The sequence below is a fragment of the Mixophyes fleayi genome, chromosome 1 (genome assembly GCF_038048845.1).
Source record: "Mixophyes fleayi isolate aMixFle1 chromosome 1, aMixFle1.hap1, whole genome shotgun sequence".
Taxonomy (NCBI): domain Eukaryota; kingdom Metazoa; phylum Chordata; class Amphibia; order Anura; family Limnodynastidae; genus Mixophyes; species Mixophyes fleayi.
In genome coordinates, this window is record NC_134402.1 from 160,808,023 (window position 1) to 160,952,201 (window position 144,179).

The 144,179-nt window shown below is 35.5% G+C and overlaps 45 non-coding genes across 45 annotated transcripts; all 45 read left to right on the forward strand.

Moving 5' to 3' along the window:
- The first annotated feature begins 9,015 nt into the window (after positions 1-9,015).
- On the forward strand, positions 9,016-9,088 carry TRNAK-UUU (transfer RNA lysine (anticodon UUU)). Its single transcript has one exon. It is a non-coding gene; the product is annotated as a tRNA-Lys (tRNA).
- A 5,135-nt stretch (positions 9,089-14,223) lies between these two features.
- Positions 14,224-14,296, forward strand: TRNAK-UUU (transfer RNA lysine (anticodon UUU)). Its single transcript has one exon. It is a non-coding gene; the product is annotated as a tRNA-Lys (tRNA).
- Positions 14,297-15,265: 969 nt separating this feature from the next.
- On the forward strand, positions 15,266-15,338 carry TRNAK-UUU (transfer RNA lysine (anticodon UUU)). Its single transcript has one exon. It is a non-coding gene; the product is annotated as a tRNA-Lys (tRNA).
- A 2,931-nt stretch (positions 15,339-18,269) lies between these two features.
- Positions 18,270-18,342, forward strand: TRNAK-UUU (transfer RNA lysine (anticodon UUU)). Its single transcript has one exon. It is a non-coding gene; the product is annotated as a tRNA-Lys (tRNA).
- Positions 18,343-19,310: 968 nt separating this feature from the next.
- On the forward strand, positions 19,311-19,383 carry TRNAK-UUU (transfer RNA lysine (anticodon UUU)). The gene has a single exon. It is a non-coding gene; the product is annotated as a tRNA-Lys (tRNA).
- Positions 19,384-26,489: 7,106 nt separating this feature from the next.
- Positions 26,490-26,562, forward strand: TRNAK-UUU (transfer RNA lysine (anticodon UUU)). The gene has a single exon. It is a non-coding gene; the product is annotated as a tRNA-Lys (tRNA).
- Positions 26,563-27,529: 967 nt separating this feature from the next.
- TRNAK-UUU (transfer RNA lysine (anticodon UUU)) lies at positions 27,530-27,602 on the forward strand. Its single transcript has one exon. It is a non-coding gene; the product is annotated as a tRNA-Lys (tRNA).
- A 970-nt stretch (positions 27,603-28,572) lies between these two features.
- Positions 28,573-28,645, forward strand: TRNAK-UUU (transfer RNA lysine (anticodon UUU)). The gene has a single exon. It is a non-coding gene; the product is annotated as a tRNA-Lys (tRNA).
- Positions 28,646-29,614: 969 nt separating this feature from the next.
- On the forward strand, positions 29,615-29,687 carry TRNAK-UUU (transfer RNA lysine (anticodon UUU)). Its single transcript has one exon. It is a non-coding gene; the product is annotated as a tRNA-Lys (tRNA).
- Positions 29,688-30,656: 969 nt separating this feature from the next.
- On the forward strand, positions 30,657-30,729 carry TRNAK-UUU (transfer RNA lysine (anticodon UUU)). The gene has a single exon. It is a non-coding gene; the product is annotated as a tRNA-Lys (tRNA).
- A 969-nt stretch (positions 30,730-31,698) lies between these two features.
- TRNAK-UUU (transfer RNA lysine (anticodon UUU)) lies at positions 31,699-31,771 on the forward strand. Its single transcript has one exon. It is a non-coding gene; the product is annotated as a tRNA-Lys (tRNA).
- A 969-nt stretch (positions 31,772-32,740) lies between these two features.
- Positions 32,741-32,813, forward strand: TRNAK-UUU (transfer RNA lysine (anticodon UUU)). The gene has a single exon. It is a non-coding gene; the product is annotated as a tRNA-Lys (tRNA).
- Positions 32,814-33,782: 969 nt separating this feature from the next.
- TRNAK-UUU (transfer RNA lysine (anticodon UUU)) lies at positions 33,783-33,855 on the forward strand. The gene has a single exon. It is a non-coding gene; the product is annotated as a tRNA-Lys (tRNA).
- Positions 33,856-34,824: 969 nt separating this feature from the next.
- TRNAK-UUU (transfer RNA lysine (anticodon UUU)) lies at positions 34,825-34,897 on the forward strand. The gene has a single exon. It is a non-coding gene; the product is annotated as a tRNA-Lys (tRNA).
- A 970-nt stretch (positions 34,898-35,867) lies between these two features.
- Positions 35,868-35,940, forward strand: TRNAK-UUU (transfer RNA lysine (anticodon UUU)). Its single transcript has one exon. It is a non-coding gene; the product is annotated as a tRNA-Lys (tRNA).
- Positions 35,941-37,953: 2,013 nt separating this feature from the next.
- On the forward strand, positions 37,954-38,026 carry TRNAK-UUU (transfer RNA lysine (anticodon UUU)). The gene has a single exon. It is a non-coding gene; the product is annotated as a tRNA-Lys (tRNA).
- Positions 38,027-38,997: 971 nt separating this feature from the next.
- On the forward strand, positions 38,998-39,070 carry TRNAK-UUU (transfer RNA lysine (anticodon UUU)). The gene has a single exon. It is a non-coding gene; the product is annotated as a tRNA-Lys (tRNA).
- A 6,189-nt stretch (positions 39,071-45,259) lies between these two features.
- On the forward strand, positions 45,260-45,332 carry TRNAK-UUU (transfer RNA lysine (anticodon UUU)). Its single transcript has one exon. It is a non-coding gene; the product is annotated as a tRNA-Lys (tRNA).
- Positions 45,333-54,558: 9,226 nt separating this feature from the next.
- TRNAK-UUU (transfer RNA lysine (anticodon UUU)) lies at positions 54,559-54,631 on the forward strand. Its single transcript has one exon. It is a non-coding gene; the product is annotated as a tRNA-Lys (tRNA).
- Positions 54,632-56,629: 1,998 nt separating this feature from the next.
- Positions 56,630-56,702, forward strand: TRNAK-UUU (transfer RNA lysine (anticodon UUU)). Its single transcript has one exon. It is a non-coding gene; the product is annotated as a tRNA-Lys (tRNA).
- A 968-nt stretch (positions 56,703-57,670) lies between these two features.
- TRNAK-UUU (transfer RNA lysine (anticodon UUU)) lies at positions 57,671-57,743 on the forward strand. Its single transcript has one exon. It is a non-coding gene; the product is annotated as a tRNA-Lys (tRNA).
- Positions 57,744-58,711: 968 nt separating this feature from the next.
- On the forward strand, positions 58,712-58,784 carry TRNAK-UUU (transfer RNA lysine (anticodon UUU)). The gene has a single exon. It is a non-coding gene; the product is annotated as a tRNA-Lys (tRNA).
- Positions 58,785-60,794: 2,010 nt separating this feature from the next.
- Positions 60,795-60,867, forward strand: TRNAK-UUU (transfer RNA lysine (anticodon UUU)). Its single transcript has one exon. It is a non-coding gene; the product is annotated as a tRNA-Lys (tRNA).
- Positions 60,868-65,958: 5,091 nt separating this feature from the next.
- On the forward strand, positions 65,959-66,031 carry TRNAK-UUU (transfer RNA lysine (anticodon UUU)). Its single transcript has one exon. It is a non-coding gene; the product is annotated as a tRNA-Lys (tRNA).
- A 3,046-nt stretch (positions 66,032-69,077) lies between these two features.
- TRNAK-UUU (transfer RNA lysine (anticodon UUU)) lies at positions 69,078-69,150 on the forward strand. Its single transcript has one exon. It is a non-coding gene; the product is annotated as a tRNA-Lys (tRNA).
- A 3,046-nt stretch (positions 69,151-72,196) lies between these two features.
- On the forward strand, positions 72,197-72,269 carry TRNAK-UUU (transfer RNA lysine (anticodon UUU)). Its single transcript has one exon. It is a non-coding gene; the product is annotated as a tRNA-Lys (tRNA).
- Positions 72,270-73,238: 969 nt separating this feature from the next.
- Positions 73,239-73,311, forward strand: TRNAK-UUU (transfer RNA lysine (anticodon UUU)). Its single transcript has one exon. It is a non-coding gene; the product is annotated as a tRNA-Lys (tRNA).
- Positions 73,312-75,315: 2,004 nt separating this feature from the next.
- Positions 75,316-75,388, forward strand: TRNAK-UUU (transfer RNA lysine (anticodon UUU)). Its single transcript has one exon. It is a non-coding gene; the product is annotated as a tRNA-Lys (tRNA).
- A 969-nt stretch (positions 75,389-76,357) lies between these two features.
- TRNAK-UUU (transfer RNA lysine (anticodon UUU)) lies at positions 76,358-76,430 on the forward strand. The gene has a single exon. It is a non-coding gene; the product is annotated as a tRNA-Lys (tRNA).
- Positions 76,431-77,398: 968 nt separating this feature from the next.
- TRNAK-UUU (transfer RNA lysine (anticodon UUU)) lies at positions 77,399-77,471 on the forward strand. The gene has a single exon. It is a non-coding gene; the product is annotated as a tRNA-Lys (tRNA).
- Positions 77,472-79,480: 2,009 nt separating this feature from the next.
- On the forward strand, positions 79,481-79,553 carry TRNAK-UUU (transfer RNA lysine (anticodon UUU)). The gene has a single exon. It is a non-coding gene; the product is annotated as a tRNA-Lys (tRNA).
- A 2,009-nt stretch (positions 79,554-81,562) lies between these two features.
- TRNAK-UUU (transfer RNA lysine (anticodon UUU)) lies at positions 81,563-81,635 on the forward strand. Its single transcript has one exon. It is a non-coding gene; the product is annotated as a tRNA-Lys (tRNA).
- A 967-nt stretch (positions 81,636-82,602) lies between these two features.
- Positions 82,603-82,675, forward strand: TRNAK-UUU (transfer RNA lysine (anticodon UUU)). The gene has a single exon. It is a non-coding gene; the product is annotated as a tRNA-Lys (tRNA).
- Positions 82,676-84,150: 1,475 nt separating this feature from the next.
- TRNAK-UUU (transfer RNA lysine (anticodon UUU)) lies at positions 84,151-84,223 on the forward strand. The gene has a single exon. It is a non-coding gene; the product is annotated as a tRNA-Lys (tRNA).
- A 3,018-nt stretch (positions 84,224-87,241) lies between these two features.
- TRNAK-UUU (transfer RNA lysine (anticodon UUU)) lies at positions 87,242-87,314 on the forward strand. The gene has a single exon. It is a non-coding gene; the product is annotated as a tRNA-Lys (tRNA).
- A 3,050-nt stretch (positions 87,315-90,364) lies between these two features.
- Positions 90,365-90,437, forward strand: TRNAK-UUU (transfer RNA lysine (anticodon UUU)). The gene has a single exon. It is a non-coding gene; the product is annotated as a tRNA-Lys (tRNA).
- A 4,059-nt stretch (positions 90,438-94,496) lies between these two features.
- Positions 94,497-94,569, forward strand: TRNAK-UUU (transfer RNA lysine (anticodon UUU)). Its single transcript has one exon. It is a non-coding gene; the product is annotated as a tRNA-Lys (tRNA).
- A 3,018-nt stretch (positions 94,570-97,587) lies between these two features.
- Positions 97,588-97,660, forward strand: TRNAK-UUU (transfer RNA lysine (anticodon UUU)). The gene has a single exon. It is a non-coding gene; the product is annotated as a tRNA-Lys (tRNA).
- Positions 97,661-101,718: 4,058 nt separating this feature from the next.
- Positions 101,719-101,791, forward strand: TRNAK-UUU (transfer RNA lysine (anticodon UUU)). The gene has a single exon. It is a non-coding gene; the product is annotated as a tRNA-Lys (tRNA).
- Positions 101,792-102,757: 966 nt separating this feature from the next.
- On the forward strand, positions 102,758-102,830 carry TRNAK-UUU (transfer RNA lysine (anticodon UUU)). The gene has a single exon. It is a non-coding gene; the product is annotated as a tRNA-Lys (tRNA).
- A 4,065-nt stretch (positions 102,831-106,895) lies between these two features.
- TRNAK-UUU (transfer RNA lysine (anticodon UUU)) lies at positions 106,896-106,968 on the forward strand. Its single transcript has one exon. It is a non-coding gene; the product is annotated as a tRNA-Lys (tRNA).
- Positions 106,969-108,976: 2,008 nt separating this feature from the next.
- TRNAK-UUU (transfer RNA lysine (anticodon UUU)) lies at positions 108,977-109,049 on the forward strand. Its single transcript has one exon. It is a non-coding gene; the product is annotated as a tRNA-Lys (tRNA).
- A 6,146-nt stretch (positions 109,050-115,195) lies between these two features.
- On the forward strand, positions 115,196-115,268 carry TRNAK-UUU (transfer RNA lysine (anticodon UUU)). Its single transcript has one exon. It is a non-coding gene; the product is annotated as a tRNA-Lys (tRNA).
- Positions 115,269-117,277: 2,009 nt separating this feature from the next.
- On the forward strand, positions 117,278-117,350 carry TRNAK-UUU (transfer RNA lysine (anticodon UUU)). The gene has a single exon. It is a non-coding gene; the product is annotated as a tRNA-Lys (tRNA).
- A 9,265-nt stretch (positions 117,351-126,615) lies between these two features.
- On the forward strand, positions 126,616-126,688 carry TRNAK-UUU (transfer RNA lysine (anticodon UUU)). Its single transcript has one exon. It is a non-coding gene; the product is annotated as a tRNA-Lys (tRNA).
- Positions 126,689-144,179: the final 17,491 nt, after the last annotated feature.

Here is a 144,179-nt window from a genome sequence, read left to right on the forward strand (position 1 = left end):
ATTAGTGTACATCTGTAAATTAATTGTACAGATGAAATTGAGTCTTGGAGGGTATGAATACTTATAGTGTACTAAGATCTCTATGATCAACCAAGGTGAAATAAACTTTTTTTTTTATCGCAAGTGGATTTATTGACTTAGTTGGTCAACTTCTCTTACCATTACACAATTTCACAGTATGATTACATTACACTGTCATGTACTGATAAAAGCTGGACATTAGTGAACATCTGTAAGTGCAAGTCAGGTCAGTCCAATCCAAATACATAATTTCCTAGAAACCTGAGATGCTATGTGGGACTTAAAGTGGTGCAGCATCTAAACAAAATGCTACGAGGCAAATATTACTTGTAGATTAAATTCTAAGTATATTAAGGTTAGACATTTCACCTCATTTCCTATCTAACCCAACTTCATCCCAATTTGTTAGCAACATAATAATTAAATTAGTCAGCTAACAAATTAATCCCCCAAGCAGTATAGTTGAAAATGAATCTTGAAGGGCATTAATACTTACAGTTTGCTGGGATCTAACTGTTCAACCAAGGGACAATCAAAGCTTTTTACATCCTGAGACCTTCCAACCAAGCCTTTCGGCTCACACTTTACAGAACATTGGCCACGATTAAATTGGCATTGGTTACAGAACTGCCCATTTTCCAGATGAGTACAAGATAAAAAGAGAGCCTGCATAGCTCAGTCGGTAGAGCATCAGACATTTAATCTGAGTGTCCAGGGTTTAAGTCCCTGTTCAGGCAGTGCATGCCTTTTAAACGATTGCAATCTATATTCTCTGTGCCATGCAAAACGTATACTGTGAATGATTTCCGCGATAAAAGTGAAAAAGGTCATTATCATCATTTCTCAAATTGTTGATGAGGAAACAAGTGATTCTGCAGTAAATAGCCATATTATTTGAACAAAAATACAAGAAACTCCACGCATAACGCAAGATAATTTATTGATTTAGCTGATGAACTTCTCTTCACATTTTACAAATTCACAGTATGACTGGATTATAATGCCATTACACAAGCATGACATTAGTGTACATCTGTAAATTAAGTGTACAGATGAAATTGAGTCTTGAAGGGTATGAATACTTATAGTGTACTAAGATCTCTATGATCAACCAAGGTGAAATAAACTTTTTTTTTTATCGCAAGTGGATTTATTGACTTAGTTGGTCAACTTCTCTTACCATTACACAATTTCACAGTATGATTACATTACACTGTCATGTACTGATAAAAGCTGGACATTAGTGAACATCTGTAAGTGCAAGTCAGGTCAGTCCAATCCAAATACATAATTTCCTAGAAACTTGAGATGCTATGTGGGACTTAAAGTGGTGCAGCATCTAAATAAAATGCTACGAGGCAAATATTACTTGTAGATTAAATTCTAAGTATATTAAGGTTAGACATTTCACCTCATTTCCTATCTAACCCAACTTCATCCCAATTTGTTAGCAACATAGTAATTAAATTAGACAGCAAAAAAATTAATCCCCCAAGCAGTATAGTTGAAATTGAATCTTGAAGGGCATTGATACTTACAGTTTGCTTGGATTTAAATGTTCAACCAAGGGACAATCAAAGCTTTTTGCATCCTGAGACCTTCCAACCAAGCCTTTCGGCTCACACTTTACAGAACATTGGCCACGATTAAATTGGCATTGGTTACAGAACTGCCCATTTTCCAGATGAGTACAAGCTAAAAAGAGAGCCTGGATAGCTCAGTCGGTAGAGCATCAGACTTTTAATCTGAGGATCCAGGGTTCAAGTCCCTGTTCAGGCATGTATGCCTTTTAAACAATGGCAATCTATATTCTCTGTGCCATGCAAAACGTATGCTGTGAAGGATTTCCGCGATAAAAGTGAAAAAGGTCATTATCATCATTTCTCAAATTGTTAATAAGGAAACAAGTGATTCTGCAGTAAATAGCCATATTATTTGAACAAAAATACCAGAAACTTCACGCATAACGCAAGATAATTTATTGATTTAGCTGATGAACTTCTCTTCACATTTTACAAATTCACAGTATGACTGGATTATAATGCCATTACACAAGCATGACATTAGTGTACATCTGTAAATTAAGTGTACAGATGAAATTGAGTCTTGAAGGGTATGAATACTTATAGTGTACTAAGATCTCTATGATCAACCAAGGTGAAATTAACTTTTTTTTTATCGCATGTGGATTTATTGATTTAGTTGGTCAACTTCTCTTACTATTTCACAAATTCACAGTATGATTACATTACACTGTCATGTACTGATAAAAGCTGGACATTAGTGAACATCTGTAAGTGCAAGTCAGGTCAGTCCAATCCAAATACATAATTTCCTAGAAACTTGAGATGCTATGTGGGACTTAAAGTGGTGCAGCATCTAAACAAAATGCTACGAGACAAATATTACTTGTAGATTAAATTCTAAGTATATTAAGGCTAGACATTTCACCTCAATTCCTATGTAACCTAACTTCATCCCAATTTGTTAGCAACATAGTAATTAAATTAGACAGCTAACAAATAATCCCCCAAGCAGTATAGTTGAAATTGAATCTTGAAGGGCATTGATACTTACAGTTTGCTTGGATTTAAATGTTCAACCAAGGGACAATCAAAGGTTTTTACATCCTGAGACCTTCCAACCAAGCCTTTCGGCTCACACTTTACAGAACATTGGCCACGATTAAATTGGCATTGGTTACAGAACTGCCCATTTTCCAGATGAGTACAAGATAAAAAGAGAGCCTGGATAGCTCAGTCGGTAGAGCATCAGACTTTTAATCTGAGTGTCCAGGGTTTAAATCCCTGTTCAGGCAGTGCATGCATTTTAAATGATTGCAATCTATATTCTCTGTGCCATGCAACATGTATACTGTGAATGATTTCCGCGATAAAAGTGAAAAAGGTCATTATCATCATTTCTCAAATTGTTGATGATGAAACAAGTGATTCTGCAGTAAATAGCCATATTATTTGAACAAAAATACAAGAAACTCCACGCATAACGCAAGATAATTTATTGATTTAGCTGATGAACTTCTCTTCACATTTTACAAATTCACAGTATGACTGGATTATAATGCCATTACACAAGCATGACATTAGTGTACATCTGTAAATTAATTGTACAGATGAAATTGAGTCTTGGAGGGTATGAATACTTATAGTGTACTAAGATCTCTATGATCAACCAAGGTGAAATAAACTTTTTTTTTTATCGCAAGTGGATTTATTGACTTAGTTGGTCAACTTCTCTTACCATTACACAATTTCACAGTATGATTACATTACACTGTCATGTACTGATAAAAGCTGGACATTAGTGAACATCTGTAAGTGCAAGTCAGGTCAGTCCAATCCAAATACATAATTTCCTAGAAACCTGAGATTCTATGTGGGACTTAAAGTGGTGCAGCATCTAAACAAAATGCTACGAGGCAAATATTACTTGTAGATTAAATTCTAAGTATATTAAGGTTAGACATTTCACCTCATTTCCTATCTAACCCAACTTCATCCCAATTTGTTAGCAACATAATAATTAAATTAGTCAGCTAACAAATTAATCCCCCAAGCAGTATAGTTGAAAATGAATCTTGAAGGGCATTAATACTTACAGTTTGCTGGGATCTAAATGTTCAACCAAGGGACAATCAAAGCTTTTTACATCCTGAGACCTTCCAACCAAGCCTTTCGGCTCACACTTTACAGAAAATTGGCCACGATTAAATTGGCATTGGTTACAGAACTGCCCATTTTCCAGATGAGTACAAGAGAAAAAGAGACCCTGGATAGCTCAGTCGGTAGAGCATCAGACTTTTAATCTGAGTGTCCAGGGTTTAAATCCCTGTTCAGGCAGTGCATGCATTTTAAATGATTGCAATCTATATTCTCTGTGCCATGCAACATGTATACTGTGAATGATTTCCGCGATAAAAGTGAAAAAGGTCATTATCATCATTTCTCAAATTGTTGATGATGAAACAAGTGATTCTGCAGTAAATAGCCATATTATTTGAACAAAAATACAAGAAACTCCACGCATAACGCAAGATAATTTATTGATTTAGCTGATGAACTTCTCCTCACATTTTACAAATTCACAGTATGACTGGATTATAATGCCATTACACAAGCATGACATTAGTGTACATCTGTAAATTAATTGTACAGATGAAATTGAGTCTTGGAGGGTATGAATACTTATAGTGTACTAAGATCTCTATGATCAACCAAGGTGAAATAAACTTTTTTTTTTATCGCAAGTGGATTTATTGACTTAGTTGGTCAACTTCTCTTACCATTACACAATTTCACAGTATGATTACATTACACTGTCATGTACTGATAAAAGCTGGACATTAGTGAACATCTGTAAGTGCAAGTCAGGTCAGTCCAATCCAAATACATAATTTCCTAGAAACCTGAGATGCTATGTGGGACTTAAAGTGGTGCAGCATCTAAACAAAATGCTACGAGGCAAATATTACTTGTAGATTAAATTCTAAGTATATTAAGGTTAGACATTTCACCTCATTTCCTATCTAACCCAACTTCATCCCAATTTGTTAGCAACATAATAATTAAATTAGTCAGCTAACAAATTAATCCCCCAAGCAGTATAGTTGAAAATGAATCTTGAAGGGCATTAATACTTACAGTTTGCTGGGATCTAAATGTTCAACCAAGGGACAATCAAAGCTTTTTACATCCTGAGACCTTCCTACCAAGCCTTTCGGCTCACACTTTACAGAACATTGGCCACGATTAAATTGGCATTGGTTACAGAACTGCCCATTTTCCAGATGAGTACAAGATAAAAAGAGAGCCTGGATAGCTCAGTCGGTAGAGCATCAGACTTTTAATCTGAGGATCCAGGGTTCAAGTCCCTGTTCAGGCGTGTATGCCTTTTAAACAATGGCAATCTATATTCTCTGTGCCATGCAAAACGTATGCTGTGAAGGATTTCCGCGATAAAAGTGAAAAAGGTCATTATCATCATTTCTCAAATTGTTAATAAGGAAACAAGTGATTCTGCAGTAAATAGCCATATTATTTGAACAAAAATACCAGAAACTTCACGCATAACGCAAGATAATTTATTGATTTAGCTGATGAACTTCTCTTCACATTTTACAAATTCACAGTATGACTGGATTATAATGCCATTACACAAGCATGACATTAGTGTACATCTGTAAATTAAGTGTACAGATGAAATTGAGTCTTGAAGGGTATGAATACTTATAGTGTACTAAGATCTCTATGATCAACCAAGGTGAAATTAACTTTTTTTTTATCGCATGTGGATTTATTGATTTAGTTGGTCAACTTCTCTTACTATTTCACAAATTCACAGTATGATTACATTACACTGTCATGTACTGATAAAAGCTGGACATTAGTGAACATCTGTAAGTGCAAGTCAGGTCAGTCCAATCCAAATACATAATTTCCTAGAAACTTGAGATGCTATGTGGGACTTAAAGTGGTGCAGCATCTAAACAAAATGCTACGAGACAAATATTACTTGTAGATTAAATTCTAAGTATATTAAGGCTAGACATTTCACCTCAATTCCTATGTAACCTAACTTCATCCCAATTTGTTAGCAACATAGTAATTAAATTAGACAGCTAACAAATAATCCCCCAAGCAGTATAGTTGAAATTGAATCTTGAAGGGCATTGATACTTACAGTTTGCTTGGATTTAAATGTTCAACCAAGGGACAATCAAAGGTTTTTACATCCTGAGACCTTCCAACCAAGCCTTTCGGCTCACACTTTACAGAACATTGGCCACGATTAAATTGGCATTGGTTACAGAACTGCCCATTTTCCAGATGAGTACAAGATAAAAAGAGAGCCTGGATAGCTCAGTCGGTAGAGCATCAGACTTTTAATCTGAGTGTCCAGGGTTTAAATCCCTGTTCAGGCAGTGCATGCATTTTAAATGATTGCAATCTATATTCTCTGTGCCATGCAACATGTATACTGTGAATGATTTCCGCGATAAAAGTGAAAAAGGTCATTATCATCATTTCTCAAATTGTTGATGATGAAACAAGTGATTCTGCAGTAAATAGCCATATTATTTGAACAAAAATACAAGAAACTCCACGCATAACGCAAGATAATTTATTGATTTAGCTGATGAACTTCTCTTCACATTTTACAAATTCACAGTATGACTGGATTATAATGCCATTACACAAGCATGACATTAGTGTACATCTGTAAATTAATTGTACAGATGAAATTGAGTCTTGGAGGGTATGAATACTTATAGTGTACTAAGATCTCTATGATCAACCAAGGTGAAATAAACTTTTTTTTTTATCGCAAGTGGATTTATTGACTTAGTTGGTCAACTTCTCTTACCATTACACAATTTCACAGTATGATTACATTACACTGTCATGTACTGATAAAAGCTGGACATTAGTGAACATCTGTAAGTGCAAGTCAGGTCAGTCCAATCCAAATACATAATTTCCTAGAAACCTGAGATGCTATGTGGGACTTAAAGTGGTGCAGCATCTAAACAAAATGCTACGAGGCAAATATTACTTGTAGATTAAATTCTAAGTATATTAAGGTTAGACATTTCACCTCATTTCCTATCTAACCCAACTTCATCCCAATTTGTTAGCAACATAATAATTAAATTAGTCAGCTAACAAATTAATCCCCCAAGCAGTATAGTTGAAAATGAATCTTGAAGGGCATTAATACTTACAGTTTGCTGGGATCTAAATGTTCAACCAAGGGACAATCAAAGCTTTTTACATCCTGAGACCTTCCAACCAAGCCTTTCGGCTCACACTTTACAGAACATTGGCCACGATTAAATTGGCATTGGTTACAGAACTGCCCATTTTCCAGATGAGTACAAGATAAAAAGAGAGCCTGCATAGCTCAGTCGGTAGAGCATCAGACATTTAATCTGAGTGTCCAGGGTTTAAGTCCCTGTTCAGGCAGTGCATGCCTTTTAAACGATTGCAATCTATATTCTCTGTGCCATGCAAAACGTATACTGTGAATGATTTCCGCGATAAAAGTGAAAAAGGTCATTATCATCATTTCTCAAATTGTTGATGAGGAAACAAGTGATTCTGCAGTAAATAGCCATATTATTTGAACAAAAATACAAGAAACTCCACGCATAACGCAAGATAATTTATTGATTTAGCTGATGAACTTCTCTTCACATTTTACAAATTCACAGTATGACTGGATTATAATGCCATTACACAAGCATGACATTAGTGTACATCTGTAAATTAAGTGTACAGATGAAATTGAGTCTTGAAGGGTATGAATACTTATAGTGTACTAAGATCTCTATGATCAACCAAGGTGAAATAAACTTTTTTTTTTATCGCAAGTGGATTTATTGACTTAGTTGGTCAACTTCTCTTACCATTACACAATTTCACAGTATGATTACATTACACTGTCATGTACTGATAAAAGCTGGACATTAGTGAACATCTGTAAGTGCAAGTCAGGTCAGTCCAATCCAAATACATAATTTCCTAGAAACTTGAGATGCTATGTGGGACTTAAAGTGGTGCAGCATCTAAATAAAATGCTATGAGGCAAATATTACTTGTAGATTAAATTCTAAGTATATTAAGGTTAGACATTTCACCTCATTTCCTATCTAACCCAACTTCATCCCAATTTGTTAGCAACATAGTAATTAAATTAGACAGCAAACAAATTAATCCCCCAAGCAGTATAGTTGAAAATGAATCTTGAAGGGCATTAAGACTTACAGTTTGGTGGGATCTAAATGTTCAACCAAGGGACAATCAAAGCTTTTTGCATCCTGAGACCTTCCAACCAAGCCTTTCGGCTCACACTTTACAGAACATTGGCCACGATTAAATTGGCATTGGTTACAGAACTGCCCATTTTCCAGATGAGTACACAATAAAAAGAGAGCCTGCATAGCTCAGTCGGTAGAGCATCAGACATTTAATCTGAGTGTCCAGGGTTTAAGTCCCTGTTCAGGCAGTGCATGCCTTTTAAACGATTGCAATCTATATTCTCTGTGCCATGCAAAACGTATGCTGTGAATGATTTCCGCGATAAAAGTGAAAAAGGTCATTATCATCATTTCTCAAATTGTTGATGAGGAAACAAGTGATTCTGCAGTAAATAGCCATATTATTTGAACAAAAATACAAGAAACTCCACGCATAACGCAAGATAATTTATTGATTTAGCTGATGAACTTCTCTTCACATTTTACAAATTCACAGTATGACTGGATTATAATGCCATTACACAAGCATGACATTAGTGTACATCTGTAAATTAAGTGTACAGATGAAATTGAGTCTTGAAGGGTATGAATACTTATAGTGTACTAAGATCTCTATGATCAACCAAGGTGAAATAAACTTTTTTTTTTATCGCAAGTGGATTTATTGACTTAGTTGGTCAACTTCTCTTACCATTACACAATTTCACAGTATGATTACATTACACTGTCATGTACTGATAAAAGCTGGACATTAGTGAACATCTGTAAGTGCAAGTCAGGTCAGTCCAATCCAAATACATAATTTCCTAGAAACTTGAGATGCTATGTGGGACTTAAAGTGGTGCAGCATCTAAATAAAATGCTATGAGGCAAATATTACTTGTAGATTAAATTCTAAGTATATTAAGGTTAGACATTTCACCTCATTTCCTATCTAACCCAACTTCATCCCAATTTGTTAGCAACATAGTAATTAAATTAGACAGCAAACAAATTAATCCCCCAAGCAGTATAGTTGAAAATGAATCTTGAAGGGCATTAAGACTTACAGTTTGGTGGGATCTAAATGTTCAACCAAGGGACAATCAAAGCTTTTTGCATCCTGAGACCTTCCAAACAAGCCTTTCGGCTCACACTTTACAGAACATTGGCCACGATTAAATTGGCATTGGTTACAGAACTGCCCATTTTCCAGATGAGTACAAGATAAAAAGAGAGCCTGGATAGCTCAGTCGGTAGAGCATCAGACTTTTAATCTGAGGGTCCAGGGTTCAAGTCCCTGTTCAGGCAGAGTATGCCTTTTAAACAATGGCAAACTATATTCTCTGTGCCAGGCAAAACGTATGCTGTGAAGGATTTCCGCGATAAAAGTGAAAAAGGTCATTATCAACATTTCTCACATTGTTGATAAGGAAACAAGTGATTCTGCAGTAAATAGCCATATTATTTGGACAATAATACCAGAAACTTCACGCAAAACGCAAGATAATTTATTGATTTAGCTGATGAACTTCTCTTCACATTTTACAAATTCACAGTATGACTGGATTATAATGCCATTACACAAGCATGACATTAGTGTACATCTGTAAATTAAGTGTACAGATGAAATTGAGTCTTGAAGGGTATGAATACTTATAGTGTACTAAGATCTCTATGATCAACCAAGGTGAAATAAACTCTTTTTTTTATCGCAAATGGATTTATTGACTTAGTTGGTCAACTTCTCTTACCATTACACAATTTCACAGTATGATTACATTACACTGTCATGTACTTATAAAAGCTGGACATTAGTGAACATCTGTAAGTGCAAGTCAGGTCAGTCCAATCCAAATACATAATTTCCTAGAAACTTGAGATGCTATGTGGGACTTAAAGTGGTGAAGCATCTAAATAAAATGCTATGAGGCAAATATTACTTGTAGATTAAATTCTAAGTATATTAAGGTTAGACATTTCACCTCATTTCCTATCTAACCCAACTTCATCCCAATTTGTTAGCAACATAATAATTAAATTAGTCAGCTAACAAATTAATCCCCCAAGCAGTATAGTTGAAAATGAATCTTGAAGGGCATTAATACTTACAGTTTGCTGGGATCTAAATGTTCAACCAAGGGACAATCAAAGCTTTTTACATCCTGAGACCTTCCAACCAAGCCTTTCGGCTCACACTTTACAGAACATTGGCCACGATTAAATTGGCATTGGTTACAGAACTGCCCATTTTCCAGATGAGTACAAGATAAAAAGAGAGCCTGCATAGCTCAGTCGGTAGAGCATCAGACATTTAATCTGAGTGTCCAGGGTTTAAGTCCCTGTTCAGGCAGTGCATGCCTTTTAAACGATTGCAATCTATATTCTCTGTGCCATGCAAAACGTATACTGTGAATGATTTCCGCGATAAAAGTGAAAAAGGTCATTATCATCATTTCTCAAATTGTTGATGAGGAAACAAGTGATTCTGCAGTAAATAGCCATATTATTTGAACAAAAATACAAGAAACTCCACGCATAACGCAAGATAATTTATTGATTTAGCTGATGAACTTCTCTTCACATTTTACAAATTCACAGTATGACTGGATTATAATGCCATTACACAAGCATGACATTAGTGTACATCTGTAAATTAAGTGTACAGATGAAATTGAGTCTTGAAGGGTATGAATACTTATAGTGTACTAAGATCTCTATGATCAACCAAGGTGAAATAAACTTTTTTTTTTATCGCAAGTGGATTTATTGACTTAGTTGGTCAACTTCTCTTACCATTACACAATTTCACAGTATGATTACATTACACTGTCATGTACTGATAAAAGCTGGACATTAGTGAACATCTGTAAGTGCAAGTCAGGTCAGTCCAATCCAAATACATAATTTCCTAGAAACTTGAGATGCTATGTGGGACTTAAAGTGGTGCAGCATCTAAATAAAATGCTATGAGGCAAATATTACTTGTAGATTAAATTCTAAGTATATTAAGGTTAGACATTTCACCTCATTTCCTATCTAACCCAACTTCATCCCAATTTGTTAGCAACATAGTAATTAAATTAGACAGCAAACAAATTAATCCCCCAAGCAGTATAGTTGAAAATGAATCTTGAAGGGCATTAAGACTTACAGTTTGGTGGGATCTAAATGTTCAACCAAGGGACAATCAAAGCTTTTTGCATCCTGAGACCTTCCAACCAAGCCTTTCGGCTCACACTTTACAGAACATTGGCCACGATTAAATTGGCATTGGTTACAGAACTGCCCATTTTCCAGATGAGTACAAGATAAAAAGAGAGCCTGCATAGCTCAGTCGGTAGAGCATCAGACATTTAATCTGAGTGTCCAGGGTTTAAGTCCCTGTTCAGGCAGTGCATGCCTTTTAAACGATTGCAATCTATATTCTCTGTGCCATGCAAAACGTATACTGTGAATGATTTCCGCGATAAAAGTGAAAAAGGTCATTATCATCATTTCTCAAATTGTTGATGAGGAAACAAGTGATTCTGCAGTAAATAGCCATATTATTTGAACAAAAATACAAGAAACTCCAGGCATAACGCAAGATAATTTATTGATTTAGCTGATGAACTTCTCTTCACATTTTACAAATTCACAGTATGACTGGATTATAATGCCATTACACAAGCATGACATTAGTGTACATCTGTAAATTAAGTGTACAGATGAAATTGAGTCTTGAAGGGTATGAATACTTATAGTGTACTAAGATCTCTATGATCAACCAAGGTGAAATAAACTTTTTTTTTTATCGCAAGTGGATTTATTGACTTAGTTGGTCAACTTCTCTTACCATTACACAATTTCACAGTATGATTACATTACACTGTCATGTACTGATAAAAGCTGGACATTAGTGAACATCTGTAAGTGCAAGTCAGGTCAGTCCAATCCAAATACATAATTTCCTAGAAACTTGAGATGCTATGTGGGACTTAAAGTGGTGCAGCATCTAAATAAAATGCTATGAGGCAAATATTACTTGTAGATTAAATTCTAAGTATATTAAGGTTAGACATTTCACCTCATTTCCTATCTAACCCAACTTCATCCCAATTTGTTAGCAACATAGTAATTAAATTAGACAGCAAACAAATTAATCCCCCAAGCAGTATAGTTGAAAATGAATCTTGAAGGGCATTAAGACTTACAGTTTGGTGGGATCTAAATGTTCAACCAAGGGACAATCAAAGCTTTTTGCATCCTGAGACCTTCCAACCAAGCCTTTCGGCTCACACTTTACAGAACATTGGCCACGATTAAATTGGCATTGGTTACAGAACTGCCCATTTTCCAGATGAGTACAAGATAAAAAGAGAGCCTGCATAGCTCAGTCGGTAGAGCATCAGACATTTAATCTGAGTGTCCAGGGTTTAAGTCCCTGTTCAGGCAGTGCATGCCTTTTAAACGATTGCAATCTATATTCTCTGTGCCATGCAAAACGTATACTGTGAATTATTTCCGCGATAAAAGTGAAAAAGGTCATTATCATCATTTCTCAAATTGTTGATGAGGAAACAAGTGATTCTGCAGTAAATAGCCATATTATTTGAACAAAAATACAAGAAACTCCACGCATAACGCAAGATAATTTATTGATTTAGCTGATGAACTTCTCTTCACATTTTACAAATTCACAGTATGACTGGATTATAATGCCATTACACAAGCATGACATTAGTGTACATCTGTAAATTAAGTGTACAGATGAAATTGAGTCTTGAAGGGTATGAATACTTATAGTGTACTAAGATCTCTATGATCAACCAAGGTGAAATAAACTTTTTTTTTTATCGCAAGTGGATTTATTGACTTAGTTGGTCAACTTCTCTTACCATTACACAATTTCACAGTATGATTACATTACACTGTCATGTACTGATAAAAGCTGGACATTAGTGAACATCTGTAAGTGCAAGTCAGGTCAGTCCAATCCAAATACATAATTTCCTAGAAACTTGAGATGCTATGTGGGACTTAAAGTGGTGCAGCAACTAAATAAAATGCTATGAGGCAAATATTACTTGTAGATTAAATTCTAAGTATATTAAGGTTAGACATTTCACCTCATTTCCTATCTAACCCAACTTCATCCCAATTTGTTAGCAACATAGTAATTAAATTAGACAGCAAACAAATTAATCCCCCAAGCAGTATAGTTGAAAATGAATCTTGAAGGGCATTAAGACTTACAGTTTGGTGGGATCTAAATGTTCAACCAAGGGACAATCAAAGCTTTTTGCATCCTGAGACCTTCCAAACAAGCCTTTCGGCTCACACTTTACAGAACATTGGCCACGATTAAATTGGCATTGGTTACAGAACTGCCCATTTTCCAGATGAGTACAAGATAAAAAGAGAGCCTGGATAGCTCAGTCGGTAGAGCATCAGACTTTTAATCTGAGGATCCAGGGTTCAAGTCCCTGTTCAGGCGTGTATGCCTTTTAAACAATGGCAATCTATATTCTCTGTGCCATGCAAAACGTATGCTGTGAAGGATTTCCGCGATAAAAGTGAAAAAGGTCATTATCATCATTTCTCAAATTGTTAATAAGGAAACAAGTGATTCTGCAGTAAATAGCCATATTATTTGAACAAAAATACCAGAAACTTCACGCATAACGCAAGATAATTTATTGATTTAGCTGATGAACTTCTCTTCACATTTTACAAATTCACAGTATGACTGGATTATAATGCCATTACACAAGCATGACATTAGTGTACATCTGTAAATTAAGTGTACAGATGAAATTGAGTCTTGAAGGGTATGAATACTTATAGTGTACTAAGATCTCTATGATCAACCAAGGTGAAATTAACTTTTTTTTTATCGCATGTGGATTTATTGATTTAGTTGGTCAACTTCTCTTACTATTTCACAAATTCACAGTATGATTACATTACACTGTCATGTATTGATAAAAGCTGGACATTAGTGAACATCTGTAAGTGCAAGTCAGGTCAGTCCAATCCAAATACATAATTTCCTAGAAATGTGAGATGCTATGTGGGACTTAAAGTGGTGCAGCATCTAAACAAAATGCTACAAGACAAATATTACTTGTAGATTAAATTCTAAGTATATTAAGGTTAGACATTTCACCTCATTTCCTATCTAACCCAACTTCATCCCAATTTGTTAGCAACATAGTAATTAAATTAGACAGCAAACAAATTAATCCCCCAAGCAGTATAGTTGAAAATGAATCTTGAAGGGCATTGATACTAACAGTTTGGTGGGATCTAAATGTTCAACCAAGGGACAATCAAAGCTTTTTGCATCCTGTGACCTTCCAACCAAGCCTTTCGGCTCACACTTTACAGAACATTGGCCACGATTAAATTGGCATTGGTTACAGAACTGCCCATTTTCCAGATGAGTACAAGATAAAAAGAGAGCCTGGATAGCTCAGTCGGTAGAGCATCAGACTTTTAATCTGAGGGTCCAGGGTTCAAGTCCCTGTTCAGGCAGAGTATGCCTTTTAAACAATGGCAAACTTTATTCTCTGTGCCATGCAAAACGTATGCTGTGAAGGATTTCCGCGATAAAAGTGAAAAAGGTCCTTATGATCATTTCTCACATTGTTGATGAGGAAATAAGTGATTCTGCAGTAAATAGCCATATTATTTGAACAAAAATACAAGAAACTCCATGCATAACGCAAGATAATTTATTGATTTAGCTGATGAACTTCTCTTCACATTTTACAAATTCACAGTATGACTGGATTATAATGCCATTACTCAAGCATGACATTAGTGTACATCTGTAAATAAAGTGTACAGATGAAATTGAGTCTTGAAGGGTATGAATACTTATAGTGTACTAAGATCTCTATGATCAACCAAGGTGAAATAAACTTTTTTTTTTATCGCAAGTGGATTTATTGACTTAGTTGGTCAACTTCTCTTACCATTACACAATTTCACAGTATGATTACATTACACTGTCATGTACTGATAAAAGCTGGACCTTAGTGAACATCTGTAAGTGCAAATCAGGTCAGTCCAATCCAAATACATAATTTCCTAGAAACTTGAGATGCTATGTGGGACTTAAAGTGGTGCAGCATCTAAATAAAATGCTATGAGGCAAATATTACTTGTAGATTAAATTCTAAGTATATTAAGGTTAGACATTTCACCTCATTTCCTATCTAACCCAACTTCATCCCAATTTGTTAGCAACATAGTAATTAAATTAGACAGCAAACAAATTAATCCCCCAAGCAGTATAGTTGAAAATGAATCTTGAAGGGCATTAAGACTTACAGTTTGGTGGGATCTAAATGTTCAACCAAGGGACAATCAAAGCTTTTTGCATCCTGAGACCTTCCAAACAAGCCTTTCGGCTCACACTTTACAGAACATTGGCCACGATTAAATTGGCATTGGTTACAGAACTGCCCATTTTCCAGATGAGAACAAGCTAAAAAGAGAGCCTGGATAGCTCAGTCGGTAGAGCATCAGACTTTTAATCTGAGGGTCCAGGGTTCAAGTCCCTGTTCAGGCGTGTATGCCTTTTAAACAATGGCAATCTATATTCTCTGTGCCATGCAAAACGTATGCTGTGAAGGATTTCCGCGATAAAAGTGAAAAAGGTCATAATCATCATTTCTCAAATTGTTAATAAGGAAACAAGTGATTCTGCAGTAAATAGCCATATTATTTGAACAAAAATACCAGAAACTTCACGCATAACGCAAGATAATTTATTGATTTAGCTGATGAACTTCTCTTCACATTTTACAAATTCACAGTATGACTGGATTATAATGCCATTACACAAGCATGACATTAGTGTACATCTGTAAATTAAGTGTACAGATGAAATTGAGTCTTGAAGGGTATGAATACTTATAGTGTACTAAGATCTCTATGATCAACCAAGGTGAAATAAACTTTTTTTTTTATCGCAAGTGGATTTATTGACTTAGTTGGTCAACTTCTCTTACCATTACACAATTTCACAGTATGATTACATTACACTGTCATGTACTGATAAAAGCTGGACCTTAGTGAACATCTGTAAGTGCAAATCAGGTCAGTCCAATCCAAATACATAATTTCCTAGAAACTTGAGATGCTATGTGGGACTTAAAGTGGTGCAGCATCTAAATAAAATGCTACGAGGCAAATATTACTTGTAGATTAAATTCTAAGTATATTAAGGTTAGACATTTCACCTCATTTCCTATCTAACCCAACTTCATCCCAATTTTTTAGCAACATAGTAATTAAATTAGACAGCAAACAAATTAATCCCCCAAGCAGTATAGTTGAAAATGAATCTTGAAGGGCATTGATACTTACAGTTTGGTGGGATCTAAATGTTCAACCAAGGGACAATCAAAGCTTTTTGCATCCTGTGACCTTCCAACCAAGCCTTTCGGCTCACACTTTACAGAACATTGGCCACGATTAAATTGGCATTGGTTACAGAACTGCCCATTTTCCAGATGAGTACAAGATAAAAAGAGAGCCTGGATAGCTCAGTCGGTAGAGCATCAGACTTTTAATCTGAGGGTCCAGGGTTCAAACTATATTCTCTGTGCCAGGCAAAACGTATGCTGTGAAGGATTTCCGCGATAAAAGTGAAAAAGGTCATTATCAACATTTCTCACATTGTTGATAAGGAAACAAGTGATTCTGCAGTAAATAGCCATATTATTTGGACAATAATACCAGAAACTTCACTCAAAACGCAAGATAATTTATTGATTTAGCTGATGAACTTCTCTTCACATTTTACAAATTCACAGTATGACTGGATTATAATGCCATCACACAAGCATGACATTAGTGTACATCTGTAAATTAAGTGTACAGATGAAATTGAGTCTTGAAGGGTATGAATACTTATAGTGTACTAAGATCTCTATGATCAACCAAGGTGATGATTACATTACACTGTCATGTACTTATAAAAGCTGGAAATTAGTGAACATCTGTAAGTGCAAGTCAGGTCAGTCCAATCCAAATACATAATTTCCTAGAAACTTGAGATGCTATGTGGGACTTAAAGTGGTGAAGCATCTAAATAAAATGCTATGAGGCAAATATTACTTGTAGATTAAATTCTAAGTATATTAAGGTTAGACATTTCACCTCATTTCCTATCTAACCCAACTTCATCCCAATTTGTTAGCAACATAGTAATTAAATTAGTCAGATAACAAATTAATCCCCCAAGCAGTATAGTTGAAAATGAATCTTGAAGGGCATTGATACTTACAGTTTGGTGGGATCTAAATGTTCAACCAAGGGACAATCAAAGCTTTTTGCATCCTGTGACCTTCCAACCAAGCCTTTCGGCTCACACTTTACAGAACATTGGCCACGATTAAATTGGCATTGGTTACAGAACTGCCCATTTTCCAGATGAGTACAAGATAAAAAGAGAGCCTGGATAGCTCAGTCGGTAGAGCATCAGACTTTTGAGCTGAGGGTCCAGGGTTCAAGTCCCTGTTCAGGCAGAGTATGCCTTTTAAACAATGGCAAACTATATTCTCTGTGCCATGCAAAACGTATGCTGTGAAGGATTTCCACGATAAAAGTGAAAAAGGTCCTTATGATCATTTCTCACATTGTTGATGAGGAAATAAGTGATTCTGCAGTAAATAGCCATATTATTTGAACAAAAATACAAGAAACTCCATGCATAACGCAAGATAATTTATTGATTTAGCTGATGAACTTCTCTTCACATTTTACAAATTCACAGTATGACTGGATTATAATGCCATTACACAAGCATGACATTAGTGTACATCTGTAAATTAAGTGTACAGATGAAATTGAGTCTTGAAGGGTATGAATACTTATAGTGTACTAAGATCTCTATGATCAACCAAGGTGAAATTAACTTTTTTTTTATCGCATGTGGATTTATTGATTTAGTTGGTCAACTTCTCTTACTATTTCACAAATTCACAGTATGATTACATTACACTGTCATGTATTGATAAAAGCTGGACATTAGTGAACATCTGTAAGTGCAAGTCAGGTCAGTCCAATCCAAATACATAATTTCCTAGAAATGTGAGATGCTATGTGGGACTTAAAGTGGTGCAGCATCTAAACAAAATGCTACAAGACAAATATTACTTGTAGATTAAATTCTAAGTATATTAAGGTTAGACATTTCACCTCATTTCCTATCTAACCCAACTTCATCCCAATTTGTTAGCAACATAGTAATTAAATTAGACAGCAAACAAATTAATCCCCCAAGCAGTATAGTTGAAAATGAATCTTGAAGGGCATTGATACTAACAGTTTGGTGGGATCTAAATGTTCAACCAAGGGACAATCAAAGCTTTTTGCATCCTGTGACCTTCCAACCAAGCCTTTCGGCTCACACTTTACAGAACATTGGCCACGATTAAATTGGCATTGGTTACAGAACTGCCCATTTTCCAGATGAGTACAAGATAAAAAGAGAGCCTGGATAGCTCAGTCGGTAGAGCATCAGACTTTTAATCTGAGGGTCCAGGGTTCAAGTCCCTGTTCAGGCAGAGTATGCCTTTTAAACAATGGCAAACTTTATTCTCTGTGCCATGCAAAACGTATGCTGTGAAGGATTTCCGCGATAAAAGTGAAAAAGGTCCTTATGATCATTTCTCACATTGTTGATGAGGAAATAAGTGATTCTGCAGTAAATAGCCATATTATTTGAACAAAAATACAAGAAACTCCATGCATAACGCAAGATAATTTATTGATTTAGCTGATGAACTTCTCTTCACATTTTACAAATTCACAGTATGACTGGATTATAATGCCATTACACAAGCATGACATTAGTGTACATCTGTAAATTAAGTGTACAGATGAAATTGAGTCTTGAAGGGTATGAATACTTATAGTGTACTAAGATCTCTATGATCAACCAAGGTGAAATTAACTTTTTTTTTATCGCATGTGGATTTATTGATTTAGTTGGTCAACTTCTCTTACTATTTCACAAATTCACAGTATGATTACATTACACTGTCATGTATTGATAAAAGCTGGACATTAGTGAACATCTGTAAGTGCAAGTCAGGTCAGTCCAATCCAAATACATAATTTCCTAGAAATGTGAGATGCTATGTGGGACTTAAAGTGGTGCAGCATCTAAACAAAATGCTACAAGACAAATATTACTTGTAGATTAAATTCTAAGTATATTAAGGTTAGACATTTCACCTCATTTCCTATCTAACCCAACTTCATCCCAATTTGTTAGCAACATAGTAATTAAATTAGACAGCAAACAAATTAATCCCCCAAGCAGTATAGTTGAAAATGAATCTTGAAGGGCATTGATACTAACAGTTTGGTGGGATCTAAATGTTCAACCAAGGGACAATCAAAGCTTTTTGCATCCTGTGACCTTCCAACCAAGCCTTTCGGCTCACACTTTACAGAACATTGGCCACGATTAAATTGGCATTGGTTACAGAACTGCCCATTTTCCAGATGAGTACAAGATAAAAAGAGAGCCTGGATAGCTCAGTCGGTAGAGCATCAGACTTTTAATCTGAGGGTCCAGGGTTCAAGTCCCTGTTCAGGCAGAGTATGCCTTTTAAACAATGGCAAACTTTATTCTCTGTGCCATGCAAAACGTATGCTGTGAAGGATTTCCGCGATAAAAGTGAAAAAGGTCCTTATGATCATTTCTCACATTGTTGATGAGGAAATAAGTGATTCTGCAGTAAATAGCCATATTATTTGAACAAAAATACAAGAAACTCCATGCATAACGCAAGATAATTTATTGATTTAGCTGATGAACTTCTCTTCACATTTTACAAATTCACAGTATGACTGGATTATAATGCCATTACTCAAGCATGACATTAGTGTACATCTGTAAATAAAGTGTACAGATGAAATTGAGTCTTGAAGGGTATGAATACTTATAGTGTACTAAGATCTCTATGATCAACCAAGGTGAAATAAACTTTTTTTTTTATCGCAAGTGGATTTATTGACTTAGTTGGTCAACTTCTCTTACCATTACACAATTTCACAGTATGATTACATTACACTGTCATGTACTGATAAAAGCTGGACCTTAGTGAACATCTGTAAGTGCAAATCAGGTCAGTCCAATCCAAATACATAATTTCCTAGAAACTTGAGATGCTATGTGGGACTTAAAGTGGTGCAGCATCTAAATAAAATGCTATGAGGCAAATATTACTTGTAGATTAAATTCTAAGTATATTAAGGTTAGACATTTCACCTCATTTCCTATCTAACCCAACTTCATCCCAATTTGTTAGCAACATAGTAATTAAATTAGACAGCAAACAAATTAATCCCCCAAGCAGTATAGTTGAAAATGAATCTTGAAGGGCATTAAGACTTACAGTTTGGTGGGATCTAAATGTTCAACCAAGGGACAATCAAAGCTTTTTGCATCCTGAGACCTTCCAAACAAGCCTTTCGGCTCACACTTTACAGAACATTGGCCACGATTAAATTGGCATTGGTTACAGAACTGCCCATTTTCCAGATGAGAACAAGCTAAAAAGAGAGCCTGGATAGCTCAGTCGGTAGAGCATCAGACTTTTAATCTGAGGATCCAGGGTTCAAGTCCCTGTTCAGGCGTGTATGCCTTTTAAACAATGGCAATCTATATTCTCTGTGCCATGCAAAACGTATGCTGTGAAGGATTTCCGCGATAAAAGTGAAAAAGGTCATAATCATCATTTCTCAAATTGTTAATAAGGAAACAAGTGATTCTGCAGTAAATAGCCATATTATTTGAACAAAAATACCAGAAACTTCACGCATAACGCAAGATAATTTATTGATTTAGCTGATGAACTTCTCTTCACATTTTACAAATTCACAGTATGACTGGATTATAATGCCATTACACAAGCATGACATTAGTGTACATCTGTAAATTAAGTGTACAGATGAAATTGAGTCTTGAAGGGTATGAATACTTATAGTGTACTAAGATCTCTATGATCAACCAAGGTGAAATAAACTTTTTTTTTTATCGCAAGTGGATTTATTGACTTAGTTGGTCAACTTCTCTTACCATTACACAATTTCACAGTATGATTACATTACACTGTCATGTACTGATAAAAGCTGGACCTTAGTGAACATCTGTAAGTGCAAATCAGGTCAGTCCAATCCAAATACATAATTTCCTAGAAACTTGAGATGCTATGTGGGACTTAAAGTGGTGCAGCATCTAAATAAAATGCTACGAGGCAAATATTACTTGTAGATTAAATTCTAAGTATATTAAGGTTAGACATTTCACCTCATTTCCTATCTAACCCAACTTCATCCCAATTTTTTAGCAACATAGTAATTAAATTAGACAGCAAACAAATTAATCCCCCAAGCAGTATAGTTGAAAATGAATCTTGAAGGGCATTGATACTTACAGTTTGGTGGGATCTAAATGTTCAACCAAGGGACAATCAAAGCTTTTTGCATCCTGTGACCTTCCAACCAAGCCTTTCGGCTCACACTTTACAGAACATTGGCCACGATTAAATTGGCATTGGTTACAGAACTGCCCATTTTCCAGATGAGTACAAGATAAAAAGAGAGCCTGGATAGCTCAGTCGGTAGAGCATCAGACTTTTAATCTGAGGGTCCAGGGTTCAAACTATATTCTCTGTGCCAGGCAAAACGTATGCTGTGAAGGATTTCCGCGATAAAAGTGAAAAAGGTCATTATCAACATTTCTCACATTGTTGATAAGGAAACAAGTGATTCTGCAGTAAATAGCCATATTATTTGGACAATAATACCAGAAACTTCACTCAAAACGCAAGATAATTTATTGATTTAGCTGATGAACTTCTCTTCACATTTTACAAATTCACAGTATGACTGGATTATAATGCCATCACACAAGCATGACATTAGTGTACATCTGTAAATTAAGTGTACAGATGAAATTGAGTCTTGAAGGGTATGAATACTTATAGTGTACTAAGATCTCTATGATCAACCAAGGTGATGATTACATTACACTGTCATGTACTTATAAAAGCTGGAAATTAGTGAACATCTGTAAGTGCAAGTCAGGTCAGTCCAATCCAAATACATAATTTCCTAGAAACTTGAGATGCTATGTGGGACTTAAAGTGGTGAAGCATCTAAATAAAATGCTATGAGGCAAATATTACTTGTAGATTAAATTCTAAGTATATTAAGGTTAGACATTTCACCTCATTTCCTATCTAACCCAACTTCATCCCAATTTGTTAGCAACATAGTAATTAAATTAGTCAGATAACAAATTAATCCCCCAAGCAGTATAGTTGAAAATGAATCTTGAAGGGCATTGATACTTACAGTTTGGTGGGATCTAAATGTTCAACCAAGGGACAATCAAAGCTTTTTGCATCCTGTGACCTTCCAACCAAGCCTTTCGGCTCACACTTTACAGAACATTGGCCACGATTAAATTGGCATTGGTTACAGAACTGCCCATTTTCCAGATGAGTACAAGATAAAAAGAGAGCCTGGATAGCTCAGTCGGTAGAGCATCAGACTTTTGAGCTGAGGGTCCAGGGTTCAAGTCCCTGTTCAGGCAGAGTATGCCTTTTAAACAATGGCAAACTATATTCTCTGTGCCATGCAAAACGTATGCTGTGAAGGATTTCCACGATAAAAGTGAAAAAGGTCCTTATGATCATTTCTCACATTGTTGATGAGGAAATAAGTGATTCTGCAGTAAATAGCCATATTATTTGAACAAAAATACAAGAAACTCCATGCATAACGCAAGATAATTTATTGATTTAGCTGATGAACTTCTCTTCACATTTTACAAATTCACAGTATGACTGGATTATAATGCCATTACTCAAGCATGACATTAGTGTACATCTGTAAATAAAGTGTACAGATGAAATTGAGTCTTGAAGGGTATGAATACTTATAGTGTACTAAGATCTCTATGATCAACCAAGGTGAAATAAACTCTTTTTTTTTATCGCAAATGGATTTATTGACTTAGTTGGTCAACTTCTCTTACCATTACACAATTTCACAGTATGATTACATTACACTGTCATGTACTTATAAAAGCTGGAAATTAGTGAACATCTGTAAGTGCAAGTCAGGTCAGTCCAATCCAAATACATAATTTCCTAGAAACTTGAGATGCTATGTGGGACTTAAAGTGGTGAAGCATCTAAATAAAATGCTACGAGGCAAATATTACTTGTAGATTAAATTCTAAGTATATTAAGGTTAGACATTTCACCTCATTTCCTATCTAACCCAACTTCATCCCAATTTGTTAGCAACATAGTAATTAAATTAGTCAGATAACAAATTAATCCCCCAAGCAGTATAGTTGAAAATGAATCTTGAAGGGCATTGATACTTACAGTTTGGTGGGATCTAAATGTTCAACCAAGGGACAATCAAAGCTTTTTGCATCCTGTGACCTTCCAACCAAGCCTTTCGGTTCACACTTTACAGAACATTGGCCACGATTAAATTGGCATTGGTTACAGAACTGCCCATTTTCCAGATGAGTACAAGATAAAAAGAGAGCCTGGATAGCTCAGTCGGTAGAGCATCAGACTTTTAATCTGAGGGTCCAGAGTTCAAGTCCCTGTTCAGGCAGAGTATGCCTTTTAAACAATGGCAAACTATATTCTCTGTGCCAGGCAAAACGTATGCTGTGAAGGATTTCCGCGATAAAAGTGAAAAAGGTCATTATCAACATTTCTCACATTGTTGATAAGGAAACAAGTGATTCTGCAGTAAATAGCCATATTATTTGGACAATAATACCAGAAACTATACATCAAAATGCAAGATAATTTATTGATTTAGCTGATGAACTTCTCTTCACATTTTACAAATTCACAGTATGACTGGATTATAATGCCATCACACAAGCATGACATTAGTGTACATCTGTAAATTAAGTGTACAGATGAAATTGAGTCTTGAAGGGTATGAATACTTATAGTGTACTAAGATCTCTATGATCAACCAAGGTGAAATAAACTCTTTTTTTTTATCGCAAATGGATTTATTGACTTAGTTGGTCAACTTCTCTTACCATTACACAATTTCACAGTATGATTACATTACACTGTCATGTACTTATAAAAGCTGGAAATTAGTGAACATCTGTAAGTGCAAGTCAGGTCAGTCCAATCCAAATACATAATTTCCTAGAAACTTGAGATGCTATGTGGGACTTAAAGTGGTGAAGCATCTAAATAAAATGCTATGAGGCAAATATTACTTGTAGATTAAATTCTAAGTATATTAAGGTTAGACATTTCACCTCATTTCCTATCTAACCCAACTTCATCCCAATTTGTTAGCAACATAGTAATTAAATTAGTCAGATAACAAATTAATCCCCCAAGCAGTATAGTTGAAAATGAATCTTGAAGGGCATTGATACTTACAGTTTGGTGGGATCTAAATGTTCAACCAAGGGACAATCAAAGCTTTTTGCATCCTGTGACCTTCCAACCAAGCCTTTCGGCTCACACTTTACAGAACATTGGCCACGATTAAATTGGCATTGGTTACAGAACTGCCCATTTTCCAGATGAGTACAAGATAAAAAGAGAGCCTGGATAGCTCAGTCGGTAGAGCATCAGACTTTTAATCTGAGGGTCCAGAGTTCAAGTCCCTGTTCAGGCAGAGTATGCCTTTTAAACAATGGCAAACTATATTCTCTGTGCCAGGCAAAACGTATGCTGTGAAGGATTTCCGCGATAAAAGTGAAAAAGGTCATTATCAACATTTCTCACATTGTTGATAAGGAAACAAGTGATTCTGCAGTAAATAGCCATATTATTTGGACAATAATACCAGAAACTATACATCAAAATGCAAGATAATTTATTGATTTAGCTGATGAACTTCTCTTCACATTTTACAAATTCACAGTATGACTGGATTATAATGCCATCACACAAGCATGACATTAGTGTACATCTGTAAATTAAGTGTACAGATGAAATTGAGTCTTGAAGGGTATGAATACTTATAGTGTACTAAGATCTCTATGATCAACCAAGGTGAAATAAACTCTTTTTTTTTATCGCAAATGGATTTATTGACTTAGTTGGTCAACTTCTCTTACCATTACACAATTTCACAGTATGATTACATTACACTGTCATGTACTTATAAAAGCTGGAAATTAGTGAACATCTGTAAGTGCAAGTCAGGTCAGTCCAATCCAAATACATAATTTCCTAGAAACTTGAGATGCTATGTGGGACTTAAAGTGGTGAAGCATCTAAATAAAATGCTATGAGGCAAATATTACTTGTAGATTAAATTCTAAGTATATTAAGGTTAGACATTTCACCTCATTTCCTATCTAACCCAACTTCATCCCAATTTGTTAGCAACATAGTAATTAAATTAGTCAGATAACAAATTAATCCCCCAAGCAGTATAGTTGAAAATGAATCTTGAAGGGCATTGATACTTACAGTTTGGTGGGATCTAAATGTTCAACCAAGGGACAATCAAAGCTTTTTGCATCCTGTGACCTTCCAACCAAGCCTTTCGGCTCACACTTTACAGAACATTGGCCACGATTAAATTGGCATTGGTTACAGAACTGCCCATTTTCCAGATGAGTACAAGATAAAAAGAGAGCCTGGATAGCTCAGTCGGTAGAGCATCAGACTTTTGAGCTGAGGGTCCAGGGTTCAAGTCCCTGTTCAGGCAGAGTATGCCTTTTAAACAATGGCAAACTATATTCTCTGTGCCATGCAAAACGTATGCTGTGAAGGATTTCCGCGATAAAAGTGAAAAAGGTCATTATCATCATTTCTCACATTGTTGATAAGGAAACAAGTGATTCTGCAGTAAATAGCCATATTATTTGGACAATAATACCAGAAACTTCACGCAAAACGCAAGATAATTTATTGATTTAGCTGATGAACTTCTCTTCACATTTTACAAATTCACAGTATGACTGGATTATAATGCCATTACACAAGCATGACATTAGTGTACATCTGTAAATTAAGTGTACAGATGAAATTGAGTCTTGAAGGGTATGAATACTTATAGTGTACTAAGATCTCTATGATCAACCAAGGTGAAATAAACTCTTTTTTTTTATCGCAAATGGATTTATTGACTTAGTTGGTCAACTTCTCTTACCATTACACAATTTCACAGTATGATTACATTACACTGTCATGTACTTATAAAAGCTGGACATTAGTGAACATCTGTAAGTGCAAGTCAGGTCAGTCCAATCCAAATACATAATTTCCTAGAAACTTGAGATGCTATGTGGGACTTAAAGTGGTGAAGCATCTAAATAAAATGCTACGAGGCAAATATTACTTGTAGATTAAATTCTAAGTATATTAAGGTTAGACATTTCACCTCATTTCCTATCTAACCCAACTTCATCCCAATTTGTTAGCAACATAGTAATTAAATTAGACAGCAAACAAATTAATCCCCCAAGCAGTATAGTTGAAAATGAATCTTGAAGGGCATTGATACTTACAGTTTGGTGGGATCTAAATGTTCAACCAATGGACAATCAAAGCTTTTTGCATCCTGTGACCTTCCAACCAAGCCTTTCGGCTCACACTTTACAGAACATTGGCCACGATTAAATTGGCATTGGTTACAGAACTGCCCATTTTCCAGATGAGTACAAGATAAAAAGAGAGCCTGGATAGCTCAGTCGGTAGAGCATCAGACTTTTAATCTGAGGGTCCAGGGTTCAAGTCCCTGTTCAGGCAGAGTATGCCTTTTAAACAATGGCAAACTATATTCTCTGTGCCAGGCAAAACGTATGCTGTGAAGGATTTCCGCGATAAAAGTGAAAAAGGTCATTATCAACATTTCTCACATTGTTGATAAGGAAACAAGTGATTCTGCAGTAAATAGCCATATTATTTGGACAATAATACCAGAAACTTCACGCAAAACGCAAGATAATTTATTGATTTAGCTGATGAACTTCTCTTCACATTTTACAAATTCACAGTATGACTGGATTATAATCCCATTACACAAGCATGACATTAGTGTACATCTGTAAATTAGGTGTACAGATGAAATTGAGTCTTGAAGGGTATGAATTCTTATAGTGTACTAAGATCTTTATGATCAACCAAGGTGAAATAAACTTTTTTTTTATCGCAAGTGGATTTATTGATTTAGTTGGTCAACTTCTCTTACCATTTCACAAATTCACAGTATAATTACACTACACTCTCATATACTGATAAAAGCTGGACATTAGTGAACATCTGTAAGAGCAAGTCAGGTCAGTCCAATCCAAATACATAATTTCCTGGAAACTTGAGATGCTATGTGGGACTTAAAGTGGTGCAGCATCTAAACAAAATGCTATGAGGCAAATACTACTTGTAGATTCAATTCTAAGTATATTAAGGTTAGACATTTTACCTCATTTCCTATCTAACCCAACTTCATCCCAATTTGTTAGCAACATAGTAATTAAATTAGACAGCTAACAAATTAATCCCCAAGCAGTATAGTTGAAATTGAATCTTGAAGGGCATTAATACTTACAGTTTGGTGGGATCCAAATGTTCAACCAAGGGACAATCAAAGCTTTTTGCATCCTGAGACATTCCAACCAAGCCTTTCGGCTCACACTTTACAGAACATTGGCCACGATTAAATTGGCATTGGTTACAGAACTGGCCATTTTCCAGATGAGTACAAGATAAAAAGAGAGCCTGGATAGCTCAGTCGGTAGAGCATCAGACTTTTAATCTGAGGGTCCAGGGTTCAAGTCCCTGTTCAGGCAGTGTATGCCTTTTAAACAATGGCAAACTATATTCTCTGTGCCATGCAAAACGTATGCTGTGAAGGATTTCCGCGATAAAAGTGAAAAAGGTCATTATCATCATTTCTCACATTGTTGATAAGGAAACAAGTGATTCTGCAGTAAATAGCCATATTATTTGGACAATAATACCAGAAACTTCACGCAAAACGCAAGATAATTTATTGATTTAGCTGATGAACTTCTCTTCACATTTTACAAATTCACAGTATGACTGGATTATAATGCCATTGCACAAGCATGACATTAGTGTACATCTGTAAATTAAGTGTACAGATGAAATTGAGTCTTGAAGGGTATGAATACTTATAGTGTACTAAGATCTCTATGATCAACCAAGGTGAAATAAACTCTTTTTTTTTATCGCAAATGGATTTATTGACTTAGTTGGTCAACTTCTCTTACCATTACACAATTTCACAGTATGATTACATTACACTGTCATGTACTTATAAAAGCTGGACATTAGTGAACATCTGTAAGTGCAAGTCAGGTCAGTCCAATCCAAATACATAATTTCCTAGAAACTTGAGATGCTATGTGGGACTTAAAGTGGTGAAGCATCTAAATAAAATGCTACGAGGCAAATATTACTTGTAGATTAAATTCTAAGTATATTAAGGTTAGACATTTCACCTCATTTCCTATCTAACCCAACTTCATCCCAATTTGTTAGCAACATAGTAATTAAATTAGACAGCAAACAAATTAATCCCCCAAGCAGTATAGTTGAAAATGAATCTTGAAGGGCATTGATACTTACAGTTTGGTGGGATCTAAATGTTCAACCAAGGGACAATCAAAGCTTTTTGCATCCTGTGACCTTCCAACCAAGCCTTTCGGCTCACACTTTACAGAACATTGGCCACGATTAAATTGGCATTGGTTACAGAACTGGCCATTTTCCAGATGAGTACAAGATAAAAAGAGAGCCTGGATAGCTCAGTCGGTAGAGCATCAGACTTTTAATCTGAGGGTCCAGGGTTCAAGTCCCTGTTCAGGCAGAGTATGCCTTTTAAACAATGGCAAACTATATTCTCTGTGCCAGGCAAAACGTATGCTGTGAAGGATTTCCGCGATAAAAGTGAAAAAGGTCATTATCAACATTTCTCACATTGTTGATAAGGAAACAAGTGATTCTGCAGTAAATAGCCATATTATTTGGACAATAATACCAGAAACTTCACGCAAAACGCAAGATAATTTATTGATTTAGCTGATGAACTTCTCTTCACATTTTACAAATTCACAGTATGACTGGATTATAATGCCATTACACAAGCATGACATTAGTGTACATCTGTAAATTAAGTGTACAGATGAAATTGAGTCTTGAAGGGTATGAATACTTATAGTGTACTAAGATCTCTATGATCAACCAAGGTGAAATAAACTCTTTTTTTTATCGCAAATGGATTTATTGACTTAGTTGGTCAACTTCTCTTACCATTACACAATTTCACAGTATGATTACATTACACTGTCATGTACTTATAAAAGCTGGACATTAGTGAACATCTGTAAGTGCAAGTCAGGTCAGTCCAATCCAAATACATAATTTCCTAGAAACTTGAGATGCTATGTGGAACTTAAAGTGGTGAAGCATCTAAATAAAATGCTATGAGGCAAATATTACTTGTAGATTAAATTCTAAGTATATTAAGGTTAGACATTTCACCTCATTTCCTATCTAACCCAACTTCATCCCAATTTGTTAGCAACATAGTAATTAAATTAGACAGCAAACAAATTAATCCCCCAAGCAGTATAGTTGAAAATGAATCTTGAAGGGCATTGATACTTACAGTTTGGTGGGATCTAAATGTTCAACCAAGGGACAATCAAAGCTTTTTGCATCCTGTGACCTTCCAACCAAGCCTTTCGGCTCACACTTTACAGAACATTGGCCACGATTAAATTGGCATTGGTTACAGAACTGCCAATTTTCCAGATGAGTACAAGATAAAAAGAGAGCCTGGATAGCTCAGTCGGTAGAGCATCAGACTTTTGATCTGAGGGTCCAGGGTTCAAGTCCCTGTTCAGGCAGAGTATGCCTTTTAAACAATGGCAAACTATATTCTCTGTGCCATGCAAAACGTATGCTGTGAAGGATTTCCACGATAAAAGTGAAAAAGGTCATTATCATCATTTCTCACATTGTTGATAAGGAAACAAGTGATTCTGCAGTAAATAGCCATATTATTTGGACAATAATACCAGAAACTTCACGCAAAACGCAAGATAATTTATTGATTTAGCTGATGAACTTCTCTTCACATTTTAGAAATTTACAGTATGACTGGATTATAATGCCATTACTCAAGCATGACATTAGTGTACATCTGTAAATAAAGTGTACAGATGAAATTGAGTCTTGAAGGGTATGAATACTTATAGTGTACTAAGATCTCTATGATCAACCAAGGTGAAATAAACTTTTTTTTTTATCGCAAGTGGATTTATTGACTTAGTTGGTCAACTTCTCTTACCATTACACAATTTCACAGTATGATTACATTACACTGTCATGTACTGATAAAAGCTGGACCTTAGTGAACATCTGTAAGTGCAAATCAGGTCAGTCCAATCCAAATACATAATTTCCTAGAAACTTGAGATGCTATGTGGGACTTAAAGTGGTGCAGCATCTAAATAAAATGCTACGAGGCAAATATTACTTGTAGATTAAATTCTAAGTATATTAAGGTTAGACATTTCACCTCATTTCCTATCTAACCCAACTTCATCCCAATTTGTTAGCAACATAGTAATTAAATTAGACAGCAAACAAATTAATCCCCCAAGCAGTATAGTTGAAAATGAATCTTGAAGGGCATTGATACTTACAGTTTGGTGGGATCTAAATGTTCAACCAAGGGACAATCAAAGCTTTTTGCATCCTGTGACCTTCCAACCAAGCCTTTCGGCTCACACTTTACAGAACATTGGCCACGATTAAATTGGCATTGGTTACAGAACTGCCCATTTTCCAGATGAGTACAAGATAAAAAGAGAGCCTGGATAGCTCAGTCGGTAGAGCATCAGACTTTTAATCTGAGGGTCCAGGGTTCAAGTCCCTGTTCAGGCAGAGTATGCCTTTTAAACAATGGCAAACTATATTCTCTGTGCCAGGCAAAACGTATGCTGTGAAGGATTTCCGCGATAAAAGTGAAAAAGGTCATTATCAACATTTCTCACATTGTTGATAAGGAAACAAGTGATTCTGCAGTAAATAGCCATATTATTTGGACAATAATACCAGAAACTTCACGCAAAACGCAAGATAATTTATTGATTTAGCTGATGAACTTCTCTTCACATTTTAGAAATTTACAGTATGACTGGATTATAATGCCATTACTCAAGCATGACATTAGTGTACATCTGTAAATAAAGTGTACAGATGAAATTGAGTCTTGAAGGGTATGAATACTTATAGTGTACTAAGATCTCTATGATCAACCAAGGTGAAATAAACTTTTTTTTTTATCGCAAGTGGATTTATTGACTTAGTTGGTCAACTTCTCTTACCATTACACAATTTCACAGTATGATTACATTACACTGTCATGTACTGATAAAAGCTGGACCTTAGTGAACATCTGTAAGTGCAAATCAGGTCAGTCCAATCCAAATACATAATTTCCTAGAAACTTGAGATGCTATGTGGGACTTAAAGTGGTGCAGCATCTAAATAAAATGCTACGAGGCAAATATTACTTGTAGATTAAATTCTAAGTATATTAAGGTTAGACATTTCACCTCATTTCCTATCTAACCCAACTTCATCCCAATTTGTTAGCAACATAGTAATTAAATTAGACAGCAAACAAATTAATCCCCCAAGCAGTATAGTTGAAAATGAATCTTGAAGGGCATTGATACTTACAGTTTGGTGGGATCTAAATGTTCAACCAAGGGACAATCAAAGCTTTTTGCATCCTGTGACCTTCCAACCAAGCCTTTCGGCTCACACTTTACAGAACATTGGCCACGATTAAATTGGCATTGGTTACAGAACTGCCCATTTTCCAGATGAGTACAAGATAAAAAGAGAGCCTGGATAGCTCAGTCGGTAGAGCATCAGACTTTTAATCTGAGGGTCCAGGGTTCAAGTCCCTGTTCAGGCAGAGTATGCCTTTTAAACAATGGCAAACTATATTCTCTGTGCCAGGCAAAACGTATGCTGTGAAGGATTTCCGCGATAAAAGTGAAAAAGGTCATTATCAACATTTCTCACATTGTTGATAAGGAAACAAGTGATTCTGCAGTAAATAGCCATATTATTTGGACAATAATACCAGAAACTTCACGCAAAACGCAAGATAATTTATTGATTTAGCTGATGAACTTCTCTTCACATTTTACAAATTTACAGTATGACTGGATTATAATGCCATTACTCAAGCATGACATTAGTGTACATCTGTAAATAAAGTGTACAGATGAAATTGAGTCTTGAAGGGTATGAATACTTATAGTGTACTAAGATCTCTATGATCAACCAAGGTGAAATAAACTTTTTTTTTTATCGCAAGTGGATTTATTGACTTAGTTGGTCAACTTCTCTTACCATTACACAATTTCACAGTATGATTACATTACACTGTCATGTACTGATAAAAGCTGGACCTTAGTGAACATCTGTAAGTGCAAATCAGGTCAGTCCAATCCAAATACATAATTTCCTAGAAACTTGAGATGCTATGTGGGACTTAAAGTGGTGCAGCATCTAAATAAAATGCTACGAGGCAAATATTACTTGTAGATTAAATTCTAAGTATATTAAGGTTAGACATTTCACCTCATTTCCTATCTAACCCAACTTCATCCCAATTTGTTAGCAACATAGTAATTAAATTAGACAGCAAACAAATTAATCCCCCAAGCAGTATAGTTGAAAATGAATCTTGAAGGGCATTGATACTTACAGTTTGGTGGGATCTAAATGTTCAACCAAGGGACAATCAAAGCTTTTTGCATCCTGTGACCTTCCAACCAAGCCTTTCGGCTCACACTTTACAGAACATTGGCCACGATTAAATTGGCATTGGTTACAGAACTGGCCATTTTCCAGATGAGTACAAGATAAAAAGAGAGCCTGGATAGCTCAGTCGGTAGAGCATCAGACTTTTAATCTGAGGGTCCAGGGTTCAAGTCCCTGTTCAGGCAGAGTATGCCTTTTAAACAATGGCAAACTATATTCTCTGTGCCAGGCAAAACGTATGCTGTGAAGGATTTCCGCGATAAAAGTGAAAAAGGTCATTATCAACATTTCTCACATTGTTGATAAGGAAACAAGTGATTCTGCAGTAAATAGCCATATTATTTGGACAATAATACCAGAAACTTCACGCAAAACGCAAGATAATTTATTGATTTAGCTGATGAACTTCTCTTCACATTTTACAAATTTACAGTATGACTGGATTATAATGCCATTACTCAAGCATGACATTAGTGTACATCTGTAAATAAAGTGTACAGATGAAATTGAGTCTTGAAGGGTATGAATACTTATAGTGTACTAAGATCTCTATGATCAACCAAGGTGAAATAAACTTTTTTTTTTATCGCAAGTGGATTTATTGACTTAGTTGGTCAACTTCTCTTACCATTACACAATTTCACAGTATGATTACATTACACTGTCATGTACTGATAAAAGCTGGACCTTAGTGAACATCTGTAAGTGCAAATCAGGTCAGTCCAATCCAAATACATAATTTCCTAGAAACTTGAGATGCTATGTGGGACTTAAAGTGGTGCAGCATCTAAATAAAATGCTACGAGGCAAATATTACTTGTAGATTAAATTCTAAGTATATTAAGGTTAGACATTTCACCTCATTTCCTATCTAACCCAACTTCATCCCAATTTGTTAGCAACATAGTAATTAAATTAGACAGCAAACAAATTAATCCCCCAAGCAGTATAGTTGAAAATGAATCTTGAAGGGCATTGATACTTACAGTTTGGTGGGATCTAAATGTTCAACCAAGGGACAATCAAAGCTTTTTGCATCCTGTGACCTTCCAACCAAGCCTTTCGGCTCACACTTTACAGAACATTGGCCACGATTAAATTGGCATTGGTTACAGAACTGCCCATTTTCCAGATGAGTACAAGATAAAAAGAGAGCCTGGATAGCTCAGTCGGTAGAGCATCAGACTTTTAATCTGAGGGTCCAGGGTTCAAGTCCCTGTTCAGGCAGAGTATGCCTTTTAAACAATGGCAAACTATATTCTCTGTGCCAGGCAAAACGTATGCTGTGAAGGATTTCCGCGATAAAAGTGAAAAAGGTCATTATCAACATTTCTCACATTGTTGATAAGGAAACAAGTGATTCTGCAGTAAATAGCCATATTATTTGGACAATAATACCAGAAACTTCACGCAAAACGCAAGATAATTTATTGATTTAGCTGATGAACTTCTCTTCACATTTTACAAATTCACAGTATGACTGGATTATAATGCCATTACACAAGCATGACATTAGTGTACATCTGTAAATTAAGTGTACAGATGAAATTGAGTCTTGAAGGGTATGAATACTTATAGTGTACTAAGATCTCTATGATCAACCAAGGTGAAATAAACTCTTTTTTTTATCGCAAATGGATTTATTGACTTAGTTGGTCAACTTCTCTTACCATTACACAATTTCACAGTATGATTACATTACACTGTCATGTACTTATAAAAGCTGGACATTAGTGAACATCTGTAAGTGCAAGTCAGGTCAGTCCAATCCAAATACATAATTTCCTAGAAACTTGAGATGCTATGTGGAACTTAAAGTGGTGAAGCATCTAAATAAAATGCTATGAGGCAAATATTACTTGTAGATTAAATTCTAAGTATATTAAGGTTAGACATTTCACCTCATTTCCTATCTAACCCAACTTCATCCCAATTTGTTAGCAACATAGTAATTAAATTAGACAGCAAACAAATTAATCCCCCAAGCAGTATAGTTGAAAATGAATCTTGAAGGGCATTGATACTTACAGTTTGGTGGGATCTAAATGTTCAACCAAGGGACAATCAAAGCTTTTTGCATCCTGTGACCTTCCAACCAAGCCTTTCGGCTCACACTTTACAGAACATTGGCCACGATTAAATTGGCATTGGTTACAGAACTGCCCATTTTCCAGATGAGTACAAGATAAAAAGAGAGCCTGGATAGCTCAGTCGGTAGAGCATCAGACTTTTGATCTGAGGGTCCAGGGTTCAAGTCCCTGTTCAGGCAGAGTATGCCTTTTAAACAATGGCAAACTATATTCTCTGTGCCATGCAAAACGTATGCTGTGAAGGATTTCCGCGATAAAAGTGAAAAAGGTCATTATCATCATTTCTCACATTGTTGATAAGGAAACAAGTGATTCTGCAGTAAATAGCCATATTATTTGGACAATAATAGCAGAAACTTCACGCAAAACGCAAGATAATTTATTGATTTAGCTGATGAACTTCTCTTCACATTTTACAAATTCACAGTATGACTGGATTATAATGCCATTACACAAGCATGACATTAGTGTACATCTGTAAATTAAGTGTACAGATGAAATTGAGTCTTGAAGGGTATGAATACTTATAGTGTACTAAGATCTCTATGATCAACCAAGGTGAAATAAACTCTTTTTTTTTATCGCAAATGGATTTATTGACTTAGTTGGTCAACTTCTCTTACCATTACACAATTTCACAGTATGATTACATTACACTGTCATGTACTTATAAAAGCTGGACATTAGTGAACATCTGTAAGTGCAAGTCAGGTCAGTCCAATCCAAATACATAATTTCCTAGAAACTTGAGATGCTATGTGGGACTTAAAGTGGTGAAGCATCTAAATAAAATGCTACGAGGCAAATATTACTTGTAGATTAAATTCTAAGTATATTAAGGTTAGACATTTCACCTCATTTCCTATCTAACCCAACTTCATCCCAATTTGTTAGCAACATAGTAATTAAATTAGACAGCAAACAAATTAATCCCCCAAGCAGTATAGTTGAAAATGAATCTTGAAGGGCATTGATACTTACAGTTTGGTGGGATCTAAATGTTCAACCAAGGGACAATCAAAGCTTTTTGCATCCTGTGACCTTCCAACCAAGCCTTTCGGCTCACACTTTACAGAACATTGGCCACGATTAAATTGGCATTGGTTACAGAACTGCCCATTTTCCAGATGAGTACAAGATAAAAAGAGAGCCTGGATAGCTCAGTCGGTAGAGCATCAGACTTTTAATCTGAGGGTCCAGGGTTCAAGTCCCTGTTCAGGCAGAGTATGCCTTTTAAACAATGGCAAACTATATTCTCTGTGCCAGGCAAAACGTATGCTGTGAAGGATTTCCGCGATAAAAGTGAAAAAGGTCATTATCAACATTTCTCACATTGTTGATAAGGAAACAAGTGATTCTGCAGTAAATAGCCATATTATTTGGACAATAATACCAGAAACTTCACGCAAAACGCAAGATAATTTATTGATTTAGCTGATGAACTTCTCTTCACATTTTACAAATTCACAGTATGACTGGATTATAATGCCATTACACAAGCATGACATTAGTGTACATCTGTAAATTAAGTGTACAGATGAAATTGAGTCTTGAAGGGTATGAATACTTATAGTGTACTAAGATCTCTATGATCAACCAAGGTGAAATAAACTCTTTTTTTTTTATCGCAAATGGATTTATTGACTTAGTTGGTCAACTTCTCTTACCATTACACAATTTCACAGTATGATTACATTACACTGTCATGTACTTATAAAAGCTGGACATTAGTGAACATCTGTAAGTGCAAGTCAGGTCAGTCCAATCCAAATACATAATTTCCTAGAAACTTGAGATGCTATGTGGGACTTAAAGTGGTGAAGCATCTAAATAAAATGCTATGAGGCAAATATTACTTGTAGATTAAATTCTAAGTATATTAAGGTTAGACATTTCACCTCATTTCCTATCTAACCCAACTTCATCCCAATTTGTTAGCAACATAGTAATTAAATTAGACAGAAAACAAATTAATCCCCCAAGCAGTATAGTTGAAAATGAATCTTGAAGGGCATTGATACTTACAGTTTGGTGGGATCTAAATGTTCAACCAAGGGACAAGCAAAGCTTTTTGCATCCTGTGACCTTCCAACCAAGCCTTTCGGCTCACACTTTACAGAACATTGGCCACGATTAAATTGGCATTGGTTACAGAACTGCCCATTTTCCAGATGAGTACAAGATAAAAAGAGAGCCTGGATAGCTCAGTCGGTAGAGCATCAGACTTTTAATTTGAGGGTCCAGGCTTCAAGTCCCTGTTCAGGCAGAGTATGCCTTTTAAACAATGGCAAACTATATTCTCTGTGCCAGGCAAAACGTATGCTGTGAAGGATTTCCGCGATAAAAGTGAAAAAGGTCATTATCAACATTTCTCACATTGTTGATAAGGAAACAAGTGATTCTGCAGTAAATAGCCATATTATTTGGACAATAATACCAGAAACTTCACGCAAAACGCAAGATAATTTATTGATTTAGCTGATGAACTTCTCTTCACATTTTACAAATTCACAGTATGACTGGATTATAATGCCATTACTCAAGCATGACATTAGTGTACATCTGTAAATAAAGTGTACAGATGAAATTGAGTCTTGAAGGGTATGAATACTTATAGTGTACTAAGATCTCTATGATCAACCAAGGTGAAATAAACTTTTTTTTTTATCGCAAGTGGATTTATTGACTTAGTTGGTCAACTTCTCTTACCATTACACAATTTCACAGTATGATTACATTACACTGTCATGTACTGATAAAAGCTGGACCTTAGTGAACATCTGTAAGTGCAAATCAGGTCAGTCCAATCCAAATACATAATTTCCTAGAAACTTGAGATGCTATGTGGGACTTAAAGTGGTGCAGCATCTAAATAAAATGCTACGAGGCAAATATTACTTGTAGATTAAATTCTAAGTATATTAAGGTTAGACATTTCACCTCATTTCCTATCTAACCCAACTTCATCCCAATTTGTTAGCAACATAGTAATTAAATTAGACAGCAAACAAATTAATCCCCCAAGCAGTATAGTTGAAAATGAATCTTGAAGGGCATTGATACTTACAGTTTGGTGGGATCTAAATGTTCAACCAAGGGACAATCAAAGCTTTTTGCATCCTGTGACCTTCCAACCAAGCCTTTCGGCTCACACTTTACAGAACATTGGCCACGATTAAATTGGCATTGGTTACAGAACTGCCCATTTTCCAGATGAGTACAAGATAAAAAGAGAGCCTGGATAGCTCAGTCGGTAGAGCATCAGACTTTTAATCTGAGGGTCCAGGGTTCAAGTCCCTGTTCAGGCAGAGTATGCCTTTTAAACAATGGCAAACTATATTCTCTGTGCCAGGCAAAACGTATGCTGTGAAGGATTTCCGCGATAAAAGTGAAAAAGGTCATTATCAACATTTCTCACATTGTTGATAAGGAAACAAGTGATTCTGCAGTAAATAGCCATATTATTTGGACAATAATACCAGAAACTTCACGCAAAACGCAAGATAATTTATTGATTTAGCTGATGAACTTCTCTTCACATTTTACAAATTCACAGTATGACTGGATTATAATGCCATTACACAAGCATGACATTAGTGTACATCTGTAAATTAAGTGTACAGATGAAATTGAGTCTTGAAGGGTATGAATACTTATAGTGTACTAAGATCTCTATGATCAACCAAGGTGAAATAAACTCTTTTTTTTTTATCGCAAATGGATTTATTGACTTAGTTGGTCAACTTCTCTTACCATTACACAATTTCACAGTATGATTACATTACACTGTCATGTACTTATAAAAGCTGGACATTAGTGAACATCTGTAAGTGCAAGTCAGGTCAGTCCAATCCAAATACATAATTTCCTAGAAACTTGAGATGCTATGTGGGACTTAAAGTGGTGAAGCATCTAAATAAAATGCTATGAGGCAAATATTACTTGTAGATTAAATTCTAAGTATATTAAGGTTAGACATTTCACCTCATTTCCTATCTAACCCAACTTCATCCCAATTTGTTAGCAACATAGTAATTAAATTAGACAGCAAACAAATTAATCCCCCAAGCAGTATAGTTGAAAATGAATCTTGAAGGGCATTGATACTTACAGTTTGGTGGGATCTAAATGTTCAACCAAGGGACAATCAAAGCTTTTTGCATCCTGTGACCTTCCAACCAAGCCTTTCGGCTCACACTTTACAGAACATTGGCCACGATTAAATTGGCATTGGTTACAGAACTGCCAATTTTCCAGATGAGTACAAGATAAAAAGAGAGCCTGGATAGCTCAGTCGGTAGAGCATCAGACTTTTGATCTGAGGGTCCAGGGTTCAAGTCCCTGTTCAGGCAGAGTATGCCTTTTAAACAATGGCAAACTATATTCTCTGTGCCATGCAAAACGTATGCTGTGAAGGATTTCCGCGATAAAAGTGAAAAAGGTCATTATCATCATTTCTCACATTGTTGATAAGGAAACAAGTGATTCTGCAGTAAATAGCCATATTATTTGGACAATAATACCAGAAACTTCACGCAAAACGCAAGATAATTTATTGATTTAGCTGATGAACTTCTCTTCACATTTTACAAATTCACAGTATGACTGGATTATAATGCCATTACACAAGCATGACATTAGTGTACATCTGTAAATTAAGTGTACAGATGAAATTGAGTCTTGAAGGGTATGAATACTTATAGTGTACTAAGATCTCTATGATCAACCAAGGTGAAATAAACTCTTTTTTTTTTATCGCAAATGGATTTATTGACTTAGTTGGTCAACTTCTCTTACCATTACACAATTTCACAGTATGATTACATTACACTGTCATGTACTTATAAAAAGCTGGACATTAGTGAACATCTGTAAGTGCAAGTCAGGTCAGTCCAATCCAAATACATAATTTCCTAGAAACTTGAGATGCTATGTGGGACTTAAAGTGGTGAAGCATCTAAATAAAATGCTATAAGGCAAATATTACTTGTAGATTAAATTCTAAGTATATTAAGGTTAGACATTTCACCTCATTTCCTATCTAACCCAACTTCATCCCAATTTGTTAGCAACATAGTAATTAAATTAGACAGCAAACAAATTAATCCCCCAAGCAGTATAGTTGAAAATGAATCTTGAAGGGCATTGATACTTACAGTTTGGTGGGATCTAAATGTTCAACCAAGGGACAATCAAAGCTTTTTGCATCCTGTGACCTTCCAACCAAGCCTTTCGGCTCACACTTTACAGAACATTGGCCACGATTAAATTGGCATTGGTTACAGAACTGCCCATTTTCCAGATGAGTACAAGATAAAAAGAGAGCCTGGATAGCTCAGTCGGTAGAGCATCAGACTTTTAATCTGAGGGTCCAGGGTTCAAGTCCCTGTTCAGGTGAATATGCCTTTTAAACAATGGCAATCTATATTCTCTGTGCCATGCAAAACGTATGCTGTGAAGGATTTCCACGATAAAAGTGAAAAAGGTCATTATCATCATTTCTCACATTGTTGATAAGGAAACAAGTGATTCTGCAGTAAATAGCCATATTATTTGGACAATAATACCAGAAACTTCACGCAAAACGCAAGATAATTTATTGATTTAGCTGATGAACTTCTCTTCACATTTTAGAAATTTACAGTATGACTGGATTATAATGCCATTACTCAAGCATGACATTAGTGTACATCTGTAAATAAAGTGTACAGATGAAATTGAGTCTTGAAGGGTATGAATACTTATAGTGTACTAAGATCTCTATGATCAACCAAGGTGAAATAAACTTTTTTTTTTATCGCAAGTGGATTTATTGACTTAGTTGGTCAACTTCTCTTACCATTACACAATTTCACAGTATGATTACATTACACTGTCATGTACTGATAAAAGCTGGACCTTAGTGAACATCTGTAAGTGCAAATCAGGTCAGTCCAATCCAAATACATAATTTCCTAGAAACTTGAGATGCTATGTGGGACTTAAAGTGGTGCAGCATCTAAATAAAATGCTACGAGGCAAATATTACTTGTAGATTAAATTCTAAGTATATTAAGGTTAGACATTTCACCTCATTTCCTATCTAACCCAACTTCATCCCAATTTGTTAGCAACATAGTAATTAAATTAGACAGCAAACAAATTAATCCCCCAAGCAGTATAGTTGAAAATGAATCTTGAAGGGCATTGATACTTACAGTTTGGTGGGATCTAAATGTTCAACCAAGGGACAATCAAAGCTTTTTGCATCCTGTGACCTTCCAACCAAGCCTTTCGGCTCACACTTTACAGAACATTGGCCACGATTAAATTGGCATTGGTTACAGAACTGCCCATTTTCCAGATGAGTACAAGATAAAAAGAGAGCCTGGATAGCTCAGTCGGTAGAGCATCAGACTTTTAATCTGAGGGTCCAGGCTTCAAGTCCCTGTTCAGGCAGAGTATGCCTTTTAAACAATGGCAAACTATATTCTCTGTGCCAGGCAAAACGTATGCTGTGAAGGATTTCCGCGATAAAAGTGAAAAAGGTCATTATCAACATTTCTCACATTGTTGATAAGGAAACAAGTGATTCTGCAGTAAATAGCCATATTATTTGGACAATAATACCAGAAACTTCACGCAAAACGCAAGATAATTTATTGATTTAGCTGATGAACTTCTCTTCACATTTTACAAATTCACAGTATGACTGGATTATAATGCCATTACACAAGCATGACATTAGTGTACATCTGTAAATTAAGTGTACAGATGAAATTGAGTCTTGAAGGGTATGAATACTTATAGTGTACTAAGATCTCTATGATCAACCAAGGTGAAATAAACTCTTTTTTTTTTATCGCAAATGGATTTATTGACTTAGTTGGTCAACTTCTCTTACCATTACACAATTTCACAGTATGATTACATTACACTGTCATGTACTTATAAAAGCTGGACATTAGTGAACATCTGTAAGTGCAAGTCAGGTCAGTCCAATCCAAATACATAATTTCCTAGAAACTTGAGATGCTATGTGGGACTTAAAGTGGTGAAGCATCTAAATAAAATGCTATGAGGCAAATATTACTTGTAGATTAAATTCTAAGTATATTAAGGTTAGACATTTCACCTCATTTCCTATCTAACCCAACTTCATCCCAATTTGTTAGCAACATAGTAATTAAATTAGACAGCAAACAAATTAATCCCCCAAGCAGTATAGTTGAAAATGAATCTTGAAGGGCATTGATACTTACAGTTTGGTGGGATCTAAATGTTCAACCAAGGGACAATCAAAGCTTTTTGCATCCTGTGACCTTCCAACCAAGCCTTTCGGCTCACACTTTACAGAACATTGGCCACGATTAAATTGGCATTGGTTACAGAACTGCCCATTTTCCAGATGAGTACAAGATAAAAAGAGAGCCTGGATAGCTCAGTCGGTAGAGCATCAGACTTTTAATCTGAGGGTCCAGGCTTCAAGTCCCTGTTCAGGCAGAGTATGCCTTTTAAACAATGGCAAACTATATTCTCTGTGCCAGGCAAAACGTATGCTGTGAAGGATTTCCGCGATAAAAGTGAAAAAGGTCATTATCAACATTTCTCACATTGTTGATAAGGAAACAAGTGATTCTGCAGTAAATAGCCATATTATTTGGACAATAATACCAGAAACTTCACGCAAAACGCAAGATAATTTATTGATTTAGCTGATGAACTTCTCTTCACATTTTACAAATTCACAGTATGACTGGATTATAATGCCATTACACAAGCATGACATTAGTGTACATCTGTAAATTAAGTGTACAGATGAAATTGAGTCTTGAAGGGTATGAATACTTATAGTGTACTAAGATCTCTATGATCAACCAAGGTGAAATAAACTCTTTTTTTTTTATCGCAAATGGATTTATTGACTTAGTTGGTCAACTTCTCTTACCATTACACAATTTCACAGTATGATTACATTACACTGTCATGAACTTATAAAAGCTGGACATTAGTGAACATCTGTAAGTGCAAGTCAGGTCAGTCCAATCCAAATACATAATTTCCTAGAAACTTGAGATGCTATGTGGGACTTAAAGTGGTGAAGCATCTAAATAAAATGCTATGAGGCAAATATTACTTGTAGATTAAATTCTAAGTATATTAAGGTTAGACATTTCACCTCATTTCCTATCTAACCCAACTTCATCCCAATTTGTTAGCAACATAGTAATTAAATTAGAAAGCAAACAAATTAATCCCCCAAGCAGTATAGTTGAAAATGAATCTTGAAGGGCATTGATACTTACAGTTTGGTGGGATCTAAATGTTCAACCAAGGGACAATCAAAGCTTTTTGCATCCTGTGACCTTCCAACCAAGCCTTTCGGCTCACACTTTACAGAACATTGGCCACGATTAAATTGGCATTGGTTACAGAACTGCCCATTTTCCAGATGAGTACAAGATAAAAAGAGAGCCTGGATAGCTCAGTCGGTAGAGCATCAGACTTTTAATCTGAGGGTCCAGGCTTCAAGTCCCTGTTCAGGCAGAGTATGCCTTTTAAACAATGGCAAACTATATTCTCTGTGCCAGGCAAAACGTATGCTGTGAAGGATTTCCGCGATAAAAGTGAAAAAGGTCATTATCAACATTTCTCACATTGTTGATAAGGAAACAAGTGATTCTGCAGTAAATAGCCATATTATTTGGACAATAATACCAGAAACTTCACGCAAAACGCAAGATAATTTATTGATTTAGCTGATGAACTTCTCTTCACATTTTACAAATTCACAGTATGACTGGATTATAATGCCATTACACAAGCATGACATTAGTGTACATCTGTAAATTAAGTGTACAGATGAAATTGAGTCTTGAAGGGTATGAATACTTATAGTGTACTAAGATCTCTATGATCAACCAAGGTGAAATAAACTCTTTTTTTTTTATCGCAAATGGATTTATTGACTTAGTTGGTCAACTTCTCTTACCATTACACAATTTCACAGTATGATTACATTACACTGTCATGTACTTATAAAAGCTGGACATTAGTGAACATCTGTAAGTGCAAGTCAGGTCAGTCCAATCCAAATACATAATTTCCTAGAAACTTGAGATGCTATGTGGGACTTAAAGTGGTGAAGCATCTAAATAAAATGCTATGAGGCAAATATTACTTGTAGATTAAATTCTAAGTATATTAAGGTTAGACATTTCACCTCATTTCCTATCTAACCCAACTTCATCCCAATTTGTTAGCAACATAGTAATTAAATTAGACAGCAAACAAATTAATCCCCCAAGCAGTATAGTTGAAAATGAATCTTGAAGGGCATTGATACTTACAGTTTGGTGGGATCTAAATGTTCAACCAAGGGACAATCAAAGCTTTTTGCATCCTGTGACCTTCCAACCAAGCCTTTCGGCTCACACTTTACAGAACATTGGCCACGATTAAATTGGCATTGGTTACAGAACTGCCCATTTTCCAGATGAGTACAAGATAAAAAGAGAGCCTGGATAGCTCAGTCGGTAGAGCATCAGACTTTTAATCTGAGGGTCCAGGCTTCAAGTCCCTGTTCAGGCAGAGTATGCCTTTTAAACAATGGCAAACTATATTCTCTGTGCCAGGCAAAACGTATGCTGTGAAGGATTTCCGCGATAAAAGTGAAAAAGGTCATTATCAACATTTCTCACATTGTTGATAAGGAAACAAGTGATTCTGCAGTAAATAGCCATATTATTTGGACAATAATACCAGAAACTTCACGCAAAACGCAAGATAATTTATTGATTTAGCTGATGAACTTCTCTTCACATTTTACAAATTCACAGTATGACTGGATTATAATGCCATTACACAAGCATGACATTAGTGTACATCTGTAAATTAAGTGTACAGATGAAATTGAGTCTTGAAGGGTATGAATACTTATAGTGTACTAAGATCTCTATGATCAACCAAGGTGAAATAAACTCTTTTTTTTTTATCGCAAATGGATTTATTGACTTAGTTGGTCAACTTCTCTTACCATTACACAATTTCACAGTATGATTACATTACACTGTCATGAACTTATAAAAGCTGGACATTAGTGAACATCTGTAAGTGCAAGTCAGGTCAGTCCAATCCAAATACATAATTTCCTAGAAACTTGAGATGCTATGTGGGACTTAAAGTGGTGAAGCATCTAAATAAAATGCTATGAGGCAAATATTACTTGTAGATTAAATTCTAAGTATATTAAGGTTAGACATTTCACCTCATTTCCTATCTAACCCAACTTCATCCCAATTTGTTAGCAACATAGTAATTAAATTAGAAAGCAAACAAATTAATCCCCCAAGCAGTATAGTTGAAAATGAATCTTGAAGGGCATTGATACTTACAGTTTGGTGGGATCTAAATGTTCAACCAAGGGACAATCAAAGCTTTTTGCATCCTGTGACCTTCCAACCAAGCCTTTCGGCTCACACTTTACAGAACATTGGCCACGATTAAATTGGCATTGGTTACAGAACTGCCCATTTTCCAGATGAGTACAAGATAAAAAGAGAGCCTGGATAGCTCAGTCGGTAGAGCATCAGACTTTTAATCTGAGGGTCCAGGGTTCAAGTCCCTGTTCAGGCAGAGTATGCCTTTTAAACAATGGCAAACTATATTCTCTGTGCCAGGCAAAACGTATGCTGTGAAGGATTTCCGCGATAAAAGTGAAAAAGGTCATTATCAACATTTCTCACATTGTTGATAAGGAAACAAGTGATTCTGCAGTAAATAGCCATATTATTTGGACAATAATACCAGAAACTTCACGCAAAATGCAAGATAATTTATTGATTTAGCTGATGAACTTCTCTTCACATTTTACAAATTCACAGTATGACTGGATTATAATGCCATTACACAAGCATAACATTAGTGTACATCTGTAAATTAAGTGTACAGATGAAATTAAGTCTTGAAGGGTATGAATACTTATAGTGTACTAAGATCTCTATGATCAACCAAGGTGAAATAAACTCTTTTTTTTTATTGCAAATGGATTTATTGACTTAGTTGGTCAACTTCTCTTACCATTACACAATTTCACAGTATGATTACATTACACTGTCATGTACTTATAAAAGCTGGACATTAGTGAACATCTGTAAGTGCAAGTCAGGTCAGTCCAATCCAAATACATAATTTCCTAGAAACTTGAGATGCTATGTGGGACTTAAAGTGGTGAAGCATCTAAATAAAATGCTACTAGGCAAATATTACTTGTAGATTAAATTCTAAGTATATTAAGGTTAGACATTTCACCTCATTTCCTATCTAACCCAACTTCATCCCAATTTGTTAGCAACATAGTAATTAAATTAGTCAGATAACAAATTAATCCCCCAAGCAGTATAGTTGAAAATGAATCTTGAAGGGCATTGATACTAACAGTTTGGTGGGATCTAAATGTTCAACCAAGGGACAATCAAAGCTTTTTGCATCCTGTGACCTTCCAACCAAGCCTTTCGGCTCACACTTTACAGAACATTGGCCACGATTAAATTGGCATTGGTTACAGAACTGCCCATTTTCCAGATGAGTACAAGATAAAAAGAGAGCCTGGATAGCTCAGTCGGTAGAGCATCAGACTTTTAATCTGAGGGTCCAGGGTTCAAGTCCCTTTTCAGGCAGAGTATGCCTTTTAAACAATGGCAAACTATATTCTCTGTGCCAGGCAAAACGTATGCTGTGAAGGATTTCCGCGATAAAAGTGAAAAAGGTCATTATCAACATTTCTCACATTGTTGATAAGGAAACAAGTGATTCTGCAGTAAATAGCCATATTATTTGGACAATTATACCAGAAACTTCACGCAAAATGCAAGATAATTTATTGATTTAGCTGATGAACTTCTCTTCACATTTTACAAATTCACAGTATGACTGGATTATAATGCCATTACACAAGCATGACATTAGTGTACATCTGTAAATTAAGTGTACAGATGAAATTGAGTCTTGAAGGGTATGAATACTTATAGTGTACTAAGATCTCTATGATCAACCAAGGTGAAATAAACTCTTTTTTTTTATCGCAAATGGATTTATTGACTTAGTTGGTCAACTTCTCTTACCATTACACAATTTCACAGTATGATTACATTACACTGTCATGTACTTATAAAAGCTGGACATTAGTGAACATCTGTAAGTGCAAGTCAGGTCAGTCCAATCCAAATACATAATTTCCTAGAAACTTGAGATGCTATGTGGGACTTAAAGTGGTGAAGCATCTAAATAAAATGCTACTAGGCAAATATTACTTGTAGATTAAATTCTAAGTATATTAAGGTTAGACATTTAACCTCATTTCCTATCTAACCCAACTTCATCCCAATTTGTTAGCAACATAGTAATTAAATTAGTCAGATAACAAATTAATCCCCCAAGCAGTATAGTTGAAAATGAATCTTGAAGGGCATTGATACTAACAGTTTGGTGGGATCTAAATGTTCAACCAAGGGACAATCAAAGCTTTTTGCATCCTGTGACCTTCCAACCAAGCCTTTCGGCTCACACTTTACAGAACATTGGCCACGATTAAATTGGCATTGGTTACAGAACTGCCCATTTTCCAGATGAGTACAAGATAAAAAGAGAGCCTGGATAGCTCAGTCGGTAGAGCATCAGACTTTTAATCTGAGGGTCCAGGGTTCAAGTCCCTTTTCAGGCAGAGTATGCCTTTTAAACAATGGCAAACTATATTCTCTGTGCCAGGCAAAACGTATGCTGTGAAGGATTTCCGCGATAAAAGTGAAAAAGGTCATTATCAACATTTCTCACATTGTTGATAAGGAAACAAGTGATTCTGCAGTAAATAGCCATATTATTTGGACAATTATACCAGAAACTTCACGCAAAATGCAAGATAATTTATTGATTTAGCTGATGAACTTCTCTTCACATTTTACAAATTCACAGTATGACTGGATTATAATGCCATTACACAAGCATGACATTAGTGTACATCTGTAAATTAAGTGTACAGATGAAATTAAGTCTTGAAGGGTATGAATACTTATAGTGTACTAAGATCTCTATGATCAACCAAGGTGAAATAAACTCTTTTTTTTTATTGCAAATGGATTTATTGACTTAGTTGGTCAACTTCTCTTACCATTACACAATTTCACAGTATGATTACATTACACTGTCATGTACTTATAAAAGCTGGACATTAGTGAACATCTGTAAGTGCAAGTCAGGTCAGTCCAATCCAAAAACATAATTTCCTAGAAACTTGAGATGCTATGTGGGACTTAAAGTGGTGAAGCATCTAAATAAAATGCTACTAGGCAAATATTACTTGTAGATTAAATTCTAAGTATATTAAGGTTAGACATTTCACCTCATTTCCTATCTAACCCAACTTCATCCCAATTTGTTAGCAACATAGTAATTAAATTAGTCAGATAACAAATTAATCCCCCAAGCAGTATAGTTGAAAATGAATCTTGAAGGGCATTGATACTAACAGTTTGGTGGGATCTAAATGTTCAACCAAGGGACAATCAAAGCTTTTTGCATCCTGTGACCTTCCAACCAAGCCTTTCGGCTCACACTTTACAGAACATTGGCCACGATTAAATTGGCATTGGTTACAGAACTGCCCATTTTCCAGATGAGTACAAGATAAAAAGAGAGCCTGGATAGCTCAGACTTTTAATCTGAGGGTCCAGGGTTCAAGTCCCTGTTCAGGCAGAGTATGCCTTTTAAACAATGGCAAACTATATTCTCTGTGCCAGGCAAAACGTATGCTGTGAAGGATTTCCGCGATAAAAGTGAAAAAGGTCATTATCAACATTTCTCACATTGTTGATAAGGAAACAAGTGATTCTGCAGTAAATAGCCATATTATTTGGACAATAATACCAGAAACTTCACGCAAAACGCAAGATAATTTATTGATTTAGCTGATGAACTTCTCTTCACATTTTACAAATTCACAGTATGACTGGATTATAATGCCATTACACAAGCATGACATTAGTGTACATCTGTAAATTAAGTGTACAGATGAAATTGAGTCTTGAAGGGTATGAATACTTATAGTGTACTAAGATCTCTATGATCAACCAAGGTGAAATAAACTCTTTTTTTTTATCGCAAATGGATTTATTGACTTAGTTGGTCAACTTCTCTTACCATTACACAATTTCACAGTATGATTACATTACACTGTCATGTACTTATAAAAGCTGGACATTAGTGAACATCTGTAAGTGCAAGTCAGGTCAGTCCAATCCAAATACATAATTTCCTAGAAACTTGAGATGCTATGTGGGACTTAAAGTGGTGAAGCATCTAAATAAAATGCTACTAGGCAAATATTACTTGTAGATTAAATTCTAAGTATATTAAGGTTAGACATTTCACCTCATTTCCTATCTAACCCAACTTCATCCCAATTTGTTAGCAACATAGTAATTAAATTAGTCAGATAACAAATTAATCCCCCAAGCAGTATAGTTGAAAATGAATCTTGAAGGGCATTGATACTAACAGTTTGGTGGGATCTAAATGTTCAACCAAGGGACAATCAAAGCTTTTTGCATCCTGTGACCTTCCAACCAAGCCTTTCGGCTCACACTTTACAGAACATTGGCCACGATTAAATTGGCATTGGTTACAGAACTGCCCATTTTCCAGATGAGTACAAAATAAAAAGAGAGCATGGATAGCTCAGTCGGTAGAGCATCAGACTTTTGATCTGAGGGTCCAGGGTTCAAGTCCCTTTTAAACAATGGCAAACTATATTCTCTGTGCCATGCAAAACGTATGCTGTGAAGGATTTCCGCGATAAAAGTGAAAAAGGTCATTATCATCATTTCTCACATTGTTGATAAGGAAACAAGTGATTCTGCAGTAAATAGCCATATTATTTGGACAATAATACCAGAAACTTCACGCAAAACGCAAGATAATTTATTGATTTAGCTGATGAACTTCTCTTCACATTTTACAAATTCACAGTATGACTGGATTATAATGCCATTACACAAGCATGACATTAGTGTACATCTGTAAATTAAGTGTACAGATGAAATTGAGTCTTGAAGGGTATGAATACTTATAGTGTACTAAGATCTCTATGATCAACCAAGGTGAAATAAACTCTTTTTTTTTATCGCAAATGGATTTATTGACTTAGTTGGTCAACTTCTCTTACCATTACACAATTTCACAGTATGATTACATTACACTGTCATGTACTTATAAAAGCTGGACATTAGTGAACATCTGTAAGTGCAAGTCAGGTCAGTCCAATCCAAATACATAATTTCCTAGAAACTTGAGATGCTATGTGGGACTTAAAGTGGTGAAGCATCTAAATAAAATGCTATGAGGCAAATATTACTTGTAGATTAAATTCTAAGTATATTAAGGTTAGACATTTCACCTCATTTCCTATCTAACCCAACTTCATCCCAATTTGTTAGCAACATAGTAATTAAATTAGACAGCAAACAAATTAATCCCCCAAGCAGTATAGTTGAAAATGAATCTTGAAGGGCATTGATACTTACAGTTTGGTGGGATCTAAATGTTCAACCAAGGGACAATCAAAGCTTTTTGCATCCTGTGACCTTCCAACCAAGCCTTTCGGCTCACACTTTACAGAACATTGGCCACGATTAAATTGGCATTGGTTACAGAACTGCCCATTTTCCAGATGAGTACAAGATAAAAAGAGAGCCTGGATAGCTCAGTCGGTAGAGCATCAGACTTTTGATCTGAGGGTCCAGGGTTCAAGTCCCTTTTAAACAATGGCAAACTATATTCTCTGTGCCAGGCAAAACGTATGCTGTGAAGGATTTCCGCGATAAAAGTGAAAAAGGTCATTATCAACATTTCTCACATTGTTGATAAGGAAACAAGTGATTCTGCAGTAAATAGCCATATTATTTGGACAATAATACCAGAAACTTCACGCAAAACGCAAGATAATTTATTGATTTAGCTGATGAACTTCTCTTCACATTTTACAAATTCACAGTATGACTGGATTATAATGCCATTACACAAGCATGACATTAGTGTACATCTGTAAATTAAGTGTACAGATGAAATTGAGTCTTGAAGGGTATGAATACTTATAGTGTACTAAGATCTCTATGATCAACCAAGGTGAAATAAACTCTTTTTTTTTATCGCAAATGGATTTATTGACTTAGTTGGTCAACTTCTCTTACCATTACACAATTTCACAGTATGATTACATTACACTGTCATGTACTTATAAAAGCTGGACATTAGTGAACATCTGTAAGTGCAAGTCAGGTCAGTCCAATCCAAATACATAATTTCCTAGAAACTTGAGATGCTATGTGGGACTTAAAGTGGTGAAGCATCTAAATAAAATGCTATGAGGCAAATATTACTTGTAGATTAAATTCTAAGTATATTAAGGTTAGACATTTCACCTCATTTCCTATTTAACCCAACTTCATCCCAATTTGTTAGCAACATAGTAATTAAATTAGACAGCAAACAAATTAATCCCCCAAGCAGTATAGTTGAAAATGAATCTTGAAGGGCATTGATACTTACAGTTTGGTGGGATCTAAATGTTCAACCAAGGGACAATCAAAGCTTTTTGCATCCTGTGACCTTCCAACCAAGCCTTTCGGCTCACACTTTACAGAACATTGGCCACGATTAAATTGGCATTGGTTACAGAACTGCCCATTTTCCAGATGAGTACAAGATAAAAAGAGAGCCTGGATAGCTCAGTCGGTAGAGCATCAGACTTTTGATCTGAGGGTCCAGGGTTCAAGTCCCTTTTAAACAATGGCAAACTATATTCTCTGTGCCAGGCAAAACGTATGCTGTGAAGGATTTCCGCGATAAAAGTGAAAAAGGTCATTATCAACATTTCTCACATTGTTGATAAGGAAACAAGTGATTCTGCAGTAAATAGCCATATTATTTGGACAATAATACCAGAAACTTCACGCAAAACGCAAGATAATTTATTGATTTAGCTGATGAACTTCTCTTCACATTTTACAAATTCACAGTATGACTGGATTATAATGCCATTACACAAGCATGACATTAGTGTACATCTGTAAATTAAGTGTACAGATGAAATTGAGTCTTGAAGGGTATGAATACTTATAGTGTACTAAGATCTCTATGATCAACCAAGGTGAAATAAACTCTTTTTTTTATCGCAAATGGATTTATTGACTTAGTTGGTCAACTTCTCTTACCATTACACAATTTCACAGTATGATTACATTACACTGTCATGTACTTATAAAAGCTGGACATTAGTGAACATCTGTAAGTGCAAGTCAGGTCAGTCCAATCCAAATACATAATTTCCTAGAAACTTGAGATGCTATGTGGGACTTAAAGTGGTGAAGCATCTAAATAAAATGCTACTAGGCAAATATTACTTGTAGATTAAATTCTAAGTATATTAAGGTTAGACATTTCACCTCATTTCCTATCTAACCCAACTTCATCCCAATTTGTTAGCAACATAGTAATTAAATTAGTCAGATAACAAATTAATCCCCCAAGCAGTATAGTTGAAAATGAATCTTGAAGGGCATTGATACTTACAGTTTGGTGGGATCTAAATGTTCAACCAAGGGACAATCAAAGCTTTTTGCATCCTGTGACCTTCCAACCAAGCCTTTCGGCTCACACTTTACAGAACATTGGCCACGATTAAATTGGCATTGGTTACAGAACTGCCCATTTTCCAGATGAGTACAAGATAAAAAGAGAGCCTGGATAGCTCAGTCGGTAGAGCATCAGACTTTTAATCTGAGGGTCCAAGGTTCAAGTCCCTGTTCAGGCAGAGTATGCCTTTTAAACAATGGCAAACTATATTCTCTGTGCCAGGCAAAACGTATGCTGTGAAGGATTTCCGCGATAAAAGTGAAAAAGGTCATTATCAACATTTCTCACATTGTTGATAAGGAAACAAGTGATTCTGCAGTAAATAGCCATATTATTTGGACAATAATACCAGAAACTTCACGCAAAACGCAAGATAATTTATTGATTTAGCTGATGAACTTCTCTTCACATTTTACAAATTCACAGTATGACTGGATTATAATGCCATTACACAAGCATGACATTAGTGTACATCTGTAAATTAAGTGTACAGATGAAATTGAGTCTTGAAGGGTATGAATACTTATAGTGTACTAAGATCTCTATGATCAACCAAGGTGAAATAAACTCTTTTTTTTTATCGCAAATGGATTTATTGACTTAGTTGGTCAACTTCTCTTACCATTACACAATTTCACAGTATGATTACATTACACTGTCATGTACTTATAAAAGCTGGACATTAGTGAACATCTGTAAGTGCAAGTCAGGTCAGTCCAATCCAAATACATAATTTCCTAGAAACTTGAGATGCTATGTGGGACTTAAAGTGGTGAAGCATCTAAATAAAATGCTACTAGGCAAATATTACTTGTAGATTAAATTCTAAGTATATTAAGGTTAGACATTTCACCTCATTTCCTATCTAACCCAACTTCATCCCAATTTGTTAGCAACATAGTAATTAAATTAGTCAGATAACAAATTAATCCCCCAAGCAGTATAGTTGAAAATGAATCTTGAAGGGCATTGATACTAACAGTTTGGAGGGATCTAAATGTTCAACCAAGGGACAATCAAAGCTTTTTGCATCCTGTGACCTTCCAACCAAGCCTTTCGGCTCACACTTTACAGAACATTGGCCACGATTAAATTGGCATTGGTTACAGAACTGCCCATTTTCCAGATGAGTACAAGATAAAAAGAGAGCCTGGATAGCTCAGACTTTTAATCTGAGGGTCCAGGGATCAAGTCCCTGTTCAGGCAGAGTATGCCTTTTAAACAATGGCAAACTATATTCTCTGTGCCAGGCAAAACGTATGCTGTGAAGGATTTCCGCGATAAAAGTGAAAAAGGTCATTATCAACATTTCTCACATTGTTGATAAGGAAACAAGTGATTCTGCAGTAAATAGCCATATTATTTGGACAATAATACCAGAAACTTCACGCAAAACGCAAGATAATTTATTGATTTAGCTGATGAACTTCTCTTCACATTTTACAAATTCACAGTATGACTGGATTATAATGCCATTACACAAGCATGACATTAGTGTACATCTGTAAATTAAGTGTACAGATGAAATTGAGTCTTGAAGGGTATGAATACTTATAGTGTACTAAGATCTCTATGATCAACCAAGGTGAAATAAACTCTTTTTTTTTATCGCAAATGGATTTATTGACTTAGTTGGTCAACTTCTCTTACCATTACACAATTTCACAGTATGATTACATTACACTGTCATGTACTTATAAAAGCTGGACATTAGTGAACATCTGTAAGTGCAAGTCAGGTCAGTCCAATCCAAATACATAATTTCCTAGAAACTTGAGATGCTATGTGGGACTTAAAGTGGTGAAGCATCTAAATAAAATGCTACTAGGCAAATATTACTTGTAGATTAAATTCTAAGTATATTAAGGTTAGACATTTCACCTCATTTCCTATCTAACCCAACTTCATCCCAATTTGTTAGCAACATAGTAATTAAATTAGTCAGATAACAAATTAATCCCCCAAGCAGTATAGTTGAAAATGAATCTTGAAGGGCATTGATACTAACAGTTTGGTGGGATCTAAATGTTCAACCAAGGGACAATCAAAGCTTTTTGCATCCTGTGACCTTCCAACCAAGCCTTTCGGCTCACACTTTACAGAACATTGGCCACGATTAAATTGGCATTGGTTACAGAACTGCCCATTTTCCAGATGAGTACAAGATAAAAAGAGAGCCTGGATAGCTCAGTCGGTAGAGCATCAGACTTTTAATCTGAGGGTCCAGGGTTCAAGTCCCTGTTCAGGCAGAGTATGCCTTTTAAACAATGGCAAACTATATTCTCTGTGCCAGGCAAAACGTATGCTGTGAAGGATTTCCGCGATAAAAGTGAAAAAGGTCATTATCAACATTTCTCACATTGTTGATAAGGAAACAAGTGATTCTGCAGTAAATAGCCATATTATTTGGACAATAATACCAGAAACTTCACGCAAAACGCAAGATAATTTATTGATTTAGCTGATGAACTTCTCTTCACATTTTACAAATTCACAGTATGACTGGATTATAATGCCATTACACAAGCATGACATTAGTGTACATCTGTAAATTAAGTGTACAGATGAAATTGAGTCTTGAAGGGTATGAATACTTATAGTGTACTAAGATCTCTATGATCAACCAAGGTGAAATAAACTCTTTTTTTTTATCGCAAATGGATTTATTGACTTAGTTGGTCAACTTCTCTTACCATTACACAATTTCACAGTATGATTACATTACACTGTCATGTACTTATAAAAGCTGGACATTAGTGAACATCTGTAAGTGCAAGTCAGGTCAGTCCAATCCAAATACATAATTTCCTAGAAACTTGAGATGCTATGTGGGACTTAAAGTGGTGAAGCATCTAAATAAAATGCTACTAGGCAAATATTACTTGTAGATTAAATTCTAAGTATATTAAGGTTAGACATTTCACCTCATTTCCTATCTAACCCAACTTCATCCCAATTTGTTAGCAACATAGTAATTAAATTAGTCAGATAACAAATTAATCCCCCAAGCAGTATAGTTGAAAATGAATCTTGAAGGGCATTGATACTAACAGTTTGGTGGGATCTAAATGTTCAACCAAGGGACAATCAAAGCTTTTTGCATCCTGTGACCTTCCAACCAAGCCTTTCGGCTCACACTTTACAGAACATTGGCCACGATTAAATTGGCATTGGTTACAGAACTGCCCATTTTCCAGATGAGTACAAGATAAAAAGAGAGCCTGGATAGCTCAGACTTTTAATCTGAGGGTCCAGGGTTCAAGACCCTGTTCAGGCAGAGTATGCCTTTTAAACAATGGCAAACTATATTCTCTGTGCCAGGCAAAACGTATGCTGTGAAGGATTTCCGCGATAAAAGTGAAAAAGGTCATTATCAACATTTCTCACATTGTTGATAAGGAAACAAGTGATTCTGCAGTAAATAGCCATATTATTTGGACAATAATACCAGAAACTTCACGCAAAACGCAAGATAATTTATTGATTTAGCTGATGAACTTCTCTTCACATTTTACAAATTCACAGTATGACTGGATTATAATGCCATTACACAAGCATGACATTAGTGTACATCTGTAAATTAAGTGTACAGATGAAATTGAGTCTTGAAGGGTATGAATACTTATAGTGTACTAAGATCTCTATGATCAACCAAGGTGAAATAAACTCTTTTTTTTTATCGCAAATGGATTTATTGACTTAGTTGGTCAACTTCTCTTACCATTACACAATTTCACAGTATGATTACATTACACTGTCATGTACTTATAAAAGCTGGACATTAGTGAACATCTGTAAGTGCAAGTCAGGTCAGTCCAATCCAAATACATAATTTCCTAGAAACTTGAGATGCTATGTGGGACTTAAAGTGGTGAAGCATCTAAATAAAATGCTACTAGGCAAATATTACTTGTAGATTAAATTCTAAGTATATTAAGGTTAGACATTTCACCTAATTTCCTATCTAACCCAACTTCATCCCAATTTGTTAGCAACATAGTAATTAAATTAGTCAGATAACAAATTAATCCCCCAAGCAGTATAGTTGAAAATGAATCTTGAAGGGCATTGATACTAACAGTTTGGTGGGATCTAAATGTTCAACCAAGGGACAATCAAAGCTTTTTGCATCCTGTGACCTTCCAACCAAGCCTTTCGGCTCACACTTTACAGAACATTGGCCACGATTAAATTGGCATTGGTTACAGAACTGCCCATTTTCCAGATGAGTACAAGATAAAAAGAGAGCCTGGATAGCTCAGTCGGTAGAGCATCAGACTTTTAATCTGAGGGTCCAGGGTTCAAGTCCCTGTTCAGGCAGAGTATGCCTTTTAAACAATGGCAAACTATATTCTCTGTGCCAGGCAAAACGTATGCTGTGAAGGATTTCCGCGATAAAAGTGAAAAAGGTCATTATCAACATTTCTCACATTGTTGATAAGGAAACAAGTGATTCTGCAGTAAATAGCCATATTATTTGGACAATAATACCAGAAACTTCACGCAAAACGCAAGATAATTTATTGATTTAGCTGATGAACTTCTCTTCACATTTTACAAATTCACAGTATGACTGGATTATAATGCCATTACACAAGCATGACATTAGTGTACATCTGTAAATTAAGTGTACAGATGAAATTGAGTCTTGAAGGGTATGAATACTTATAGTGTACTAAGATCTCTATGATCAACCAAGGTGAAATAAACTCTTTTTTTATCGCAAATGGATTTATTGACTTAGTTGGTCAACTTCTCTTACCATTACACAATTTCACAGTATGATTACATTACACTGTCATGTACTTATAAAAGCTGGACATTAGTGAACATCTGTAAGTGCAAGTCAGGTCAGTCCAATCCAAATACATAATTTCCTAGAAACTTGAGATGCTATGTGGGACTTAAAGTGGTGCAGCATCTAAATAAAATGCTACGAGGCAAATATTACTTGTAGATTAAATTCTAAGTATATTAAGGTTAGACATTTCACCTCATTTCCTATCTAACCCAACTTCATCCCAATTTGTTAGCAACATAGTAATTAAATTAGTCAGATAACAAATTAATCCCCCAAGCAGTATAGTTGAAAATGAATCTTGAAGGGCATTGATACTAACAGTTTGGTGGGATCTAAATGTTCAACCAAGGGACAATCAAAGCTTTTTGCATCCTGTGACCTTCCAACCAAGCCTTTCGGCTCACACTTTACAGAACATTGGCCACGATTAAATTGGCATTGGTTACAGAACTGCCCATTTTCCAGATGAGTACAAGATGAAAAGAGAGCCTGGATAGCTCAGTCGGTAGAGCATCAGACTTTTAATCTGAGGGTCCAGGGTTCAAGTCCCTGTTCAGGCAGAGTATGCCTTTTAAACAATGGCAAACTATATTCTCTGTGCCAGGCAAAACGTATGCTGTGAAGGATTTCCGCGATAAAAGTGAAAAAGGTCATTATCAACATTTCTCACATTGTTGATAAGGAAACAAGTGATTCTGCAGTAAATAGCCATATTATTTGGACAATAATACCAGAAACTTCACGCAAAACGCAAGATAATTTATTGATTTAGCTGATGAACTTCTCTTCACATTTTACAAATTCACAGTATGACTGGATTATAATGCCATTACACAAGCATGACATTAGTGTACATCTGTAAATTAAGTGTACAGATGAAATTGAGTCTTGAAGGGTATGAATACTTATAGTGTACTAAGATCTCTATGATCAACCAAGGTGAAATAAACTCTTTTTTTATCGCAAATGGATTTATTGACTTAGTTGGTCAACTTCTCTTACCATTACACAATTTCACAGTATGATTACATTACACTGTCATGTACTTATAAAAGCTGGACATTAGTGAACATCTGTAAGTGCAAGTCAGGTCAGTCCAATCCAAATACATAATTTCCTAGAAACTTGAGATGCTATGTGGGACTTAAAGTGGTGCAGCATCTAAATAAAATGCTACGAGGCAAATATTACTTGTAGATTAAATTCTAAGTATATTAAGGTTAGACATTTCACCTCATTTCCTATCTAACCCAACTTCATCCCAATTTGTTAGCAACATAGTAATTAAATTAGACAGCAAACAAATTAATCCCCCAAGCAGTATAGTTGAAAATGAATCTTGAAGGGCATTGATACTTACAGTTTGGTGGGATCTAAATGTTCAACCAAGGGACAATCAAAGCTTTTTGCATCCTGTGACCTTCCAACCAAGCCTTTCGGCTCACACTTTACAGAACATTGGCCACGATTAAATTGGCATTGGTTACAGAACTGCCCATTTTCCAGATGAGTACAAGATAAAAAGAGAGCCTGGATAGCTCAGTCGGTAGAGCATCAGACTTTTAATCTGAGGGTCCAGGGTTCAAGTCCCTGTTCAGGCAGAGTATGCCTTTTAAACAATGGCAAACTATATTCTCTGTGCCATGCAAAACGTATGCTGTGAAGGATTTCCGCGATAAAAGTGAAAAAGGTCATTATCAACATTTCTCACATTGTTGATGAGGAAATACGTGATTCTGCAGTAAATAGCCATATTATTTGAACAAAAATACAAGAAACTCCACGCATAACGCAAGATAATTTATTGATTTAGCTGATGAACTTCTCTTCACATTTTACAAATTCACAGTATGACTGGATTATAATGCCATTACTCAAGCATGACATTAGTGTACATCTGTAAATAAAGTGTACAGATGAAATTGAGTCTTGAAGGGTATGAATACTTATAGTGTACTAAGATCTCTATGATCAACCAAGGTGAAATAAACTCTTTTTTTTATCGCAAATGGATTTATTGACTTAGTTGGTCAACTTCTCTTACCATTACACAATTTCACAGTATGATTACATTACACTGTCATGTACTGATAAAAGCTGGACATTAGTGAACATCTGTAAGTGCAAGTCAGGTCAGTCCAATCCAAATACATAATTTCCTAGAAACTTGAGATGCTATGTGGGACTTAAAGTGGTGCAGCATCTAAATAAAATGCTACGAGGCAAATATTACTTGTAGATTAAATTCTAAGTATATTAAGGTTAGACATTTCACCTCACTTCCTATCTAACCCAACTTCATCCCAATTTGTTAGCAACATAGTAATTAAATTAGACAGCAAACAAATTAATCCCCCAAGCAGTATAGTTGAAAATGAATCTTGAAGGGCATTAAGACTTACAGTTTGGTGGGATCTAAATGTTCATCCAAGAGACAATCAAAGCTTTTTGCATCCTGAGACCTTCCAACCAAGCCTTTCGGCTCACACTTTACAGAACATTGGCCACGATTAAATTGGCATTGGTTACAGAACTGCCCATTTTCCAGATGAGTACAAGATAATAAGAGAGCCTGGATAGCTCAGTCGGTAGAGCATCAGACTTTTAATCTGAGGGTCCAGGGTTCAAGTCCCTGTTCAGGTGTGTATGCCTTTTAAACGATGGCAATCTATATTCTCTGTGCCATGCAAAACGTATGCTGTGAAGGATTTCCACGATAAAAGTGAAAAAGGTCATTATCATCATTTCTCACATTGTTGATAAGGAAACAAGTGATTCTGCAGTAAATAGCCATATTATTTGGACAATAATACCAGAAACTTCACGCATAACGCAAGATAATTTATTGATTTAGCTGATGAACTTCTCTTCACATTTTACAAATTCACAGTATGACTGGATTATAATGCCATTACTCAAGCATGACATTAGTGTACATCTGTAAATAAAGTGTACAGATGAAATTGAGTCTTGAAGGGTATGAATACTTATAGTGTACTAAGATCTCTATGATCAACCAAGGTGAAATAAACTTTTTTTTTTATCGCAAGTGGATTTATTGACTTAGTTGGTCAACTTCTCTTACCATTACACAATTTCACAGTATGATTACATTACACTGTCATGTACTGATAAAAGCTGGACATTAGTGAACATCTGTAAGTGCAAGTCAGGTCAGTCCAATCCAAATACATAATTTCCTAGAAACTTGAGATGCTATGTGGGACTTAAAGTGGTGCAGCATCTAAATAAAATGCTACGAGGCAAATATTACTTGTAGATTAAATTCTAAGTATATTAAGGTTAGACATTTCACCTCATTTCCTATCTAACCCAACTTCATCCCAATTTGTTAGCAACATAGTAATTAAATTAGTCAGATAACAAATTAATCCCCCAAGCAGTATAGTTGAAAATGAATCTTGAAGGGCATTGATACTTACAGTTTGGTGGGATCTAAATGTTCAACCAAGGGACAATCAAAGCTTTTTGCATCCTGTGACCTTCCAACCAAGCCTTTCGGCTCACACTTTACAGAACATTGGCCACGATTAAATTGGCATTGGTTACAGAACTGCCCATTTTCCAGATGAGTACAAGATAAAAAGAGAGCCTGGATAGCTCAGTCGGTAGAGCATCAGACTTTTAATCTGAGGGTCCAGGGTTCAAGTCCCTGTTCAGGCGTGTATGCCTTTTAAACAATGGCAATCTATATTCTCTGTGCCATGCAAAACGTATGCTGTGAAGGATTTCCACGATAAAAGTGAAAAAGGTCATTATCATCATTTCTCACATTGTTGATAAGGAAACAAGTGATTCTGCAGTAAATAGCCATATTATTTGGACAATAATACCAGAAACTTCACGCATAACACAAGATAATTTATTGATTTAGCTGATGAACTTCTCTTCACATTTTACAAATTCACAGTATGACTGGATTATAATGCCATTACTCAAGCATGACATTAGTGTACATCTGTAAATAAAGTGTACAGATGAAATTGAGTCTTGAAGGGTATGAATACTTATAGTGTACTAAGATCTCTATGATCAACCAAGGTGAAATAAACTTTTTTTTTTATCGCAAGTGGATTTATTGACTTAGTTGGTCAACTTCTCTTACCATTACACAATTTCACAGTATGATTACATTACACTGTCATGTACTGATAAAAGCTGGACATTAGTGAACATCTGTAAGTGCAAGTCAGGTCAGTCCAATCCAAATACATAATTTCCTAGAAACTTGAGATGCTATGTGGGACTTAAAGTGGTGCAGCATCTAAATAAAATGCTACGAGGCAAATATTACTTGTAGATTAAATTCTAAGTATATTAAGGTTAGACATTTCACCTCATTTCCTATCTAACCCAACTTCATCCCAATTTGTTAGCAACATAGTAATTAAATTAGTCAGATAACAAATTAATCCCCCAAGCAGTATAGTTGAAAATGAATCTTGAAGGGCATTGATACTTACAGTTTGGTGGGATCTAAATGTTCAACCAAGGGACAATCAAAGCTTTTTGCATCCTGTGACCTTCCAACCAAGCCTTTCGGCTCACACTTTACAGAACATTGGCCACGATTAAATTGGCATTGGTTACAGAACTGCCCATTTTCCAGATGAGTACAAGATAAAAAGAGAGCCTGGATAGCTCAGACTTTTAATCTGAGGGTCCAGGGTTCAAGTCCCTGTTCAGGCGTGTATGCCTTTTAAACAATGGCAATCTATATTCTCTGTGCCATGCAAAACGTATGCTGTGAAGGATTTCCACAATAAAAGTGAAAAAGGTCATTATCATCATTTCTCACATTGTTGATAAGGAAACAAGTGATTCTGCAGTAAATAGCCATATTATTTGGACAATAATACCAGAAACTTCACGCAAAACGCAAGATAATTTATTGATTTAGCTGATGAACTTCTCTTCACATTTTACAAATTCACAGTATGACTGGATTATAATGCCATTACACAAGCATGACATTAGTGTACATCTGTAAATTAAGTGTACAGATGAAATTGAGTCTTGAAGGGTATGAATACTTATAGTGTACTAAGATCTCTATGATCAACCAAGGTGAAATAAACTCTTTTTTTTTATCGCAAATGGATTTATTGACTTAGTTGGTCAACTTCTCTTACCATTACACAATTTCACAGTATGATTACATTACACTGTCATGTACTTATAAAAGCTGGACATTAGTGAACATCTGTAAGTGCAAGTCAGGTCAGTCCAATCCAAATACATAATTTCCTAGAAACTTGAGATGCTATGTGGGACTTAAAGTGGTGAAGCATCTAAATAAAATGCTACTAGGCAAATATTACTTGTAGATTAAATTCTAAGTATATTAAGGTTAGACATTTCACCTCATTTCCTATCTAACCCAACTTCATCCCAATTTGTTAGCATTATAGTAATTAAATTAGTCAGATAACAAATTAATCCCCCAAGCAGTATAGTTGAAAATGAATCTTGAAGGGCATTGATACTAACAGTTTGGAGGGATCTAAATGTTCAACCAAGGGACAATCAAAGCTTTTTGCATCCTGTGACCTTCCAACCAAGCCTTTCGGCTCACACTTTACAGAACATTGGCCACGATTAAATTGGCATTGGTTACAGAACTGCCCATTTTCCAGATGAGTACAAGATAAAAAGAGAGCCTGGATAGCTCAGACTTTTAATCTGAGGGTCCAGGGTTCAAGTCCCTGTTCAGGCAGAGTATGCCTTTTAAACAATGGCAAACTATATTCTCTGTGCCAGGCAAAACGTATGCTGTGAAGGATTTCCGCGATAAAAGTGAAAAAGGTCATTATCATCATTTCTCACATTGTTGATAAGGAAACAAGTGATTCTGCAGTAAATAGCCATATTATTTGGACAATAATACCAGAAACTTCACGCAAAACGCAAGATAATTTATTGATTTAGCTGATGAACTTCTCTTCACATTTTACAAATTCACAGTATGACTGGATTATAATGCCATTACACAAGCATGACATTAGTGTACATCTGTAAATTAAGTGTACAGATGAAATTGAGTCTTGAAGGGTATGAATACTTATAGTGTACTAAGATCTCTATGATCAACCAAGGTGAAATAAACTCTTTTTTTTTATCGCAAATGGATTTATTGACTTAGTTGGTCAACTTCTCTTACCATTACACAATTTCACAGTATGATTACATTACACTGTCATGTACTTATAAAAGCTGGACATTAGTGAACATCTGTAAGTGCAAGTCAGGTCAGTCCAATCCAAATACATAATTTCCTAGAAACTTGAGATGCTATGTGGGACTTAAAGTGGTGAAGCATCTAAATAAAATGCTACTAGGCAAATATTACTTGTAGATTAAATTCTAAGTATATTAAGGTTAGACATTTCACCTCATTTCCTATCTAACCCAACTTCATCCCAATTTGTTAGCAACATAGTAATTAAATTAGTCAGATAACAAATTAATCCCCCAAGCAGTATAGTTGAAAATGAATCTTGAAGGGCATTGATACTAACAGTTTGGAGGGATCTAAATGTTCAACCAAGGGACAATCAAAGCTTTTTGCATCCTGTGACCTTCCAACCAAGCCTTTCGGCTCACACTTTACAGAACATTGGCCACGATTAAATTGGCATTGGTTACAGAACTGCCCATTTTCCAGATGAGTACAAGATAAAAAGAGAGCCTGGATAGCTCAGACTTTTAATCTGAGGGTCCAGGGTTCAAGTCCCTGTTCAGGCAGAGTATGCCTTTTAAACAATGGCAAACTATATTCTCTGTGCCAGGCAAAACGTATGCTGTGAAGGATTTCCGCGATAAAAGTGAAAAAGGTCATTATCAACATTTCTCACATTGTTGATAAGGAAACAAGTGATTCTGCAGTAAATAGCCATATTATTTGGACAATAATACCAGAAACTTCACGCAAAACGCAAGATAATTTATTGATTTAGCTGATGAACTTCTCTTCACATTTTACAAATTCACAGTATGACTGGATTATAATGCCATTACACAAGCATGACATTAGTGTACATCTGTAAATTAAGTGTACAGATGAAATTGAGTCTTGAAGGGTATGAATACTTATAGTGTACTAAGATCTCTATGATCAACCAAGGTGAAATAAACTCTTTTTTTTATCGCAAATGGATTTATTGACTTAGTTGGTCAACTTCTCTTACCATTACACAATTTCACAGTATGATTACATTACACTGTCATGTACTTATAAAAGCTGGACATTAGTGAACATCTGTAAGTGCAAGTCAGGTCAGTCCAATCCAAATACATAATTTCCTAGAAACTTGAGATGCTATGTGGGACTTAAAGTGGTGCAGCATCTAAATAAAATGCTACGAGGCAAATATTACTTGTAGATTAAATTCTAAGTATATTAAGGTTAGACATTTCACCTCATTTCCTATCTAACCCAACTTAATCCCAATTTGTTAGCAACATAGTAATTAAATTAGACAGCAAACAAATTAATCCCCCAAGCAGTATAGTTGAAAATGAATCTTGAAGGGCATTGATACTAACAGTTTGGTGGGATCTAAATGTTCAACCAAGGGACAATCAAAGCTTTTTGCATCCTGTGACCTTCCAACCAAGCCTTTCGGCTCACACTTTACAGAACATTGGCCACGATTAAATTGGCATTGGTTACAGAACTGCCCATTTTCCAGATGAGTACAAGATAAAAAGAGAGCCTGGATAGCTCAGTCGGTAGAGCATCAGACTTTTAATCTGAGGGTCCAGGGTTCAAGTCCCTGTTCAGGTGTGTATGCCTTTTAAACGATGGCAATCTATATTCTCTGTGCCATGCAAAACGTATGCTGTGAAGGATTTCCACGATAAAAGTGAAAAAGGTCATTATCATCATTTCTCACATTGTTGATAAGGAAACAAGTGATTCTGCAGTAAATAGCCATACTATTTGGACAAAAATACAAGAAACTCCACGCATAACGCAAGATAATTTATTGATTTAGCTGATGAACTTCTCTTCACATTTTACAAATTCACAGTATGACTGGATTATAATGCCATTACTCAAGCATGACATTAGTGTACATCTGTAAATAAAGTGTACAGATGAAATTGAGTCTTGAAGGGTATGAATACTTATAGTGTACTAAGATCTCTATGATCAACCAAGGTGAAATAAACTTTTTTTTTTATCGCAAGTGGATTTATTGACTTAGTTGGTCAACTTCTCTTACCATTACACAATTTCACAGTATGATTACATTACACTGTCATGTACTGATAAAAGCTGGACATTAGTGAACATCTGTAAGTGCAAGTCAGGTCAGTCCAATCCAAATACATAATTTCCTAGAAACTTGAGATGCTATGTGGGACTTAAAGTGGTGCAGCATCTAAATAAAATGCTACGAGGCAAATATTACTTGTAGATTAAATTCTAAGTATATTAAGGTTAGACATTTCACCTCATTTCCTATCTAACCCAACTTAATCCCAATTTGTTAGCAACATAGTAATTAAATTAGACAGCAAACAAATGAATCCCCTAAGCAGTATAGTTGAAAATGAATCTTGAAGGGCATTGAGACTTACAGTTTGGTGGGATCTAAATGTTCATCCAAGGGACAATCAAAGCTTTTTGCATCCTGAGACCTTCCAACCAAGCCTTTCGGCTCACACTTTACAGAACATTGGCCACGATTAAATTGGCATTGGTTACAGAACTGCCCATTTTCCAGATGAGTACAAGATAAAAAGAGAGCCTGGATAGCTCAGTCGGTAGAGCATCAGACTTTTAATCTGAGGGTCCAGGGTTCAAGTCCCTGTTCAGGCAGAGTATGCCTTTTAAACAATGGCAAACTATATTCTCTGTGCCATGCAAAACGTATGCTGTGAAGGATTTCCGCGATAAAAGTGAAAAAGGTCATTATCATCATTTCTCACATTGTTGATGAGGAAATAAGTGATTCTGCAGTAAATAGCCATATTATTTGGACAATAATACCAGAAACTTCACGCAAAACGCAAGATAATTTATTGATTTAGCTGATGAACTTCTCTTCACATTTTACAAATTCACAGTATGACTGGATTATAATGCCATTACACAAGCATGACATTAGTGTACATCTGTAAATTAAGTGTACAGATGAAATTGAGTCTTGAAGGGTATGAATACTTATAGTGTACTAAGATCTCTATGATCAACCAAGGTGAAATAAACTTTTTTTTTTATCGCAAGTGGATTTATTGACTTAGTTGGTCAACTTCTCTTACCATTACACAATTTCACAGTATGATTACATTACACTGTCATGTACTGATAAAAGCTGGACATTAGTGAACATCTGTAAGTGCAAGTCAGGTCAGTCCAATCCAAATACATAATTTCCTAGAAACTTGAGATGCTATGTGGGACTTAAAGTGGTGCAGCATCTAAATAAAATGCTACGAGGCAAATATTACTTGTAGATTAAATTCTAAGTATATTAAGGTTAGACATTTCACCTCATTTCCTATCTAACCCAACTTCATCCCAATTTGTTAGCAACATAGTAATTAAATTAGACAGCAAACAAATTAATCCCCCAAGCAGTATAGTTGAAAATGAATCTTGAAGGGCATTGATACTTACAGTTTGGTGGGATCTAAATGTTTAACCAAGGGACAATCAAAGCTTTTTGCATCCTGTGACCTTCCAACCAAGCCTTTCGGCTCACACTTTACAGAACATTGGCCACGATTAAATTGGCATTGGTTACAGAACTGCCCATTTTCCAGATGAGTACAAGATAAAAAGAGAGCCTGGATAGCTCAGTCGGTAGAGCATCAGACTTTTAATCTGAGGGTCCAGGGTTCAAGTTCCTGTTCAGATGGCCTTTTAAACGATGGCAATCTATGTTCTCTGTGCCATGCAAAACGTATGCTGTGAAGGATTTCCGCGATAAAAGTGAAAAAGGTCATTATCATCATTTCACAAATTGTTGATGAGGAAACAAGTGATTCTGCAGTAAATAGCCATATTATTTGAACAAAAATACAAGAAACTCCACGCATAACGCAAGATAATTTATTGATTTAGCTGATGAACTTCTCATCACATTTTACAAATTCACAGTATGACTGGATTATAATGCCATTACACAAGCATGACATTAGTGTACATCTGTAAATTAAGTGTACAGATGAAATTGAGTCTTGAAGGGTATGAATACTTATAGTGTACTAAGATCTCTATGATCAACCAAGGTGAAATAAACTTTTTTTTTTATCGCATGTGGATTTATTGATTTAGTTGGTCAACTTCTCTTACTATTTCACAAATTCACAGTATGATTACATTACACTGTCATGTACTGATAAAAGCTGGACATTAGTGAACATCTGTAAGTGCAAGCCAGGTCAGTCCAATCCAAATACATAATTTCCAAGAAACTTGAGATGCTATGTGGGACTTAAAGTGGTGCAGCATCTAAATAAAATGCTACGAGGCAAATATTACTTGTAGATTAAATTCTAAGTATATTAAGGTTAGACATTTCACCTCATTTCCTATCTAACCCAACTTAATCCCAATTTGTTAGCAACATAGTAATTAAATTAGACAGCAAACAAATGAATCCCCTAAGCAGTATAGTTGAAAATGAATCTTGAAGGGCATTAAGACTTACAGTTTGGTGGGATCTAAATGTTCATCCAAGGGACAATCAAAGCTTTTTGCATCCTGAGACCTTCCAACCAAGCCTTTCGGCTCACACTTTACAGAACATTGGCCACGATTAAATTGGCATTGGTTACAGAACTGCCCATTTTCCAGATGAGTACAAGATAAAAAGAGAGCCTGGATAGCTCAGTCGGTAGAGCATCAGACTTTTAATCTGAGGGTCCAGGGTTCAAGTCCCTGTTCAGGTGTGTATGCCTTTTAAACGATGGCAATCTATATTCTCTGTGCCATGCAAAACGTATGCTGTGAAGGATTTCCGCGATAAAAGTGAAAAAGGTCATTATCATCATTTCTCACATTGTTGATAAGGAAACAAGTGATTCTGCAGTAAATAGCCATATTATTTGGACAATAATACCAGAAACTTCACGCATAACGCAAGATAATTTATTGATTTAGCTGATGAACTTCTCTTCACATTTTACAAATTCACAGTATGACTGGATTATAATGCCATTACTCAAGCATGACATTAGTGTACATCTGTAAATTAAGTGTACAGATGAAATTGAGTCTTGAAGGGTATGAATACTTATAGTGTACTAAGATCTCTATGATCAACCAAGGTGAAATAAACTTTTTTTTTTATCGCAAGTGGATTTATTGACTTAGTTGGTCAACTTCTCTTACCATTACACAATTTCACAGTATGATTACATTACACTGTCATGTACTGATAAAAGCTGGACATTAGTGAACATCTGTAAGTGCAAGTCAGGTCAGTCCAATCCAAATACATAATTTCCTAGAAAGTTGAGATGCTATGTGGGACTTAAAGTGGTGCAGCATCTAAATAAAATGCTACGAGGCAAATATTACTTGTAGATTAAATTCTAAGTATATTAAGGTTAGACATTTCACCTCATTTCCTATCTAACCCAACTTCATCCCAATTTGTTAGCAACATAGTAATTAAATTAGTCAGATAACAAATTAATCCCCCAAGCAGTATAGTTGAAAATGAATCTTGAAGGGCATTGATACTTACAGTTTGGTGGGATCTAAATGTTCAACCAAGGGACAATCAAAGCTTTTTGCATCCTGTGACCTTCCAACCAAGCCTTTCGGCTCACACTTTACAGAACATTGGCCACGATTAAATTGGCATTGGTTACAGAACTGCCCATTTTCCAGATGAGTACAAGATAAAAAGAGAGCCTGGATAGCTCAGTCGGTAGAGCATCAGACTTTTAATCTGAGGGTCCAGGGTTCAAGTCCCTGTTCAGGCAGAGTATGCCTTTTAAACAATGGCAAACTATATTCTCTGTGCCATGCAAAACGTATGCTGTGAAGGATTTCCGCGATAAAAGTGAAAAAGGTCATTATCATCATTTCTCACATTGTTGATGAGGAAATAAGTGATTCTGCAGTAAATAGCCATATTATTTGGACAATAATACCAGAAACTTCACGCAAAACGCAAGATAATTTATTGATTTAGCTGATGAACTTCTCTTCACATTTTACAAATTCACAGTATGACTGGATTATAATGCCATTACACAAGCATGACATTAGTGTACATCTGTAAATTAAGTGTACAGATGAAATTGAGTCTTGAAGGGTATGAATACTTATAGTGTACTAAGATCTCTATGATCAACCAAGGTGAAATAAACTTTTTTTTTTATCGCAAGTGGATTTATTGACTTAGTTGGTCAACTTCTCTTACCATTACACAATTTCACAGTATGATTACATTACACTGTCATGTACTGATAAAAGCTGGACATTAGTGAACATCTGTAAGTGCAAGTCAGGTCAGTCCAATCCAAATACATAATTTCCTAGAAACTTGAGATGCTATGTGGGACTTAAAGTGGTGCAGCATCTAAATAAAATGCTACGAGGCAAATATTACTTGTAGATTAAATTCTAAGTATATTAAGGTTAGACATTTCACCTCATTTCCTATCTAACCCAACTTCATCCCAATTTGTTAGCAACATAGTAATTAAATTAGACAGCAAACAAATTAATCCCCCAAGCAGTATAGTTGAAAATGAATCTTGAAGGGCATTGATACTTACAGTTTGGTGGGATCTAAATGTTTAACCAAGGGACAATCAAAGCTTTTTGCATCCTGTGACCTTCCAACCAAGCCTTTCGGCTCACACTTTACAGAACATTGGCCACGATTAAATTGGCATTGGTTACAGAACTGCCCATTTTCCAGATGAGTACAAGATAAAAAGAGAGCCTGGATAGCTCAGTCGGTAGAGCATCAGACTTTTAATCTGAGGGTCCAGGGTTCAAGTTCCTGTTCAGATGGCCTTTTAAACGATGGCAATCTATGTTCTCTGTGCCATGCAAAACGTATGCTGTGAAGGATTTCCGCGATAAAAGTGAAAAAGGTCATTATCATCATTTCACAAATTGTTGATGAGGAAACAAGTGATTCTGCAGTAAATAGCCATATTATTTGAACAAAAATACAAGAAACTCCACGCATAACGCAAGATAATTTATTGATTTAGCTGATGAACTTCTCATCACATTTTACAAATTCACAGTATGACTGGATTATAATGCCATTACACAAGCATGACATTAGTGTACATCTGTAAATTAAGTGTACAGATGAAATTGAGTCTTGAAGGGTATGAATACTTATAGTGTACTAAGATCTCTATGATCAACCAAGGTGAAATAAACTTTTTTTTTTATCGCATGTGGATTTATTGATTTAGTTGGTCAACTTCTCTTACTATTTCACAAATTCACAGTATGATTACATTACACTGTCATGTACTGATAAAAGCTGGACATTAGTGAACATCTGTAAGTGCAAGCCAGGTCAGTCCAATCCAAATACATAATTTCCAAGAAACTTGAGATGCTATGTGGGACTTAAAGTGGTGCAGCATCTAAATAAAATGCTACGAGGCAAATATTACTTGTAGATTAAATTCTAAGTATATTAAGGTTAGACATTTCACCTCATTTCCTATCTAACCCAACTTAATCCCAATTTGTTAGCAACATAGTAATTAAATTAGACAGCAAACAAATGAATCCCCTAAGCAGTATAGTTGAAAATGAATCTTGAAGGGCATTAAGACTTACAGTTTGGTGGGATCTAAATGTTCATCCAAGGGACAATCAAAGCTTTTTGCATCCTGAGACCTTCCAACCAAGCCTTTCGGCTCACACTTTACAGAACATTGGCCACGATTAAATTGGCATTGGTTACAGAACTGCCCATTTTCCAGATGAGTACAAGATAAAAAGAGAGCCTGGATAGCTCAGTCGGTAGAGCATCAGACTTTTAATCTGAGGGTCCAGGGTTCAAGTCCCTGTTCAGGTGTGTATGCCTTTTAAACGATGGCAATCTATATTCTCTGTGCCATGCAAAACGTATGCTGTGAAGGATTTCCGCGATAAAAGTGAAAAAGGTCATTATCATCATTTCTCACATTGTTGATAAGGAAACAAGTGATTCTGCAGTAAATAGCCATATTATTTGGACAATAATACCAGAAACTTCACGCATAACGCAAGATAATTTATTGATTTAGCTGATGAACTTCTCTTCACATTTTACAAATTCACAGTATGACTGGATTATAATGCCATTACTCAAGCATGACATTAGTGTACATCTGTAAATTAAGTGTACAGATGAAATTGAGTCTTGAAGGGTATGAATACTTATAGTGTACTAAGATCTCTATGATCAACCAAGGTGAAATAAACTTTTTTTTTTATCGCAAGTGGATTTATTGACTTAGTTGGTCAACTTCTCTTACCATTACACAATTTCACAGTATGATTACATTACACTGTCATGTACTGATAAAAGCTGGACATTAGTGAACATCTGTAAGTGCAAGTCAGGTCAGTCCAATCCAAATACATAATTTCCTAGAAAGTTGAGATGCTATGTGGGACTTAAAGTGGTGCAGCATCTAAATAAAATGCTACGAGGCAAATATTACTTGTAGATTAAATTCTAAGTATATTAAGGTTAGACATTTCACCTCATTTCCTATCTAACCCAACTTCATCCCAATTTGTTAGCAACATAGTAATTAAATTAGTCAGATAACAAATTAATCCCCCAAGCAGTATAGTTGAAAATGAATCTTGAAGGGCATTGATACTTACAGTTTGGTGGGATCTAAATGTTCAACCAAGGGACAATCAAAGCTTTTTGCATCCTGTGACCTTCCAACCAAGCCTTTCGGCTCACACTTTACAGAACATTGGCCACGATTAAATTGGCATTGGTTACAGAACTGCCCATTTTCCAGATGAGTACAAGATAAAAAGAGAGCCTGGATAGCTCAGTCGGTAGAGCATCAGACTTTTAATCTGAGGGTCCAGGGTTCAAGTCCCTGTTCAGGCAGAGTATGCCTTTTAAACAATGGCAAACTATATTCTCTGTGCCATGCAAAACGTATGCTGTGAAGGATTTCCGCGATAAAAGTGAAAAAGGTCATTATCATCATTTCTCACATTGTTGATGAGGAAATAAGTGATTCTGCAGTAAATAGCCATATTATTTGGACAATAATACCAGAAACTTCACGCAAAACGCAAGATAATTTATTGATTTAGCTGATGAACTTCTCTTCACATTTTACAAATTCACAGTATGACTGGATTATAATGCCATTACACAAGCATGACATTAGTGTACATCTGTAAATTAAGTGTACAGATGAAATTGAGTCTTGAAGGGTATGAATACTTATAGTGTACTAAGATCTCTATGATCAACCAAGGTGAAATAAACTTTTTTTTTTATCGCAAGTGGATTTATTGACTTAGTTGGTCAACTTCTCTTACCATTACACAATTTCACAGTATGATTACATTACACTGTCATGTACTGATAAAAGCTGGACATTAGTGAACATCTGTAAGTGCAAGTCAGGTCAGTCCAATCCAAATACATAATTTCCTAGAAACTTGAGATGCTATGTGGGACTTAAAGTGGTGCAGCATCTAAATAAAATGCTACGAGGCAAATATTACTTGTAGATTAAATTCTAAGTATATTAAGGTTAGACATTTCACCTCATTTCCTATCTAACCCAACTTCATCCCAATTTGTTAGCAACATAGTAATTAAATTAGACAGCAAACAAATTAATCCCCCAAGCAGTATAGTTGAAAATGAATCTTGAAGGGCATTGATACTTACAGTTTGGTGGGATCTAAATGTTCAACCAAGGGACAATCAAAGCTTTTTGCATCCTGTGACCTTCCAACCAAGCCTTTCGGCTCACACTTTACAGAACATTGGCCACGATTAAATTGGCATTGGTTACAGAACTGCCCATTTTCCAGATGAGTACAAGATAAAAAGAGAGCCTGGATAGCTCAGTCGGTAGAGCATCAGACTTTTAATCTGAGGGTCCAGGGTTCAAGTCCCTGTTCAGGCAGAGTATGCCTTTTAAACAATGGCAAACTATATTCTCTGTGCCATGCAAAACGTATGCTGTGAAGGATTTCCGCGATAAAAGTGAAAAAGGTCATTATCATCATTTCTCACATTGTTGATGAGGAAATAAGTGATTCTGCAGTAAATAGCCATATTATTTGGACAATAATACCAGAAACTTCACGCAAAACGCAAGATAATTTATTGATTTAGCTGATGAACTTCTCTTCACATTTTACAAATTCACAGTATGACTGGATTATAATGCCATTACACAAGCATGACATTAGTGTACATCTGTAAATTAAGTGTACAGATGAAATTGAGTCTTGAAGGGTATGAATACTTATAGTGTACTAAGATCTCTATGATCAACCAAGGTGAAATAAACTTTTTTTTTTATCGCAAGTGGATTTATTGACTTAGTTGGTCAACTTCTCTTACCATTACACAATTTCACAGTATGATTACATTACACTGTCATGTACTGATAAAAGCTGGACATTAGTGAACATCTGTAAGTGCAAGTCAGGTCAGTCCAATCCAAATACATAATTTCCTAGAAACTTGAGATGCTATGTGGGACTTAAAGTGGTGCAGCATCTAAATAAAATGCTACGAGGCAAATATTACTTGTAGATTAAATTCTAAGTATATTAAGGTTAGACATTTCACCTCATTTCCTATCTAACCCAACTTCATCCCAATTTGTTAGCAACATAGTAATTAAATTAGACAGCAAACAAATTAATCCCCCAAGCAGTATAGTTGAAAATGAATCTTGAAGGGCATTGATACTTACAGTTTGGTGGGATCTAAATGTTCAACCAAGGGACAATCAAAGCTTTTTGCATCCTGTGACCTTCCAACCAAGCCTTTCGGCTCACACTTTACAGAACATTGGCCACGATTAAATTGGCATTGGTTACAGAACTGCCCATTTTCCAGATGAGTACAAGATAAAAAGAGAGCCTGGATAGCTCAGTCGGTAGAGCATCAGACTTTTAATCTGAGGGTCCAGGGTTCAAGTTCCTGTTCAGATGGCCTTTTAAACGATGGCAATCTATGTTCTCTGTGCCATGCAAAACGTATGCTGTGAAGGATTTCCGCGATAAAAGTGAAAAAGGTCATTATCATCATTTCTCAAATTGTTGATGAGGAAATAAGTGATTCTGCAGTAAATAGCCATATTATTTGGACAATAATACCAGAAACTTCACGCAAAACGCAAGATAATTTATTGATTTAGCTGATGAACTTCTCTTCACATTTTACAAATTCACAGTATGACTGGATTATAATGCCATTACACAAGCATGACATTAGTGTACATCTGTAAATTAAGTGTACAGATGAAATTGAGTCTTGAAGGGTATGAATACTTATAGTGTACTAAGATCTCTATGATCAACCAAGGTGAAATAAACTTTTTTTTTATCGCAAGTGGATTTATTGACTTAGTTGGTCAACTTCTCTTACCATTACACAATTTCACAGTATGATTACATTACACTGTCATGTACTGATAAAAGCTGGACATTAGTGAACATCTGTAAGTGCAAGTCAGGTCAGTCCAATCCAAATACATAATTTCCTAGAAACTTGAGATGCTATGTGGGACTTAAAGTGGTGCAGCATCTAAATAAAATGCTACGAGGCAAATATTACTTGTAGATTAAATTCTAAGTATATTAAGGTTAGACATTTCACCTCATTTCCTATCTAACCCAACTTCATCCCAATTTGTTAGCAACATAGTAATTAAATTAGACAGCAAACAAATTAATCCCCCAAGCAGTATAGTTGAAAATGAATCTTGAAGGGCATTGATACTTACAGTTTGGTGGGATCTAAATGTTCAACCAAGGGACAATCAAAGCTTTTTGCATCCTGTGACCTTCCAACCAAGCCTTTCGGCTCACACTTTACAGAACATTGGCCACGATTAAATTGGCATTGGTTACAGAACTGCCCATTTTCCAGATGAGTACAAGATAAAAAGAGAGCCTGGATAGCTCAGTCGGTAGAGCATCAGACTTTTAATCTGAGGGTCCAGGGTTCAAGTCCCTGTTCAGGCAGAGTATGCCTTTTAAACAATGGCAAACTATATTCTCTGTGCCATGCAAAACGTATGCTGTGAAGGATTTCCGCGATAAAAGTGAAAAAGGTCATTATCATCATTTCTCACATTGTTGATGAGGAAATAAGTGATTCTGCAGTAAATAGCCATATTATTTGGACAATAATACCAGAAACTTCACGCAAAACGCAAGATAATTTATTGATTTAGCTGATGAACTTCTCTTCACATTTTACAAATTCACAGTATGACTGGATTATAATGCCATTACACAAGCATGACATTAGTGTACATCTGTAAATTAAGTGTACAGATGAAATTGAGTCTTGAAGGGTATGAATACTTATAGTGTACTAAGATCTCTATGATCAACCAAGGTGAAATAAACTTTTTTTTTTATCGCAAGTGGATTTATTGACTTAGTTGGTCAACTTCTCTTACTATTTCACAAATTCACAGTATGATTACATTACACTGTCATGTACTGATAAAAGCTGGACATTAGTGAACATCTGTAAGTGCAAGCCAGGTCAGTCCAATCCAAATACATAATTTCCAAGAAACTTGAGATGCTATGTGGGACTTAAAGTGGTGCAGTATCTAAACAAAATGCTACGAGGCAAAAATTACTTGTAGATTAAATTCTAAGTATATTAAGGTTAGACATTTCACCTCATTTCCTATCTAACCCAACTTCATCCCAATTTGTTAGCAACATAGTAATTAAATTAGTCAGATAACAAATTAATCCCCCAAGCAGTATAGTTGAAAATGAATCTTGAAGGGCATTGATACTTACAGTTTGGTGGGATCTAAATGTTCAACCAAGGGACAATCAAAGCTTTTTGCATCCTGTGACCTTCCAACCAAGCCTTTCGGCTCACACTTTACAGAACATTGGCCACGATTAAATTGGCATTGGTTACAGAACTGCCCATTTTCCAGATGAGTACAAGATAATAAGAGAGCCTGGATAGCTCAGTCGGTAGAGCATCAGACTTTTAATCTGAGGGTCCAGGGTTCAAGTCCCTGTTCAGGCGTGTATGCCTTTTAAACAATGGCAATCTATATTCTCTGTGCCATGCAAAACGTATGCTGTGAAGGATTTCCACGATAAAAGTGAAAAAGGTCATTATCATCATTTCTCACATTGTTGATAAGGAAACAAGTGATTCTGCAGTAAATAGCCATACTATTTGGACAAAAATACAAGAAACTCCACGCATAACGCAAGATAATTTATTGATTTAGCTGATGAACTTCTCTTCACATTTTACAAATTCACAGTATGACTGGATTATAATGCCATTACTCAAGCATGACATTAGTGTACATCTGTAAATAAAGTGTACAGATGAAATTGAGTCTTGAAGGGTATGAATACTTATAGTGTACTAAGATCTCTATGATCAATCAAGGTGAAATAAACTTTTTTTTTTATCGCAAGTCGATTTATTGACTTAGTTGGTCAACTTCTCTTACCATTACACAATTTCACAGTATGATTACATTACACTGTCATGTACTGATAAAAGCTGGACATTAGTGAACATCTGTAAGTGCAAGTCAGGTCAGTCCAATCCAAATACATAATTTCCTAGAAACTTGAGATGCTATGTGGGACTTAAAGTGGTGCAGCATCTAAATAAAATGCTACGAGGCAAATATTACTTGTAGATTAAATTCTAAGTATATTAAGGTTAGACATTTCACCTCATTTCCTATCTAACCCAACTTAATCCCAATTTGTTAGCAACATAGTAATTAAATTAGACAGCAAACAAATTAATCCCCCAAGCAGTATAGTTGAAAATGAATCTTGAAGGGCATTGATACTTACAGTTTGGTGGGATCTAAATGTTCAACCAAGGGACAATCAAAGCTTTTTGCATCCTGTGACCTTCCAACCAAGCCTTTCGGCTCACACTTTACAGAACATTGGCCACGATTAAATTGGCATTGGTTACAGAACTGCCCATTTTCCAGATGAGTACAAGATAATAAAAGAGCCTGGATAGCTCAGTCGGTAGAGCATCAGACTTTTAATCTGAGGGTCCAGGGTTCAAGTCCCTGTTCAGGCGTATATGCCTTTTAAACAATGGCAATCTATATTCTCTGTGCCATGCAAAACGTATGCTGTGAAGGATTTCCACGATAAAAGTGAAAAAGGTCATTATCATCATTTCTCACATTGTTGATAAGGAAACAAGTGATTCTGCAGTAAATAGCCATACTATTTGGACAATAATACCAGAAACTTCACGCATAACGCAAGATAATTTATTGATTTAGCTGATGAACTTCTCTTCACATTTTACAAATTCACAGTATGACTGGATTATAATGCCATTACTCAAGCATGACATTAGTGTACATCTGTAAATTAAGTGTACAGATGAAATTGAGTCTTGAAGGGTATGAATACTTATAGTGTACTAAGATCTCTATGATCAACCAAGGTGAAATAAACTTTTTTTTTTATCGCAAGTGGATTTATTGACTTAGTTGGTCAACTTCTCTTACCATTACACAATTTCACAGTATGATTACATTACACTGTCATGTACTGATAAAAGCTGGACATTAGTGAACATCTGTAAGTGCAAGTCAGGTCAGTCCAATCCAAATACATAATTTCCTAGAAACTTGAGATGCTATGTGGGACTTAAAGTGGTGCAGCATCTAAATAAAATGCTACGAGGCAAATATTACCTGTAGATTAAATTCTAAGTATATTAAGGTTAGACATTTCACCTCATTTCCTATCTAACCCAACTTAATCCCAATTTGTTAGCAACATAGTAATTAAATTAGACAGCAAACAAATTAATCCCCCAAGCAGTATAGTTGAAAATGAATCTTGAAGGGCATTGATACTTACAGTTTGGTGGGATCTAAATGTTCAACCAAGGGACAATCAAAGCTTTTTGCATCCTGTGACCTTCCAACCAAGCCTTTCGGCTCACACTTTACAGAACATTGGCCACGATTAAATTGGCATTGGTTACAGAACTGCCCATTTTCCAGATGAGTACAAGATAAAAAGAGAGCCTGGATAGCTCAGTCGGTAGAGCATCAGACTTTTAATCTGAGGGTCCAGGGTTCAAGTCCCTGTTCAGGTGTGTATGCCTTTTAAACAATGGCAATCTATATTCTCTGTGCCATGCAAAACGTATGCTGTGAAGGATTTCCACGATAAAAGTGAAAAAGGTCATTATCATCATTTCTCACATTGTTGATAAGGAAACAAGTGATTCTGCAGTAAATAGCCATATTATTTGGACAATAATACCAGAAACTTCACACATAACGCAAGATAATTTATTGATTTAGCTGATGAACTTCTCTTCACATTTTACAAATTCACAGTATGACTGGATTATAATGCCATTACTCAAGCATGACATTAGTGTACATCTGTAAATAAAGTGTACAGATGAAATTGAGTCTTGAAGGGTATGAATACTTATAGTGTACTAAGATCTCTATGATCAACCAAGGTGAAATAAACTTTTTTTTTTATCGCAAGTGGATTTATTGACTTAGTTGGTCAACTTCTCTTACCATTACACAATTTCACAGTATGATTACATTACACTGTCATGTACTGATAAAAGCTGGACATTAGTGAACATCTGTAAGTGCAAGTCAGGTCAGTCCAATCCAAATACATAATTTCCTAGAAACTTGAGATGCTATGTGGGACTTAAAGTGGTGCAGCATCTAAATAAAATGCTACGAGGCAAATATTACTTGTAGATTAAATTCTAAGTATATTAAGGTTAGACATTTCACCTCATTTCCTATCTAACCCAACTTAATCCCAATTTGTTAGCAACATAGTAATTAAATTAGACAGCAAACAAATTAATCCCCCAAGCAGTATAGTTGAAAATGAATCTTGAAGGGCATTGATACTTACAGTTTGGTGGGATCTAAATGTTCAACCAAGGGACAATCAAAGCTTTTTGCATCCTGTGACCTTCCAACCAAGCCTTTCGGCTCACACTTTACAGAACATTGGCCACGATTAAATTGGCATTGGTTACAGAACTGCCCATTTTCCAGATGAGTACAAGATAATAAAAGAGCCTGGATAGCTCAGTCGGTAGAGCATCAGACTTTTAATCTGAGGGTCCAGGGTTCAAGTCCCTGTTCAGGCGTATATGCCTTTTAAACAATGGCAATCTATATTCTCTGTGCCATGCAAAACGTATGCTGTGAAGGATTTCCACGATAAAAGTGAAAAAGGTCATTATCATCATTTCTCACATTGTTGATAAGGAAACAAGTGATTCTGCAGTAAATAGCCATACTATTTGGACAATAATACCAGAAACTTCACGCATAACGCAAGATAATTTATTGATTTAGCTGATGAACTTCTCTTCACATTTTACAAATTCACAGTATGACTGGATTATAATGCCATTACTCAAGCATGACATTAGTGTACATCTGTAAATTAAGTGTACAGATGAAATTGAGTCTTGAAGGGTATGAATACTTATAGTGTACTAAGATCTCTATGATCAACCAAGGTGAAATAAACTTTTTTTTTTATCGCAAGTGGATTTATTGACTTAGTTGGTCAACTTCTCTTACCATTACACAATTTCACAGTATGATTACATTACACTGTCATGTACTGATAAAAGCTGGACATTAGTGAACATCTGTAAGTGCAAGTCAGGTCAGTCCAATCCAAATACATAATTTCCTAGAAACTTGAGATGCTATGTGGGACTTAAAGTGGTGCAGCATCTAAATAAAATGCTACGAGGCAAATATTACCTGTAGATTAAATTCTAAGTATATTAAGGTTAGACATTTCACCTCATTTCCTATCTAACCCAACTTAATCCCAATTTGTTAGCAACATAGTAATTAAATTAGACAGCAAACAAATTAATCCCCCAAGCAGTATAGTTGAAAATGAATCTTGAAGGGCATTGATACTTACAGTTTGGTGGGATCTAAATGTTCAACCAAGGGACAATCAAAGCTTTTTGCATCCTGTGACCTTCCAACCAAGCCTTTCGGCTCACACTTTACAGAACATTGGCCACGATTAAATTGGCATTGGTTACAGAACTGCCCATTTTCCAGATGAGTACAAGATAAAAAGAGAGCCTGGATAGCTCAGTCGGTAGAGCATCAGACTTTTAATCTGAGGGTCCAGGGTTCAAGTCCCTGTTCAGGTGTGTATGCCTTTTAAACAATGGCAATCTATATTCTCTGTGCCATGCAAAACGTATGCTGTGAAGGATTTCCACGATAAAAGTGAAAAAGGTCATTATCATCATTTCTCACATTGTTGATAAGGAAACAAGTGATTCTGCAGTAAATAGCCATATTATTTGGACAATAATACCAGAAACTTCACACATAACGCAAGATAATTTATTGATTTAGCTGATGAACTTCTCTTCACATTTTACAAATTCACAGTATGACTGGATTATAATGCCATTACTCAAGCATGACATTAGTGTACATCTGTAAATAAAGTGTACAGATGAAATTGAGTCTTGAAGGGTATGAATACTTATAGTGTACTAAGATCTCTATGATCAACCAAGGTGAAATAAACTTTTTTTTTTATCGCAAGTGGATTTATTGACTTAGTTGGTCAACTTCTCTTACCATTACACAATTTCACAGTATGATTACATTACACTGTCATGTACTGATAAAAGCTGGACATTAGTGAACATCTGTAAGTGCAAGTCAGGTCAGTCCAATCCAAATACATAATTTCCTAGAAACTTGAGATGCTATGTGGGACTTAAAGTGGTGCAGCATCTAAATAAAATGCTACGAGGCAAATATTACTTGTAGATTAAATTCTAAGTATATTAAGGTTAGACATTTCACCTCATTTCCTATCTAACCCAACTTAATCCCAATTTGTTAGCAACATAGTAATTAAATTAGACAGCAAACAAATTAATCCCCCAAGCAGTATAGTTGAAAATGAATCTTGAAGGGCATTGATACTTACAGTTTGGTGGGATCTAAATGTTCAACCAAGGGACAATCAAAGCTTTTTGCATCCTGTGACCTTCCAACCAAGCCTTTCGGCTCACACTTTACAGAACATTGGCCACGATTAAATTGGCATTGGTTACAGAACTGCCCATTTTCCAGATGAGTACAAGATAATAAAAGAGCCTGGATAGCTCAGTCGGTAGAGCATCAGACTTTTAATCTGAGGGTCCAGGGTTCAAGTCCCTGTTCAGGCGTATATGCCTTTTAAACAATGGCAATCTATATTCTCTGTGCCATGCAAAACGTATGCTGTGAAGGATTTCCACGATAAAAGTGAAAAAGGTCATTATCATCATTTCTCACATTGTTGATAAGGAAACAAGTGATTCTGCAGTAAATAGCCATACTATTTGGACAATAATACCAGAAACTTCACGCATAACGCAAGATAATTTATTGATTTAGCTGATGAACTTCTCTTCACATTTTACAAATTCACAGTATGACTGGATTATAATGCCATTACTCAAGCATGACATTAGTGTACATCTGTAAATAAAGTGTACAGATGAAATTGAGTCTTGAAGGGTATGAATACTTATAGTGTACTAAGATCTCTATGATCAACCAAGGTGAAATAAACTTTTTTTTTATCGCAAGTGGATTTATTGACTTAGTTGGTCAACTTCTCTTACCATTACACAATTTCACAGTATGATTACATTACACTGTCATGTACTGATAAAAGCTGGACATTAGTGAACATCTGTAAGTGCAAGTCAGGTCAGTCCAATCCAAATACATAATTTCCTAGAAACTTGAGATGCTATGTGGGACTTAAAGTGGTGCAGCATCTAAATAAAATGCTACGAGGCAAATATTACCTGTAGATTAAATTCTAAGTATATTAAGGTTAGACATTTCACCTCATTTCCTATCTAACCCAACTTCATCCCAATTTGTTAGCAACATAGTAATTAAATTAGACAGCAAACAAATTAATCCCCCAAGCAGTATAGTTGAAAATGAATCTTGAAGGGCATTAAGACTTACAGTTTGGTGGGATCTAAATGTTCAACCAAGGGACAATCAAAGCTTTTTGCATCCTGAGACCTTCCAACCAAGCCTTTCGGCTCACACTTTACAGAACATTGGCCACGATTAAATTGGCATTGGTTACAGAACTGCCCATTTTCCAGATGAGTACAAGATAAAAAGAGAGCCTGGATAGCTCAGTCGGTAGAGCATCAGACTTTTAATCTGAGGGTCCAGGGTTCAAGTCCCTGTTCAGGCGTGTATGCCTTTTAAACAATGGCAATCTATATTCTCTGTGCCATGCAAAACGTATGCTGTGAAGGATTTCCACGATAAAAGTGAAAAAGGTCATTATCATCATTTCTCACATTGTTGATAAGGAAACAAGTGATTCTGCAGTAAATAGCCATACTATTTGGACAAAAATACAAGAAACTCCACGCATAACGCAAGATAATTTATTGATTTAGCTGATGAACTTCTCTTCACATTTTACAAATTCACAGTATGACTGGATTATATTGCCATTACTCAAGCATGACATTAGTGTACATCTGTAAATAAAGTGTACAGATGAAATTGAGTCTTGAAGGGTATGAATACTTATAGTGTACTAAGATCTCTATGATCAACCAAGGTGAAATAAACTTTTTTTTTTATCGCAAGTGGATTTATTGACTTAGTTGGTCAACTTCTCTTACCATTACACAATTTCACAGTATGATTACATTACACTGTCATGTACTGATAAAAGCTGGACATTAGTGAACATCTGTAAGTGCAAGTCAGGTCAGTCCAATCCAAATACATAATTTCCTAGAAACTTGAGATGCTATGTGGGACAAGTGAAAAAGGTCATTATCATCATTTCTCACATTGTTGATAAGGAAACAAGTGATTCTGCAGTAAATAGCCATACTATTTGGACAAAAATACAAGAAACTCCACGCATAACGCAAGATAATTTATTGATTTAGCTGATGAACTTCTCTTCACATTTTACAAATTCACAGTATGACTGGATTATAATGCCATTACTCAAGCATGACATTAGTGTACATCTGTAAATAAAGTGTACAGATGAAATTGAGTCTTGAAGGGTATAAATACTTATAGTGTACTAAGATCTCTATGATCAACCAAGGTGAAATAAACTTTTTTTTTTATCGCAAGTGGATTTATTGACTTAGTTGGTCAACTTCTCTTACCATTACACAATTTCACAGTATGATTACATTACACTGTCATGTACTGATAAAAGCTGGACATTAGTGAACATCTGTAAGTGCAAGTCAGGTCAGTCCAATCCAAATACATAATTTCCTAGAAACTTGAGATGCTATGTGGGACTTAAAGTGGTGCAGCATCTAAATAAAATGCTACGAGGCAAATATTACTTGTAGATTAAATTCTAAGTATATTAAGGTTAGACATTTCACCTCATTTCCTATCTAACCCAACTTAATCCCAATTTGTTAGCAACATAGTAATTAAATTAGACAGCAAACAAATTAATCCCCCAAGCAGTATAGTTGAAAATGAATCTTGAAGGGCATTGATACTTACAGTTTGGTGGGATCTAAATGTTCAACCAAGGGACAATCAAAGCTTTTTGCATCCTGTGACCTTCCAACCAAGCCTTTCGGCTCACACTTTACAGAACATTGGCCACGATTAAATTGGCATTGGTTACAGAACTGCCCATTTTCCAGATGAGTACAAGATAATAAGAGAGCCTGGATAGCTCAGTCGGTAGAGCATCAGACTTTTAATCTGAGGGTCCAGGGTTCAAGTCCCTGTTCAGGCGTGTATGCCTTTTAAACAATGGCAATCTATATTCTCTGTGCCATGCAAAACGTATGCTGTGAAGGATTTCCACGATAAAAGTGAAAAAGGTCATTATCATCATTTCTCACATTGTTGATAAGGAAACAAGTGATTCTGCAGTAAATAGCCATACTATTTGGACAAAAATACAAGAAACTCCACGCATAACGCAAGATAATTTATTGATTTAGCTGATGAACTTCTCTTCACATTTTACAAATTCACAGTATGACTGGATTATAATGCCATTACTCAAGCATGACATTAGTGTACATCTGTAAATAAAGTGTACAGATGAAATTGAGTCTTGAAGGGTATGAATACTTATAGTGTACTAAGATCTCTATGATCAACCAAGGTGAAATAAACTTTTTTTTTTATCGCAAGTGGATTTATTGACTTAGTTGGTCAACTTCTCTTACCATTACACAATTTCACAGTATGATTACATTACACTGTCATGTACTGATAAAAGCTGGACATTAGTGAACATCTGTAAGTGCAAGTCAGGTCAGTCCAATCCAAATACATAATTTCCTAGAAACTTGAGATGCTATGTGGGACAAGTGAAAAAGGTCATTATCATCATTTCTCACATTGTTGATAAGGAAACAAGTGATTCTGCAGTAAATAGCCATACTATTTGGACAAAAATACAAGAAACTCCACGCATAACGCAAGATAATTTATTGATTTAGCTGATGAACTTCTCTTCACATTTTACAAATTCACAGTATGACTGGATTATAATGCCATTACTCAAGCATGACATTAGTGTACATCTGTAAATAAAGTGTACAGATGAAATTGAGTCTTGAAGGGTATGAATACTTATAGTGTACTAAGATCTCTATGATCAACCAAGGTGAAATAAACTTTTTTTTTTATCGCAAGTGGATTTATTGACTTAGTTGGTCAACTTCTCTTACCATTACACAATTTCACAGTATGATTACATTACACTGTCATGTACTGATAAAAGCTGGACATTAGTGAACATCTGTAAGTGCAAGTCAGGTCAGTCCAATCCAAATACATAATTTCCTAGAAACTTGAGATGCTATGTGGGACAAGTGAAAAAGGTCATTATCATCATTTCTCAAATTGTTGATGAGGAAACAAGTGATTCTGCAGTAAATAGCCATATTATTTGAACAAAAATACAAGAAACTCCAAGCATAACGCAAGATAATTTATTGATTTAGCTGATGAACTTCTCTTCACATTTTACAATCTCACAGTATGACTGGTTTATAATGCCATTACTCAAGCATGACATTAGTGTACATCTGTAAATAAAGTGTACAGATGAAATTGAGTCTTGAAGGGTATGAATACTTATAGTGTAATAAGATCTCTATGATCAACGAAGGTGAAATAAACTTTTTTTTTATCGCAAATGGATTTATTGACTTGGTCAACTTCTCTTACCATTACACAATTTCACAGTATGATTACATTACACTGTCTTGTACTGATAAAAGCTGGACATTAGTGAACATCTGTAAGTGCAAGTCAGGTCAGTCCAATCCAAATACATAATTTCCTAGAAACTTGAGATGCTATGTGGGACTTAAAGTGGTGCAGCATCTAAATAAAATGCTACGAGGCAAATATTACTTGTAGATTAAATTCTAAGTATATTAAGGTTAGACATTTCACCTCATTTCCTATCTAACCCAACTTCATCCCAATTTGTTAGCAACATAGTAATTAAATTAGACAGCAAACAAAATAATCCCCCAAGCAGTATAGTTGAAAATGAATCTTGAAGGGCATTAAGACTTACAGTTTGGTGGGATCTAAATGTTCAACCAAGGGACAATCAAAGCTTTTTGCATCCTGAGACCTTCCAACCAAGCCTTTCGGCTCACACTTTACAGAACATTGGCCACGATTAAATTGGCATTGGTTACAGAACTGCCCATTTTCCAGATGAGTACAAGATAAAAAGAGAGCCTGGATAGCTCAGTCGCTAGAGCATCAGACTTTTCATCTGAGGGTCCAGGGTTCAAGTCCCTGTTCAGGCGTGTATGCCTTTTAAACGATGGCAATCTATGTTCTCTGTGCCATGCAAAACGTATGCTGTGAAGGATTTCCGCGATAAAAGTGAAAAAGGTCATTATCATCATTTCTCAAATTGTTGATGAGGAAACAAGTGATTCTGCAGTAAATAGCCATATTATTTGAACAAAAATACAAGAAACTCCACGCATAACGCAAGATAATTTATTGATTTAGCTGATGAACTTCTCTTCACATTTTACAAATTCACAGTATGACTGGATTATAATGCCATTACACAAGCATGACATTAGTGTACATCTGTAAATTAAGTGTACAGATGAAATTGAGTCTTGGAGGGTATGAATACTTATAGTGTACTAAGATCTCTATGATCAACCAAGGTGAAATAAACTTTTTTTTTTATCGCAAGTGGATTTATTGACTTAGTTGGTCAACTTCTCTTACTATTTTACAAATTCACAGTATGATTACATTACACTGTCATGTACTGATAAAAGCTGGACATTAGTGAACATCTGTAAGTGCAAGTCAGGTCAGTCCAATCCAAATACATAATTTCCTAGAAACTTGAGATGCTATGTGGGACTTAAAGTGGTGCAGCATCTAAATAAAATGCTACGAGGCAAATATTACTTGTAGATTAAATTCTAAGTATATTAAGGTTAGACATTTCACCTCATTTCCTATCTAACCCAACTTCATCCCAATTTGTTAGCAACATAATAATTAAATTAGACAGCAAACAAATTAATCCCCCAAGCAGTATAGTTGAAAATGAATCTTGAAGGGCATTAAGACTTACAGTTTGGTGGGATCTAAATGTTCAACCAAGGGACAATCAAAGGTTTTTGCATCCTGAGACCTTCCAACCAAGCCTTTCGGCTCACACTTTACAGAACATTGGCCACGATTAAATTGGCATTGGTTACAGAACTGCCCATTTTCCAGATGAGTACAAGATAATAAGAGAGCCTGGATAGCTCAGTCGGTAGAGCATCAGACTTTTAATCTGAGGGTCCAGGGTTCAAGTCCCTGTTCAGGCATGTATGCCTTTTAAACAATGGCAATCTATATTCTCTGTGCCATGCAAAATGTATGCTGTGAAGGATTTCCACGATAAAAGTGAAAAAGGTCATTATCATCATTTCTCACATTGTTGATAAGGAAACAAGTGATTCTGCAGTAAATAGCCATACTATTTGGACAATAATACCAGAAACTTCACGCATAACGCAAGATAATTTATTGATTTAGCTGATGAACTTCTCTTCACATTTTACAAATTCACAGTATGACTGGATTATAATGCCATTACTCAAGCATGACATTAGTGTACATCTGTAAATAAAGTGTACAGATGAAATTGAGTCTTGAAGGGTATGAATACTTATAGTGTACTAAGATCTCTATGATCAATCAAGGTGAAATAAACTTTTTTTTTTATCGCAAGTCGATTTATTGACTTAGTTGGTCAACTTCTCTTACCATTACACAATTTCACAGTATGATTACATTACACTGTCATGTACTGATAAAAGCTGGACATTAGTGAACATCTGTAAGTGCAAGTCAGGTCAGTCCAATCCAAATACATAATTTCCTAGAAACTTGAGATGCTATGTGGGACTTAAAGTGGTGCAGCATCTAAATAAAATGCTACGAGGCAAATATTACTTGTAGATTAAATTCTAAGTATATTAAGGTTAGACATTTCACCTCATTTCCTATCTAACCCAACTTCATCCCAATTTGTTAGCAACATAGTAATTAAATTAGACAGCAAACAAATTAATCCCCCAAGCAGTATAGTTGAAAATGAATCTTGAAGGGCATTAAGACTTACAGTTTGGTGGGATCTAAATGTTCAACCAAGGGACAATCAAAGCTTTTTGCATCCTGAGACCTTCCAACCAAGCCTTTCGGCTCACACTTTACAGAACATTGGCCACGATTAAATTGGCATTGGTTACAGAACTGCCCATTTTCCAGATGAGTACAAGATAATAAGAGAGCCTGGATAGCTCAGTAGGTAGAGCATCAGACTTTTAATCTGAGGGTCCAGGGTTCAAGTCCCTGTTCAGGCGTGTATGCCTTTTAAACAATGGCAATCTATATTCTCTGTGCCATGCAAAACGTATGCTGTGAAGGATTTCCACGATAAAAGTGAAAAAGGTCATTATCATCATTTCTCACATTGTTGATAAGGAAACAAGTGATTCTGCAGTAAATAGCCATATTATTTGGACAATAATACCAGAAACTTCACACATAACGCAAGATAATTTATTGATTTAGCTGATGAACTTCTCTTCACATTTTACAAATTCACAGTATGACTGGATTATAATGCCATTACTCAAGCATGACATTAGTGTACATCTGTAAATAAAGTGTACAGATGAAATTGAGTCTTGAAGGGTATGAATACTTATAGTGTACTAAGATCTCTATGATCAACCAAGGTGAAATAAACTTTTTTTTTTATCGCAAGTGGATTTATTGACTTAGTTGGTCAACTTCTCTTACCATTACACAATTTCACAGTATGATTACATTACACTGTCATGTACTGATAAAAGCTGGACATTAGTGAACATCTGTAAGTGCAAGTCAGGTCAGTCCAATCCAAATACATAATTTCCTAGAAACTTGAGATGCTATGTGGGACTTAAAGTGGTGCAGCATCTAAATAAAATGCTATGAGGCAAATATTACTTGTAGATTAAATTCTAAGTATATTAAGGTTAGACATTTCACCTCATTTCCTATCTAACCCAACTTAATCCCAATTTGTTAGCAACATAGTAATTAAATTAGACAGCAAACAAATTAATCCCCCAAGCAGTATAGTTGAAAATGAATCTTGAAGGGCATTGATACTTACAGTTTGGTGGGATCTAAATGTTCAACCAAGGGACAATCAAAGCTTTTTGCATCCTGTGACCTTCCAACCAAGCCTTTCGGCTCACACTTTACAGAACATTGGCCACGATTAAATTGGCATTGGTTACAGAACTGCCCATTTTCCAGATGAGTACAAGATAATAAGAGAGCCTGGATAGCTCAGTCGGTAGAGCATCAGACTTTTAATCTGAGGGTCCAGGGTTCAAGTCCCTGTTCAGGTGTGTATGCCTTTTAAACAATGGCAATCTATATTCTCTGTGCCATGCAAAACGTATGCTGTGAAGGATTTCCACGATAAAAGTGAAAAAGGTCATTATCATCATTTCTCACATTGTTGATAAGGAAACAAGTGATTCTGCAGTAAATAGCCATATTATTTGGACAATAATACCAGAAACTTCACACATAACGCAAGATAATTTATTGATTTAGCTGATGAACTTCTCTTCACATTTTACAAATTCACAGTATGACTGGATTATAATGCCATTACTCAAGCATGACATTAGTGTACATCTGTAAATAAAGTGTACAGATGAAATTGAGTCTTGAAGGGTATGAATACTTATAGTGTACTAAGATCTCTATGATCAACCAAGGTGAAATAAACTTTTTTTTTTATCGCAAGTGGATTTATTGACTTAGTTGGTCAACTTCTCTTACCATTACACAATTTCACAGTATGATTACATTACACTGTCATGTACTGATAAAAGCTGGACATTAGTGAACATCTGTAAGTGCAAGTCAGGTCAGTCCAATCCAAATACATAATTTCCTAGAAACTTGAGATGCTATGTGGGACTTAAAGTGGTGCAGCATCTAAATAAAATGCTACGAGGCAAATATTACTTGTAGATTAAATTCTAAGTATATTAAGGTTAGACATTTCACCTCATTTCCTATCTAACCCAACTTAATCCCAATTTGTTAGCAACATAGTAATTAAATTAGACAGCAAACAAATTAATCCCCCAAGCAGTATAGTTGAAAATGAATCTTGAAGGGCATTGATACTTACAGTTTGGTGGGATCTAAATGTTCAACCAAGGGACAATCAAAGCTTTTTGCATCCTGTGACCTTCCAACCAAGCCTTTCGGCTCACACTTTACAGAACATTGGCCACGATTAAATTGGCATTGGTTACAGAACTGCCCATTTTCCAGATGAGTACAAGATAATAAGAGAGCCTGGATAGCTCAGTCGGTAGAGCATCAGACTTTTAATCTGAGGGTCCAGGGTTCAAGTCCCTGTTCAGGCGTGTATGCCTTTTAAACAATGGCAATCTATATTCTCTGTGCCATGCAAAACGTATGCTGTGAAGGATTTCCACGATAAAAGTGAAAAAGGTCATTATCATCATTTCTCACATTGTTGATAAGGAAACAAGTGATTCTGCAGTAAATAGCCATACTATTTGGACAAAAATACAAGAAACTCCACGCATAACGCAAGATAATTTATTGATTTAGCTGATGAACTTCTCTTCACATTTTACAAATTCACAGTATGACTGGATTATAATGCCATTACTCAAGCATGACATTAGTGTACATCTGTAAATAAAGTGTACAGATGAAATTGAGTCTTGAAGGGTATGAATACTTATAGTGTACTAAGATCTCTATGATCAACCAAGGTGAAATAAACTTTTTTTTTTATCGCAAGTGGATTTATTGACTTAGTTGGTCAACTTCTCTTACCATTACACAATTTCACAGTATGATTACATTACACTGTCATGTACTGATAAAAGCTGGACATTAGTGAACATCTGTAAGTGCAAGTCAGGTCAGTCCAATCCAAATACATAATTTCCTAGAAACTTGAGATGCTATGTGGGACAAGTGAAAAAGGTCATTATCATCATTTCTCACATTGTTGATAAGGAAACAAGTGATTCTGCAGTAAATAGCCATACTATTTGGACAAAAATACAAGAAACTCCACGCATAACGCAAGATAATTTATTGATTTAGCTGATGAACTTCTCTTCACATTTTACAAATTCACAGTATGACTGGATTATAATGCCATTACTCAAGCATGACATTAGTGTACATCTGTAAATAAAGTGTACAGATGAAATTGAGTCTTGAAGGGTATGAATACTTATAGTGTACTAAGATCTCTATGATCAACCAAGGTGAAATAAACTTTTTTTTTTATCGCAAGTGGATTTATTGACTTAGTTGGTCAACTTCTCTTACCATTACACAATTTCACAGTATGATTACATTACACTGTCATGTACTGATAAAAGCTGGACATTAGTGAACATCTGTAAGTGCAAGTCAGGTCAGTCCAATCCAAATACATAATTTCCTAGAAACTTGAGATGCTATGTGGGACAAGTGAAAAAGGTCATTATCATCATTTCTCAAATTGTTGATGAGGAAACAAGTGATTCTGCAGTAAATAGCCATATTATTTGAACAAAAATACAAGAAACTCCAAGCATAACGCAAGATAATTTATTGATTTAGCTGATGAACTTCTCTTCACATTTTACAATCTCACAGTATGACTGGTTTATAATGCCATTACTCAAGCATGACATTAGTGTACATCTGTAAATAAAGTGTACAGATGAAATTGAGTCTTGAAGGGTATGAATACTTATAGTGTAATAAGATCTCTATGATCAACGAAGGTGAAATAAACTTTTTTTTTATCGCAAATGGATTTATTGACTTGGTCAACTTCTCTTACCATTACACAATTTCACAGTATGATTACATTACACTGTCTTGTACTGATAAAAGCTGGACATTAGTGAACATCTGTAAGTGCAAGTCAGGTCAGTCCAATCCAAATACATAATTTCCTAGAAACTTGAGATGCTATGTGGGACTTAAAGTGGTGCAGCATCTAAATAAAATGCTACGAGGCAAATATTACTTGTAGATTAAATTCTAAGTATATTAAGGTTAGACATTTCACCTCATTTCCTATCTAACCCAACTTCATCCCAATTTGTTAGCAACATAGTAATTAAATTAGACAGCAAACAAAATAATCCCCCAAGCAGTATAGTTGAAAATGAATCTTGAAGGGCATTAAGACTTACAGTTTGGTGGGATCTAAATGTTCAACCAAGGGACAATCAAAGCTTTTTGCATCCTGAGACCTTCCAACCAAGCCTTTCGGCTCACACTTTACAGAACATTGGCCACGATTAAATTGGCATTGGTTACAGAACTGCCCATTTTCCAGATGAGTACAAGATAAAAAGAGAGCCTGGATAGCTCAGTCGCTAGAGCATCAGACTTTTCATCTGAGGGTCCAGGGTTCAAGTCCCTGTTCAGGCGTGTATGCCTTTTAAACGATGGCAATCTATGTTCTCTGTGCCATGCAAAACGTATGCTGTGAAGGATTTCCGCGATAAAAGTGAAAAAGGTCATTATCATCATTTCTCAAATTGTTGATGAGGAAACAAGTGATTCTGCAGTAAATAGCCATATTATTTGAACAAAAATACAAGAAACTCCACGCATAACGCAAGATAATTTATTGATTTAGCTGATGAACTTCTCTTCACATTTTACAAATTCACAGTATGACTGGATTATAATGCCATTACACAAGCATGACATTAGTGTACATCTGTAAATTAAGTGTACAGATGAAATTGAGTCTTGGAGGGTATGAATACTTATAGTGTACTAAGATCTCTATGATCAACCAAGGTGAAATAAACTTTTTTTTTTATCGCAAGTGGATTTATTGACTTAGTTGGTCAACTTCTCTTACTATTTTACAAATTCACAGTATGATTACATTACACTGTCATGTACTGATAAAAGCTGGACATTAGTGAACATCTGTAAGTGCAAGTCAGGTCAGTCCAATCCAAATACATAATTTCCTAGAAACTTGAGATGCTATGTGGGACTTAAAGTGGTGCAGCATCTAAATAAAATGCTACGAGGCAAATATTACTTGTAGATTAAATTCTAAGTATATTAAGGTTAGACATTTCACCTCATTTCCTATCTAACCCAACTTCATCCCAATTTGTTAGCAACATAATAATTAAATTAGACAGCAAACAAATTAATCCCCCAAGCAGTATAGTTGAAAATGAATCTTGAAGGGCATTAAGACTTACAGTTTGGTGGGATCTAAATGTTCAACCAAGGGACAATCAAAGGTTTTTGCATCCTGAGACCTTCCAACCAAGCCTTTCGGCTCACACTTTACAGAACATTGGCCACGATTAAATTGGCATTGGTTACAGAACTGCCCATTTTCCAGATGAGTACAAGATAATAAGAGAGCCTGGATAGCTCAGTCGGTAGAGCATCAGACTTTTAATCTGAGGGTCCAGGGTTCAAGTCCCTGTTCAGGTGTGTATGCCTTTTAAACAATGGCAATCTATATTCTCTGTGCCATGCAAAACGTATGCTGTGAAGGATTTCCACGATAAAAGTGAAAAAGGTCATTATCATCATTTCTCACATTGTTGATAAGGAAACAAGTGATTCTGCAGTAAATAGCCATATTATTTGGACAATAATACCAGAAACTTCACACATAACGCAAGATAATTTATTGATTTAGCTGATGAACTTCTCTTCACATTTTACAAATTCACAGTATGACTGGATTATAATGCCATTACTCAAGCATGACATTAGTGTACATCTGTAAATAAAGTGTACAGATGAAATTGAGTCTTGAAGGGTATGAATACTTATAGTGTACTAAGATCTCTATGATCAACCAAGGTGAAATAAACTTTTTTTTTTATCGCAAGTGGATTTATTGACTTAGTTGGTCAACTTCTCTTACCATTACACAATTTCACAGTATGATTACATTACACTGTCATGTACTGATAAAAGCTGGACATTAGTGAACATCTGTAAGTGCAAGTCAGGTCAGTCCAATCCAAATACATAATTTCCTAGAAACTTGAGATGCTATGTGGGACTTAAAGTGGTGCAGCATCTAAATAAAATGCTACGAGGCAAATATTACTTGTAGATTAAATTCTAAGTATATTAAGGTTAGACATTTCACCTCATTTCCTATCTAACCCAACTTAATCCCAATTTGTTAGCAACATAGTAATTAAATTAGACAGCAAACAAATTAATCCCCCAAGCAGTATAGTTGAAAATGAATCTTGAAGGGCATTGATACTTACAGTTTGGTGGGATCTAAATGTTCAACCAAGGGACAATCAAAGCTTTTTGCATCCTGTGACCTTCCAACCAAGCCTTTCGGCTCACACTTTACAGAACATTGGCCACGATTAAATTGGCATTGGTTACAGAACTGCCCATTTTCCAGATGAGTACAAGATAATAAGAGAGCCTGGATAGCTCAGTCGGTAGAGCATCAGACTTTTAATCTGAGGGTCCAGGGTTCAAGTCCCTGTTCAGGCGTGTATGCCTTTTAAACAATGGCAATCTATATTCTCTGTGCCATGCAAAACGTATGCTGTGAAGGATTTCCACGATAAAAGTGAAAAAGGTCATTATCATCATTTCTCACATTGTTGATAAGGAAACAAGTGATTCTGCAGTAAATAGCCATACTATTTGGACAAAAATACAAGAAACTCCACGCATAACGCAAGATAATTTATTGATTTAGCTGATGAACTTCTCTTCACATTTTACAAATTCACAGTATGACTGGATTATAATGCCATTACTCAAGCATGACATTAGTGTACATCTGTAAATAAAGTGTACAGATGAAATTGAGTCTTGAAGGGTATGAATACTTATAGTGTACTAAGATCTCTATGATCAACCAAGGTGAAATAAACTTTTTTTTTTATCGCAAGTGGATTTATTGACTTAGTTGGTCAACTTCTCTTACCATTACACAATTTCACAGTATGATTACATTACACTGTCATGTACTGATAAAAGCTGGACATTAGTGAACATCTGTAAGTGCAAGTCAGGTCAGTCCAATCCAAATACATAATTTCCTAGAAACTTGAGATGCTATGTGGGACAAGTGAAAAAGGTCATTATCATCATTTCTCACATTGTTGATAAGGAAACAAGTGATTCTGCAGTAAATAGCCATACTATTTGGACAAAAATACAAGAAACTCCACGCATAACGCAAGATAATTTATTGATTTAGCTGATGAACTTCTCTTCACATTTTACAAATTCACAGTATGACTGGATTATAATGCCATTACTCAAGCATGACATTAGTGTACATCTGTAAATAAAGTGTACAGATGAAATTGAGTCTTGAAGGGTATGAATACTTATAGTGTACTAAGATCTCTATGATCAACCAAGGTGAAATAAACTTTTTTTTTTATCGCAAGTGGATTTATTGACTTAGTTGGTCAACTTCTCTTACCATTACACAATTTCACAGTATGATTACATTACACTGTCATGTACTGATAAAAGCTGGACATTAGTGAACATCTGTAAGTGCAAGTCAGGTCAGTCCAATCCAAATACATAATTTCCTAGAAACTTGAGATGCTATGTGGGACAAGTGAAAAAGGTCATTATCATCATTTCTCAAATTGTTGATGAGGAAACAAGTGATTCTGCAGTAAATAGCCATATTATTTGAACAAAAATACAAGAAACTCCAAGCATAACGCAAGATAATTTATTGATTTAGCTGATGAACTTCTCTTCACATTTTACAATCTCACAGTATGACTGGTTTATAATGCCATTACTCAAGCATGACATTAGTGTACATCTGTAAATAAAGTGTACAGATGAAATTGAGTCTTGAAGGGTATGAATACTTATAGTGTAATAAGATCTCTATGATCAACGAAGGTGAAATAAACTTTTTTTTTATCGCAAATGGATTTATTGACTTGGTCAACTTCTCTTACCATTACACAATTTCACAGTATGATTACATTACACTGTCTTGTACTGATAAAAGCTGGACATTAGTGAACATCTGTAAGTGCAAGTCAGGTCAGTCCAATCCAAATACATAATTTCCTAGAAACTTGAGATGCTATGTGGGACTTAAAGTGGTGCAGCATCTAAATAAAATGCTACGAGGCAAATATTACTTGTAGATTAAATTCTAAGTATATTAAGGTTAGACATTTCACCTCATTTCCTATCTAACCCAACTTCATCCCAATTTGTTAGCAACATAGTAATTAAATTAGACAGCAAACAAAATAATACCCCAAGCAGTATAGTTGAAAATGAATCTTGAAGGGCATTAAGACTTACAGTTTGGTGGGATCTAAATGTTCAACCAAGGGACAATCAAAGCTTTTTGCATCCTGAGACCTTCCAACCAAGCCTTTCGGCTCACACTTTACAGAACATTGGCCACGATTAAATTGGCATTGGTTACAGAACTGCCCATTTTCCAGATGAGTACAAGATAAAAAGAGAGCCTGGATAGCTCAGTCGCTAGAGCATCAGACTTTTCATCTGAGGGTCCAGGGTTCAAGTCCCTGTTCAGGCGTGTATGCCTTTTAAACGATGGCAATCTATGTTCTCTGTGCCATGCAAAACGTATGCTGTGAAGGATTTCCGCGATAAAAGTGAAAAAGGTCATTATCATCATTTCTCAAATTGTTGATGAGGAAACAAGTGATTCTGCAGTAAATAGCCATATTATTTGAACAAAAATACAAGAAACTCCACGCATAACGCAAGATAATTTATTGATTTAGCTGATGAACTTCTCTTCACATTTTACAAATTCACAGTATGACTGGATTATAATGCCATTACACAAGCATGACATTAGTGTACATCTGTAAATTAAGTGTACAGATGAAATTGAGTCTTGGAGGGTATGAATACTTATAGTGTACTAAGATCTCTATGATCAACCAAGGTGAAATAAACTTTTTTTTTTATCGCAAGTGGATTTATTGACTTAGTTGGTCAACTTCTCTTACTATTTTACAAATTCACAGTATGATTACATTACACTGTCATGTACTGATAAAAGCTGGACATTAGTGAACATCTGTAAGTGCAAGTCAGGTCAGTCCAATCCAAATACATAATTTCCTAGAAACTTGAGATGCTATGTGGGACTTAAAGTGGTGCAGCATCTAAATAAAATGCTACGAGGCAAATATTACTTGTAGATTAAATTCTAAGTATATTAAGGTTAGACATTTCACCTCATTTCCTATCTAACCCAACTTCATCCCAATTTGTTAGCAACATAATAATTAAATTAGACAGCAAACAAATTAATCCCCCAAGCAGTATAGTTGAAAATGAATCTTGAAGGGCATTAAGACTTACAGTTTGGTGGGATCTAAATGTTCAACCAAGGGACAATCAAAGGTTTTTGCATCCTGAGACCTTCCAACCAAGCCTTTCGGCTCACACTTTACAGAACATTGGCCACGATTAAATTGGCATTGGTTACAGAACTGCCCATTTTCCAGATGAGTACAAGATAATAAGAGAGCCTGGATAGCTCAGTCGGTAGAGCATCAGACTTTTAATCTGAGGGTCCAGGGTTCAAGTCCCTGTTCAGGCATGTATGCCTTTTAAACAATGGCAATCTATATTCTCTGTGCCATGCAAAACGTATGCTGTGAAGGATTTCCACGATAAAAGTGAAAAAGGTCATTATCATCATTTCTCACATTGTTGATAAGGAAACAAGTGATTCTGCAGTAAATAGCCATACTATTTGGACAATAATACCAGAAACTTCACGCATAACGCAAGATAATTTATTGATTTAGCTGATGAACTTCTCTTCACATTTTACAAATTCACAGTATGACTGGATTATAATGCCATTACTCAAGCATGACATTAGTGTACATCTGTAAATAAAGTGTACAGATGAAATTGAGTCTTGAAGGGTATGAATACTTATAGTGTACTAAGATCTCTATGATCAATCAAGGTGAAATAAACTTTTTTTTTTATCGCAAGTCGATTTATTGACTTAGTTGGTCAACTTCTCTTACCATTACACAATTTCACAGTATGATTACATTACACTGTCATGTACTGATAAAAGCTGGACATTAGTGAACATCTGTAAGTGCAAGTCAGGTCAGTCCAATCCAAATACATAATTTCCTAGAAACTTGAGATGCTATGTGGGACTTAAAGTGGTGCAGCATCTAAATAAAATGCTACGAGGCAAATATTACTTGTAGATTAAATTCTAAGTATATTAAGGTTAGACATTTCACCTCATTTCCTATCTAACCCAACTTCATCCCAATTTGTTAGCAACATAGTAATTAAATTAGACAGCAAACAAATTAATCCCCCAAGCAGTATAGTTGAAAATGAATCTTGAAGGGCATTAAGACTTACAGTTTGGTGGGATCTAAATGTTCAACCAAGGGACAATCAAAGCTTTTTGCATCCTGAGACCTTCCAACCAAGCCTTTCGGCTCACACTTTACAGAACATTGGCCACGATTAAATTGGCATTGGTTACAGAACTGCCCATTTTCCAGATGAGTACAAGATAATAAGAGAGCCTGGATAGCTCAGTAGGTAGAGCATCAGACTTTTAATCTGAGGGTCCAGGGTTCAAGTCCCTGTTCAGGCGTGTATGCCTTTTAAACAATGGCAATCTATATTCTCTGTGCCATGCAAAACGTATGCTGTGAAGGATTTCCACGATAAAAGTGAAAAAGGTCATTATCATCATTTCTCACATTGTTGATAAGGAAACAAGTGATTCTGCAGTAAATAGCCATATTATTTGGACAATAATACCAGAAACTTCACACATAACGCAAGATAATTTATTGATTTAGCTGATGAACTTCTCTTCACATTTTACAAATTCACAGTATGACTGGATTATAATGCCATTACTCAAGCATGACATTAGTGTACATCTGTAAATAAAGTGTACAGATGAAATTGAGTCTTGAAGGGTATGAATACTTATAGTGTACTAAGATCTCTATGATCAACCAAGGTGAAATAAACTTTTTTTTTTATCGCAAGTGGATTTATTGACTTAGTTGGTCAACTTCTCTTACCATTACACAATTTCACAGTATGATTACATTACACTGTCATGTACTGATAAAAGCTGGACATTAGTGAACATCTGTAAGTGCAAGTCAGGTCAGTCCAATCCAAATACATAATTTCCTAGAAACTTGAGATGCTATGTGGGACTTAAAGTGGTGCAGCATCTAAATAAAATGCTATGAGGCAAATATTACTTGTAGATTAAATTCTAAGTATATTAAGGTTAGACATTTCACCTCATTTCCTATCTAACCCAACTTAATCCCAATTTGTTAGCAACATAGTAATTAAATTAGACAGCAAACAAATTAATCCCCCAAGCAGTATAGTTGAAAATGAATCTTGAAGGGCATTGATACTTACAGTTTGGTGGGATCTAAATGTTCAACCAAGGGACAATCAAAGCTTTTTGCATCCTGTGACCTTCCAACCAAGCCTTTCGGCTCACACTTTACAGAACATTGGCCACGATTAAATTGGCATTGGTTACAGAACTGCCCATTTTCCAGATGAGTACAAGATAATAAGAGAGCCTGGATAGCTCAGTCGGTAGAGCATCAGACATTTAATCTGAGGGTCCAGGGTTCAAGTCCCTGTTCAGGTGTGTATGCCTTTTAAACAATGGCAATCTATATTCTCTGTGCCATGCAAAACGTATGCTGTGAAGGATTTCCACGATAAAAGTGAAAAAGGTCATTATCATCATTTCTCACATTGTTGATAAGGAAACAAGTGATTCTGCAGTAAATAGCCATATTATTTGGACAATAATACCAGAAACTTCACACATAACGCAAGATAATTTATTGATTTAGCTGATGAACTTCTCTTCACATTTTACAAATTCACAGTATGACTGGATTATAATGCCATTACTCAAGCATGACATTAGTGTACATCTGTAAATAAAGTGTACAGATGAAATTGAGTCTTGAAGGGTATGAATACTTATAGTGTACTAAGATCTCTATGATCAACCAAGGTGAAATAAACTTTTTTTTTTATCGCAAGTGGATTTATTGACTTAGTTGGTCAACTTCTCTTACCATTACACAATTTCACAGTATGATTACATTACACTGTCATGTACTGATAAAAGCTGGACATTAGTGAACATCTGTAAGTGCAAGTCAGGTCAGTCCAATCCAAATACATAATTTCCTAGAAACTTGAGATGCTATGTGGGACAAGTGAAAAAGGTCATTATCATCATTTCTCACATTGTTGATAAGGAAACAAGTGATTCTGCAGTAAATAGCCATACTATTTGGACAAAAATACAAGAAACTCCACGCATAACGCAAGATAATTTATTGATTTAGCTGATGAACTTCTCTTCACATTTTACAAATTCACAGTATGACTGGATTATAATGCCATTACTCAAGCATGACATTAGTGTACATCTGTAAATAAAGTGTACAGATGAAATTGAGTCTTGAAGGGTATGAATACTTATAGTGTACTAAGATCTCTATGATCAACCAAGGTGAAATAAACTTTTTTTTTTTTCGCAAGTGAATTTATTGACTTAGTTGGTCAACTTCTCTTACCATTACACAATTTCACAGTATGATTACATTACACTGTCATGTACTGATAAAAGCTGGACATTAGTGAACATCTGTAAGTGCAAGTCAGGTCAGTCCAATCCAAATACATAATTTCCTAGAAACTTGAGATGCTATGTGGGACAAGTGAAAAAGGTCATTATCATCATTTCTCAAATTGTTGATGAGGAAACAAGTGATTCTGCAGTAAATAGCCATATTATTTGAACAAAAATACAAGAAACTCCAAGCATAACGCAAGATAATTTATTGATTTAGCTGATGAACTTCTCTTCACATTTTACAATCTCACAGTATGACTGGTTTATAATGCCATTACTCAAGCATGACATTAGTGTACATCTGTAAATAAAGTGTACAGATGAAATTGAGTCTTGAAGGGTATGAATACTTATAGTGTAATAAGATCTCTATGATCAACGAAGGTGAAATAAACTTTTTTTTTATCGCAAATGGATTTATTGACTTGGTCAACTTCTCTTACCATTACACAATTTCACAGTATGATTACATTACACTGTCTTGTACTGATAAAAGCTGGACATTAGTGAACATCTGTAAGTGCAAGTCAGGTCAGTCCAATCCAAATACATAATTTCCTAGAAACTTGAGATGCTATGTGGGACTTAAAGTGGTGCAGCATCTAAATAAAATGCTACGAGGCAAATATTACTTGTAGATTAAATTCTAAGTATATTAAGGTTAGACATTTCACCTCATTTCCTATCTAACCCAACTTCATCCCAATTTGTTAGCAACATAGTAATTAAATTAGACAGCAAACAAATTAATCCCCCAAGCAGTATAGTTGAAAATGAATCTTGAAGGGCATTAAGACTTACAGTTTGGTGGGATCTAAATGTTTAACCAAGGGACAATCAAAGCTTTTTGCATCCTGAGATCTTCCAACCAAGCCTTTCGGCTCACACTTTACAGAACATTGGCGACGATTAAATTGGCATTGGTTACAGAACTGCCCATTTTCCAGATGAGTACAAGATAAAAGAGAGCCTGGATAGCTCAGTCGGTAGAGCATCAGACTTTTAATCTGAGGGTCCAGGGTTCAAGTCCCTGTTCAGGCGTGTATGCCTTTTAAACGATGGCAATCTATATTCTCTGTGCCATGCAAAACGTATGCTGTGAAGGATTTCCGCGATAAAAGTGAAAAAGGTCATTATCATCATTTCTCAAATTGTTGATGAGGAAACAAGTGATTCTGCAGTAAATAGCCATATTATTTGAACAAAAATACAAGAAACTCCACGCATAACGCAAGATAATTTATTGATTTAGCTGATGAACTTCTCTTCACATTTTACAAATTCACAGTATGACTGGATTATAATGCCATTACTCAAGCATGACATTAGTGTACATCTGTAAATAAAGTGTACAGATGAAATTGAGTCTTGAATGGTATGAATACTTATAGTGTAATAAGATCTCTATGATCAACCAAGGTGAAATAAACTTTTTTTTTATCGCAAGTGGATTTATTGACTTAGTTGGTCAACTTCTCTTACCATTACACAATTTCACAGTATGATTACATTACACTGTCTTGTACTGATAAAAGCTGGACATTAGTGAACATCTGTAAGTGCAAGTCAGGTCAGTCCAATCCAAATACATAATTTCCTAGAAACTTGAGATGCTATGTGGGACTTAAAGTGGTGCAGCATCTAAATAAAATGCTACGAGGCAAATATTACTTGTAGATTAAATTCTAAGTATATTAAGGTTAGACATTTCACCTCATTTCCTATCTAACCCAACTTCATCCCAATTTGTTAGCAACATAGTAATTAAATTAGACAGCAAACAAATTAAGCCCCCAAGCAGTATAGTTGAAAATGAATCTTGAAGGGCATTAAGACTTACAGTTTGGTGGGATCTAAATGTTTAACCAAGGGACAATCAAAGCTTTTTGCATCCTGAGATCTTCCAACCAAGCCTTTCGGCTCACACTTTACAGAACATTGGCGACGATTAAATTGGCATTGGTTACAGAACTGCCCATTTTCCAGATGAGTACAAGATAAAAGAGAGCCTGGATAGCTCAGTCGGTAGAGCATCAGACTTTTAATCTGAGGGTCCAGGGTTCAAGTCCCTGTTCAGGCGTGTATGCCTTTTAAACGATGGCAATCTATATTCTCTGTGCCATGCAAAACGTATGCTGTGAAGGATTTCCGCGATAAAAGTGAAAAAGGTCATTATCATCATTTCTCAAATTGTTGATGAGGAAACAAGTGATTCTGCAGTAAATAGCCATATTATTTGAACAAAAATACAAGAAACTCCACGCATAACGCAAGATAATTTATTGATTTAGCTGATGAACTTCTCTTCACATTTTACAAATTCACAGTATGACTGGATTATAATGCCATTACTCAAGCATGACATTAGTGTACATCTGTAAATAAAGTGTACAGATGAAATTGAGTCTTGAATGGTATGAATACTTATAGTGTAATAAGATCTCTATGATCAACCAAGGTGAAATAAACTTTTTTTTTATCGCAAGTGGATTTATTGACTTAGTTGGTCAACTTCTCTTACCATTACACAATTTCACAGTATGATTACATTACACTGTCTTGTACTGATAAAAGCTGGACATTAGTGAACATCTGTAAGTGCAAGTCAGGTCAGTCCAATCCAAATACATAATTTCCTAGAAACTTGAGATGCTATGTGGGACTTAAAGTGGTGCAGCATCTAAATAAAATGCTACGAGGCAAATATTACTTGTAGATTAAATTCTAAGTATATTAAGGTTAGACATTTCACCTCATTTCCTATCTAACCCAACTTCATCCCAATTTGTTAGCAACATAGTAATTAAATTAGACAGCAAACAAATTAAGCCCCCAAGCAGTATAGTTGAAAATGAATCTTGAAGGGCATTAAGACTTACAGTTTGGTGGGATCTAAATGTTTAACCAAGGGACAATCAAAGCTTTTTGCATCCTGAGACCTTCCAACCAAGCCTTTCGGCTCACACTTTACAGAACATTGGCCACGATTAAATTTGCATTGGTTACAGAACTGCCCATTTTCCAGATGAGTACAAGATAAAAAGAGAGCCTGGATAACTCAGTTGGTAGAGCATCAGACTTTTAATCTGAGGGTCCAGGGTTTAAGTCCCTGTTCAGGCAGTGCATGCATTTTAAACGATTGCAATCTATATTCTCTGTGCCATGCAAAATGTATACTGTGAATGATTTCCACGATAAAAGTGAAAAAGGTCATTATCATCATTTCTCAAATTGTTGATAAGGAAACAAGTTATTCTGCAGTAAATAGCCATACTATTTGGACAAAAATACAAGAAACTCCACGCATAACGCAAGATAATTTATTGATTTAGCTGATGAACTTCTCTTCACATTTTACAAATTCACAGTATGACTGGATTATAATGCCATTACTCAAGCATGACATTAGTGTACATCTGTAAATAAAGTGTACAGATGAAATTGAGTCTTGAAGGGTATGAATACTTATAGTGTAATAAGATCTCTATGATCAACCAAAGTGAAATAAACTTTTTTTTTATCGCAAGTGGATTTATTGACTTAGTTGGTCAACTTCTCTTACCATTACACAATTTCACAGTATGATTACATTACACTGTCTTGTACTGATAAAAGCTGGACATTAGTGAACATCTGTAAGTGCAAGTCAGGTCAGTCCAATCCAAATACATAATTTCCTAGAAACTTGAGATGCTATGTGGGACTTAAAGTGGTGCAGCATCTAAATAAAATGCTACGAGGCAAATATTACTTGTAGATTAAATTCTAAGTATATTAAGGTTAGACATTTCACCTCATTTCCTATCTAACCCAACTTCATCCCAATTTGTTAGCAACATAGTAATTAAATTAGACAGCAAACAAATTAATCCCCCAAGCAGTATAGTTGAAAATGAATCTTGAAGGGCATTAAGATTTACAGTTTGGTGGGATCTAAATGTTTAACCAAGGGACAATCAAAGCTTTTTGCATCCTGAGACCTTCCAACCAAGCCTTTCGGCTCACACTTTACAGAACATTGGCCACGATTAAATTGGCATTGGTTACAGAACTGCCCATTTTCCAGATGAGTACAAGATAAAAAGAGAGCCTGGATAACTCAGTTGGTAGAGCATCAGACTTTTAATCTGAGGGTCCAGGGTTTAAGTCCCTGTTCAGGCAGTGCATGCATTTTAAACGATTGCAATCTATATTCTTTGTGCCATGCAAAATGTATACTGTGAATGATTTCCGCGATAAAAGTGAAAAAGGTCATTATCATCATTTCTCAAATTGTTGATGAGGAAACAAGTGATTCTGCAGTAAATAGCCATATTATTTGAACAAAAATACAAGAAACTCCACGCATAACGCAAGATAATTTATTGATTTAGCTGATGAACTTCTCTTCACATTTTACAAATTCACAGTATGACTGGATTATAATGCCATTACTCAAGCATGACATTAGTGTACATCTGTAAATAAAGTGTACAGATGAAATTGAGTCTTGAAGGGTATGAATACTTATAGTGTAATAAGATCTCTATGATCAACCAAGGTGAAATAAACTTTTTTTTTATCGCAAGTGGATTTATTGACTTAGTTGGTCAACTTCTCTTACCATTACACAATTTCACAGTATGATTACATTACACTGTCTTGTACTGATAAAAGCTGGACATTAGTGAACATCTGTAAGTGCAAGTCAGGTCAGTCCAATCCAAATACATAATTTCCTAGAAACTTGAGATGCTATGTGGGACTTAAAGTGGTGCAGCATCTAAATAAAATGCTACGAGGCAAATATTACTTGTAGAATAAATTCTAAGTATATTAAGGTTAGACATTTCACCTCATTTCCTATCTAACCCAACTTCATCCCAATTTGTTAGCAACATAGTAATTAAATTAGACAGCAAACAAATTAATCCCCCAAGCAGTATAGTTGAAAATGAATCTTGAAGGGCATTAAGATTTACAGTTTGGTGGGATCTAAATGTTTAACCAAGGGACAATCAAAGCTTTTTGCATCCTGAGACCTTCCAACCAAGCCTTTCGGCTCACACTTTACAGAACATTGGCCACGATTAAATTGGCATTGGTTACAGAACTGCCCATTTTCCAGATGAGTACAAGATAAAAAGAGAGCCTGGATAACTCAGTTGGTAGAGCATCAGACTTTTAATCTGAGGGTCCAGGGTTTAAGTCCCTGTTCAGGCAGTGCATGCATTTTAAACAATTGCAATCTATATTCTCTGTGCCATGCAAAATGTATACTGTGAATGATTTCCACGATAAAAGTGAAAAAGGTCATTATCATCATTTCTCAAATTGTTGATAAGGAAACAAGTGATTCTGCAGTAAATAGCCATACTATTTGGACAAAAATACAAGAAACTCCACGCATAACGCAAGATAATTTATTGATTTAGCTGATGAACTTCTCTTCACATTTTACAAATTCACAGTATGACTGGATTATAATGCCATTACTCAAGCATGACATTAGTGTACATCTGTAAATAAAGTGTACAGATGAAATTGAGTCTTGAAGGGTATGAATACTTATAGTGTAATAAGATCTCTATGATCAACCAAGGTGAAATAAACTTTTTTTTTATCGCAAGTGGATTTATTGACTTAGTTGGTCAACTTCTCTTACCATTACACAATTTCACAGTATGATTACATTACACTGTCTTGTACTGATAAAAGCTGGACATTAGTGAACATCTGTAAGTGCAAGTCAGGTCAGTCCAATCCAAATACATAATTTCCTAGAAACTTGAGATGCTATGTGGGACTTAAAGTGGTGCAGCATCTAAATAAAATGCTACGAGGCAAATATTACTTGTAGATTAAATTCTAAGTATATTAAGGTTAGACATTTTACCTCATTTCCTATCTAACCCAACTTCATCCCAATTTGTTAGCAACATATTAATCCCCCAAGCAGTATAGTTGAAAATGAATCTTGAAGGGCATTAAGACTTACAGTTTGGTGGGATCTAAATGTTTAACCAAGGGACAATCAAAGCTTTTTGCATCCTGAGACCTTCCAACCAAGCCTTTCGGCTCACACTTTACAGAACATTGGCCACGATTAAATTGGCATTGGTTACAGAACTGCCCATTTTCCAGATGAGTAGAAGATAAAAAGAGAGCCTGGATAGCTCAGTCGGTAGAGCATCAGACTTTTAATCTGAGGGTCCAGGGTTCAAGTCCCTGTTCAGGCGTGTATGCCTTTTAAACGATGGCAATCTATATTCTCTGTGCCATGCAAAACGTATGCTGTGAAGGATTTCCGCGATAAAAGTGAAAAAGGTCATTATCATCATTTCTCACATTGTTGATAAGGAAACAAGTGATTCTGCAGTAAATAGCCATATTATTTGGACAATAATACCAGAAACTTCACACATAACGCAAGATAATTTATTGATTTAGCTGATGAACTTCTCTTCACATTTTACAAATTCACAGTATGACTGGATTATAATGCCATTACTCAAGCATGACATTAGTGTACATCTGTAAATAAAGTGTACAGATGAAATTGAGTCTTGAAGGGTATGAATACTTATAGTGTAATAAGATCTCTATGATCAACCAAGGTGAAATAAACTTTTTTTTTTATCGCAAGTGGATTTATTGACTTAGTTGGTCAACTTCTCTTACCATTACACAATTTCACAGTATGATTACATTACACTGTCATGTACTGATAAAAGCTGGACATTAGTGAACATCTGTAAGTGCAAGTCAGGTCAGTCCAATCCAAATACATAATTTCCTAGAAACTTGAGATGCTATGTGGGACTTAAAGTGGTGCAGCATCTAAATAAAATGCTACGAGGCAAATATTACTTGTAGATTAAATTCTAAGTATATTAAGGTTAGACATTTCACCTCATTTCCTATCTAACCCAACTTAATCCCAATTTGTTAGCAACATAGTAATTAAATTAGACAGCAAACAAATTAATCCCCCAAGCAGTATAGTTGAAAATGAATCTTGAAGGGCATTAAGACTTACAGTTTGGTGGGATCTAAATGTTTAACCAAGGGACAATCAAAGCTTTTTGCATCCTGAGACCTTCCAACCAAGCCTTTCGGCTCACACTTTACAGAACATTGGCCACGATTAAATTGGCATTGGTTACAGAACTGCCCATTTTCCAGATGAGTACAAGATAAAAAGAGAGCCTGGATAACTCAGTTGGTAGAGCATCAGACTTTTAATCTGAGGGTCCAGGGTTTAAGTCCCTGTTCAGGCAGTGCATGCATTTTAAACGATTGCAATCTATATTCTCTGTGCCATGCAAAATGTATACTGTGAATGATTTCCACGATAAAAGTGAAAAAGGTCATTATCATCATTTCTCAAATTGTTGATAAGGAAACAAGTGATTCTGCAGTAAATAGCCATACTATTTGGACAAAAATACAAGAAACTCCACGCATAACGCAAGATAATTTATTGATTTAGCTGATGAACTTCTCTTCACATTTTACAAATTCACAGTATGACTGGATTATAATGCCATTACTCAAGCATGACATTAGTGTACATCTGTAAATAAAGTGTACAGATGAAATTGAGTCTTGAAGGGTATGAATACTTATAGTGTAATAAGATCTCTATGATCAACCAAGGTGAAATAAACTTTTTTTTTATCGCAAGTGGATTTATTGACTTAGTTGGTCAACTTCTCTTACCATTACACAATTTCACAGTATGATTACATTACACTGTCTTGTACTGATAAAAGCTGGACATTAGTGAACATCTGTAAGTGCAAGTCAGGTCAGTCCAATCCAAATACATAATTTCCTAGAAACTTGAGATGCTATGTGGGACTTAAAGTGGTGCAGCATCTAAATAAAATGCTACGAGGCAAATATTACTTGTAGATTAAATTCTAAGTATATTAAGGTTAGATATTTCACCTCATTTCCTATCTAACCCAACTTCATCCCAATTTGTTAGCAACATAGTAATTAAATTAGACAGCAAACAAATTAATCCCCCAAGCAGTATAGTTGAAAATGAATCTTGAAGGGCATTAAGACTTACAGTTTGGTGGGATCTAAATGTTTAACCAAGGGACAATCAAAGCTTTTTGCATCCTGAGACCTTCCAACCAAGCCTTTCGGCTCACACTTTACAGAACATTGGCCACGATTAAATTGGCATTGGTTACAGAACTGCCCATTTTCCAGATGAGTACAAGATAAAAGAGAGCCTGGATAGCTCAGTCGGTAGAGCATCAGACTTTTAATCTGAGGGTCCAGGGTTCAAGTCCCTGTTCAGGCATGTATGCCTTTTAAACAATGGCAATCTATATTCTCTGTGCCATGCAAAACGTATGCTGTGAAGGATTTCCGCGATAAAAGTGAAAAAGGTCATTATCATCATTTCTTAAATTGTTGATGAGGAAACAAGTGATTCTGCAGTAAATAGCCATATTATTTGAACAAAAATACAAGAAACTCCACGCATAACGCAAGATAATTTATTGATTTAGCTGATGAACTTCTCTTCACATTTTACAAATTCACAGTATGACTGGATTATAATGCCATTACTCAAGCATGACATTAGTGTACATCTGTAAATAAAGTGTACAGATGAAATTGAGTCTTGAAGGGTATGAATACTTATAGTGTACTAAGATCTCTATGATCAACCAAGGTGAAATAAACTTTTTTTTTTATCGCAAGTGGATTTATTGACTTAGTTGGTCAACTTCTCTTACCATTACACAATTTCACAGTATGATTACATTACACTGTCTTGTACTGATAAAAGCTGGACATTAGTGAACATCTGTAAGTGCAAGTCAGGTCAGTCCAATCCAAATACATAATTTCCTAGAAACTTGAGATGCTATGTGGGACTTAAAGTGGTGCAGCATCTAAATAAAATGCTACGAGGCAAATATTACTTGTAGATTAAATTCTAAGTATATTAAGGTTAGACATTTCACCTCATTTCCTATATAACCCAACTTCATCCCAATTTGTTAGCAACATAGTAATTAAATTAGACAGCAAACAAATTAATCCCCCAAGCAGTATAGTTGAAAATGAATCTTGAAGGGCATTAAGACTTACAGTTTGGTGGGATCTAAATGTTTAACCAAGGGACAATCAAAGCTTTTTGCATCCTGAGACCTTCCAACCAAGCCTTTCGGCTCACACTTTACAGAACATTGGCCACGATTAAATTGGCATTGGTTACAGAACTGCCCATTTTCCAGATGAGTACAAGATAAAAAGAGAGCCTGGATAGCTCAGTCGGTGGAGCATCAGACTTTTAATCTGAGGGTCCGGGGTTCAAGTCCCTGTTCAGGCGTGTATGCCTTTTAAACGATGGCAATCTATATTCTCTGTGCCATGCAAAACGTATGCTGTGAAGGATTTCCGCGATAAAAGTGAAAAAGGTCATTATCATCATTTCACAAATTGTTGATGAGGAAACAAGTGATTCTGCAGTAAATAGCCATATTATTTGAACAAAAATACAAGAAACTCCAAGCATAACGCAAGATAATTTATTGATTTAGCTGATGAACTTCTCTTCACATTTTACAAATTCACAGTATGACTGGATTATAATGCCATTACTCAAGCATGACATTAGTGTACATCTGTAAATAAAGTGTACAGATGAAATTGAGTCTTGAAGGGTATGAATACTTATAGTGTAATAAGATCTCTATGATCAACCAAGGTGAAATAAACTTTTTTTTTATCGCAAGTGGATTTATTGACTTAGTTGGTCAACTTCTCTTACCATTACACAATTTCACAGTATGATTACATTACACTGTCTTGTACTGATAAAAGCTGGACATTAGTGAACATCTGTAAGTGCAAGTCAGGTCAGTCCAATCCAAATACATAATTTCCTAGAAACTTGAGATGCTATGTGGGACTTAAAGTGGTGCAGCATCTAAATAAAATGCTACGAGGCAAATATTACTTGTAGATTAAATTCTAAGTATATTAAGGTTAGACATTTCACCTCATTTCCTATCTAACCCAACTTCATCCCAATTTGTTAGCAACATAGTAATTAAATTAGACAGCAAACAAATTAATCCCCCAAGCAGTATAGTTGAAAATGAATCTTGAAGGGCATTAAGACTTACAGTTTGGTGGGATCTAAATGTTTAACCAAGGGACAATCGAAGCTTTTTGCATCCTGAGACCTTCCAACCAAGCCTTTCGGCTCACACTTTACAGAACATTGGCCACGAATAAATTGGCATTGGTTACAGAACTGCCCATTTTCCAGATGAGTACAAGATAAAAAGAGAGCCTGGATAACTCAGTTGGTAGAGCATCAGACTTTTAATCTGAGGGTCCAGGGTTTAAGTCCCTGTTCAGGCAGTGCATGCATTTTAAACGATTGCAATCTATATTCTCTGTGCCATGCAAAATGTATACTGTGAATGATTTCCACGATAAAAGTGAAAAAGGTCATTATCATCATTTCTCAAATTGTTGATAAGGAAACAAGTGATTCTGCAGTAAATAGCCATACTATTTGGACAAAAATACAAGAAACTCCACGCATAACGCAAGATAATTTATTGATTTAGCTGATGAACTTCTCTTCACATTTTACAAATTCACAGTATGACTGGATTATAATGCCATTACACAAGCATGACATTAGTGTACATCTGTAAATAAAGTGTACAGATGAAATTGAGTCTTGAAGGGTATGAATATTTATAGTGTACTAAGATCTCTATGATCAACCAAGGTGAAATAAACTTTTTTTTTATCGCAAGTGGATTTATTGACTTAGTTGGTCAACTTCTCTTACCATTACACAATTTCACAGTATGATTACATTACACTGTCTTGTACTGATAAAAGCTGGACATTAGTGAACATCTGTAAGTGCAAGTCAGGTCAGTCCAATCCAAATACATAATTTCCTAGAAACTTGAGATGCTATGTGGGACTTAAAGTGGTGCAGCATCTAAATAAAATGCTACGAGGCAAATATTACTTGTAGATTAAATTCTAAGTATATTAAGGTTAGACATTTCACCTCATTTCCTATCTAACCCAACTTCATCCCAATTTGTTAGCAACATAGTAATTAAATTAGACAGCAAACAAATTAATCCCCCAAGCAGTATAGTTGAAAATGAATCTTGAAGGGCATTAAGACTTACAGTTTGGTGGGATCTAAATGTTTAACCAAGCGACAATCAAAGCTTTTTGCATCCTGAGACCTTCCAACCAAGCCTTTCGGCTCACACTTTACAGAACATTGGCCACGATTAAATTGGCATTGGTTACAGAACTGCCCATTTTCCAGATGAGTACAAGATAAAAAGAGAGCCTGGATAACTCAGTTGGTAGAGCATCAGACTTTTAATCTGAGGGTCCAGGGTTTAAGTCCCTGTTCAGGCAGTGCATGCATTTTAAACGATTGCAATCTATATTCTTTGTGCCATGCAAAATGTATACTGTGAATGATTTCCGCGATAAAAGTGAAAAAGGTCATTATCATCATTTCTCAAATTGTTGATGAGGAAACAAGTGATTCTGCAGTAAATAGCCATATTATTTGAACAAAAATACAAGAAACTCCACGCATAACGCAAGATAATTTATTGATTTAGCTGATGAACTTCTCTTCACATTTTACAAATTCACAGTATGACTGGATTATAATGCCATTACTCAAGCATGACATTAGTGTACATCTGTAAATAAAGTGTACAGATGAAATTGAGTCTTGAAGGGTATGAATACTTATAGTGTAATAAGATCTCTATGATCAACCAAGGTGAAATAAACTTTTTTTTTATCGCAAGTGGATTTATTGACTTAGTTGGTCAACTTCTCTTACCATTACACAATTTCACAGTATGATTACATTACACTGTCTTGTACTGATAAAAGCTGGACATTAGTGAACATCTGTAAGTGCAAGTCAGGTCAGTCCAATCCAAATACATAATTTCCTAGAAACTTGAGATGCTATGTGGGACTTAAAGTGGTGCAGCATCTAAATAAAATGCTACGAGGCAAATATTACTTGTAGATTAAATTCTAAGTATATTAAGGTTAGACATTTCACCTCATTTCCTATCTAACCCAACTTCATCCCAATTTGTTAGCAACATAGTAATTAAATTAGACAGCAAACAAATTAATCCCCCAAGCAGTATAGTTGAAAATGAATCTTGAAGGGCATTAAGACTTACAGTTTGGTGGGATCTAAATGTTTAACCAAGGGACAATCAAAGCTTTTTGCATCCTGAGACCTTCCAACCAAGCCTTTCGGCTCACACTTTACAGAACATTGGCCACGATTAAATTGGCATTGGTTACAGAACTGCCCATTTTCCAGATGAGTACAAGATAAAAAGAGAGCCTGGATAACTCAGTTGGTAGAGCATCAGACTTTTAATCTGAGGGTCCAGGGTTTAAGTCCCTGTTCAGGCAGTGCATGCATTTTAAACAATTGCAATCTATATTCTCTGTGCCATGCAAAATGTATACTGTGAATGATTTCCACGATAAAAGTGAAAAAGGTCATTATCATCATTTCTCAAATTGTTGATAAGGAAACAAGTGATTCTGCAGTAAATAGCCATACTATTTGGACAAAAATACAAGAAACTCCACGCATAACGCAAGATAATTTATTGATTTAGCTGATGAACTTCTCTTCACATTTTACAAATTCACAGTATGACTGGATTATAATGCCATTACTCAAGCATGACATTAGTGTACATCTGTAAATAAAGTGTACAGATGAAATTGAGTCTTGAAGGGTATGAATACTTATAGTGTAATAAGATCTCTATGATCAACCAAGGTGAAATAAACTTTTTTTTTATCGCAAGTGGATTTATTGACTTAGTTGGTCAACTTCTCTTACCATTACACAATTTCACAGTATGATTACATTACACTGTCTTGTACTGATAAAAGCTGGACATTAGTGAACATCTGTAAGTGCAAGTCAGGTCAGTCCAATCCAAATACATAATTTCCTAGAAACTTGAGATGCTATGTGGGACTTAAAGTGGTGCAGCATCTAAATAAAATGCTACGAGGCAAATATTACTTGTAGATTAAATTCTAAGTATATTAAGGTTAGACATTTTACCTCATTTCCTATCTAACCCAACTTCATCCCAATTTGTTAGCAACATATTAATCCCCCAAGCAGTATAGTTGAAAATGAATCTTGAAGGGCATTAAGACTTACAGTTTGGTGGGATCTAAATGTTTAACCAAGGGACAATCAAAGCTTTTTGCATCCTGAGACCTTCCAACCAAGCCTTTCGGCTCACACTTTACAGAACATTGGCCACGATTAAATTGGCATTGGTTACAGAACTGCCCATTTTCCAGATGAGTACAAGATAAAAAGAGAGCCTGGATAACTCAGTTGGTAGAGCATCAGACTTTTAATCTGAGGGTCCAGGGTTTAAGTCCCTGTTCAGGCAGTGCATGCATTTTAAACGATTGCAATCTATATTCTCTGTGCCATGCAAAATGTATACTGTGAATGATTTCCACGTTAAAAGTGAAAAAGGTCATTATCATCATTTCTCAAATTGTTGATAAGGAAACAAGTGATTCTGCAGTAAATAGCCATACTATTTGGACAAAAATACAAGAAACTCCACGCATAACGCAAGATAATTTATTGATTTAGCTGATGAACTTCTCTTCACATTTTACAAATTCACAGTATGACTGGATTATAATGCCATTACTCAAGCATGACATTAGTGTACATCTGTAAATAAAGTGTACAGATGAAATTGAGTCTTGAAGGGTATGAATACTTATAGTGTAATAAGATCTCTATGATCAACCAAGGTGAAATAAACTTTTTTTTTATCGCAAGTGGATTTATTGACTTAGTTGGTCAACTTCTCTTACCATTACACAATTTCACAGTATGATTACATTACACTGTCTTGTACTGATAAAAGCTGGACATTAGTGAACATCTGTAAGTGCAAGTCAGGTCAGTCCAATCCAAATACATAATTTCCTAGAAACTTGAGATGCTATGTGGGACTTAAAGTGGTGCAGCATCTAAATAAAATGCTACGAGGCAAATATTACTTGTAGATTAAATTCTAAGTATATTAAGGTTAGATATTTCACCTCATTTCCTATCTAACCCAACTTCATCCCAATTTGTTAGCAACATAGTAATTAAATTAGACAGCAAACAAATTAATCCCCCAAGCAGTATAGTTGAAAATGAATCTTGAAGGGCATTAAGACTTACAGTTTGGTGGGATCTAAATGTTTAACCAAGGGACAATCAAAGCTTTTTGCATCCTGAGACCTTCCAACCAAGCCTTTCGGCTCACACTTTACAGAACATTGGCCACGATTAAATTGGCATTGGTTACAGAACTGCCCATTTTCCAGATGAGTACAAGATAAAAGAGAGCCTGGATAGCTCAGTCGGTAGAGCATCAGACTTTTAATCTGAGGGTCCAGGGTTCAAGTCCCTGTTCAGGCGTGTATGCCTTTTAAACAATGGCAATCTATATTCTCTGTGCCATGCAAAACGTATGCTGTGAAGGATTTCCGCGATAAAAGTGAAAAAGGTCATTATCATCATTTCTTAAATTGTTGATGAGGAAACAAGTGATTCTGCAGTAAATAGCCATATTATTTGAACAAAAATACAAGAAACTCCACGCATAACGCAAGATAATTTATTGATTTAGCTGATGAACTTCTCTTCACATTTTACAAATTCACAGTATGACTGGATTATAATGCCATTACTCAAGCATGACATTAGTGTACATCTGTAAATAAAGTGTACAGATGAAATTGAGTCTTGAAGGGTATGAATACTTATAGTGTACTAAGATCTCTATGATCAACCAAGGTGAAATAAACTTTTTTTTTTATCGCAAGTGGATTTATTGACTTAGTTGGTCAACTTCTCTTACCATTACACAATTTCACAGTATGATTACATTACACTGTCTTGTACTGATAAAAGCTGGACATTAGTGAACATCTGTAAGTGCAAGTCAGGTCAGTCCAATCCAAATACATAATTTCCTAGAAACTTGAGATGCTATGTGGGACTTAAAGTGGTGCAGCATCTAAATAAAATGCTACGAGGCAAATATTACTTGTAGATTAAATTCTAAGTATATTAAGGTTAGACATTTCACCTCATTTCCTATCTAACCCAACTTCATCCCAATTTGTTAGCAACATAGTAATTAAATTAGACAGCAAACAAATTAATCCCCCAAGCAGTATAGTTGAAAATGAATCTTGAAGGGCATTAAGACTTACAGTTTGGTGGGATCTAAATGTTTAACCAAGGGACAATCGAAGCTTTTTGCATCCTGAGACCTTCCAACCAAGCCTTTCGGCTCACACTTTACAGAACATTGGCCACGATTAAATTGGCATTGGTTACAGAACTGCCCATTTTCCAGATGAGTACAAGATAAAAAGAGAGCCTGGATAACTCAGTTGGTAGAGCATCAGACTTTTAATCTGAGGGTCCAGGGTTTAAGTCCCTGTTCAGGCAGTGCATGCATTTTAAACGATTGCAATCTATATTCTCTGTGCCATGCAAAATGTATACTGTGAATGATTTCCACGATAAAAGTGAAAAAGGTCATTATCATCATTTCTCAAATTGTTGATAAGGAAACAAGTGATTCTGCAGTAAATAGCCATACTATTTGGACAAAAATACAAGAAACTCCACGCATAACGCAAGATAATTTATTGATTTAGCTGATGAACTTCTCTTCACATTTTACAAATTCACAGTATGACTGGATTATAATGCCATTACACAAGCATGACATTAGTGTACATCTGTAAATAAAGTGTACAGATGAAATTGAGTCTTGAAGGGTATGAATATTTATAGTGTACTAAGATCTCTATGATCAACCAAGGTGAAATAAACTTTTTTTTTATCGCAAGTGGATTTATTGACTTAGTTGGTCAACTTCTCTTACCATTACACAATTTCACAGTATGATTACATTACACTGTCTTGTACTGATAAAAGCTGGACATTAGTGAACATCTGTAAGTGCAAGTCAGGTCAGTCCAATCCAAATACATAATTTCCTAGAAACTTGAGATGCTATGTGGGACTTAAAGTGGTGCAGCATCTAAATAAAATGCTACGAGGCAAATATTACTTGTAGATTAAATTCTAAGTATATTAAGGTTAGACATTTCACCTCATTTCCTATCTAACCCAACTTCATCCCAATTTGTTAGCAACATAGTAATTAAATTAGACAGCAAACAAATTAATCCCCCAAGCAGTATAGTTGAAAATGAATCTTGAAGGGCATTAAGACTTACAGTTTGGTGGGATCTAAATGTTTAACCAAGGGACAATCAAAGCTTTTTGCATCCTGAGACCTTCCAACCAAGCCTTTCGGCTCACACTTTACAGAACATTGGCCACGATTAAATTGGCATTGGTTACATAACTGCCCATTTTCCAGATGAGTACAAGATAAAAAGAGAGCCTGGATAGCTCAGTCGGTAGAGCATCAGACTTTTAATCTGAGGGTCCAGGGTTCAAGTCCCTGTTCAGGCGTGTATGCCTTTTAAACGATGGCAATCTATATTCTCTGTGCCATGCAAAATGTATACTGTGAATGATTTCCACGATAAAAGTGAAAAAGGTCATTATCATCATTTCTCAAATTGTTGATAAGGAAACAAGTGATTCTGCAGTAAATAGCCATACTATTTGGACAAAAATACAAGAAACTCCACGCATAACGCAAGATAATTTATTGATTTAGCTGATGAACTTCTCTTCACATTTTACAAATTCACAGTATGACTGGATTATAATGCCATTACTCAAGCATGACATTAGTGTACATCTGTAAATAAAGTGTACAGATGAAATTGAGTCTTGAAGGGTATGAATACTTATAGTGTACTAAGATCTCTATGATCAACCAAGGTGAAATAAACTTTTTTTTTTATCGCAAGTGGATTTATTGACTTAGTTGGTCAACTTCTCTTACCATTACACAATTTCACAGTATGATTACATTACACTGTCTTGTACTGATAAAAGCTGGACATTAGTGAACATCTGTAAGTGCAAGTCAGGTCAGTCCAATCCAAATACATAATTTCCTAGAAACTTGAGATGCTATGTGGGACTTAAAGTGGTGCAGCATCTAAATAAAATGCTACGAGGCAAATATTACTTGTAGATTAAATTCTAAGTATATTAAGGTTAGACATTTCACCTCATTTCCTATATAACCCAACTTCATCCCAATTTGTTAGCAACATAGTAATTAAATTAGACAGCAAACAAATTAATCCCCCAAGCAGTATAGTTGAAAATGAATCTTGAAGGGCATTAAGACTTACAGTTTGGTGGGATCTAAATGTTTAACCAAGGGACAATCAAAGCTTTTTGCATCCTGAGACCTTCCAACCAAGCCTTTCGGCTCACACTTTACAGAACATTGGCCACGATTAAATTGGCATTGGTTACAGAACTGCCCATTTTCCAGATGAGTACAAGATAAAAAGAGAGCCAGGATAGCTCAGTCGGTAGAGCTTCAGACTTTTAATCTGAGGGTCCAGGGTTCAAGTCCCTGTTCAGGCCTTTTAAACGATGGCAATCTATATTCTCTGTGCCATGCAAAACATATGCTGTGAAGGATTTCCGCGATAAAAGTGAAAAAGGTCATTATCATCATTTCACAAATTGTTGATGAGGAAACAAGTGATTCTGCAGTAAATAGCCATATTATTTGAACAAAAATACAAGAAACTCCAAGCATAACGCAAGATAATTTATTGATTTAGCTGATGAACTTCTCTTCACATTTTATAAATTCACAGTATGACTGGATTATAATGCCATTACTCAAGCATGACATTAGTGTACATCTGTAAATAAAGTGTACAGATGAAATTGAGTCTTGAAGGGTATGAATACTTATAGTGTAATAAGATCTCTATGATCAACCAAGGTGAAATAAACTTTTTTTTATCGCAAGTGGATTTATTGACTTAGTTGGTCAACTTCTCTTACCATTACACAATTTCACAGTATGATTACATTACACTGTCTTGTACTGATAAAAGCTGGACATTAGTGAACATCTGTAAGTGCAAGTCAGGTCAGTCCAATCCAAATACATAATTTCCTAGAAACTTGAGATGCTATGTGGGACTTAAAGTGGTGCAGCATCTAAATAAAATGCTACGAGGCAAATATTACTTGTAGATTAAATTCTAAGTATATTAAGGTTAGACATTTCACCTCATTTCCTATCTAACCCAACTTCATCCCAATTTGTTAGCAACATAGTAATTAAATTAGACAGCAAACAAATTAATCCCCCAAGCAGTATAGTTGAAAATGAATCTTGAAGGGCATTAAGACTTACAGTTTGGTGGGATCTAAATGTTTAACCAAGGGACAATCAAAGCTTTTTGCATCCTGAGACCTTCCAACCAAGCCTTTCGGCTCACACTTTACAGAACATTGGCCACGATTAAATTGGCATTGGTTACAGAACTGCCCATTTTCCAGATGAGTACAAGATAAAAAGAGAGCCAGGATAGCTCAGTCGGTAGAGCTTCAGACTTTTAATCTGAGGGTCCAGGGTTCAAGTCCCTGTTCAGGCCTTTTAAACAATGGCAATCTATATTCTCTGTGCCATGCAAAACATATGCTGTGAAGGATTTCCGCGATAAAAGTGAAAAAGGTCATTATCATCATTTCACAAATTGTTGATGAGGAAACAAGTGATTCTGCAGTAAATAGCCATATTATTTGAACAAAAATACAAGAAACTCCAAGCATAACGCAAGATAATTTATTGATTTAGCTGATGAACTTCTCTTCACATTTTATAAATTCACAGTATGACTGGATTATAATGCCATTACTCAAGCATGACATTAGTGTACATCTGTAAATAAAGTGTACAGATGAAATTGAGTCTTGAAGGGTATGAATACTTATAGTGTAATAAGATCTCTATGATCAACCAAGGTGAAATAAACTTTTTTTTATCGCAAGTGGATTTATTGACTTAGTTGGTCAACTTCTCTTACCATTACACAATTTCACAGTATGATTACATTACACTGTCTTGTACTGATAAAAGCTGGACATTAGTGAACATCTGTAAGTGCAAGTCAGGTCAGTCCAATCCAAATACATAATTTCCTAGAAACTTGAGATGCTATGTGGGACTTAAAGTGGTGCAGCATCTAAATAAAATGCTACGAGGCAAATATTACTTGTAGATTAAATTCTAAGTATATTAAGGTTAGACATTTCACCTCATTTCCTATCTAACCCAACTTCATCCCAATTTGTTAGCAACATAGTAATTAAATTAGACAGCAAACAAATTAATCCCCCAAGCAGTATAGTTGAAAATGAATCTTGAAGGGCATTAAGACTTACAGTTTGGTGGGATCTAAATGTTTAACCAAGGGACAATCAAAGCTTTTTGCATCCTGAGACCTTCCAACCAAGCCTTTCGGCTCACACTTTACAGAACATTGGCCACGATTAAATTGGCATTGGTTACAGAACTGCCCATTTTCCAGATGAGTACAAGATAATAAGAGAGCCTGGATAGCTCAGTCGGTAGAGCATCAGACTTTTAATCTGAGGGTCAGGGGTTCAAGTCCCTGTTCAGGCGTGTATGCCTTTTAAACGATGGCAATCTATATTCTCTGTGCCATGCAAAATGTATACTGTGAATGATTTCCACGATAAAAGTGAAAAAGGTCATTATCATCATTTCTCAAATTGTTGATAAGGAAACAAGTGATTCTGCAGTAAATAGCCATACTATTTGGACAAAAATACAAGAAACTCCACGCATAACGCAAGATAATTTATTGATTTAGCTGATGAACTTCTCTTCACATTTTACAAATTCACAGTATGACTGGATTATAATGCCATTACTCAAGCATGACATTAGTGTACATCTGTAAATAAAGTGTACAGATGAAATTGAGTCTTGAAGGGTATGAATACTTATAGTGTACTAAGATCTCTATGATCAACCAAGGTGAAATAAACTTTTTTTTTTATCGCAAGTGGATTTATTGACTTAGTTGGTCAACTTCTCTTACCATTACACAATTTCACAGTATGATTACATTACACTGTCTTGTACTGATAAAAGCTGGACATTAGTGAACATCTGTAAGTGCAAGTCAGGTCAGTCCAATCCAAATACATAATTTCCTAGAAACTTGAGATGCTATGTGGGACTTAAAGTGGTGCAGCATCTAAATAAAATGCTACGAGGCAAATATTACTTGTAGATTAAATTCTAAGTATATTAAGGTTAGACATTTCACCTCATTTCCTATATAACCCAACTTCATCCCAATTTGTTAGCAACATAGTAATTAAATTAGACAGCAAACAAATTAATCCCCCAAGCAGTATAGTTGAAAATGAATCTTGAAGGGCATTAAGACTTACAGTTTGGTGGGATCTAAATGTTTAACCAAGGGACAATCAAAGCTTTTTGCATCCTGAGACCTTCCAACCAAGCCTTTCGGCTCACACTTTACAGAACATTGGCCACGATTAAATTGGCATTGGTTACAGAACTGCCCATTTTCCAGATGAGTACAAGATAAAAAGAGAGCCTGGATAGCTCAGTCGGTAGAGCTTCAGACTTTTAATCTGAGGGTCCAGGGTTCAAGTCCCTGTTCAGGCCTTTTAAACGATGGCAATCTATATTCTCTGTGCCATGCAAAACATATGCTGTGAAGGATTTCCGCGATAAAAGTGAAAAAGGTCATTATCATCATTTCACAAATTGTTGATGAGGAAACAAGTGATTCTGCAGTAAATAGCCATATTATTTGAACAAAAATACAAGAAACTCCAAGCATAACGCAAGATAATTTATTGATTTAGCTGATGAACTTCTCTTCACATTTTATAAATTCACAGTATGACTGGATTATAATGCCATTACTCAAGCATGACATTAGTGTACATCTGTAAATAAAGTGTACAGATGAAATTGAGTCTTGAAGGGTATGAATACTTATAGTGTAATAAGATCTCTATGATCAACCAAGGTGAAATAAACTTTTTTTTATCGCAAGTGGATTTATTGACTTAGTTGGTCAACTTCTCTTACCATTACACAATTTCACAGTATGATTACATTACACTGTCTTGTACTGATAAAAGCTGGACATTAGTGAACATCTGTAAGTGCAAGTCAGGTCAGTCCAATCCAAATACATAATTTCCTAGAAACTTGAGATGCTATGTGGGACTTAAAGTGGTGCAGCATCTAAATAAAATGCTACGAGGCAAATATTACTTGTAGATTAAATTCTAAGTATATTAAGGTTAGACATTTCACCTCATTTCCTATCTAACCCAACTTCATCCCAATTTGTTAGCAACATAGTAATTAAATTAGACAGCAAACAAATTAATCCCCCAAGCAGTATAGTTGAAAATGAATCTTGAAGGGCATTAAGACTTACAGTTTGGTGGGATCTAAATGTTTAACCAAGGGACAATCAAAGCTTTTTGCATCCTGAGACCTTCCAACCAAGCCTTTCGGCTCACACTTTACAGAACATTGGCCACGATTAAATTGGCATTGGTTACAGAACTGCCCATTTTCCAGATGAGTACAAGATAAAAAGAGAGCCTGGATAACTCAGTTGGTAGAGCATCAGACTTTTAATCTGAGGGTCCAGGGTTTAAGTCCCTGTTCAGGCAGTGCATGCATTTTAAACGATTGCAATCTATATTCTCTGTGCCATGCAAAATGTATACTGTGAATGATTTCCACGATAAAAGTGAAAAAGGTCATTATCATCATTTCTCAAACTGTTGATAAGGAAACAAGTGATTCTGCAGTAAATAGCCATACTATTTGGACAAAAATACAAGAAACTCCACGCATAACGCAAGATAATTTATTGATTTAGCTGATGAACTTCTCTTCACATTTTACAAATTCACAGTATGATTGGATTATAATGCCATTACACAAGCATGACATTAGTGTACATCTGTAAATAAAGTGTACAGATGAAATTGAGTCTTGAAGGGTATGAATACTTATAGTGTACTAAGATCTCTATGATCAACCAAGGTGAAATAAACTTTTTTTTTTATCGCAAGTGGATTTATTGACTTAGTTGGTCAACTTCTCTTACCATTACACAATTTCACAGTATGATTACATTACACTGTCTTGTACTGATAAAAGCTGGACATTAGTGAACATCTGTAAGTGCAAGTCAGGTCAGTCCAATCCAAATACATAATTTCCTAGAAACTTGAGATGCTATGTGGGACTTAAAGTGGTGCAGCATCTAAATAAAATGCTACGAGGCAAATATTACTTGTAGATTAAATTCTAAGTATATTAAGGTTAGACATTTCACCTCATTTCCTATATAACCCAACTTCATCCCAATTTGTTAGCAACATAGTAATTAAATTAGACAGCAAACAAATTAATCCCCCAAGCAGTATAGTTGAAAATGAATCTTGAAGGGCATTAAGACTTACAGTTTGGTGGGATCTAAATGTTTAACCAAGGGACAATCAAAGCTTTTTGCATCCTGAGACCTTCCAACCAAGCCTTTCGGCTCACACTTTACAGAACATTGGCCACGATTAAATTGGCATTGGTTACAGAACTGCCCATTTTCCAGATGAGTACAAGATAAAAAGAGAGCCTGGATAGCTCAGTCGGTGGAGCATCAGACTTTTAATCTGAGGGTCCGGGGTTCAAGTCCCTGTTCAGGCGTGTATGCCTTTTAAACGATGGCAATCTATATTCTCTGTGCCATGCAAAACGTATGCTGTGAAGGATTTCCGCGATAAAAGTGAAAAAGGTCATTATCATCATTTCACAAATTGTTGATGAGGAAACAAGTGATTCTGCAGTAAATAGCCATATTATTTGAACAAAAATACAAGAAACTCCAAGCATAACGCAAGATAATTTATTGATTTAGCTGATGAACTTCTCTTCACATTTTACAAATTCACAGTATGACTGGATTATAATGCCATTACTCAAGCATGACATTAGTGTACATCTGTAAATAAAGTGTACAGATGAAATTGAGTCTTGAAGGGTATGAATACTTATAGTGTAATAAGATCTCTATGATCAACCAAGGTGAAATAAACTTTTTTTTTATCGCAAGTGGATTTATTGACTTAGTTGGTCAACTTCTCTTACCATTACACAATTTCACAGTATGATTACATTACACTGTCTTGTACTGATAAAAGCTGGACATTAGTGAACATCTGTAAGTGCAAGTCAGGTCAGTCCAATCCAAATACATAATTTCCTAGAAACTTGAGATGCTATGTGGGACTTAAAGTGGTGCAGCATCTAAATAAAATGCTACAAGGCAAATATTACTTGTAGATTAAATTCTAAGTATATTAAGGTTAGACATTTCACCTCATTTCCTATCTAACCCAACTTCATCCCAATTTGTTAGCAACATAGTAATTAAATTAGACAGCAAACAAATTAATCCCCCAAGCAGTATAGTTGAAAATGAATCTTGAAGGGCATTAAGACTTACAGTTTGGTGGGATCTAAATGTTTAACCAAGGGACAATCGAAGCTTTTTGCATCCTGAGACCTTCCAACCAAGCCTTTCGGCTCACACTTTACAGAACATTGGCCACGATTAAATTGGCATTGGTTACAGAACTGCCCATTTTCCAGATGAGTACAAGATAAAAAGAGAGCCTGGATAACTCAGTTGGTAGAGCATCAGACTTTTAATCTGAGGGTCCAGGGTTCAAGTCCCTGTTCAGGCGTGTATGCCTTTTAAACGATGGCAATCTATATTCTCTGTGCCATGCAAAACGTATGCTGTGAAGGATTTCCGCGATAAAAGTGAAAAAGGTCATTATCATCATTTCACAAATTGTTGATGAGGAAACAAGTGATTCTGCAGTAAATAGCCATATTATTTGAACAAAAATACAAGAAACTCCAAGCATAACGCAAGATAATTTATTGATTTAGCTGATGAACTTCTCTTCACATTTTACAAATTCACAGTATGACTGGATTATAATGCCATTACTCAAGCATGACATTAGTGTACATCTGTAAATAAAGTGTACAGATGAAATTGAGTCTTGAAGGGTATGAATACTTATAGTGTAATAAGATCTCTATGATCAACCAAGGTGAAATAAACTTTTTTTTTATCGCAAGTGGATTTATTGACTTAGTTGGTCAACTTCTCTTACCATTACACAATTTCACAGTATGATTACATTACACTGTCTTGTACTGATAAAAGCTGGACATTAGTGAACATCTGTAAGTGCAAGTCAGGTCAGTCCAATCCAAATACATAATTTCCTAGAAACTTGAGATGCTATGTGGGACTTAAAGTGGTGCAGCATCTAAATAAAATGCTACAAGGCAAATATTACTTGTAGATTAAATTCTAAGTATATTAAGGTTAGACATTTCACCTCATTTCCTATCTAACCCAACTTCATCCCAATTTGTTAGCAACATAGTAATTAAATTAGACAGCAAACAAATTAATCCCCCAAGCAGTATAGTTGAAAATGAATCTTGAAGGGCATTAAGACTTACAGTTTGGTGGGATCTAAATGTTTAACCAAGGGACAATCGAAGCTTTTTGCATCCTGAGACCTTCCAACCAAGCCTTTCGGCTCACACTTTACAGAACATTGGCCACGATTAAATTGGCATTGGTTACAGAACTGCCCATTTTCCAGATGAGTACAAGATAAAAAGAGAGCCTGGATAACTCAGTTGGTAGAGCATCAGACTTTTAATCTGAGGGTCCAGGGTTTAAGTCCCTGTTCAGGCAGTGCATGCATTTTAAACGATTGCAATCTATATTCTCTGTGCCATGCAAAATGTATACTGTGAATGATTTCCACGATAAAAGTGAAAAAGGTCATTATCATCATTTCTCAAATTGTTGATAAGGAAACAAGTGATTCTGCAGTAAATAGCCATACTATTTGGACAAAAATACAAGAAACTCCACGCATAACGCAAGATAATTTATTGATTTAGCTGATGAACTTCTCTTCACATTTTACAAATTCACAGTATGACTGGATTATAATGCCATTACACAAGCATGACATTAGTGTACATCTGTAAATAAAGTGTACAGATGAAATTGAGTCTTGAAGGGTATGAATATTTATAGTGTACTAAGATCTCTATGATCAACCAAGGTGAAATAAACTTTTTTTTTATCGCAAGTGGATTTATTGACTTAGTTGGTCAACTTCTCTTACCATTACACAATTTCACAGTATGATTACATTACACTGTCTTGTACTGATAAAAGCTGGACATTAGTGAACATCTGTAAGTGCAAGTCAGGTCAGTCCAATCCAAATACATAATTTCCTAGAAACTTGAGATGCTATGTGGGACTTAAAGTGGTGCAGCATCTAAATAAAATGCTACGAGGCAAATATTACTTGTAGATTAAATTCTAAGTATATTAAGGTTAGACATTTCACCTCATTTCCTATCTAACCCAACTTCATCCCAATTTGTTAGCAACATAGTAATTAAATTAGACAGCAAACAAATTAATCCCCCAAGCAGTATAGTTGAAAATGAATCTTGAAGGGCATTAAGACTTACAGTTTGGTGGGATCTAAATGTTTAACCAAGGGACAATCAAAGCTTTTTGCATCCTGAGACCTTCCAACCAAGCCTTTCGGCTCACACTTTACAGAACATTGGCCACGATTAAATTGGCATTGGTTACATAACTGCCCATTTTCCAGATGAGTACAAGATAAAAAGAGAGCCTGGATAGCTCAGTCGGTAGAGCATCAGACTTTTAATCTGAGGGTCCAGGGTTCAAGTCCCTGTTCAGGCGTGTATGCCTTTTAAACAATGGCAATCTATATTCTCTGTGCCATGCAAAATGTATACTGTGAATGATTTCCACGATAAAAGTGAAAAAGGTCATTATCATCATTTCTCAAATTGTTGATGAGGAAACAAGTGATTCTGCAGTAAATAGCCATACTATTTGGACAAAAATACAAGAAACTCCACGCATAACGCAAGATAATTTATTGATTTAGCTGATGAACTTCTCTTCACATTTTACAAATTCACAGTATGACTGGATTATAATGCCATTACTCAAGCATGACATTAGTGTACATCTGTAAATAAAGTGTACAGATGAAATTGAGTCTTGAAGGGTATGAATACTTATAGTGTACTAAGATCTCTATGATCAACCAAGGTGAAATAAACTTTTTTTTTTATCGCAAGTGGATTTATTGACTTAGTTGGTCAACTTCTCTTACCATTACACAATTTCACAGTATGATTACATTACACTGTCTTGTACTGATAAAAGCTGGACATTAGTGAACATCTGTAAGTGCAAGTCAGGTCAGTCCAATCCAAATACATAATTTCCTAGAAACTTGAGATGCTATGTGGGACTTAAAGTGGTGCAGCATCTAAATAAAATGCTACGAGGCAAATATTACTTGTAGATTAAATTCTAAGTATATTAAGGTTAGACATTTCACCTCATTTCCTATCTAACCCAACTTCATCCCAATTTGTTAGCAACATAGTAATTAAATTAGACAGCAAACAAATTAATCCCCCAAGCAGTATAGTTGAAAATGAATCTTGAAGGGCATTAAGACTTACAGTTTGGTGGGATCTAAATGTTTAACCAAGGGACAATCAAAGCTTTTTGCATCCTGAGACCTTCCAACCAAGCCTTTCGGCTCACACTTTACAGAACATTGGCCACGATTAAATTGGCATTGGTTACAGAACTGCCCATTTTCCAGATGAGTACAAGATAAAAAGAGAGCCTGGATAACTCAGTTGGTAGAGCATCAGACTTTTAATCTGAGGGTCCAGTGTTTAAGTCCCTGTTCAGGCAGTGCATGCATTTTAAACGATTGCAATCTATATTCTCTGTGCCATGCAAAATGTATACTGTGAATGATTTCCACGATAAAAGTGAAAAAGGTCATTATCATCATTTCTCAAATTGTTGATAAGGAAACAAGTGATTCTGCAGTAAATAGCCATACTATTTGGACAAAAATACAAGAAACTCCACGCATAACGCAAGATAATTTATTGATTTAGCTGATGAACTTCTCTTCACATTTTACAAATTCACAGTATGATTGGATTATAATGCCATTACACAAGCATGACATTAGTGTACATCTGTAAATAAAGTGTACAGATGAAATTGAGTCTTGAAGGGTATGAATACTTATAGTGTACTAAGATCTCTATGATCAACCAAGGTGAAATAAACTTTTTTTTTTATCGCAAGTGGATTTATTGACTTAGTTGGTCAACTTCTCTTACCATTACACAATTTCACAGTATGATTACATTACACTGTCTTGTACTGATAAAAGCTGGACATTAGTGAACATCTGTAAGTGCAAGTCAGGTCAGTCCAATCCAAATACATAATTTCCTAGAAACTTGAGATGCTATGTGGGACTTAAAGTGGTGCAGCATCTAAATAAAATGCTACGAGGCAAATATTACTTGTAGATTAAATTCTAAGTATATTAAGGTTAGACATTTCACCTCATTTCCTATCTAACCCAACTTCATCCCAATTTGTTAGCAACATAGTAATTAAATTAGACAGCAAACAAATTAATCCCCCAAGCAGTATAGTTGAAAATGAATCTTGAAGGGCATTAAGACTTACAGTTTGGTGGGATCTAAATGTTTAACCAAGGGACAATCAAAGCTTTTTGCATCCTGAGACCTTCCAACCAAGCCTTTCGGCTCACACTTTACAGAACATTGGCCACGATTAAATTGGCATTGGTTACATAACTGCCCATTTTCCAGATGAGTACAAGATAAAAAGAGAGCCAGGATAGCTCAGTCGGTAGAGCATCAGACTTTTAATCTGAGGGTCCAGGGTTCAAGTCCCTGTTCAGGCGTGTATGCCTTTTAAACGATGGCAATCTATATTCTCTGTGCCATGCAAAACGTATGCTGTGAAGGATTTCCGCGATAAAAGTGAAAAAGGTCATTATCATCATTTTACAAATTGTTGATGAGGAAACAAGTGATTCTGCAGTAAATAGCCATATTATTTGAACAAAAATACAAGAAACTCCAAGCATAACGCAAGATAATTTATTGATTTAGCTGATGAACTTCTCTTCACATTTTATAAATTCACAGTATGACTGGATTATAATGCCATTACTCAAGCATGACATTAGTGTACATCTGTAAATAAAGTGTACAGATGAAATTGAGTCTTGAAGGGTATGAATACTTATAGTGTAATAAGATCTCTATGATCAACCAAGGTGAAATAAACTTTTTTTTTATCGCAAGTGGATTTATTGACTTAGTTGGTCAACTTCTCTTACCATTACACAATTTCACAGTATGATTACATTACACTGTCTTGTACTGATAAAAGCTGGACATTAGTGAACATCTGTAAGTGCAAGTCAGGTCAGTCCAATCCAAATACATAATTTCCTAGAAACTTGAGATGCTATGTGGGACTTAAAGTGGTGCAGCATCTAAATAAAATGCTACGAGGCAAATATTACTTGTAGATTAAATTCTAAGTATATTAAGGTTAGACATTTCACCTCATTTCCTATCTAACCCAACTTCATCCCAATTTGTTAGCAACATAGTAATTAAATTAGACAGCAAACAAATTAATCCCCCAAGCAGTATAGTTGAAAATGAACCTTGAAGGGCATTAAGACTTACAGTTTGGTGGGATCTAAATGTTTAACCAAGGGACAATCAAAGCTTTTTGCATCCTGAGACCTTCCAACCAAGCCTTTCGGCTCACACTTTACAGAACATTGGCCACGATTAAATTGGCATTGGTTACAGAACTGCCCATTTTCCAGATGAGTACAAGATAAAAAGAGAGCCTGGATAACTCAGTTGGTAGAGCATCAGACTTTTAATCTGAGGGTCCAGGGTTTAAGTCCCTGTTCAGGCAGTGCATGCATTTTAAACGATTGCAATCTATATTCTCTGTGCCATGCAAAATGTATACTGTGAATGATTTCCACGATAAAAGTGAAAAAGGTCATTATCATCATTTCTCAAATTGTTGATAAGGAAACAAGTGATTCTGCAGTAAATAGCCATACTATTTGGACAAAAATACAAGAAACTCCACGCATAACGCAAGATAATTTATTGATTTAGCTGATGAACTTCTCTTCACATTTTACAAATTCACAGTATGATTGGATTATAATGCCATTACACAAGCATGACATTAGTGTACATCTGTAAATAAAGTGTACAGATGAAATTGAGTCTTGAAGGGTATGAATACTTATAGTGTACTAAGATCTCTATGATCAACCAAGGTGAAATAAACTTTTTTTTTTATCGCAAGTGGATTTATTGACTTAGTTGGTCAACTTCTCTTACCATTACACAATTTCACAGTATGATTACATTACACTGTCTTGTACTGATAAAAGCTGGACATTAGTGAACATCTGTAAGTGCAAGTCAGGTCAGTCCAATCCAAATACATAATTTCCTAGAAACTTGAGATGCTATGTGGGACTTAAAGTGGTGCAGCATCTAAATAAAATGCTACGAGGCAAATATTACTTGTAGATTAAATTCTAAGTATATTAAGGTTAGACATTTCACCTCATTTCCTATCTAACCCAACTTCATCCCAATTTGTTAGCAACATAGTAATTAAATTAGACAGCAAACAAATTAATCCCCCAAGCAGTATAGTTGAAAATGAATCTTGAAGGGCATTAAGACTTACAGTTTGGTGGGATCTAAATGTTTAACCAAGGGACAATCAAAGCTTTTTGCATCCTGAGACCTTCCAACCAAGCCTTTCGGCTCACACTTTACAGAACATTGGCCACGATTAAATTGGCATTGGTTACATAACTGCCCATTTTCCAGATGAGTACAAGATAAAAAGAGAGCCAGGATAGCTCAGTCGGTAGAGCATCAGACTTTTAATCTGAGGGTCCAGGGTTCAAGTCCCTGTTCAGGCGTGTATGCCTTTTAAACGATGGCAATCTATATTCTCTGTGCCATGCAAAACGTATGCTGTGAAGGATTTCCGCGATAAAAGTGAAAAAGGTCATTATCATCATTTCACAAATTGTTGATGAGGAAACAAGTGATTCTGCAGTAAATAGCCATATTATTTGAACAAAAATACAAGAAACTCCACGCATAACGCAAGATAATTTATTGATTTAGCTGATGAACTTCTCTTCACATTTTACAAATTCACAGTATGACTGGATTATAATGCCATTACTCAAGCATGACATTAGTGTACATCTGTAAATAAAGTGTACAGATGAAATTGAGTCTTGAAGGGTATGAATACTTATAGTGTAATAAGATCTCTATCATAAACCAAGGTGAAATAAACTTTTTTTTTATCGCAAGTGGATTTATTGACTTAGTTGGTCAACTTCTCTTACCATTACACAATTTCACAGTATGATTACATTACACTGTCTTGTACTGATAAAAGCTGGACATTAGTGAACATCTGTAAGTGCAAGTCAGGTCAGTCCAATCCAAATACATAATTTCCTAGAAACTTGAGATGCTATGTGGGACTTAAAGTGGTGCAGCATCTAAATAAAATGCTATGAGGCAAATATTACTTGTAGATTAAATTCTAAGTATATTAAGGTTAGACATTTCACCTCATTTCCTATCTAACCCAACTTCATCCCAATTTGTTAGCAACATAGTAATTAAATTAGACAGCAAACAAATTAATCCCCCAAGCAGTATAGTTGAAAATGAATCTTGAAGGGCATTAAGACTTACAGTTTGGTGGGATCTAAATGTTTAACCAAGGGACAATCAAAGCTTTTTGCATCCTGAGACCTTCCAACCAAGCCTTTCGGCTCACACTTTACAGAACATTGGCCACGATTAAATTGGCATTGGTTACAGAACTGCCCATTTTCCAGATGAGTACAAGATAAAAAGAGAGCCTGGATAACTCAGTTGGTAGAGCATCAGACTTTTAATCTGAGGGTCCAGGGTTTAAGTCCCTGTTCAGGCAGTGCATGCATTTTAAACGATTGCAATCTATATTCTCTGTGCCATGCAAAATGTATACTGTGAATGATTTCCACGATAAAAGTGAAAAAGGTCATTATCATCATTTCTCAAATTGTTGATAAGGAAACAAGTGATTCTGCAGTAAATAGCCATACTATTTGGACAAAAATACAAGAAACTCCACGCATAACGCAAGATAATTTATTGATTTAGCTGATGAACTTCTCTTCACATTTTACAAATTCACAGTATGACTGGATTATAATGCCATTACACAAGCATGACATTAGTGTACATCTGTAAATAAAGTGTACAGATGAAATTGAGTCTTGAAGGGTATGAATACTTATAGTGTACTAAGATCTCTATGATCAACCAAGGTGAAATAAACTTTTTTTTTTATCGCAAGTGGATTTATTGATTTAGTTGGTCAACTTCTCTTACCATTACACAATTTCACAGTATGATTACATTACACTGTCTTGTACTGATAAAAGCTGGACATTAGTGAACATCTGTAAGTGCAAGTCAGGTCAGTCCAATCCAAATACATAATTTCCTAGAAACTTGAGATGCTATGTGGGACTTAAAGTGGTGCAGCATCTAAATAAAATGCTACGAGGCAAATATTACTTGTAGATTAAATTCTAAGTATATTAAGGTTAGACATTTCACCTCATTTCCTATCTAACCCAACTTCATCCCAATTTGTTAGCAACATAGTAATTAAATTAGACAGCAAACAAATTAATCCCCCAAGCAGTATAGTTGAAAATGAATCTTGAAGGGCATTAAGACTTACAGTTTGGTGGGATCTAAATGTTTAACCAAGGGACAATCAAAGCTTTTTGCATCCTGAGACCTTCCAACCAAGCCTTTCGGCTCACACTTTACAGAACATTGGCCACGATTAAATTGGCATTGGTTACAGAACTGCCCATTTTCCAGATGAGTACAAGATAAAAAGAGAGCCTGGATAACTCAGTTGGTAGAGCATCAGACTTTTAATCTGAGGGTCCAGGGTTTAAGTCCCTGTTCAGGCAGTGCATGCATTTTAAACGATTGCAATCTATATTCTCTGTGCCATGCAAAATGTATACTGTGAATGATTTCCACGATAAAAGTGAAAAAGGTCATTATCATCATTTCTCAAATTGTTGATAAGGAAACAAGTGATTCTGCAGTAAATAGCCATACTATTTGGACAAAAATACAAGAAACTCCACGCATAACGCAAGATAATTTATTGATTTAGCTGATGAACTTCTCTTCACATTTTACAAATTCACAGTATGATTGGATTATAATGCCATTACACAAGCATGACATTAGTGTACATCTGTAAATAAAGTGTACAGATGAAATTGAGTCTTGAAGGGTATGAATACTTATAGTGTACTAAGATCTCTATGATCAACCAAGGTGAAATAAACTTTTTTTTTTATCGCAAGTGGATTTATTGACTTAGTTGGTCAACTTCTCTTACCATTACACAATTTCACAGTATGATTACATTACACTGTCTTGTACTGATAAAAGCTGGACATTAGTGAACATCTGTAAGTGCAAGTCAGGTCAGTCCAATCCAAATACATAATTTCCTAGAAACTTGAGATGCTATGTGGGACTTAAAGTGGTGCAGCATCTAAATAAAATGCTACGAGGCAAATATTACTTGTAGATTAAATTCTAAGTATATTAAGGTTAGACATTTCACCTCATTTCCTATCTAACCCAACTTCATCCCAATTTGTTAGCAACATAGTAATTAAATTAGACAGCAAACAAATTAATCCCCCAAGCAGTATAGTTGAAAATGAATCTTGAAGGGCATTAAGACTTACAGTTTGGTGGGATCTAAATGTTTAACCAAGGGACAATCAAAGCTTTTTGCATCCTGAGACCTTCCAACCAAGCCTTTCGGCTCACACTTTACAGAACATTGGCCACGATTAAATTGGCATTGGTTACATAACTGCCCATTTTCCAGATGAGTACAAGATAAAAAGAGAGCCAGGATAGCTCAGTCGGTAGAGCATCAGACTTTTAATCTGAGGGTCCAGGGTTCAAGTCCCTGTTCAGGCGTGTATGCCTTTTAAACGATGGCAATCTATATTCTCTGTGCCATGCAAAACGTATGCTGTGAAGGATTTCCGCGATAAAAGTGAAAAAGGTCATTATCATCATTTCACAAATTGTTGATGAGGAAACAAGTGATTCTGCAGTAAATAGCCATATTATTTGAACAAAAATACAAGAAACTCCACGCATAACGCAAGATAATTTATTCATTTAGCTGATGAACTTCTCTTCACATTTTACAAATTCACAGTATGACTGGATTATAATGCCATTACTCAAGCATGACATTAGTGTACATCTGTAAATAAAGTGTACAGATGAAATTGAGTTTTGAAGGGTATGAATACTTATAGTGTAATAAGATCTCTATGATCAACCAAGGTGAAATAAACTTTTTTTTTATCGCAAGTGGATTTATTGACTTAGTTGGTCAACTTCTCTTACCATTACACAATTTCACAGTATGATTACATTACACTGTCTTGTACTGATAAAAGCTGGACATTAGTGAACATCTGTAAGTGCAAGTCAGGTCAGTCCAATCCAAATACATAATTTCCTAGAAACTTGAGATGCTATGTGGGACTTAAAGTGGTGCAGCATCTAAATAAAATGCTATGAGGCAAATATTACTTGTAGATTAAATTCTAAGTATATTAAGGTTAGACATTTCACCTCATTTCCTATCTAACCCAACTTCATCCCAATTTGTTAGCAACATAGTAATTAAATTAGACAGCAAACAAATTAATCCCCCAAGCAGTATAGTTGAAAATGAATCTTGAAGGGCATTAAGACTTACAGTTTGGTGGGATCTAAATGTTTAACCAAGGGACAATCAAAGCTTTTTGCATCCTGAGACCTTCCAACCAAGCCTTTCGGCTCACACTTTACAGAACATTGGCCATGATTAAATTGGCATTGGTTACAGAACTGCCCATTTTCCAGATGAGTAGAAGATAAAAAGAGAGCCTGGATAACTCAGTTGGTAGAGCATCAGACTTTTAATCTGAGGGTCCAGGGTTTAAGTCCCTGTTCAGGCAGTGCATGCATTTTAAACGATCGCAATCTATATTCTCTGTGCCATGCAAAATGTATACTGTGAATGATTTCCACGATAAAAGTGAAAAAGGTCATTATCATCATTTCTCAAATTGTTGATAAGGAAACAAGTGATTCTGCAGTAAATAGCCATACTATTTGGACAAAAATACAAGAAACTCCACGCATAACGCAAGATAATTTATTCATTTAGCTGATGAACTTCTCTTCACATTTTACAAATTCACAGTATGATTGGATTATAATGCCATTACACAAGCATGACATTAGTGTACATCTGTAAATAAAGTGTACAGATGAAATTGAGTCTTGAAGGGTATGAATACTTATAGTGTACTAAGATCTCTATGATCAACCAAGGTGAAATAAACTTTTTTTTTTATCGCAAGTGGATTTATTGACTTAGTTGGTCAACTTCTCTTACCATTACACAATTTCACAGTATGATTACATTACACTGTCTTGTACTGATAAAAGCTGGACATTAGTGAACATCTGTAAGTGCAAGTCAGGTCAGTCCAATCCAAATACATAATTTCCTAGAAACTTGAGATGCTATGTGGGACTTAAAGTGGTGCAGCATCTAAATAAAATGCTACGAGGCAAATATTACTTGTAGATTAAATTCTAAGTATATTAAGGTTAGACATTTCACCTCATTTCCTATCTAACCCAACTTCATCCCAATTTGTTAGCAACATAGTAATTAAATTAGACAGCAAACAAATTAATCCCCCAAGCAGTATAGTTGAAAATGAATCTTGAAGGGCATTAAGACTTACAGTTTGGTGGGATCTAAATGTTTAACCAAGGGACAATCAAAGCTTTTTGCATCCTGAGACCTTCCAACCAAGCCTTTCGGCTCACACTTTACAGAACATTGGCCACGATTAAATTGGCATTGGTTACATAACTGCCCATTTTCCAGATGAGTACAAGATAAAAAGAGAGCCAGGATAGCTCAGTCGGTAGAGCATCAGACTTTTAATCTGAGGGTCCAGGGTTCAAGTCCCTGTTCAGGCGTGTATGCCTTTTAAACGATGGCAATCTATATTCTCTGTGCCATGCAAAACGTATGCTGTGAAGGATTTCCGCGATAAAAGTGAAAAAGGTCATTATCATCATTTCACAAATTGTTGATGAGGAAACAAGTGATTCTGCAGTAAATAGCCATATTATTTGAACAAAAATACAAGAAACTCCACGCATAACGCAAGATAATTTATTCATTTAGCTGATGAACTTCTCTTCACATTTTACAAATTCACAGTATGACTGGATTATAATGCCATTACTCAAGCATGACATTAGTGTACATCTGTAAATAAAGTGTACAGATGAAATTGAGTTTTGAAGGGTATGAATACTTATAGTGTAATAAGATCTCTATGATCAACCAAGGTGAAATAAACTTTTTTTTTATCGCAAGTGGATTTATTGACTTAGTTGGTCAACTTCTCTTACCATTACACAATTTCACAGTATGATTACATTACACTGTCTTGTACTGATAAAAGCTGGACATTAGTGAACATCTGTAAGTGCAAGTCAGGTCAGTCCAATCCAAATACATAATTTCCTAGAAACTTGAGATGCTATGTGGGACTTAAAGTGGTGCAGCATCTAAATAAAATGCTATGAGGCAAATATTACTTGTAGATTAAATTCTAAGTATATTAAGGTTAGACATTTCACCTCATTTCCTATCTAACCCAACTTCATCCCAATTTGTTAGCAACATAGTAATTAAATTAGACAGCAAACAAATTAATCCCCCAAGCAGTATAGTTGAAAATGAATCTTGAAGGGCATTAAGACTTACAGTTTGGTGGGATCTAAATGTTTAACCAAGGGACAATCAAAGCTTTTTGCATCCTGAGACCTTCCAACCAAGCCTTTCGGCTCACACTTTACAGAACATTGGCCACGATTAAATTGGCATTGGTTACAGAACTGCCCATTTTCCAGATGAGTAGAAGATAAAAAGAGAGCCTGGATAACTCAGTTGGTAGAGCATCAGACTTTTAATCTGAGGGTCCAGGGTTTAAGTCCCTGTTCAGGCAGTGCATGCATTTTAAACGATCGCAATCTATATTCTCTGTGCCATGCAAAATGTATACTGTGAATGATTTCCACGATAAAAGTGAAAAAGGTCATTATCATCATTTCTCAAATTGTTGATAAGGAAACAAGTGATTCTGCAGTAAATAGCCATACTATTTGGACAAAAATACAAGAAACTCCACGCATAACGCAAGATAATTTATTCATTTAGCTGATGAACTTCTCTTCACATTTTACAAATTCACAGTATGACTGGATTATAATGCCATTACTCAAGCATGACATTAGTGTACATCTGTAAATAAAGTGTACAGATGAAATTGAGTCTTGAAGGGTATGAATACTTATAGTGTAATAAGATCTCTATGATCAACCAAGGTGAAATAAACTTTTTTTTTATCGCAAGTGGATTTATTGATTTAGTTGGTCAACTTCTCTTACCATTACACAATTTCACAGTATGATTACATTACACTGTCTTGTACTGATAAAAGCTGGACATTAGTGAACATCTGTAAGTGCAAGTCAGGTCAGTCCAATCCAAATACATAATTTCCTAGAAACTTGAGATGCTATGTGGGACTTAAAGTGGTGCAGCATCTAAATAAAATGCTACGAGGCAAATATTACTTGTAGATTAAATTCTAAGTATATTAAGGTTAGACATTTCACCTCATTTCCTATCTAACCCAACTTCATCCCAATTTGTTAGCAACATAGTAATTAAATTAGACAGCAAACAAATTAATCCCCCAAGCAGTATAGTTGAAAATGAATCTTGAAGGGCATTAAGACTTACAGTTTGGTGGGATCTAAATGTTTAACCAAGGGACAATCAAAGCTTTTTGCATCCTGAGACCTTCCAACCAAGCCTTTCGGCTCACACTTTACAGAACATTGGCCACGATTAAATTGGCATTGGTTAAAGAACTGCCCATTTTCCAGATGAGTACAAGATAAAAAGAGAGCCTGGATAACTCAGTCGGTAGAGCATCAGACTTTTGATCTGAGGGTCCAGGGTTCAAGTCCCTGTTCAGGCAGAGTATGCCTTTTAAACAATGGCAAACTATATTCTCTGTGCCATGCAAAATGTATGCTGTGAAGTATTTCCGCGATAAAAGTGAAAAAGGTCATTATCATCATTTCTCACATTGTTGATAAGGAAACAAGTGATTCTGCAGTAAATAGCCATATTATTTGGACAATAATACCAGAAACTTCACGCAAAACGCAAGATAATTTATTGATTTAGCTGATGAACTTCTCTTCACATTTTACAAATTCACAGTATGACTGGATTATAATGCCATTACTCAAGCATGACATTAGTGTACATCTGTAAATAAAGTGTACAGATGAAATTGAGTCTTGAAGGGTATGAATACTTATAGTGTAATAAGATCTCTATGATCAACCAAGGTGAAATAAACTTTTTTTTTATCGCAAGTGGATTTATTGATTTAGTTGGTCAACTTCTCTTACCATTACACAATTTCACAGTATGATTACATTACACTGTCTTGTACTGATAAAAGCTGGACATTAGTGAACATCTGTAAGTGCAAGTCAGGTCAGTCCAATCCAAATACATAATTTCCTAGAAACTTGAGATGCTATGTGGGACTTAAAGTGGTGCAGCATCTAAATAAAATGCTACGAGGCAAATATTACTTGTAGATTAAATTCTAAGTATATTAAGGTTAGACATTTCACCTCATTTCCTATCTAACCCAACTTCATCCCAATTTGTTAGCAACATAGTAATTAAATTAGACAGCAAACAAATTAATCCCCCAAGCAGTATAGTTGAAAATGAATCTTGAAGGGCATTAAGACTTACAGTTTGGTGGGATCTAAATGTTTAACCAAGGGACAATCAAAGCTTTTTGCATCCTGAGACCTTCCAACCAAGCCTTTCGGCTCACACTTTACAGAACATTGGCCACGATTAAATTGGCATTGGTTAAAGAACTGCCCATTTTCCAGATGAGTACAAGATAAAAAGAGAGCCTGGATAACTCAGTCGGTAGAGCATCAGACTTTTGATCTGAGGGTCCAGGGTTCAAGTCCCTGTTCAGGCAGAGTATGCCTTTTAAACAATGGCAAACTATATTCTCTGTGCCATGCAAAATGTATGCTGTGAAGTATTTCCGCGATAAAAGTGAAAAAGGTCATTATCATCATTTCTCACATTGTTGATAAGGAAACAAGTGATTCTGCAGTAAATAGCCATATTATTTGGACAATAATACCAGAAACTTCACGCAAAACGCAAGATAATTTATTGATTTAGCTGATGAACTTCTCTTCACATTTTACAAATTCACAGTATGACTGGATTATAATGCCATTACTCAAGCATGACATTAGTGTACATCTGTAAATAAAGTGTACAGATGAAATTGAGTCTTGAAGGGTATGAATACTTATAGTGTAATAAGATCTCTATGATCAACCAAGGTGAAATAAACTTTTTTTTTATCGCAAGTGGATTTATTGATTTAGTTGGTCAACTTCTCTTACCATTACACAATTTCACAGTATGATTACATTACACTGTCTTGTACTGATAAAAGCTGGACATTAGTGAACATCTGTAAGTGCAAGTCAGGTCAGTCCAATCCAAATACATAATTTCCTAGAAACTTGAGATGCTATGTGGGACTTAAAGTGGTGCAGCATCTAAATAAAATGCTACGAGGCAAATATTACTTGTAGATTAAATTCTAAGTATATTAAGGTTAGACATTTCACCTCATTTCCTATCTAACCCAACTTCATCCCAATTTGTTAGCAACATAGTAATTAAATTAGACAGCAAACAAATTAATCCCCCAAGCAGTATAGTTGAAAATGAATCTTGAAGGGCATTAAGACTTACAGTTTGGTGGGATCTAAATGTTTAACCAAGGGACAATCAAAGCTTTTTGCATCCTGAGACCTTCCAACCAAGCCTTTCGGCTCACACTTTACAGAACATTGGCCACGATTAAATTGGCATTGGTTACAGAACTGCCCATTTTCCAGATGAGTACAAGATAAAAGAGAGCCTGGATAGCTCAGTCGGTAGAGCATCAGACTTTTAATCTGAGGGTCCAGAGTTCAAGTCCCTGTTCAGGCGTGAATGCCTTTTAAACGATGGCAATCTATATTCTCTGTGCCATGCAAAACGTATGCAGTGAAGGATTTCCGCGATAAAAGTGAAAAAGGTCATTATCATCATTTCTCAAATTGTTGATGAGGAAACAAGTGATTCTGCAGTAAATAGCCATATTATTTGAACAAAAATACAAGAAACTCCACGCATAACGCAAGATAATTTATTGATTTAGCTGATGAACTTCTCTTCACATTTTACAAATTCACAGTATGACTGGATTATAATGCCATTACTCAAGCATGACATTAGTGTACATCTGTAAATAAAGTGTACAGATGAAATTGAGTCTTGAAGGGTATGAATACTTATAGTGTAATAAGATCTCTATGATCAACCAAGGTGAAATAAACTTTTTTTTTATCGCAAGTGGATTTATTGACTTAGTTGGTCAACTTCTCTTACCATTACACAATTTCACAGTATGATTACATTACACTGTCTTGTACTGATAAAAGCTGGACATTAGTGAACATCTGTAAGTGCAAGTCAGGTCAGTCCAATCCAAATACATAATTTCCGAGAAACTTGAGATGCTATGTGGGACTTAAAGTGGTGCAGCATCTAAATAAAATGCTACGAGGCAAATATTACTTGTAGATTAAATTCTAAGTATATTAAGGTTAGACATTTCACCTCATTTCCTATCTAACCCAACTTCATCCCAATTTGTTAGCAACATAGTAATTAAATTAGACAGCAAACAAATTAATCCCCCAAGCAGTATAGTTGAAAATGAATCTTGAAGGGCATTAAGACTTACAGTTTGGTGGGATCTAAATGTTTAACCAAGGGACAATCAAAGCTTTTTGCATCCTGAGACCTTCCAACCAAGCCTTTCGGCTCACACTTTACAGAACATTGGCCACGATTAAATTGGCATTGGTTAAAGAACTGCCCATTTTCCAGATGAGTACAAGATAAAAAGAGAGCCTGGATAACTCAGTCGGTAGAGCATCAGACTTTTGATCTGAGGGTCCAGGGTTCAAGTCCCTGTTCAGGCAGAGTATGCCTTTTAAACAATGGCAAACTATATTCTCTGTGCCATGCAAAATGTATGCTGTGAAGTATTTCCGCGATAAAAGTGAAAAAGGTCATTATCATCATTTCTCACATTGTTGATAAGGAAACAAGTGATTCTGCAGTAAATAGCCATATTATTTGGACAATAATACCAGAAACTTCACGCAAAACGCAAGATAATTTATTGATTTAGCTGATGAACTTCTCTTCACGTTTTACAAATTCACAGTATGACTGGATTATAATGCCATTACTCAAGCATGACATTAGTGTACATCTGTAAATAAAGTGTACAGATGAAATTGAGTCTTGAAGGGTATGAATACTTATAGTGTAATAAGATCTCTATGATCAACCAAGGTGAAATAAACTTTTTTTTTATCGCAAGTGGATTTATTGATTTAGTTGGTCAACTTCTCTTACCATTACACAATTTCACAGTATGATTACATTACACTGTCTTGTACTGATAAAAGCTGGACATTAGTGAACATCTGTAAGTGCAAGTCAGGTCAGTCCAATCCAAATACATAATTTCCTAGAAACTTGAGATGCTATGTGGGACTTAAAGTGGTGCAGCATCTAAATAAAATGCTACGAGGCAAATATTACTTGTAGATTAAATTCTAAGTATATTAAGGTTAGACATTTCACCTCATTTCCTATCTAACCCAACTTCATCCCAATTTGTTAGCAACATAGTAATTAAATTAGACAGCAAACAAATTAATCCCCCAAGCAGTATAGTTGAAAATGAATCTTGAAGGGCATTAAGACTTACAGTTTGGTGGGATCTAAATGTTTAACCAAGGGACAATCAAAGCTTTTTGCATCCTGAGACCTTCCAACCAAGCCTTTCGGCTCACACTTTACAGAACATTGGCCACGATTAAATTGGCATTGGTTACAGAACTGCCCATTTTCCAGATGAATACAAGATAAAAGAGAGCCTGGATAGCTCAGTCGGTAGAGCATCAGACTTTTAATCTGAGGGTCCAGAGTTCAAGTCCCTGTTCAGGCGTGAATGCCTTTTAAACGATGGCAATCTATATTCTCTGTGCCATGCAAAACGTATGCTGTGAAGGATTTCCGCGATAAAAGTGAAAAAGGTCATTATCATCATTTCTCAAATTGTTGATGAGGAAACAAGTGATTCTGCAGTAAATAGCCATATTATTTGAACAAAAATACAAGAAACTCCACGCATAACGCAAGATAATTTATTGATTTAGCTGATGAACTTCTCTTCACATTTTACAAATTCACAGTATGACTGGATTATAATGCCATTACTCAAGCATGACATTAGTGTACATCTGTAAATAAAGTGTACAGATGAAATTGAGTCTTGAAGGGTATGAATACTTATAGTGTAATAAGATCTCTATGATCAACCAAGGTGAAATAAACTTTTTTTTTATCGCAAGTGGATTTATTGACTTAGTTGGTCAACTTCTCTTACCATTACACAATTTCACAGTATGATTACATTACACTGTCTTGTACTGATAAAAGCTGGACATTAGTGAACATCTGTAAGTGCAAGTCAGGTCAGTCCAATCCAAATACATAATTTCCGAGAAACTTGAGATGCTATGTGGGACTTAAAGTGGTGCAGCATCTAAATAAAATGCTACGAGGCAAATATTACTTGTAGATTAAATTCTAAGTATATTAAGGTTAGACATTTCACCTCATTTCCTATCTAACCCAACTTCATCCCAATTTGTTAGCAACATAGTAATTAAATTAGACAGCAAACAAATTAATCCCCCAAGCAGTATAGTTGAAAATGAATCTTGAAGGGCATTAAGACTTACAGTTTGGTGGGATCTAAATGTTTAACCAAGGGACAATCAAAGCTTTTTGCATCCTGAGACCTTCCAACCAAGCCTTTCGGCTCACACTTTACAGAACATTGGCCACGATTAAATTGGCATTGGTTACAGAACTGCCCATTTTCCAGATGAGTAGAAGATAAAAAGAGAGCCTGGATAACTCAGTTGGTAGAGCATCAGACTTTTAATCTGAGGGTCCAGAGTTCAAGTCCCTGTTCAGGCGTGAATGCTTTTAAACGATGGCAATCTATATTCTCTGTGCCATGCAAAACATATGCTGTGAAGGATTTCCGCGATAAAAGTGAAAAAGGTCATTATCATCATTTCTCACATTGTTGATAAGGAAACAAGTGATTCTGCAGTAAATAGCCATATTATTTGAACAAAAATACAAGAAACTCCACGCATAACGCAAGATAATTTATTGATTTAGCTGATGAACTTCTCTTCACATTTTACAAATTCACAGTATGACTGGATTATAATGCCATTACTCAAGCATGACATTAGTGTACATCTGTAAATAAAGTGTACAGATGAAATTGAGTCTTGAAGGGTATGAATACTTATAGTGTAATAAGATCTCTATGATCAACCAAGGTGAAATAAACTTTTTTTTTATCGCAAGTGGATTTATTGATTTAGTTGGTCAACTTCTCTTACCATTACACAATTTCACAGTATGATTACATTACACTGTCTTGTACTGATAAAAGCTGGACATTAGTGAACATCTGTAAGTGCAAGTCAGGTCAGTCCAATCCAAATACATAATTTCCTAGAAACTTGAGATGCTATGTGGGACTTAAAGTGGTGCAGCATCTAAATAAAATGCTACGAGGCAAATATTACTTGTAGATTAAATTCTAAGTATATTAAGGTTAGACATTTCACCTCATTTCCTATCTAACCCAACTTCATCCCAATTTGTTAGCAACATAGTAATTAAATTAGACAGCAAACAAATTAATCCCCCAAGCAGTATAGTTGAAAATGAATCTTGAAGGGCATTAAGACTTACAGTTTGGTGGGATCTAAATGTTTAACCAAGGGACAATCAA